General features: G+C 49.9%; 1 protein-coding gene across 12 annotated transcripts; it reads left to right on the forward strand.

Moving 5' to 3' along the window:
- The first annotated feature begins 58,343 nt into the window (after nt 1-58,343).
- On the forward strand, nt 58,344-98,749 carry ZBTB40 (zinc finger and BTB domain containing 40). Of its 12 annotated transcripts, XM_049798101.1 has the most exons (21): nt 58,344-58,483; nt 59,947-60,078; nt 63,353-63,421; nt 65,996-66,783; nt 67,412-67,545; nt 74,485-74,665; nt 75,198-75,340; nt 80,674-80,866; nt 83,796-83,932; nt 84,347-84,536; nt 84,747-84,842; nt 85,612-85,745; nt 86,731-86,899; nt 92,410-92,817; nt 93,308-93,514; nt 94,315-94,479; nt 94,938-95,152; nt 95,744-95,906; nt 96,237-96,323; nt 97,317-97,537; nt 98,260-98,749. In XM_049798101.1, the coding sequence occupies exons 4-21, from the start codon at nt 66,057-66,059 to the stop codon at nt 98,449-98,451; spliced, it is 3,762 nt and encodes a 1,253-aa protein (XP_049654058.1). In that variant the 5' UTR covers nt 58,344-58,483; nt 59,947-60,078; nt 63,353-63,421; nt 65,996-66,056; the 3' UTR covers nt 98,452-98,749. The 12 variants fall into 12 exon arrangements, 11 of the variants coding, with proteins under 11 accessions (XP_049654058.1, XP_049654040.1, XP_049654069.1 ...); XM_049798083.1 differs by lacking the exon at nt 63,353-63,421; XM_049798112.1 differs by lacking the exon at nt 63,353-63,421 and having other exon boundaries at nt 85,612-85,736.
- Nucleotides 98,750-142,048: the final 43,299 nt, after the last annotated feature.

The raw sequence follows: 142,048 nt of genomic DNA on the forward strand, positions 1-142,048 counted from the left end.
TTGGAAAGTGTTTAAAAACCATTTTTCATTCTCTTGTGTTCACTCTTCCCTCCTGTTGCATCCTCATTGCACTCACTCATTCAGGAACCTGCACAAGGACCTGAATTTCTAATAGGAACAAAAAAAGCAGAAGGGGAATAAACCCAGTGTTAAAACCCATTCAGAGCTTCTATTATTTGGGACCAAAAGGGGAAGGTCCCTTGCAGGTCACTTTTAAATGTGTCTGTCTAGAGGCAAAGAGATTCAAAATGCATTTATCATCCTTCTTATTCATCCTCTCTGTTGTCCACAGCAACCCAGGGATTTTTTCCTGCTTCGTGATGCAGGGATTGCTATAAAGCCAGCTGGGCTCAGCCACCATGTGAGGAAGCAGGGCTCTCTTCTGCCTCACACATCATCAACACAGCTGTGAGCTGCACACTGCTGTTGCAGTGTTGGTGGTGACACGCAAGGTGGAAGGGGCCTGGGACGACTTGTCCCAAAACTCAGCTGTGCTGTAGGGCAGCAGTGAGACCAGCCAGCTGGAACCTTTTATGCATTGTAATTCACCAAAAATGGGGTTTCAGCAGGACCAAAAGGAGCTGTAAGTTCAGGTTTCAGCCGTTTGGATGTGTGTGAAAGTGTCAGCATAGTCCTGCTAGATGTTTCCAAGGCAAAATGTCTCATTTCAGAAGTGCCGGAGTATTTCATTAGACAACCTTGAAACAAAAATCTTTTCCTATTTTCATAGGCATTTTTATTTAAAGGTTGACCCAAACCAGGAGAATATAAGGCTAAGCAAAAACACTGGGTATCCCAAAGGAAAGGGTTCCTTTTGGGTCCAGGGGACAAACAACTCCAGAGAAACCTCTTGTGGTGGTTCTGATCCCTGGGCTTGGTCCCTGACCAAGATATAGACTGAACATGGGGAGAAACAACTGGTGCAGCAGATCAGCAGAGTCATGGCAAACTTTAGGACTGGCGGGATGGTGAGTAATAGCAAAGAGGGAACCATGGGAAATGGCATGGATAGGGGAGAGGAAAAGGTAAGGGCAGCACGTGGGTGATAGCAAAGGAGGAGAAGTGGGAGAGGCAGATCTGCTTAGCTTTCAGTGGTGCAAAGGAGAACATGGTGGGAGAGAAAGAGGCAAAGCCCAGAGTAAAGCAGACTGAGGCATGGGTTAGAAGAAGGGTTGGAAGCATTGGGGTTTCTCCCATCTTACCCTGGGGGGTTTTGCTGGGAAAAGGACTCCATGGTCCATCCAGGGGTGAGGTCCATGAGGCTGGTTGAGCTTCACTGAGGTTCAGGAGAGGAGTTCAGTGTTGGGCAGGCTGTGGAGGGAGCAGGGCAGCCAGGCTGTATGACCCAGAGCCTGGGGAGCGCAGTGGCCATGTCGCTGGTGGGTTGTTGAGACAGGTGGGACCCACATGTGCCAGTGGGACACAGAAGGAGTCATGGGGTGGTCTCTTCCTATGGCTCAACATCTCCAAGTACTCCAAGACGCTGATGTGAGAGGGGGTTTTTCTCCTCTTCGGCACATCTGGCCAGTGGTTGCTTGGCCATCTTTCCTTTTGCCCCACTAGGAACAGTCTGGCTTCATGTCTTACCCTCATGTCATCCCTTTGCAGCCTTGTGTCCCTTCACATACTGTGCGGGGCTGCTCTTCTCGCCAAGGCCAACTTTGTCATCTGTCAGTCAACACGGTGTTACCTCAGCTCTGGATCCAGCCTGGCACCTTTTAGGTCCCTCCACCTCTTTCCAAACAGATGGCTATGAATTAATGAGGTCTAAGGATAGTTAGAGAGTTATAAATATCTTCTGAGATGATGAATTTTAATCAGGAGCCTCTAACAAGCACAAGATGAAATCAGGAATGAGAATGATGGTCCCCCAATGGATCTTCATTAACAATTTAAATGACTGAGGTCTTAATTAAAGGGCTCAGGACTTAGCTGAGGGATTACAGATTGCCCAGGGGGAGAAATCAAAGACTTCAAAACCCCCTTTTTACAGAAGGTAACGAGCTTTTAAATTAGATTTAAAAAAAAATAAAATAATAATGAACAAGGCCTTGCTGTTTTATCTGGCTTCTTCACTCGCTTAAACACTGTTCAGATCTTGAAATGCGCAACCTTGGCCTGACAGCCCCCTGTCACGTGCAAGTCCCCACACTGGTCCTGTCACTGCCTCCCCTCCACATCCCACGAAACACTGACTCTTGGGCATGGACAGCATGAGGGTATCCATGTTCCCCTTAGGGAATCCCCCAGGGATTCCTGATCTCAGGGAAGATGTCTGCAGGGTGACATTGAGATGGGCCCAATCTCCCATCAGCTTTATGACTCTCCCTCCTTGCTTAGTTGCTCTGAAATATTTTTCCTAGAGAAAAATACTGCATATGTTCAGCTTGTGTTTGTGAAGAGTTTCAGGATATACAAACCCAGTTTTTTTTGACAATTGTATCATTTGTTCATGCTCAACCCCAGGCACATATACCTCCAGACAGCAGTCTTCCTCCCTAGGCAAGCATTGATCTTTTCTGTAACACCTAACCCAGAAATTGTCCTCCTTCCTGGGATGGGGGGACCCTCTTGTCTCTATTTCTACCTGTCACCAACACAACTCCAACTCTACCAGGCAGCCCGTTGTCCTGAGGCTGAATTACCTTGGGTGTTAGGGTGAGTCCTGAAAGCTGGTGATGGTAATCCACCACAGTGATCTCTGTTAATGCCAGGGTCTGCCTGTGCCTGTTGTCCCTCTGTCACGTCTAGTGGACACAAGGAAGGAGGGGCTGCTCAGAGGTGGTTGCATGAGAGAACTCCGGGGCAGAGAAGAAGTTTCAGCCCATGGGGCAAAGATGAGTGCTCAGACTTCCTGATCTAGTGCTTTTTTCCAAGAAGGAGAGGGACAGACAGAGGTGGAGCCAGACAGGGGGATGCTGCAGAGGGATAGATGGAAAGAGATGCCCAGAGTGAATAGCTGAGGTGGAACCAGCTCCAAAACCTGTGGCTGGGGCTGACTCCTGGTTCCAATGAGGCCAGGAGCAGGTCTCACACAGAGGGAAGGATACTTCTGTGCCATGCTTCACAAGCATCTCCATTCCTGGCAGCTCCTGAATCTCTGCTGCTCCTGCAACACGAAGCTCAAGGAGGGCTGTCTGTGGGGCTAGTTTGAGGAACCTGAGTGAAGAACAAGCCATTTAGGAAGAGCAGAAACACTGGAGCTGGATTTCCCAGCTATCTGTGCCTGGAGGAACAGACCCCATGGGGATCCTTTGCTGGCAAATAAGGTCTGAACTTCTGCATGCAGCCTACAGTCATCTGTGAAGTCTTAGGTCTTCCACCCTCCTCCCAAAAATCTCCCAGGAACATCATATCGCTGAGAACTGGACTAGATGTTTGGACATGAAGCTGGGCAAGCTTTCAGAGGGCTGAAAGAGATACACAGAGTGCTATCCCATGACCTCTGTTTCATTAGGAAACTTGGCTAAAATGGACGGATGCACTTGGAAACTGAAGCGGGAGCCCTTTCCAAAGGGGCTGGCCTGGCTGAGCGCAGTCTGCTTCGGAGCTAAGATAAAGGGCACTATAAAACCTGCAAAAGCCCCTGAACTGGCGTGCTGAGTCTTGCTCTGGGCTCCAGGTCGGAGGGTTGCTGTGGCTCCAGCAGGGAGATGAAACTGGGGCTGGGCCAGCTTGGGAGCCCAGCATGCCTCCATGGATATGGTGACTCCAGGCTTAGCCGTCTCTGCATGGCTCTCGCAGAACCCAGGGGTGATGCCAGCGGAACACCAGTCCTGCACAGCTCCAGGTATGAGGGAGGAGGGATGGGATGCAGTAGGACTGAGGACTGGCTCTGGCAGGGTCCTGCATGGGAGTGGGGCTGGGTACCACCCTGGGGCATTACACAGGGAATTTGGCCCTATGTGAGAGGCATGGGTATGCAGAAAAACTGCTGTACATTCCTCCCTCTTCTTCATGCTCTCATAACAGAGCACAGCATGTGAGGCACAGTTCCATATGCTTCTGCCCTTGCTCTCTACCCCAAAGGTACCATAGCCCCAGCATCTTGGCTTGCCTAGCTTCAGGGATGCTAGAGGGAGATGCTGGCTCCTCTGCACAGCTAAAGGACCATGAGTCACCCCCAAATTGTGTCCTTTGGGAGGGAGAATCGGGCCATGGGAAGAACAAGCAAAAACCTGGTATTCTGAGATGATGAGCAAGAGAAAGTGAGTCCTTCCATGGCACAGCAACACTGAGCAAAGGGGCTGCTTCACCTCCGGTGCCTGATCCCTCTTCTGCATCCATGCCGCAGGACTGTGCTGCCCAGGGTGCCAGGACATGGGGCTGGCTTCTCCCCATTGAGAACTCCCCATCATCAATCCCATGCTGGCTGACCCATGCCACCCTCCCTCCTGCCTCAGCCCCTCTCCCAGTGAGCCCTGCTGCAACAGGCAACTGCCCTGGGCTCCACAACCAGCTGATAAATCATCCCCATGGCAGGCACAGGGGTGGCTGATTTATTCTCTCCTTGCTTTGTGTGCTGAGGACTCCTTGCCACCAAGCCGTGTCTCCGGACAGGTTCTTGGGTTTCTGTGGGGATGGGGGAGGCAGCTGGACCATTATCTGTCTCAGACAGTGAAGATCTGGCAGGAGGGTCCTTGCTCATCCCCTCATTGGAGACTGCTGAGGATCTGGGGGATTTTGGACACCTCCTCTGCAGCATAATGGGTGGGAAGGGTGCACAGCAGTTTTGGGTCTGTGCAAGGGTTGTCTCCCTTCCATCGTTTCCCAGTCAGATGCTGGGACAGAGGCATTATCTTAAGATCAGGGCTGGTTTTGTTGTGCAAAAAGCCCTGGAGATGGGGGGGGGGGGGGGGGGGGAGTTTCTCTGGGGATGCAGGGATGTGGAGATGTGGCGGGAAGGGCATGAATGGGGCTGGTGAAAGGATGGATGGGAAGTCGTGGCCCCTCCCAGCCACAGAAAGTTGATGTTTTTATCACTCTCAGTGTGGCTTTCTAAACTCAAGGTGACTGGCCTTGTCCCAAAGAGCCTGCAGTCTGCAGATAAGGACAAGCAGGATGGTGAGGGCTGAGACCTGGCACTAGGCAACATTAATGGAGATGTTAACAACTTTAAAGGGAATCTTCCCTGGTTTTTTTTCTCCTCTTGCTCATCTGTTCAAGGCTTGGTGACCATATGCCATCGTGAGCTCTTTGGAAGGGGCAGTAATCTCCTGCCTGAAAGGGCAAGCTGTGGGGTTCAGCGAGATGGTCCTTGTGGGCACCCTTGATCGGCAATAGGAAATGGTTGCAAACAGGGAATGGCCCCTGAAGAACCCTGCCAGACAGGGTGGCCCAGACGGGAACCATACGGGATACTGGGGTCAACATAGGCCCATCTACCCCTTTTTCTGTAAATGAGCCCCATGCTCCTCACAGCTGAGGTCGTGCATCCTCTGAAAAATGCCCCATCCATTCAGTTGTGCCTCCAGGTGCTGGGGTACCTTGCACACCCCCAGCTGCTGCCCATGCTTGTCCTGTTGCAGAAACCCAGGCGGAGCGGTGCCTGTGGTGCACTCACCACCTCCTGTGCTGACCCCATCACCATCCCCGCAACCCAAGGTGCGAAGGTGACTTCACTGGCTGCCCGGGGCTGGCTCAGGAGGGGCAGCAGCTGCAGCTCTGGCAGGGACTTACACCTATCACTCTGTAACTTCTGACGGAGGCTGGATTTGCTGAAATGTTCACTGGATTTTTTCCAGCCTGCTGGGGCCCATAAATCTGGCTGTGCAGAGGCCGCTCCTGCTCCTTCCCCTCGGTGAGCGGGGCTGGTATTTTTCTTGGAGGGTGAGACTGGTTGCAACCTTCCTTCCAGCACCTGCTGCTCCACCTCAAGCCACATTCCTGAGCGGTGGCGGAGAACAGGTCTGTCTCCGCCAACTGGGGATGCTGTGGCGTCTGAGCCGGCCCCGCTTCCCCCAGCTCCTCTGCAGCGAGGCAGTGAGGAGGTGTTGGTTTTCTCCCTGCTCCCACAGAAGCCCCTTTTCTCCAGCCATCAACTTGCTTCAGAACCAGAGAGCCTGAGTGCATGTTAAGGGCAGGACTCTGAAGACCATCCATGATGGTTTCTTGGACAGATGGACCAGAAACAACCTGAGGATGCTGTGTTAATGTCCTGTTCAGCACTGATTCCATGGGGGACTGCGCCGGCTCAGCTGGGGATTTGCTGTGGAGCATGGCGCCAGGGCATTTTGTGGGACAATCCTCCCTTTTTTGGCATGGGTCTCTCCGTACCCTTCATCTGGAGCTCAGGAGATCTTGTTGCTGGCACGGGGAGCAACCAGATCCCAAGAAACAATCCAGGATCCCCAACATGGAGGATCTCTCCCCCCTGCATGGGCCGTCTTGATCTCCAGGTGGGTAGAGCACTAGCTGCAGCCAAGGGCTCAGCAGAGCTGGCTGGGAGTTGCTGCAGGCGAGGAGGAGGGAGGTGGCTGGGCTGGGACAGCCTGGCTGTGGCAGGTCTGGATGCCCATCATTTGTGGGCATGCCCATCATTTAACATTTGTCTCACAGACCGGGATCTGCACCAACCCAGCTGCTTTTCATCATTGATCCTTTACCAGTTCCTCACGCCCCGGTCCAGAGATCGCCTTTGAGTGAGGAGCTCTGCTTTGGCCCTTGTTGTGATGCACCAGAGAAGACTGTGGTGCCACTGAGAGATGCTTCAATACTGAGTGAGTGTCCAAGGAGCTCTTTCTTGCTCAGCTCCCACCACAGTCCTCCTGCCCCCATCACCTGGACAGTTTTCCCTGTCTGTTGTCAGCAATTTCCAGATCTTCTGTGGTCTCACTGTCAAGTATATGTGCGTCCCAAATGATGTGGGATGCAGTACAGTTGGCTGAGAGATGCTGGGTGAGCCTCATGGCTCTTTGTGCTGAAAGCTGCCTGGGATGTGCATGTAAAACCGGGCACTGAGATGCACTCCTGGGCAGTGCGTGGAAAGCTAACACTGGAGAGCACTTCCATACGCCGGAATCGTGTTACATGCCTCGCTGTAATTAGCCTCTGGCTTTCCTTGCAGAATGAGCAATCGTTTCAGTAATCTGCCAGAGCAGAGTTATGGGCATGTCAGGCTGGCACAGGGGGGCTGTAAAACCAGACCTGCCTGACCCACAGCCATCATTTGTCAAAAGGAAACCACCTGGCCAGAGCAAAAGGGATTTATTTGCTTCTTCCTTCATCCCATTCTTGCAGGCAGAATGTTGGCTCCTTGGGGAGTCCCCGGCCCCACTGTTGCAAAAAGCAGCCATTTGTGCCTTTTTCGGCTCTATTCCCTGATGCTTCTAATGCAGCATCGTGCTCCACACATGAATCCTAAAAACCTGCACTTTCTGCTCCCAGAAACATCCTGCACTTGTCTCCAGCAGCACAGGGACAAGTTAGGAGAGTTTTACACTGGCTTCAAATGGCTCTGTTCTCCAGGCCTGCTCTGCATGGAGCTGGGGTGCTTCTGCAGTGATTTGCCCAGTTAAACAGCCCATGCTTCCCCCAAATCTTTTTTGTTCTGTTTGTTTCCAGGAATGTTACATAGGAGGTGCCTGACATCCAGCTGCAGCCAAGGATCATCTCCAGCAGCTTGGCTTTTCTGCTGACCATCACCCGCTGAAGATCATGCACCAGGGAAAGGTCATATAATGGCTCCACAAGAAAATACATCGTTCTCCAACCCCCTCCTGTAAGTTGTCAGGTATCTTTACAAGCAGATCAAGGACATGGGATGCAACTTCATTCAAATTTAAAAGCGTATTCCCTTGAGCTGCCGAATTTAGTCTGAAAGATGCAGCTGAATTCCTAGTCCTCCTGGTGCACTGCGGAGACCTCCTAAGACCTCCCAGATCCCACCACTTTCTGCCCACATCTGTTCCCCCTGTATCTGACCCTATCAAGGCCAGCAGCACTGGGCCACCTTTGCTGTGCCAGTTTGGATGCTCAGCACATGACAGCATTCTGTCTCAGGGTAGATGACTCATTTGGGACCTGCCCCAAGTCCCACCCTGAGATTTCCACTGCAGCCACATTATTAGCTCCCAGACTTGATGGACGGGCTCGTTAGCCTTAGGTTACTCATGAAGCATCTTTCTTCTGTAGTTTCTGATTAAAAACATCTTTCTGCTTCATCTTTCTGGGAAGTACAGCACTTATTGCTGGGCTGCAGCTTCATTTAACCTCTTTGGCCTAAGTTAGCCAAAAATAACTAAACGCAGGAGGTTTTCAGAAATATAACTACTTCCCAACTGTCTCTTCTGGATGTGGAGTGACACTGCTCAAGTGTTGGTTGTTTGCCCTCTGAGAGACCCCACTTGTCTGGGCACTGCCAGCACACTGGGGTGCTCTTTGCCTCTGGGAACCTTTTGTGGTCTGGTGGTCATGAAGTTAGACTCAACAAAAGGCTGGGGAGGTTGATGTGTGTTTGGGGTGTCCCCATCTGCTCTGTTTGGGTACCTGGCACCTCAACATCTGCAGTTGACTGTGTCTCACCTGAGGTCAGCTTGGCCAAACAGAAACTCTGTCTTACCCTGTCGTTGAGTGGTGGTGACACTGCTCAGTTTCTGCATGAGAGTCTACTGGTTAGAGCACTTGGCTTGTAACCAGAAGACTGCTTTTGTAGGCTGCTGGCACCAGAGGAAAGTCTTAGGAAGGGCCTCATGTACAGCTTACACTGATCCCTGAGGAGCTTCCTTGTTGGAGAGAAGCAAAACTGAGGATGTCAGACCCTTGCCTATGGAGGTCAAGCAACTCCCTGACCCCTAAGTGAGAACCTATGTGCTGGAGGGGTCCTCCAAAGAAATGCACCCCTTCCTGATCAAAAGAGAAAGCATTGGTCCCTGGGCCAAGTACAGAAGGCTGTCTCCAACTCTGGTCAACCTCCTCACAGTTTGGCAGACAGTGCTGAGACCAGACGACAGACAGCACCAGCATTGTCCTGCCTCTGGTGTTTCCTACTGTGTCCTATCATAGCATGCTGTCCAACCTCAGCCGAGTCCTGTGTTTCATGCACAGGACATGCAAGTGCCTGAATCTGCTTCTAGAGCTGAGACCTCCCATTGGGTTTTGCCTGGTGGATCAGTGCAAGCTGTAAAGTCTGCAGGAGAACAGCTTCATCCCATGTTCAGCTCCAGCTGGATGACTATCAGGCCAAGGCAGGGGAGCTGTAGGTAAGTGTGTGTGTGCAAGATACTGAGGCTGGAAGAGCAATGGTTTGAGGGGGCTGGATTATAGTGTGCACCCAGACTGGTGTTTCAGAGTGGTTGGAAGTGCTCCCTGGTGTTTGCTTCCTTTCTTTCATCACTTTCAGATCCAAAGAAACAGCCCAAACCTCTGAAAACAGTGAACTTAGAAGGAAAAAAACCCCAACCCCCAAACTAAAAAGATCAAGGGAGCTTTGAGGGCTTTATCTTCCAAGAATCTGGCATTATTTTGGGGAAGGCAAGTGAGGCAGAGCAGCAAAAGACTTCAGATGATAGCCCCTGCCTCTGATCCCATCGGGCTGTGGGTGCTGTAAGGCCAGCCCATCTCTTGGATCCAGTTGGGCAGATCCCAGGCTGTGGAGAGCCAAGACTCAGATTTATTTCTGCAGTTTCCCATTATCTGAATGTCCTGTTGGAACAGCACCAAAACGCAGTGCTGGGAGTTTTGTAACGCTATTTTCCACTGCAGTGCATGGAGCTTGCACATCCCATACCCAGCCTGGGCTTCCCGGTGCAGTCAAGGGGTCAGATGAGGCCAAAGGGATATTGCCCCTCCTGCAGCACCCCAGATATTCAGATCCAAGAAAAACAGAAGCTCCCCCATGATGTGACTGAGAGGTGAGAGAAAAGATGATACAGTGGGATGCTGGCCCTGGAGGAGGGGACATGCCCCAGCTTCATTGCTTTTTCCTAGGGTGTATGCTCAGATCATGCAGGGTGATCTGTACCTCTGCCCTGACCCTGCCTGCAACTTTGCCCTTCAGCTCTGAAAGTTCTTCCTTCCCCCTCTAGAATTATTTCTTCAACAGGGAGCCAGGATCTAGCCACAAACTATGAAATAAGGCAAATTGCCACGCATCATGCCCACAGTTTAAAGATGCTGCAGTGAGAGATACTAGAAACATTACACTTTGGGGCACATCAAGTCACAGGGGCCAGCAAAGGATTAGCTCCCACCAGCATGGGAGCTAAAGGCAGAGATGTGATCTGTTCCCCTAATGCTGTTGGTTTTCCTGTAATACTACAGCATCACTTAGTGCGGGAACCCCTTTCTGCTGGGTGCACACACAGCTACTCTACAAAGCACTGCTAGCCTGGCTGGGCAGGTGGAAAAAAACCCCACCTTGCTGGCCAGGAAAAGCCCACATATGTTTTCCTGCAACCTTTGCAGGTAGAAGAGCTGGGTAACAGCTGCTCTCCAAGGAGATTTTTGCACATCTGCAAAACAATGCGCTCTGCAGTCAAGGTTTTTTTCTGTAAAGGGTTTCTGAAGTGGCAAAAAGTAGCCACTGTGGGTTTATGCATGTAGCACCTTACTCTTTAAGAACATGACACTGATTTAGAGAAATAACTGGTTAAAAGCTATTACCCTGCTCACTCTGAACTCTAAAGCACTTCAGCAAAGCATCCATATCAGGTGAAGGCATCCCGAGTTTAGCTGGTCCAAGCAAGGTGGGTGATTCACCCTTGCCCAGAAGGAGCATGTGGTCTGCTCCCCTTGCTGGAAGGCTGCTCCAACTCCAGACAGATGCCGTCTTGTACACAGGTTGCACAATCCTGCTCAGCAGCTCAGGCTGTGGAGTTGCAAAACACGAAGCTGTCTGTGGCACTCACACTGTGGCGACTCATCCGAGAGCAAGCTGTTGAGCTCATCTGTCAGGGGTGCCAGGCTTTCCAAAAGCACAGACAAAGATGCTGATAAGCAGGGTTTTAACAAGCAGTAAATTGGGAAAGTCCATATTTCCTACTGAAACTGGGCAAGAAAAGCAGCTACTGCAATGCCTCAGTATTGTAAATGTCACAGCGTGTGCAAGGTGCTGGCTGATGGCAGGGAGAGGGAGGGATGGGGAGGGAGGAGGGATCATTTTTCATTTTCCAATACATTTTTCATTAATAAAGCACCTGCGTGGGTGCACATCAGGCCTCCTCTGTGGTAGAGAGTGGGGCCAGCACCACCCTGGGTGGTTGTGCCGGCCCCTATCACCAGGCAGGGCTGTCCTGATCTAATGTGGTCAGAAGTAATCCCATACAATTATTATGAACAAGTGCTGTTTTCCTTGGAAATAAAGAGCTTTCTTTCAAAATATCCCATTTTTATGAAATATCGTTTTTCTGCTGCCAAGTTTGATTGGGATTTTTTCCAAAACTTATGATTTTTAAAATTCTCTTTTTTTTAAAATCTGAAACTCTCCCAAAAAACTCCATCAGAGAGAATGGAAAAAGCGTGGAGGGAATGTGTTTTCTGTTGGCTCAACACTGCACCCAGACTCAGTGTGATGAGTAACCTTGGCTAATTAACAAACAAAGATACTGTGCCGCCCCAGAGCAATGCACTTGCTATTACTGTGCACCGATAGCTTGCTGCAGACTGTGACTGTAAACCTGATGCAAGCTGAAAAACCAAGACACCTGAGCCTGAAATTGTTCAAACCTCTTCTGATTACCCTTAAAAAGCTAAGTAGCTTGCCCTGAGAAATTATGTGAAAGTGCAACATTTAAGCTATGTGTGGTGGGTCAGGGAGATTGACAGCCTGTACACAACACTCCCTCTGCCTGCTGGGCTGGCAGACCCAGTTTGCTCATGTGCACTGATTTCTGCAATGTCCCTGAGGTCCCCAGGAAACATTTCTCTTTCCTTCATCTCTGAGGACTGGCTGCATATCTGCTCCCTCTCTTCCCAGAAGTTCTTTCCCCAGCTTTTCCCAGATCACAGCCCCAGTTGCAGGTTTCTCCTGCCTGCATCCACCCCTGCCATGCAACCATCTCCCTCTCCTTAGGGCAGTGCCAGGGAGATGCAATTTTGCCTGTGCCCCAGAGCAGTTTTCCTTGCTAGAAAGATCTGAAGAACAGGTTGCAAAGAAGCAACTCGCAACCATGCAGACATGGGACAGGAGAAGGGCATGTGCCTGTGCGCATTGTCACATTGCCCACTAAAACCAAACTAGGACAGTCCTGCTAATAAATAGCACAAACTGAAAAGGAGGAAACCACAAAGTGCTGGTACAGAGGAGATCGAATGCTGAGGAGATGAAGGGTCCCTCCTATGGTATTTCCTCACTGCAGGGAGATGGTGGAAGAGGAGAAACTTCTCATGTAGCTCCAGCTCACGGTAAGAGTAGAGTGTGCAGCTTTGTGCTCAAGCATGCGATACATAGCCAGTAATGCTGCAATAGAGTGGCAGAAAAACATATGGGAAATGCAAAATCCAGCAGAATCAAATTATCAGCACCCACCATAGCATGTTCAGCACTCTTGTCTACAGAAACTGTATTAGGAATATCTCCCAGCAAAGGAAAGTAAGAAAACCTCTTTCTCCTGGGCTAGCTTCTCCCACACGGGGCGGGGGTGGGTGGGATTGTTAAGCTGGTGTAGGATAGCTTTTCCAACCACAAGCCAATGGCCAGGGTCTCTGTCATCAAAATTGCCAGCCTATGCTTTAAGTGGCATAGTTTGCAGGCTGAACTATAAGGGTCCTTGACTGGTCACTGCAAGGTTTCCTAGAAAATTCTAGCATGTGAGCTTGTCGTTGGCATGTAACACTGATAAACAATCCTCAGCGCTGGTGCTTTCCATCCCCAACACTGCAGTGAGAACATCAGAGGTTTCTCTTTCCTGTGAAAAGCCCATAAGCCAGCCAGGTAATTAATTTTCAGCTTTTGAGGAGAGCTTAGTCTGGCAAGGAGTTCAAGGCAGGAGCATTAGCAGAGCTCAGCTCCTGCTGAACCCCAGGAGAGATGGATGTACATTCTCTTAGGGGCCCGCTCAGCTGGGACACAGCTAGTGAAAGCAAAATAGGCTTCTTAACAGGAATCACATCCTGAGTCATTATTTTCAGATACTTGAACATCAGCCAAGGACATACAGTGAGTATGTCCCAGCGTGAGCCCTGTTGATTTTATTGTCCTGTTATTTCACCATGCACGAGGTCGCTGCCTATCCTGGGCTTTGTGTGGTTGACCCAGCTCTGCCTGACTTCTCACCAGACCTCAGTGCCATCCAGCAACAAGCAGGACCCAGTGCATGCCTCAGAAAACCAACATAATGAGGAGGTGTTATTGCAACCCAGGGTACCACTATTACATCTTTTCCCCATCCAGCATGCGATGTGTTGGGGTTTCACCATGAGCTGTGGCGTTTCCATGTGGGACATTCTCCAGTCAGGGGCAACTCTGGTTACTCAGGGACCTGGAGGCTTTTCTGAGTGCTCTTACAAACCAGATGGGTTATTGCACAAATTGCAGCAGACGTTTCCACCTTCTCCTCTCCATGGCTGCTTCAGGAGGTGCAGAAGGGAGGCTGGGGTGCTGTTTCTGCCCCCTCTCATTGTTGCAGTAGTTGTCCTAAGGGAGCAGGGTAACAGCTTTCTCCATGTGCTGGGATCAGTGACCTGCAGGTCCCTGTGAGGTGATTTGATGAAAGAAAAACCACACATTTTGCCAAGTTTTTTTGCGCCACTTGCTCTTCATTGACAACTACCGACTGTGCCCCAACCAACTCCCTCATGCAGGTGGGTTGGCTGGTGGCAGCAGGTCACTGTGGAGGTGCTCCTGCATGCTGAGAGCAAGAGCTCCGAGTTTACGGACAGCTGGTGGTGGCCTCTGTGCAAATCCAGATATTGCTCCCAGGTCAGCTGGGGCTAAAATGGCCAGTTGGTTCAACAGGCCCTGCTCAGCACACCGTTCCTTTCATGTCCCCAGTCTCAGGGCCATGCCAGCTCTTGTCCCTGAGAGGTATGATCATCAGCCACCCTGCAGACCTCACATCCTGGGTTGGGTGCCTCGTGCTTGATCCAGGATGGGTCCCTCATTCAGGCTCAGCCTTATGATGCTGCTGCTCAAGTGGGAGTACACATCAGGGGTTTGTTACGGTCGAATGCAACAACATGGCACATCACCCTGGGGACAAATGCCCATCTCCAAAGGGTGAAACATCTTCCCTCCATGCTGTTGCTTCTCCTCTCTGTCCCCTCCTTTGCCCCATCGTGCTGAGCCCAAAGAGCAGAAAATGACTCCACAGCAGCTTCCTGCCTTTTTGCAGGGGCTGGGGGATCCCCTCCCCCCTGCGGCCGCTGCTGTGTGTAAGTGTTTTATTGTTTGCCTGTTGAGGTGTGAATGAAGTAATGGGCTTTCTCCGTCACTTCATCCGTCTCTGGCTGACAGCTTTGCTTAGACACATTGTGCTGTTCTGTATAAACCCTGTCACCTTGCCATCTCCAAACAGACAGCTTCCTCTGGGAAACTGTAATCAAGCCCTCCTGAGCACTCAGCTAGCACTGTCCGCGGCTCGTAAATCATGGCGGCTTTCCTGGAAAGTCGCGAGAGGAGACAGACGGACTGACACGCATGCACCCAGCCGTGGGGTCCCATGGCTCCTGGGCAGGCGGGCGGGCAGGCGCCGCGGGGCTGGCCACGGGCAGCAAGACTTTCCGGGAAGGAGGGAAACTTTGGCTGCCGATGCGAGTGCGCCTGGCTGGGGTGCGAGGACCTCAGTGAGGTGAGGAAATGTTTCTGCCGACCTCAGTGCTGCACCAGCCCGTGCATTGCCTGGCACTGCCATGGCATCTCCGGAGTGCCTGAGGTTGGAGGCGCCTGTTTTGGGAGCCAGGGCTGACCCACTGGCAGTGGGGATGCTCACTGAGGGTGGTTCACGGTCTCCGTGCCCAGGCATTAGATGGGCAACACTTTTCCCTTGGTGGTGCTGAAGTCTCTTCTGATATCAAGTCATCGTCTCACATTGTCAGAGAGGGATCATGAACCTGACTGAGCTGCTGCTCCTGAGTGCTCAGTCATCTCAGGGTGGTGCTGGGAACCCCTCAACCTCCCATGCTGGGATGAGCATCTCCTGTGAAGTGCAATGGCAGATAGCATCCAGCCTGCAAGGATCAGCTGCCCTGAGGTTATGACTCCACTCCTCCATGCTGTACTCACTGCTCATCAAGTCCCAGCTTCCAACTGCTCAGCTTGTGCATTGCCCTGGCCCCCCTGGCAAGCTGCCTCTGCCCAGGACCTGTCAGTCCTCCTGGGAGCCCAGCCGTCAGTGCGTCAGCAGCAGAGCTGCCCCATAAACCTCTCAGCACCAGGACAACAATGCATGGGGCTTTTCTCCATCCACCTGGGTTTAAACACTGTGTCAGGAAGCAAGACAGCTGCTCCCGTTAGCAACCTGTGCCTCTCGGTTATTTTGGAGACAATGCTCAGCCAGCTTCAGCCAACAGCTGGCGGGAGGCAACCTGGCCACTGCCATGAGCTGCCACCACCATCCTTGGAGCTGCGTGGGCAGCAGTGTGCACCTGGGCAAAGTACCTACCCGTGCACGCCATGGGACCAGCATGCCCTGATCAACTGGGGCTGGGGAGAGGTGGCTGAGGGTTTTGCTCTCCCAAGCACTCACTTCTCCAGGGACCCTTCAGCTGGAAAAAAGTCGTGTGCTATTTTTTTGCTGGTTTTATCTACTGGCTTGGGAATTTCATGCAGGTGGGAGGAGAAGCAGGGTGGGAATGACCTGTTCAGCACTGGCTGGAGAAGGTCTGTCCTCCTTCTGAAGGGACCAGACTCCCTACTCCCTGACAGACTTCTGTTGCCATCAGAAATATCAATTTTGGAGGATGACAAGGCTTTATGGGCTAAAGTCCTCATTTCACCCCCCCATTTCCCTGGAGTCCATCACCAGGCTATCAAGCCTCTCCTTGCCTGAGCCCAAACCTGTGGCAGAGATGCTGGGCTCCAGAAAAGAGGCTGGGAGCTACCTGTTTTGTGGCTCTGATTGCAAAGGAGATGAAGACGAGTCACTGGTCCAGCACAGTTGGCGGGGAGGCATATATCTGGCCTGTGATGATGGAGTGTTAAATACCAGTGAAGCAGGAGAGGAGACAGGGGCCAAGCCAGAGCCGGGGCTCTCTGTGAAATACAAGAGGACTTTATGTCTCTTTCAGGAGCCTGCAGCAACAGGCTGATGTTGAGCTGGAGCACGGTGCATTAACCTGGGATTACGAGAAGACTAACGATCGCCCATCCGGTGCTGTCATCCCTCAGCATGACGGATGCTTAAAGACTTTGCTGGCACGGTCCTGGAGGATGGGCCAGTGCAGCCGGTGTGTGTGAGGAGAAGCTGCCGGTGAGGAGAGGCAGTGAGCCTGGGCCCCGAATCCCCAGCCCAATTCAGGAAACCATCAGCATGATGTGCAGCCCTAATTAGGGGAATAAACTTAGCAAAGAATTCAAACATAAATTTGCGCTTGCTGATTTCAGACTTCACACACATTCACTAAGCGGACGGGTTCCCCTAGGATCCTGTACTAAGCTCTGCACTGTCTCTGATTTATAAGGTCCTCTTGGACATGCTAAATATAGTATTAAGTGTAATAAATGTAGATCACTTTCCTAAATATTCTGTGATTTATGCCCAGGCTCCTTCCCCTGAGAGCCGGGCTCATAAATCCTCTGTGCAGAGCTGTCACAGGGGGCACATTTCCTCGGGCGGGTTGGAGAGTTAATAAGCAGGAAGGGAGCACCAAGCGTGAAAGGGAGCAGGGGAAAAAAGCCAGTATCAGGAGGGTCGGAGAGAAAGTGGAGGGAGCTGTGAGGAAGGAGGGAAGGTTCATATCGACCTTTTTTTGGTGCATGTGGCACCCTCTTGTTGGGCAGTGGGATGCTGTGATACTCCTGCTGGGAACGGGGCTGTGGATATCTCCTCCATGCCAGGCAATAAGGCCCTAAAGGAGCCTGCAGGAAGGGTCCTGAAGCTCTGGGCACTGCTCTGTGGGTAGGAAGCCGCTGCTGTGGTTTCCAGGTTTGCTTGGCTGACCATCCTCCTGTGCTGGCTGAAAACTGGTTGCATCCTACCGGCATGGGCTGCTCTTTGCTTCCCTTCTCTGCGTAACATCCACCATGAAGATTAAACAGGGAAAATGCTGACACGAAGGGTGGAGGATGTATTGGGAAACCCCAGAGCCCAGCTGGAGGTCTGGGGTTTTACCTACATCCAGCAGAGCACAGCCTGGGGAATGGATGTCCCTTGGGATGCCCAGGGCAGCTCGCTACCCCTCCTTGGGGGACCATGTCAAGACCTGCACACCATGATGCCCTCTGCCAGATGGGGCAGCTCTGAGAGCCTTGTGGCAGTGTTAACCCTACCACAGCTTGGAGACAAGGACTGTTGTGGAGAAGGGCTGAGGGGTGTGAAACAACAGGGGAAGATGCTTTGCAAATTTCCCTGCAGGGCTGTGGCAGGGGCTTTCCTCAGCTGAGCTGCCGCCTTCTTCAAACTTCCCTTGATACTTGTGTCTGCTGATGCAGTCCTTCCTCCCTGCACCCCCTCCCCTTTCCACCCCTGGACACCTCTTTTTCCTCATCTCAGGTGTGATTCCCTCCTTTTTGTTCCTCCATCCTCCTCTGGCAAGGTCCAGACTCCTGCCCACCAGCCCATCTTTCAGCCAAGGCCTCACAGACCTTCACTCTCTGCCCTGCTGACCATCTCTTCCCACCACTTTCTCCAGTGCCCATTCTCCAACCCCATTGTGGAGCACACCAGCTCATCACCCTGCCCTCTCCTTCCCACGGGACCATCCTCTTGGAAGCTGTTGCTGCAGTTCAAGCACTGTCTGGGCAGTGGAGGGATCAGCAGCTAAAATTGTGTCTCCCCTGAAGAAGCCAGGCCACCCTTGCAGCAATTTCCTACTCCACCCCATGAGAAAGCAGCCTAGGATGAGGTGTGCTAATCGAAGGGAAAACAACGGTGCAGGCTGGGAAGGGTTGCAAGTTCAAAGGAGGAACCTCTGGGCCAAATGGGAAGGGGACCTGTTTGAAAAGAGCCTCCCAAAGGGAGGAAAAAGGGGGAAAAAATGGGAGAAGTGAAAAAAAAAAGCTGCAGATTGACATCAGTGTGCCCTGTGGAGAAAGGCTCGTTTGTGATCCCAGACCATGCTTCCCGAGGAGGACAAGAGGGTGATTTATCTGCAGGAACAAGAGATGGGTCAGGCAGGGAGAGATGTGAAATGCGGATTTGGTCGGAGAAAACAGTCCTGCCAGCCCTCAACACAACAAGGGAGGTTGTTGTGGGAGAGAGGATTCAGCAGTCCCTTTTTTTGGAGATGATCGCACCAGTTGCCTTCTTGGTACACGCAAGGGTAATCTCAGTGTGCAGCTTCATTGCTACTCGACCACAGCCAAAGCAGGAGGGCTAAAACGGGGCACGAGGCCAGCTCTTTAATGACTGTACTCTGCATTACGGATTTCCAGTAAAAATCCATCATGATTAACGCGTTGAATTTGTCACAGCCTAGACTTTCATGACAAAAAACATGACTTTTTGGGTTTTCTCACAACAAGTCATGTTCTTTGTAATCTAATAAGTGCTGCTCCCCCACAGTCCTTTACAAACTCAGCTCTGTTTGGTTCCCGGGTCGTCACAGATGGGAAAATGACCAGAGCTGTGAAACACTTTCATGCCATTTGTCAAGTTTTATTAAATGGCTTGGAATATTTTTATTACCAAACAAGGGTTTCTCAGTGGGGCTGGGGACCCCGGCGTGGGCCCTCCTCCATCTTCAGGGCTTTCCTGTGTTTTGTGTAACTCTTTTCCCCCATTTTGCTCCTACAAACAGGCAGCCTTAATGAGAATCTGAGATTTGTCAGCAGCCTTGCATCAAGCAGGGGAAACCTAGAGCAGCATTTGTGTTTAGTTGCTTGAGATATTTCAGTGCAAAAATATGGACTGAAAATGACATCAAAGAGGCAGTGAGGTACAAACCCCCATTAAACCATTTTTTCCCCCATTGGGGAGGACAGAAAAATTTTCCATGCAGATTTGTTCCTGTTGGTATCAGCTGGGCTGTAAGAAGCTCCCACAGATGAGGATGGGACATGCAGGTCACATCATTAGCATGACATCTGCCCTCCATCCCCAGCTGTCTCTTCCCTGTGCCGTGCCATTTCATGCCATGCCATACCATCTTGCCTTATCTTATCTCATCCCATCTCGCGCTTCTCAGTGCCGGCCTCCTCGTTCCCTGCTTGCAATTAGTTTGTAAGGTCAGCACAAGGACTCTTGCATGGACAATGCATCCTGTCCAGTCAAAAAGTCTCTTGGTCTAAATTGTTGCAATGAAAATTGAGGAAGAACCTGAAATCCTGGCGGCTGATATAAAGTAACATGCTGGTCTCACAGCACAATATATATGCTACCAGAGGGTATTTGTGATCCACACCACAGAAAGATGGTATACAGTTTAGCAATTTATTGCAGAAATTGCAGGGACTTGGCAAAGAATAAGAAGGATGCGGGCTTGGAAAGCCCTTCTGGCCACAGGGCTTTGCAATGAGAGGTGGGAAGTCTGCACTATAGGAAGCCATCGTGGTCACCGAGGAGGGTTTGTCTGGGAGACAAGAATATCTTGATTGCTTTGGCCAGACTTTAATTATCAGCCAGGAGGATGGGTCTTAACCTGGGGCAGACTGTCTGCTCCTGTCAGGTCAGGCAAGGCACAGCCAAGGCCCCAGATGACCTGGATGTCCAGGGGGACTGTGCAGCACCTCTGTGTTTCTGTGTCCTGGGCAGTGATGAGCTGGGCAGAATTTAATGCTAAAAGTTCATTTTTCTGTCTCTGGGGAATTTTCTTCCTGAGATGACAGCAGGGCTGACGTCTCTGCCTGGACTGGTACCAGTCTAGGGGGATGAAGGTGAAACCCAAGCACACTGGAGTGCAGATGAGAGACCCATCAGAGGTGCTGAGGGTGTTTCCCAGCCAGAAAGGAGCAGTAGGACAGTCCTGAAGAGATGTCCGTGCACATGTGGTATCAAATACAGACCACTGCTCAGTGCCTATGCCTTAGGGCAGCGAATGGTACTGATTTGCCCCATGTATTTTGGCATGGTAAGTTCTGCAGTACCTTGAAGGCTCTGAAATCAATAACCAGTAACCCTAGTCCAGTAAAGCAGAGTCTGTAATGTAATGTCTCCTAAGTCTCAAGGGCCAGGAGTGTGATTTGGATAAAATAATGTTATGCACAGCGCCATTGGAAATGAGCAGGCTGCTGGGGAGTCTGTTCATCAGGTGCTGCTTCATGTGCTGTGTAGCTACGTGATGGGATTATTTATCCAGAAACAACATTTTCCTCTTTGTGAGCCTCAAAACAATCATCACTATGTAGTGTGCATTCCCCTGCTCAGCAAAGAGCAATGCACCCTCCAGCCTAACCTGTGAATATGGAAGAAATATTTGAATTTTATGAAAGTCTCTGTAGGTTGGAAGACAGTTTATGGGACCAGATCCAGTATATAATTATGTGGTCTGCAGACTAGCTTGGTCAAGAGGAGAAACCAGTAAGGACAGTCAGGCTCATGTCTTTGTGCAATGTATTTTTTCATATTACAGGTGTCAGTCTCCCATCACAGGTATATAAAGAGGATCTAGGCAAACCCAGGGAATGGTCTTCTTCCAGAAATGGTTGCAGGTAGATGGATGGGGAAAGAAAGGACCAAGTCCTTTGTTAGAGTTTTTGTCCAGAGCCTTTTGTTGTTTCCCGGGTTGAGGCTGATGCTGGGAACATGGCCCAGCTGTGGAGTTCAGAGTCACAGACCTAGGACACCAAATACCCCAAAGCCATGTCCACTCTCCCTTCCTGTCGCCTGCAGTAGTGATGGATCTCCGAGAGGTCAGTGAATTGTACTGCATCCAAGGACCTTCTATTTACTCTTCTGCCTTAGACACTGTGTTTTCCCTGAGCTGCAGATTACCTGGCTCTGCCCCTAACAAATTTGCTTGTATTTCCTTAGAGGTTTGCTGTGTGTTTCCATTTTGCAAATTAATATTATTTCTTTCTGTCCTTAGTCCTAAGCACACTCATCTCTTTGCAACTTTCCCTATCCTGTTCAGCGTTGGCAGTGTGTCAGGTTCTCTCCACTTTATCTTACTAAGATAGCAACTTCTGTCTCCAGATATGAATGTGTCCAACTTGCCTGTTTCCCTTCTCACCGATTTAATTTGCCTCTAATCTTGCAGGTAGTTTCAGGGCTGTTGCTCAAACTACTTGGGTCCTTGTGTTGTCTTTTATGGTAAGATAGAGTGATACACACTCAGGCTTCCTTACAGCCTGGGGATATTTAACCTGCTTCATTACCAGCATCTGCTAATTTGATGGCACAAGCAGAAGAGCGAGCCAAGCTAGCAAACGTGGTTGTTACAGATCTGTATCGATCATTTCTTTCCCTTTGCCATTTTGCAAGCACCACTTCTATGATCTGCCGCATTGTTCACCTTTGCTTGGAAGGTGATCCTGAGATGTACAATTACACAGAATGGTTTCTTGCCTCATTCAATGCAGCTCCTGACAGCCATTTATTTTCTCATGAGTTTGACACTGGTTTGGTGCATCATGCATCATTTCTCCCCTGCAGCCACAGGACATGCTGTAGCATACCCTGCTGCCATGTAAGGTTTTGGGTTTTTAACTTTTATCTTTTTTTTTAAACTCCTGTTTCATAGTCAGTAGTAGCTCCGGAAAACACAGTCATTTCTGAAGTATGTGAACTCTTCCATCTGGTTTGGGAAGGCAGGAGTATTTTCTTGGAAAGGATGCATCTGAAAGCTGTCTGAAGGGGCTAAGTGCAAGAGAAAGCAGAAATGTCCTGGACTGGAACAACGATATCTGGGAGAAATGTGCTGGTGGAAACACAGGATCCCAGCAGGCCTGATGGAAGGGGGCTCGGGGTTCTCCAGACCAGCCTCCCACCAGCAGCAGGACTATCTTCAATACTCGGTTGGTGTGGCCATGGCTTTGTCTAGCTGAGTCCTGGAAAACCCCAACCTGCACCTCTCTGGGGTCCTGTCCCAGGGCATGGGGAAGAAGAGTTTCTCAGTGTCCTGCCTAGACCTACCAAGCCCCAGTATGCAGCCATTGCCCCTGGTACCATCAGTTTGGCTCTGTGCTCTTTGTAACTGCCCTCCAAGTAGCTGCTGCTGCATTTCATCACAGGGCAAGGTGGCTCTGTCAGGACTGCCATACAGTGCCTGGGCTTGGTCAGAGCTCAGAGAAGACCCTGGAATCAAGACACCCGGGCACCAGCCCTCGTATATTCACATGGCAGGCTCCCAGGGACCCCACAGCTGCCACTTATGTGAGCAGAGGTGATTTATGCTGACTTTTCATTTTGTTGTTTAGTAAATCAGGAACTTGGAAATCGGCATGGTTTCTTGTGCGAGCCTCACTAACGGCCGAGGTTATCACAACAGCTATAAATCCCCCACGATTCTGGATGGGAAATCTCATTATTTCTCCTCTTTCCTCCCCTCCCTGGGCCATGAGACCTGGCAGAGCCACGGGAGAGAGGAGTTGATTCAATCCAGCTCTGGCTAAAGTGATCAACCATGAATCATCATCTCCTGGAGACCCTCTCCTTTGCTGAGCCTTGACTCCCAAGGAAGCTGTGCTGGCTGGTCCGTGAGCAGGCACTGCCTCCAAGGCTGAAGCAGAGAGTGAGGTAGGACATCTCCTGCCCTTGACAAGGCAGATTGCCATGCAAGAGAGGTGGAAACCATGCTGCTCTCCTTTTTTTTGTCCAGTCCTGAACTCTCTGTGGGGACACAAAATGGCCAAGAGAGAAGGTGGATAATGATGGTGGATAACCACCATGAGCAGGTCTTCTAGGACTGGTTAAGACTGTAAAAGATCTTCAGCTGGCTAGGACATGAGGAAAAACACTCATGAATAAAGACAGACCCAAAGGGAATTCCTCTCCTCTCTCCCTCTGCCCGCCAGGAGGTGAATGTTTCTGCACCACCCTCCCCCATGGGTCCCACTCTCCTGCCACCTGCATCCCTCCTCCTGCATCTCCTGGCCCTTGGTGCTGTCTTAAACAGATGCTAGAGAGCCTTGCAGCTGGCATGTAGGAAGGACATCTTCCTCCTTGCCAGTAGCCTAAGACAGTCGGATGGTTTATGACCTTCCCTTGCACTTGGCAACCCTCTGGAGAAGCTGTGGGTGTCCATGTAAGTCCTTCTTAGCTGGTACATCTTGTACAAACTGGTGCTAAAATAAGGACTGCTGCACCACAGAGCATCAGTGAGTCCCACAGCAAGATGTTTCCTTTTCATCTGCTGTGATTCACTCCCTGCCACCCCATTTTTGGATTACAGAAGAGGGTGAGATGGAGGATACCAAATCATGTGGGTATCCCCATCCCAACACCTCCTCCTCACCTACTCGTCCCATCAAACCATCCTCCTTCCTGGCCTCCCTGGTGGATGCCACTGCTGTTCCCCCCAGCCTTTCTGCCCCTCTGCTTCCCCATATTCCAACGGGCATGACACAACTGCAGGGGAGGGCACTGCTCCAGAGGAGGGTACCCCGCTGGCTCATGTGATGGCTTTATAATATATTCCAGATTCCCCTCCATTCCCATCCCTGCTGTGTCCTATCATTTCCCTGGGTTTGTTTTTGATTGCTGCTGGGCATGGATCTTTGTGTGCATATTTTTGTTAGTAGCTCAGTCATTTCATTCTTATGTTCCTACACAAGTCTTGAATGCATCATCAGGGCTCAGTGACTTATTGCTCTTCAGTGTGTCAGTTTATTCCACTGTCTTCTTCTGATACCACCATTGCTCATTTTATAACCTGAAATGAGCAGATCCAGGGTAGCTTTCTCCCCAGCACCCTCTGTGGTCATGAATGATCTGAAGAAACCATTCAGCTTCTCATTGCTACTTTTTGCCATCATCCTCTGTTTCTCTCCCAGGCTTCCAGCTACTTGTAAACATCAGATTTTATGTCTTTTTATTGCTTATTTTTATACCTTTTTCATTTTATAACTTTTTTTGCCATTTGCTCTGATGAAATCCCATCCTAATTCCCTCGTTAGGTAATCCCTGGCATGCTTTACACTTGCTGCTATTGCCTGCGCTAAGGCTGGATTTCCTTTTTCTGAAGTACCCCCGTTCAGCGAGAATACATGATGAAACCCTGTCATTTCAGCAAATGCTGTTGATTTTCTTTCCCACATGGGCCCTTCTGCTTTTCCTCTTAGGATATGCAACCTTCAAAGCCTCATTGATGCACACATACAAGGCTTCCATATCAAAGCTATGGCCTTAAATGAATTTGCCTTTAGGGCCCTTTAAATGAACTCTCCTCATTTATTTATTTTGAAGTAAGTTCCCACTTTCTAACATTGAGCAGCCTCCAGCAGTTTTGGAGACAGCGCTTCCCCCAGTGACTCTGGCTAATTGCGTTGTGATCACTGGAAGTTAATAGCTCACCACTGGCAGCTTCTTGAAGTAAAACCTCCATGCGACTTTGGAGTGAGGGCAGAAATGGCAAGATATCTGTTAAAAAAAACCCAAATAAACAACCCAGGCAGTAGTCGTAACTCTCTGTGTTCCTGTCTGGCTCAGATCAGTCACCCCTGCCTGAACTGGAACCCAAATCATTCATACTGTGGTTGCAGATATTTGTGGGAGAAATATCGATTTTGATAATAGTTTTGGCGGACACAAAAGCTTAATTACGAATTTGAAGCACTTTTGTCAGATGGCTTCCGGATTCCTTGATTCCAAACTAAACACATGAAAATGAGGCTCGAAGCAGCAGATAGTCCCCCAAATACTGCAGATTCCCAAGCTTTTCAAATCAGAGCAATATTTCAAGCACAATTATATGCATGCCTGGGCTGAAATGTGTGTCTTAAAAGCCTCCCTTGCAAAAATATCCCATGTGTGCCATGATGAGAAACTATTCCTCTAAAGCACGCCTTGCTGGGCCATCCCCTCGTGCTGCCCAGACGCTCCAGGTCTTGTGCTGAGGGCTTGCAGGCATGTTGCATCTCTGATGCATCTCTGATGCATCCCCAGCTCCTGCGTAGCGTGGAGGTCTGAGTGCAGCATCCTGCCCAAGATGCCCTGATCAGGACGTGCCTCCCAAAACAGCAAAGCAACTTCTCCCCCTTGAGGGCTGTCTGCACACCCGCTTATTTTATAAATAGCAACTTCATCCCCGTGTCCCCGCAGAGGGGACACCACTTCTGCTGCCCTTAGCCCCCAAATAGCTCCTGGACGAGGAGGGCGGGCTGCGGGCTTTATCGTGGGACCGCCGAGCCTGGTGCAGGCAGCTCCCTGCCAGCTCCAGCCGGGAGCCAGCATTCCTCAACCGGCAAGCCTCTCGACCGATGAAAAGCCCCAATTCAGCTGCCTGCACGCCGGGTACCTGACACCTTCCCCAGCACAAAGAGGGCTTTCTGCCTTCCGAACCCGGCTGCTGCCGGGGAAACGGTGGGCACAGAGAGCTGCCTCTCGCTGAGAGGGGTCACTGAGCCACATCCTGCACACACCCTGAACAAAAATCGCTTGTCTTGGGGGGGACGGCAGAGAACGTAGCTTGGGGCAGGTGGCTGCCAGCCGGGATTTTGGCTCCAGGTTTGCCAAACTTCTGGATGGGATGGCTATCCCGGCTCTCCAAGCCTTGCTCGGGTCAATGGGATGACAAGGCTGGAACTGCAAAGTTTTTAGGACCAGCCCTATGGCTGGGCTCCTGTCTCCGAGCTGCTGACCTGGCCAGGCACGCTGGGGTGACTGGTGCTCCCGTGTCCCTGTGCTCCTCCGCAGAAAGCCCTGAGCTGGGATGGCGTGGGTGGTCACGCCGAGACCACCACACTGCTGGGTCGGGAGGGACGTGATGATACACAGGCTCGGCTGGGAGGTGCGGGGTAATCCCAGCTCTGAAACAGGGTTTGTGATGGATGGAGGGTAACTCATTAAGGGAGGCATCCACTGGGGAAGCACTGGTGAGGCTGTTAGTCCTCATATTATCTTCTTTGCTCTTCCTGTTCCCCAGGAGACCCAAAGTTGGAAGTGGTCCACAAAAGCTCCCTCACCCGCCAGTGCCTAAATGCAGACCATAGTGTGTGACACAGACCCCGCAGGATGTAAATTACTCAGCTCAGAGACCCTACATCATTTCTGCTTTTCATCCATGGACTGTCAAATGCGATGTACATAAATCATCTAGGAGGAAAGGACCAGATCTCAGGGTTCCCATGCTGCAGCCGAGAGCCAAAGCCTCTCCACTGCAGCCAGGGCCTCCCGTGCCTGCTCTGCCTGTGCCTCAGACCCATTCCCTTGCTCACCAATGGCCTCCTGGTCCAATGCTCCCAATGCTTTGGGAAGCTGCCTGGGCCCCCTCTCCAGCTTCTCTGTCCATCGCAGATGGAATCCAGCCTTGCAAATCCATGTCTTGATCCGGACACATAAAACTCAGGCTGTGCAGTGCAGAGCATTGCAGCAAACCCCCTTCTTGGATGTGGTCCTGTGAAACTTAGGGTGCATGTTGACTTCAGCCAGCTTTGGTTCAGGCCCTGCGGTCATCCTGCTGCAGAAGTGCAAGGGCAAGTCATCCTCCCCAGGTCTGGTGTCCCACAAGTCCCAGGCACTGCCCAAATTGGCTCAGCCCATTACGAGAGACCAGGGAGATGCTGGATACATTTGCATTCCTTCTGAATGCAAGTCAGATGTGACGTGAAACATCAGAGTTCAGGCAGATTGGCCAAAAAAACAAAATCAAGATTGCTCTCAGCAAGATGTGCAAGCCCTTTCCTGTCTCCCCTAATCATCATCCTGCCTTTTACTGCTCTCACAAATTCTCTTGCAGAAAGCACACATGGCTTAAAAAAACCCCAGATCCATTCTAGGTTATTGCCCACATTTCCAAAGCAACAACTGAGCACTTTGGAGGGGAAGCAAGAAATAACCTTGAGGGTCTAATGAAGGGATGAAAGGCTGAAGTCCCCAGTAAGTGTCATGGGATACCTTTCCCAGATGTGTGCAAATTTCGCACAGGTGTGTCTAAGCAGGTACCCTGCCACAGCTCACACATCTCATGGCTATGTCTATCTCTGACAGCAACACTGCCTGCAGACTGCTGGATGGGTGCAGACCTTTCAGAAAGAAATGGAAAAGCCTTGCTCCACCTGTACCTAACAGCTGGGAAGAGCAAAATAAATCAGGCTCTGAAGCCTTCCCTGCTTGTCTGCTTAATGCACTGGAGGCCCTGGCTCCAAGCTCTCAAGCAGGAGTTGCATCAGTGGCTTTGTGGAGGCTGCAGGAGTTTCTGATGCCCAGAGAAAGCTAGTGAATAGTGCAGCAATGGCTTTGTGAATGGAAAGCATTGCAGCGCTCACAGCATAGGGCAGGTCCGTACTGCAGGTTCAGGTCCCACGAACGCAGCAGCCCCTGACAACAGCCCAGTTGCTCTGGAGGTTGTAAGGCCTGATCCAGGCATTCCCATGCAATCAGCAGGCACTTCTACTGGGAAGAGGATGCTGTCGGGACCATTGGGGGAGATACTTAGCTATGCTGCTGTTGCTCTCAGTGGGATGTGCTTGGAGGTGGCAGCAGACATCTCTCCACCTCGTTCCTTTCCTTCCACATCTCAGCATCTCTCCCTCAACCACTTTTCTTTCTCTTCTGCTTGGAGCTCCCCCATGCAGGCAACCAGGGCAGAGATGCTATAAACAGGATATGGGCTCTCTGGAAATCTGCAAGCAGGAGTGGCTGAAGGTATTTAATAGTATCCCTGCAGTAAACAGGGATAAAGGGGGATCAGCTGTATGGAGCAGGCAGTAAGTATCAGATGGAGTTGCTCTGCCATGCTGACTGTTTACTGAAACAGGAAACAAATATTTTTTTGGCTTTTGCCAAAGAAAGATTTCTTTAAAAAATGTGTTAATATTAGAACTAAAAATGTAGATTTTAGACATGTTAAGTGGCCACATTCACTGGAGTTTTATTTACTATATAAAGGTTAACATTGGTCTGTTTATCCTATGGACGAGATTTCCAGCAAATTACAAGAAGGGTCATGTAACAGTCAGCTCCTGCTTGCCTGAGCTTATTTGCCAGAGCCAAATCCCTGGAGCCTGCAGAGCTAGAGCAGAGAGAAGGGATATTCAAAAGGACTCTGAGAACGGGAGAAAAGAAATAACAGAGCTTTAAGTTGCTTTGAGTTCACTCACTGGGATGGTGGAGGCTGGGCTCATCTAGGTGCTGGGGTGGGGTCCTGAGAAGCAGAGATGCTGCATTGGACTCCCCAGAGCCGTCTGCAAGAGCGGCCAGCTGGAGGAAGGCTAAAGAAAACCATCACCAGCACAAGCAAGCTGCTTTCCTGCTAACCCCAAAGAGCCAGTTTAAAGCCTGTATCAGGAGATTTTATCCCTTGGCCAACACTTCTTACGTAGTTTTACTATGATTACTCTGCTAGAGATACGGTGTTGCTCCAGAGAAACATGCAGGAAGGACATCCTGGGACTTGTGCTGAGGGAACAAGATCATTTAAATTTCTCTCGCTGACATGTTGTCCCTTTCCTGAGGGGTCAGACTGCCTTGCACGTCACCCTGTCCCCCACAATCTGGCAGTCCCCTGCCTTGGATGGGCTTGATGTGGTCATCCTATCTCCTCCTGCCAGTTTTGGGACTTGCTTCTCCTTGCAGCTTCCCACACTGCCCCTAGAGAAACTGATTCTCAAAACAGTTGTGAAAGTCTTGGAAAATTATTCTATGTTGAAAAAAATACATCAGAAAATGGGTACATTATTAATGGCCCTGCTGTCAGCACCATAAAATCCTGACTGAACAGCGAGGCAAGATTTTTCTTTAATGAAGCAGTGCTGGTGCAATCAAGTAACATTGCTATCTGAAAGAGATGCTTTAGCCAAATTATTAGCCCTAATATAGAAAAATCAAAGTAAATATCAAAGGCTTGAGATACCTAGGAGGTTGAATTCAGTAATTTTCTACTTTTCTCATGATTTGCATAGCCTTATTATCTGGAATCAACATGACCTTACAATGGTCCTGGCAGAGGACAGGCAGAGAGCAGGCAGGGGAGAGAGGTCTTGGCTCTCAGCTGCGGGATGGGAGCCCTGAGATCTGGTCCTGGTAAATGGCTGTTTAACACCTGGGGACACCTTGGCCACTGGTTTGCATGGCCATCCCCCAAAGTGGTTGGTACCAAAAGGCACGATGTGACCTGCTGCTCGTTCATGGTGTGAAGAGGCACACTGGCCCCGACTCGCTGGGTCCTGGCAGCACTTCCACTCCACAGGTGTAAAACCTGGCATTGCCATGGAGGGTGGGGGATGGGTGTCTGGAGGGAAAGGATGGCCAAAGCAAGCTAACACCAACCTGTGCAAGTCCAGGAAAGGGCCAGGCTTTGCACCTGCCACCACATGTGGTCCCGTCTGGCTTCAGGAGCTTGGGAACAAGCTTGCCCGGTCACAATGGGTTTTCATGGAGGGGGGCAGTTCATTTCTCCCTGCCATGTTTCACTATCTACCCACACTGGTGAGGTGTAGGAGCTGATAGAAAATAAAATATCACAAATATCACTTCAGCTCCAAAATTGAAGGCTGGAGTCAGCCAAGAGCCACTCTGCAAAGGTGCATAATGGAAAGTCTCAGCAGTGTTAGCCATAGCTGCTGCTATATGCATTGGCTATCGCAAGAGGGAAAATCTGAATCAGAAATAATGAACCAAGTGGAGAGACCTGCAGATGGTAAGGGTGGAGACAACTGTTCCCTGAACACTAGGAGCATCCCAGCATCAGCCTGAAAGGGATTGTCCCTCCCGGGTGAACCTTTCCAGGACCAGTCCTCCTCAGGGGTCCAATTTCTTGCCTTCATTGCCTGGTGAATAATGAGAGACCTCCCAAGGCCCTAATTTTGCCAGAGAGGTACGAACAGCTTTCCATGACCTTCATGGATCTGTGTTTCCCGTGCTCGACAAGCACAAGCAAGAAAGCTGAGCTCTGTCCTGCCCCAGGGAGTCATTGTAAATGGAGAGGCCCTGAAGGAAATCTCCAGCATGCCAAATTTCCTTTCCACCTCCTAATGGAGGGGCAGCCTGCACTGTAAAGGATGGGGAGAAGAGCATCTATGCAGTTACATCCCAAAACATCAGGTTAACTGGGGGTTGCACCTTCTCTGAAGGATCAGCCCGATATGCCATGAAAAAGGATGGCTTTCTGCTGACTTTTTGGAATGGGAAGCTGGGACTTTTGCACTATATGCAAATGTTTCCCCAGATTTCCCCATGTATTTCCCCACATTCCCATATACTTCCCCATACCTGTGAGAGAGGGTTTGGGAGGAAAAGGTGACTTTATTTCAAGCAAAACTCCTTTCATGCAGTCAGTGTCTCACACCCGCATACTCACAGCACCAGGACAGGTGTCCAGCATTCAGGCACTGAGACATATCTCTAGGTGGTCTGTCCAGAGCTCCTTGCAATAACACAGAGGAGAAGGGATGCCAGCTAGTGAGTCCTCACATCTCCTGGGTTCTCATGCTGTTGACCATGCATTGGCTTTGATATACCTTTTTGTACTATTTAGGAGTTGATCGTTCTTTACATGCTGGTCCACCGCTGTGAGTCAATGGGCAACACTGCTGATTTACACACTTTCAACTCTTTTTTTTTTTTTTTTTTTTAAAGACTCCTTTAGACTCCTTTTTTGGGCATAGTCTGGTCTTAATTTTATGCTGTTCTTTGTTTTGGGCTGCCTTTTGTTTCCCAGTTGGTCTGTCTTGAAAAGCTACTCACAGATGTGCTGTAATCTGAATTACCTTGGTGCCATCAATGCCTGATATTCTTTTATCCCTTTTTGACATTTATTCCTGAGCTTTGAGCCCTATACATCCTCACTCAGATTTTATGTTTCTCCTACACATCTTCATAGATGCTCACAGACAGGTCTTTCAAAGGAAGCCCAGTCTACTCCTGTTGTCTGCTCTGATCAGGGAAGATTGTGTCAATAAGGCATGACTTTTGAGAGCTTTTCGCCTTTTCCTACACCCTTCCACTGAGCAGTCTTGTGAGGATTGTGGCTGGTGCATGCTTAGCCAAGGGGGACACAAAAACTTTTGCATGCTGTTCAGTCTGGTGTTTGCTGGTGGTGATAGGCAATTCTGGCATTACTTCTCCTTTCCAAACAATCTCCTCACAGTCTGAGACAAGACAAAAAGCACGAAGTTGTGGGTACCAGAATGGTTTCAGTAATTTTATTCTGCATGTGTAAAGCTGGTGTGGCCGTCAGTAAGAGCCTTTGTCTTCCCAGGAACAGCCAGCACAGTCTTTTCTTTCTTCTCCCCCAGGGAAGACTTGCATCCTTATTTCTTTGACTGCTGGCAAGGTGATGTGGCCATGGTAAAGAGAGGAGTAATTTGGCTTCCAACCGCTTGCCCTTCTCCTCTCCAGCTGGTACAACTCTAATGGAATGTCCCCTCTTGCTGGCCATCGCCATCTTCACACCATTTCTGGAAATGGAGGATTAATAAACTGCAGCTCAAAAAATGTTGATGAACGTGTGGGTTGGCTGTGTTGGACAGAAGATAATTTGTGGTGAAATCCACAAAACGTCTGGGATTTGTAAATGTTTTCATGATGACTTGGCTCTTCTCCAAACACTCCCATCTACTGACAAACACGAGCCATGAATCACCGTGCACAGGAAAATCTTCCAAGCTCTTGACTTACTCCTCACCCAGCTCTGCTAGACTGCCAGCTCTGATAGCACTCGCTGCCCAGTGGGGAACAAGGGCTTCAGGGTCAAGGTGAAGAAGCTGCTTGGCAGCCCCACAGAGGCTCTGTGTAGGTCCCTGGGCAAGGGAGGTGGAGAGACAGCACTCTGACTTTTCTGGATAGCAGCCCACAGGACAGAGCAGTGGTGGGACTGTCCTAGCTGATGTCAAGGCTAGGCTCATTGACATAGCCCAGAGATTGCTTCCTTTCGCAGAGAGGGGATTTGCTTTCCACTACGGAAGGTGGGCCCCAGGCAGTTTTCTGCCTGATATCAGCTGGAGTTCGTGATGCCTTTCTGCAGAATGGGCTGTTTGGGGTCTTGCACTGTTGATTCATAAACACAGTGGCTGGCAGCAGTGGGTTGACTACCAGGGCTCAGCCCGTGTGCCAGGGACAGACTCACAAAAATAGCTGATGATTGGGGGCAGGGTGCCATGTCCCTCTGTCTATGAGCCCATGTGTTCCTGTTCCTGCCTCCATCCCCTAGCTAGGCCAGGAGAAGAGTGAAGTGATTTCCAAGCAGCTTCTGGTCTCCACTGTCTCCTGGTCTCCCCAAGTGGAAAGCATTAAAGTGAGTCCCTCATTGTCAGAGCTTCTCCTGTGGGTTGTTACAGCAGCCACACTTTCCAACCCTGGAGCCCTGCATCCCCTGTACCCTGAAAAGAAGCATGTCCCTGTAGAATGGACATCCTATGGGGTGTCTTGGTGGCTCTGCGGTGTGCCATGCAGAGTCACTCAGGCAGGACCACAGACAACAGCATGTGTGCAATACTGTTCCTGCAATTGCAAAGTCACAGGTAAGGGCATGTCCTCCTGCAGGAAGGAATTAGAACGGGGGGGGTCCTCTCCTCTCCCTCTTCTGCTCCAATGAGCTTGAGGGCCATGATCTTCTATGAAGATACAACAAGGTTCTGCCAAGGAGGGCCTCCTCTGGCTTGGGGATTGTAGGTATTTATGCCAATATAGCCTCTAGCTACGGCATGGAGCCCTACAGCTCTTCTTCAGATGCATGTGGTATGTGATATGTACCCTATCTGTAAACGTGGTGGAGCCCAGGGATCTGAGTCCATGGCAATTCCTGGAAAGACACTTTGTGTTTCCTCCTAAGCCACCTTCACTTGCAACATCAAACACAGGGAAATGTCAGGTTTCCCCATGGGTATACTATGTTCTGCTTTGGTGAAGCCCCTTGAATCCTTGGACTGGTTTGAAGACTCGGCCAGAGGCCAGTCTGCTGTTCCTGTCTGATCCAAGCAATTACCTCAACAAGGACAAAACACGTGTCACTATTTTGTTGCCTGGGATCACCAGAGACTTGACTCCATTCTTCCTATCTGCAGAATTTGTCCTGTGCATTTCCAGCACCTCTTTCCCTTGGCTTACATCAATTTTTTTTTCTCTCTCACATTTCCACCTCACTTTTCTTGTGATGTGTCCCCCAAAATGGATCAATGAGCACAAGGTGATAGTTGTGATAGTTGGACCAATGAGCACAAGGTGACAGTTGAACTAGAAGCAGCATTTCCAAGAACATTGACCACCTAGCTGTCGTCCCTGGTGTCTCCTCAGAAGCAGGAGCTGCTGTGCCATCTTCTGGATGAGCTAAGATGATGTGGAGCAGAAGGAAAGGAAACTTCTTCCAAAATGAACTATAGACAAACCATCCTCTCTGTTTGCCCTTGCAACCCTCAGGTCTAGATTTGCAGAGGCAGCTTGGCCTCTCTGACAACTTTGTATAGATGGTGTAGAGATGGACTGGGCACCTTTGAATGGCAAGCAGAGGACAGAAACATCTCTCCCAGCTCAAGAAGAACATTCCAAGGTTGGGATTAGAAAAGAATATGCCACAATTTCTATTAAAAAACATTGCCACTCGTGGGAAAGACTTGGAAATTTTGTTTTGCTGCTTCCCCCCTCTTTGTTAGTGATGGGATGTTAGGCTACACCTGCCTTCCTCTCCCGTAGGAGACATGCCAAGAAGGGAAAAAGAGAACAGAGCAATATTTTGGTGTCAGACATGTGGCCCCAAAGCTTTGCCAACTTCTCAGCACTGACAGTACTTAGCCATCACATGGCAGAAGTGCTCTCACTGGAAAGTTTGAGATCTTAGGAAAATGCCTTATTCTGAGTTGGACTGACACACAACATTCATGAAATCCTTTGCAGAAGGAAAGCTACTGAGATGTTTTGTTTTGGAAACACCTGCAGTCCAAACAGTTTGCTATTTCTGAAACCAAACTATTCACAACTTCCTGCAAACCTGGAAGCCACTGCTTCCTGCCAGCTGCTCTGGAAGTGGCTGAGGAACACAGGAGGTCTGGGGCTTGTGGTTGCCTCAGAGCTGGGTGGGCAGATGAGCCAGCAGGGAAGTGGGTAGAGCTCAGAGATACAAGCTTGCAGTCAGTCAAAATCTGCATGTCGGATGTTCAAAGATGCTCTGCTCTGCCAAAAAGCATCTGCCAGTGAGCTCCGAGTCTGTCCCAGTCCCACTTCCCAAGGAGATACATATCATTTAGCACACTGCAGCAGAGAGGAATAACAGCCAGAATGGGTAAGCAACAGGCAGTTATGTGTGAAGGCTCAGCATGTAGATTCCATGCCATAGGACCAGGAATGCTCTTCTTCCCATGTAAACCTTGAATTCATGCTTTTAGGGCAAAGTCACACAACCTCAACAGTGGTACCTTTATATGGGAAGGTGAAGGTGTCTGTGATGGGATGGTTAGACTAGACAGTCGGTGGTACGGGCCAGTTCTTTTGCCACAAGGACGTCTTCCACTGACTGGTAGATGTGCCCCTTCTGACTATAAATATCATGACATTTCCAGTGGTCTCACACCTTCCTCTGCACACGTTTTCCCCCAAGGCATGCCCTTGAAGAAGGCCAGGACAAGGACAGGGTTGGAGAACCAACAAGCTAAGAAGAATGAAATATTTCAAGCTCAGAGGCATAGAAAATGTGTCCTGATAGTGACTTTCTGTCAAATGCCTCTTGGGTGAGTGTCATCCTTTGCTGGTAGATGCTTTTCTTTATCAGCAGATTTCCTTCTTGGGACTTTTGTGTTTGGTGAATGACTCGTACCCCCAGGACATGATCACTGATGTGGCAAAGGGAAAGGTCCTTGCTTCTGTCAGAATTGCGGGGACTCAAACCACAGGTCATATCTGTCCATATGCTTGTGTTTCAGACAGAGTTCTGTTAAACCAACAAGGGACAGCATAACAGCAATACTCTTGGTCTGCTGGTAGCAAGTGATGTGCAGTCACTTCCAAAAAACCTCCCTGATCATACTGCTCATGGCCACAGCATCTTTGCAGGTCTTCCCAAGAGATTGCCCCTCTCCATGCACAAGTGTGGGTTTGAGATCAGATTTTACCAACGGCACTAGGCTTCTAGAGAGGTCATGCTGCTTTACAGCAGCCAATTGGTAATTTGGAGAAGTCTCATGTTAACAATACTTACCCCTTAATGGAGAAGAAGGTGCTTGTGTAGAGTTTCCAACCAGAAGGAGGTAACTAGAAGAGATGGTTTGGGAAACCCAATAGGGAGTTTGTGGTGTGTGGAGAGGAAGTCTCCCTCAAACATGTACGGTGTAGTCTATGGGGAAGGAGTCTATTTTCTGGGCATTTGCAATGAAGTTTTAATTCAGCATTGGAATTAAAATTAATTTTATTATGGGACCTTTAAATATTTCCAGAGCCTGACCTTTTCTGGAGGCTGTTGACTAATTAATGTCTGGTCTGGTATTCTTCAAACTTTCCACGTAGTTCAACTTGTTGCCAGCTGCTTTCAAACACATTTTTCAAGAAATTAGGTTGTAATTAAGTACAGTTATTAATGACTGTTTTTCCTGCCGTTCCCATTGGGTTTGCAACTTACTTTGCTCCATGTGGCAAAAAAGATGGCCAATATTTCATGGGGTGAGTGAAGGAATGTCTAATATGATCTTTGACATGTTGATTTGACTCAGCTCCAACTCTGCAATGTGTAGTGATGACCACCAAACTGCGCAGGAGAAACCTGGGTAGAAAAGTACAGAGTCAGGGTCAAGTCCCTGTCGACAAGCTGACAGATGGGGCAGGGAGATCCTTCACCCTTGGAGAGCCAGTGCATGGGGTGAGCAGTTCATGTGGATTGGACAATGCATTGGTTGCTCTTTGCCCTGCTCCCCAAAGGATGGAGAGAAGCAGCAGACTCACTGGAGTAAGGGGAATCACTGGTGCTTAAAATTCAGGGCATGCTGATCTGGGAGCTCTGCAAATAACGTCAAGCCCATTTGTATGAACACTTCTCTCCTGCCTGGTCCTCCCTCCACCCAAGAGGGACTAACAGGGAGATCCGTGTGTGGAGAGAGCAGATGGAGCCGAAAGCAGCCAAGAAGGAAAGCGGCACTCCTACGCAGAGCCCAGGAAGGTTTTACACGCTCTCTGCTCTCCGGTGTCGCTGAGGTCACTCCTCTTTGTCAGGCACATGGCAGCAAATCCCACTCTAAGCCCCAGATCTCGGAGGCATTATAATAATAAAAGCCTGGACTGAAGCGTCTGAGCAAACATATCGGCTGAGCAAGTGTTTTTCCCCAGCCCCAGGACCAGGTTATTCTGGGAACTGGCAGTGCCGAAACATCAAGGCGGCAACATCATCTGGCGAAATCTGCTGCTAGGGGGTGAGGGGGGTGATGGGCAGGTGAGGGAGCCCACCCACGAGGGGGGGACAAGGGGGGTGCATAGCACCTATTTCATTTCCTGACTGGCCTTCGACTGAATCCTGGCAGCTCCTGGCAGCCAAAGCAGCACGGGTGGAGGCAGATAGATGCTGACAAGTAACGCGCACGTGCACGGACATGGGGGGGAAGACGTGAACAGCCCCTTGCCAGAGGGCTGGGATTTCTCCAGGCATTTTACATCCCCTTTTCTTCCAGGGTCTTGTCCTTTTCCTTTTGCTTTCTCCCAGTGGTCAAGATGCCATGCATTCCCAGTAGGGCAGAAGAGCCCTGCAGACTGACACCACCTTGGCCATGGAGATAAGCATGAATGCAAGCACACACAGGCTCACACACACGCACACCTCTTCTGGCACATGTGTCCACATGTTGTGCATGGCAGGCCTGCAGGCACAGCGTGTCCCACAGCCAGGTGCACCATCGCATGCACTGGGTGATGGGCCAACATGGAGACTGATGCTAGAGGCATCCCAATGGTACAGAAGTCCACCTGTGCTCTGCTCCCAACCACAAAAGCCACACTCCAGAGCGAGCGATGAAAACAAGCCCAGCAGTCACCTGCCTGGAGAGGTGCTGAAGGGCAGGTCAGCCCATAAAGCATCCTTTCTCCCCATGCAGCTTCAGCCACAGCCAGAGCCTGTCCTTCCTTGTGTTTTATCAGCAGATGTCCATACATCTCAGTCAGGCTGCATTGCGGTTTATCAGCATCTACCGCCTGCCCTTCAGCAGCTGGGACCTGGTTTTGGCTGATCTTTATGGGCTCGGTACTTGATGCCAACCCTGGAAGCAGTTGGAAGAAGGAGCCAAGAGGGAGGTGGTGAGAGAGATGGGGAGATGAGCCACTGATGGAAGTGAACCAAGAAAGGTGGGACTTGGCCTTGATCAGGACCCAGGGCAGCCTGTGGCCATTCCCAGAATCAGAGCAAGGCTGCCTTCTCCGAAAGGATGAACAACAGGCCTGCTTCATCAGCTCAGCCACTAGGAAGGACGGAGCAGAGCCAAAAATCCAGGAGAAAAATGTTATGCAGAATTGTTCATCTGTTACTGATTGGGAGTCTGAGAGCTCAATTCAAACCACCCAATAAAACCGGCTTGGAAGAGAATTTCCTGAATCCCAGATTAAGTGAATAAAGATGTTTCAGGAGTTCAGGGCCACAGTTGGGTGGTTTGCACACAATTTGCTGTTGGTTTCACCCTTTGTTGCTTAATGAAGAACAGAAGGAGGATCTCCCATCTCATTTGACCAAGGGAAAAAATTATTTCTTCTAAATTTAAATTAATTTCCTGTTGCAGGCACGGCTCTGTTTATCTGACCTACACAGGGGCTCCATCTTGGATTGTAGCTCATTCTGCTCCGTGCAAGACATTCTTCCCCTCGGGGACTGCAGCGTCCACAGGCTGGTGGCATTGAGTCAGCGTGGCAGGGTTTTTGCAAGCGGAGCTCAGAGGCTGAAAAGCTAATGGTAAGAAGTGCTTTGAAAGCCAGGTCTCAGTTCTGAGGAAAAACCTGCAATTTTTCACACCCCGTGTCCCCCCCGACTCATTCAGGGAGCAGGTCCTTCCTCTTTATACACCTCACTGCCACCAATGTGGTCCCCAGTTGTGCCCTTGGAGGAAGCCCCAAGGAGCAGTGGGTGCTTGGCTTGACTGTAAGGGCTGAACAACAGCCAGATTCAGTGAGGACCTCATCTCACACCATGCTCACTGGGGACAGAGGCAACTCCCCGCCCTTGCAGCATCTGATGTTGGAGAGCTGTTCTACCAGGGGGCTTGCACAACCCTGAAAATCACTTATTTTAATAAGCCTCTTATTCACGGTGAGGGAAAGGAGCCAGGCCATATGTACCAAAGTCTTTAGAAAGTTTCCAAGTCATGGCTACATCTCTTGCTCCTAAAGGCATCAATCTATATATCTACCTATCTCCCTTTCTCTCTGTCATTTAACTTGCTAGTAAATGCTAAAGTCTCTTTACAAACTGCAAACCTTTAAGTCACCTGGTACCTGAATCATTCCTCTAAGTGGCATCATGTATCTTGCTGGGACTTCAAGCTCTAATTAAGTGTGGAAAAGGGATGGAGATCCTTGGAGAAATCAGAGATCAAATTTTAAAGAAGGAAAACTAGATCAGAACAAAAGATAAAGAATCATCATGAGAAACTTCAGAAATATGGAAACAAGTTCTTCACTCAAGGGCCTCATGCTTGATTTTGCACAAAAACCTCTCCAGAATATTTCCCTTTGCAGAATTTCTGGGGAATCCAACTTCTTAGGAGGAGTCCAAAGGCTCCAAGGATGAAGCAAGCTATCTGCAGCCTTGTTTCTGGAGTCATTACCACCATCCTGTAAAATGTGGCTTGCCTAGATGGCAACCCAGGGAAAATGTGACAATAACTGTCAGCAGCAATGTGATGGGTATGAACACCAAGGAGAGACATGCTTTCAGAGAGCCCCATGAGAGGATCAGCAGGAGTAATGGGATGTATGTGAGCAACAGCATATTTAGGCAGAATATCAGGAAACGTTTCCATCTCAGCTATTAGTTTTATTAGGAAAAGTCTCCCGTGGGAAACTGGAAGCTGCATCACTTGACTCACTCCAAGCTAAGCACTAGATAACATGAAGCAGAGAACAGGCGTGTATTGGTGGGGGCAGATGGCCCAGATGACCTAATGGTCTTTCCATCACTCTGATTACAATCTAGCCTGGGTAGAGGCTCTTCGCTTGTCTCCATCTGACTCAGGGTAATGACAGGCTGGAGAATAACATGTGAGTTTGTTCCAGTGTTATTTTCCAGTTTCTTCATTTGAGGTCTCTGGGTAAAAGATGGGCTGCAGAGTGACCTCAGCTGAAGTGACAATATTTCTCAGTCCTCTTGCCAGGTTCTCCTTCTCACAGGGCTTGTGTTTGTTGACGTGGGGGCTGCAGGATGGCATGGGCCCTGAAGACCAGGTTCTTGTTCAGAAATTGGTGCTTAGCAAAGGAGTGGAGGAAATACAGATACAAAGGCCATCCAGAAAAGCTAGAAGTCCCTCCCACCAGCTTTTGCTATCTGAGATGTGGCTGCTTCAAAGTTGGTTATTACCTTTTCTTGGCGGTTGCTGGTTTTCCCACAGAGGGACAGTGGGAGCAGCGGGTGATGCAGGATGTTTTGGTGCAGCCGAACAAAGAGAAGGGACTGAGTGCATCCTCCCGGTGCTTGAGGAAAGTGCAGCTCTGCTGAGATGGGGATGGGAAAGATCCAGGGATTCATCTTGTCCCCAGAAGGAACCCTCTGGGGAAGGCTGTTCCTCCACAGACTGCCCTATGTTGTTCAAACTGAGACGAAGCAAGCTGACGATCTACAAAATGGTTTGCGCAGCCTCAGCCCAGCCCTCTCCCAGTCACGTACAGAGGCAAAGGGGACATGCAGGTAGACAGTGAATGGCTCTGGGCTCACACAGGTGGTTCCAGCTCCTCTGTTAAAACCTCCCAGGTTGCCTCTGGCTTCACAGGGCTTGGGTTTGACACCAGCCCTTCAGCGATATAGCTCAAACAGGTACGATCAAGCTGACTTTTCTATGCCCCTCCCATTGCAAAGTACTTAACTGCAGTTCATCTCTTAATGTTAAAGATATTTCTAAGTGCTTTATTATGGGGCACCTTAACCTCTTAAATAGTTTTTAAAATAAGAGCCTTGACAGCTAGATGGAAGTATCCCCTTGAGATGTGCAGCGAGTGCATCCAGAGGAGAGCTTGAGAACCCAACATCTGCTGTGGGGAAAGAAGGGCAGTGCTCACCAGAGCTGTGCTTGTGGTGCTAAGTGTGGGGTGCACGGAGATGCTGCTGCCCCAGCTCCAACCCGTCCTGGGGGTGGGTGAGGATCCTGAGCTCTGCTAAGAGGCACATGCATGAATGCTGGAGCAAGAATTTTGGGGCATTTGGATGCTGCATTTCATTGACTTGTTGGCTATTTGAAAGATAGGACTTTAAATCTCATTGTCATTTGGCTTCGCCTCACTTTGCTGTCTAGTCCAGGAGCTGTCTGGGATTCTCTGCAGCTGGAGGAGAAAGGTGGATCCCTCCAAATGGCATTTCCTTTTAGTATTTCAGATGCCTTTTCAGAGTGGGATGCACTGTCTCTGTCAACCCCATGACACCCTTCCCAGAATGCAAACTTGGGACTGCCTGTGATGCTTCCCCAAAAGTTCTCATTTTAGAAATACCTGACTTAATGCTATAGAAATGAACTGGAATGGTCTATATTGTGCAAAGTGATGGCAAAGATTTTCTTTCCCCGTTGGAAGCAACTGGTATGCTGCAAGCACAAGAACTTCATGGGAAAAGCTTGTTTATGGGATTAATGAGAAAACAGAGTGGTTGCCTGGGGTGGGATAAAATCTTATCTAAAGAAAAACACAGATGGATACTTGGTGGCACAGGAAGAAATCAAGCTGGAGGAATGAGGGCTTCATAGGCACAGGAATACAGAAAAACAGGGACATTTCAGTCAACATTTAATGATTGCTTGATATCAGATGTGCAGGCCACTTCTGCGATGATAGACCAGGGAAAGCAGGGACTCTGGAGAGGGTTTGGGCTTCAGCTGAAACCCAGAGAACAGAAACTCCCACTGCTGCTGCAGGGCTGAATATGATCTTGATATGCACAAGCAGGGAATATCACAGAGGTGGCATTACTCCTGCATGTGATTTTAGTGACATCATCACCAAAATGGCACACTCAGGTCTAGTGCTTATGTTTGAGAGTGACACTGAAAACTTGGAAAGGACTCAGGAAAGAACTAGAAAATTATCCCAGGGCTAGAAATCATTCTCAATGAGAGACTAATGGAACATGATCTGTTTAGTTTATCTAGTTTTTAAAGAGGTGATTTAATCATCGTCTGTGAGAACGATGTGGGGGGAAACTTTGAGTGCAAAGGGCTCTTTAAGAGGGCAGAAAAAGACAGAAAAAGATCCAGGGACTGGAAGGCAAAGCTGGTGGTTGTTGGGCTTGAGATAAAGTAACTGTTTTTAACAGTGGAAATAACTGACCATTGGAACAAGGAGCCCAGAGACATGGTAAACTCTCCATCCCATGCAGCCTTGATAAGTAGACTGCCCACTTTTCTGTGAATATGTGAACCGAAACACAAGCTGCTGGTCTTGGTGAAGTTAGAAATGTGAATTTTCAGCTAAGAAAACCTGAAATGATCCATGGTGGCAAGAGAGATATACTCCATCTTCATCCCATGCTGACATGGTGGTAGGGCCAAGCTTAGCTCCTACTGACATTTGCAAAGACAGACAAGCACAAAGCTGTGCTTGCCCTTTGTAAAGTCCTATCCGAGACTGCAAAACTTCTGCTGTTTGAACCTCCCTTTTCTGGTACATTCATCCATGTTGATCCTTTCTTCTTTTGTGCCAATGCAATGTTCCTGGGAGCTCGTTCTTTATCTGGCAAATGTGAAAGAATACCTTTCTGCATCTGACTGGTATTTTAAAAATATTTTTTGAAAATGTATTTTCATGAGGAAAAAGCTCCTGAGAGGTTACCTACAGCAAAACTTCCTGAAACAAGAATATCGTGGCTGGGTCTTGTGGCAGTTAAGTTGCTCCTTCTCACATTCAACACTGCTTACAACTTCTCTGTCAAGAATTGGCTGTAGCATTTCTCAGCTCAGCCTGACAAGGACAATATCATGAAGGTATCAGGGGCAGGATTTAATGAATGTGCAGATTGTCACTTTTGCTGAAGATCCTGCCTGGTGACCCTTGGAGAGGGGGTCTCCCCCTTTTCCTCAGCATGCAATAAAATTCATTTTCCCCAGGCATTGCTGGGAGGCAGTCCCCAGGTCTCATTACTCCCAAACTCATGGTTGCCACATTTGGAAATTTCTGTAATTCCCCTATAAGGCAGATCCAGAAAAGAGCAGAAACAAATTTTATTCTAGAAAAGCAAAAGGTTACGTTTTTCAGGACAAAACTAAAAATAAACTTGCTCAGTGAAAACATGAAATGAGGAAAACCCATGCCTGAACTTCTCTTGACAACGTCTGCTCAGAGGTCAGCAGAGGTCAGCAGTTGGGTCCTGTAGATGCAGGTGCCAATGGGGCAGCTCATGTCTGCCTCCCCCACCCCAAACACACTTTGCTTAGGAACTCCCTCTTCCCAGTTACACTGGAGGGTTAGCAGATATGCTCAGACTCATTTTGGGAGTTTGCCCTGCTGCCTTTAGGAAGGATCAGTATCATATCTTTCATGGCTGCAGTGATGAAAACTATGCTGGACTGCAGCTGGAGCAGCAGCAGAGTCTTTTATGGGCTGCTTTCTCCCAGGAGGAGTTAGTGAACTCACCACTTCTCCAGGCACCTTCTGTGCCATCACAACTGGGAGACTGTGACTCCTGGGACATGCTTCAGGGGGTCCCAGGGCATTGCTGGATTATATTACAACAATTACAGCATACAAATAACCTCGCTTTGCTCGGGGTATGAGGCCCTCCTCCATCTCTCATGAGTCTAAGAAGGTCACAGCACTGCCAGGGTAAAATGTCTTCTGGTCAGTCAGATGAAGCTGTGTGTAGGTAGGTCTTTGCACCTCAAACGCCCTTTCTCTGATGTAAAAAGGCTCAGACAAGCATCGTGGCAGGAAGGTTGGATTTGACGTTGACGTGTCTTAAACCGCAGGCTCCCCACACGGCAGCCAAGCTGGCCACCTCTCTGGTTGACTGCCCAGCAGGAAGGCTGATGCAAATAGCAACTGTGGATGCTGGCACTCGCTGGAGGAGAGCACAAACACGCATCTGTGCCATTTGCCGGTTGCTATTCAGCACCCATCTTCCTTCTGTTTGTAAAGCTTCAGGTCCACCCAATCCTTGAGCAGAAGCCACCGCATGTGGCCAAGCAGCCCAGTTAGGCATCGTGGCGAATGAACAACAAATAAGCAAAAAATACTCTGAAAATAGTTTGAGGCTAGATATTGTTTGTCCAAGTTACTTGACTGAGACTCCTGAATGAGGAAGTCACTGGCAGGAACAGAGATTACCCTGGGAAGAATTCGGAAGACAGTGAAATACATCAGCTCCTTTGCCTCGCTGGACAATCACAGCTTTCATCCTTGACCAGTTGCATTTTGAAATGCGTTTCATGCTTGAAGCCAGAGTGGATGCTTTGGTCAAACTATTCAGCATACTGAAATCCTGGGCTTAAACTGTACTGCTCAGTTCATTGCTGCACACGAGGTTTATCCAAGCATGTTACCAAGGCTGTGAGGAGTCCTGGATCCTGATACAGATGTGAAGAAACACAGCTGCATCCTTACGCACCAGTTTCTGGGCCCTGGGAAGGACTAAGGTCTTCTAAATTACTTTCCTGTGAAACTCAGAATATGTTGGGAACTGAAAGATGGAGATGGAGCCTTCTTCCTAACCCAGTCCATCCCATTTTACCCATCCCTAGTTGCTTCCTACATATCTTTAATGAACACTTTCTTGTAATGGGGCAACTGCAGTAAGCTCCGTTTAGCTGGCTGGGAAGATGGTTCATTATTATGATGTTCTAGGTCTGCCTGAACCTCACATCATGCCTCCTATTCAGGTGGGATTCATTTGTGAAGGAGTCTCAATAATTTAGGGGAAATATGCTGGGAAAAGCAGATGGGTTATTTGCCTCTGCAAAGACCCTGAGGAGAAAGAACTAAAACTGAATGGCCTGCATGGGTGTCTGTATGGTATGTGGTACAATATGTCTGCTGGTGGGTGTACAGGATTTGTTCGTCCCTGGCAAGTCCCCGTGGGACCCATGCTGGCAAAGGACATGTCTTCTTGATCCTGGACCAGGACAGCTCTATCCATTGCCTGCATTTTCCTTTTCAAGATGTCCTTGGAGCTGTGGCCTACCCCTGGGCTGCATGTCCAGCACAGAGAGGCACAGCAAGAGTGCTGGCTCCAGCATGAGCCACAGGCAATTCAGGGCTGTGCAGGCAAGGATCGAGCTGCCAAGGGTGTTATATGTTTGTAGCTGAATGTGGATGGTCTCAATGCCTGGACGTGGACACAGCACACACTTCTTTGTGTGTTTTCTCCCTATCAATAAGAGCTTGCCCTCCCCATGGTGAGAGTGGAAGTTATCCTCATGGGCATTTCCCTCAGTCCCATTGCTGAGATGCCCCATTAGCTTTTTTCTCCATAACGGATGGAAAAATCTTGCAGGAGAAAATTGGAACAGAAGAGGGAATAGGAATATGAGACACCTTGTTGAGTCAGTGCTACAGCCTGTCTAGCCTGCATCTAGCAGGTGCAACAGGAGATGCTGTCTTGGATGAGCCTTCTGCAGCCTAAGCACCTTGTACTTTACCATCCACAGTCACTGGGCTTGGGACAGTAGAAGGCATGTACCTGCCTGTTCCCTCTGATATTCCCTCATGGACCTGCTGTCCATTAGCTGGTCTAAACCCTTTCTGACCATGCTGACAGCATCTCCCTCCACCGCCTCTTGTGGCAGTAAATTCCTGAGGTTTTACTCACTGCATGAAGAAATCTTTCCTTTTCTTTGTTTCAGAGTGATATCCTACCAGTCCCACTGACTGCCCCTAGTTCTTGTCCTTGGGATTTGATTTCATGTGCACCTGATTCATCACCTAGGGGATTTTGTAAACTTCAGTCACATCCTTCCCAGCTTTCTCCTCTCCAAAATGATGAATCCCAACCTTTTCAGTGCCTTTTCACAAGACAATTGCTCCAGCCCCTTTCTCATTTTAATTTTTAATTAAATTGCCCTTCCTATATGAAAGTTAAAGCCTCCAGGTTTGTTTCTAGTCTCTCTGTAGTTCTGAAGAAGATCTGGCAGATCTTCTCTAGGGGCTGTAATTGTGGTGAGTGAACACTCAGCTGTTTGGAAATATATCCCAAAAATATCAAATGCCTTGTTTGCGATGTTGGCTATAGTCCTGGATTTATAGTTTCTTTATAGAGTATTCCTCTTGCTCCAGCAACCTGTACTGGTAGTTGAAGACAGAAGTGACCTACAGCTAAAGAAAATCCCAGGATTTTCTGCTCTGCAAAAAGAAAAGGGCGTTGTGGTTTAACCTCAGGATGAGAAACAGCAAAATTGTGATGAAAACCTCAGATTGAGGTAAAAAAATCTCACAGGCCAAAGTCCCTGGTGGCTTACCATAAACATGCATTTATTTAACACTGGGCTGTATGTGGTCCTGGACCATTTGCAGGAAGATGGTTGATGTGTCTCACCCTACTTCCAGAGCTGTCTGGAGATCCCAAGTCTTTGCTCTGCAGAAGCACAGCTGTGCTTAAGAGTGTCTTCTCAAGGCTCACTGCAAAGGTTATGCTGTGTCAAAGGAAGTTGTTTTTCCAGAGTCAGGGTTGACGGACAGCACATGCAGTTTGTGGGGTTGTGACAGTCCATCAGGCCATCACAAGGGCTTTGGGACAGAGAAGATGGACATTTATTTGTAAATTTTCTGGTCTCCTGAAATGCTCACCGGTGAGTGAATGAATAAAAACCAACTCTCTGCCATGTTTTATCTGCTTCACCTTCTGCAAAAGCATACACCTCATGCACAACTGAATGGGTAAGTTCCTCTTGAGCACAGCATCAAGCTAAGCATCTCCCCAGCTTTATGTTCATCCCACATCTCCTGCTCCTTCCTGGCCCCACGCTTGTATGTCCTCACCCTCAGAAAGGCCAGGTAGAGCTTGCACTTGGCTCTTGACCCTGATGCCCACAGTAGCAGCTCTCCAGTGAGGATCCTTGTGGCAGGACACAGCCGGCCATCAGGCTCTTGTCCATTGCAATTAACACAGTGTGTGCAGGAAACCATGGGGCAAGATGGGAAAGCATCAGCATTCAGGTGCCTGCTCTCTGCAGAAAAACCAGGTGTGCAAGCAGCAAAGAGGAATCACTCCAGAGTGCAGGGACCATGGCACAGGGACTGCAGTAAAGGGACTCACCCGACCAGGTGCTGCTCTCTCCTGCATGCTGAATCATGGCAGGCAAGCGTGGACCTGGGGGCTCTCTCCTCCCAGGGAAGGAGGTGTACTGCTGACCAGGTTAATGACTCATGCAGAGTGCTTTTGCCATGGCCACAGATCCCAGGGAGCAGAGCATGATGGGTGAGGAGATACCCATCTGCCCTGCTCCTCTGCTCTGAGACCTCTGCATCCCATGTGGGTAGATGCAGGCCTGCCCTCAGCTGTCCCCACGCAGATTCTGCACAGCACAAGCAGGACGCTGACCTCTCCCTGCACAAGGCTGGATGCTGCAGTCTGTGCTTTGGGACCCACTGACTCGTGTCTGACTCTCTCTAAGGCTGAATTTCCATTGCCCCAAGTTACTCGGTTTTGCTAACCCATAAGTCCTCCCTACCCATGGGGATCCTCTCCGTGTGGCAGGGAGGCTCTCAGCCCTGCTGCAGAAGAGCAGCAGCTTTACTAAGAGTCAGCAAAGTGCCTGAGAAATGACAAATGGGTTCATGGTTTGGCTGCAGCATGTGCAGAACAGAGCCCTTGCACATAGCTATTGCCTGTACTTGCTACCTGCTCACTGGGGCAACGGAGCCCAGGAGGCCAATTTCAGCCTCCAGTGTTAGCCTCCAGAAGGAGGTTGCCTGGGAGAAGAGCTGTCTGGCTGTACTCATCTGCAGTTGCATGGCCTCAGCCCAGGGCTCCAGCCCTAGAGCCACCTAAGGACCTGCCTGATGTGTGCACTGCTCCTAGCTAGCCACGTGCATCACCAGTGGACCACCTGGCTAGTGCTGGCTGGTGCTGCAGACCGGCCTTTCTGCTTTCACCTCCAGAATGGGGCACGTGGGGACACATGGAGCAATTTGCTTCCCTCCTCGGGAAGGGATGCAGAACCTTGCCCAGGTGGTAAAAGGGGCTGTGAGATGCAGAGCTCAGGAGGAAAGGAGAGACCAGGATGAGTGTGTGCCAGCTCAGAGCTTGCTCTGGCTGGTAGAGTGGCTCCTCTTGCCTTATGATTTCCAGTCCACTCTGTGCTTCAAAGCCCATCTCACCAGAGATCTCCCAACCCCACAGAGATTCACAACCCTCTAGGAAGGTGTCCCTCTGTCAGGTCCCTGTGCTGGCTGTGAGGTGCGTGAATCAGCTCTTCCCTTTGGGTGCAAGAAGAGGATACACCCCAGGTTGGGGAGAGCAGGACTGGCCCTTCATTTGTCCCTATTGGTCACGGGAATGGGGTGTCTTCAGTCCAGCTTTGCTCCCAGCCCATGCCACGGCACTGCTGGAGCAGCAAACCCACTGTGTTGGGAAGGGTAGGCTGGCTCATACTTAGCTGGTTTGAGTTAAGTGGTGGGGATCTCTGGGACGCTTGTTGTCTTCAGAGCCTCCTGTGCCTGTTCTGGCACTTGCCTGCCCATGCTTCCTTGCAGTTTATTGGTCAAAATCCACCCCAGATCCCACTAAGATGGAGAAGCTCTGTGCTGTCCATGGGGGCTGGCCAGGCTGGGGGCTCTCCTGGGAGGATGACCAAATGGTTACCATCCATCTGGTCCGTTGTCCCCATGCCTGCCCTCCCCTGTAGGATGTCAGTCTCAGGAAGAAATGTCCACAGCTGCCAGGTCAGGACAAACAGCAAAAGATCCCTGAACTTCTATAGAGCGGAAGACTCCTGGTTCACAGCTCCCTCCCCAAGAGATTGACAAGCATGAGTTTCGGTTGCTTCTGCTAACCCACTATGGTTACCTCTATCTTATCTGTACTATGTCCCAGCCAGGGCAGTCTTATCCACACAAACATTTAAGAAATTGTTGCTACAGAGATGTCCAGCACTGCCTCCTGAGGGATTACATGGCCCTTAAGGTACAGCACCCTGGCAGGACCATGGTAGGCTATGCCTCTAGCTTCAAATGAGAGCCCTCATCTTCAGGGATGGGGAGTTTGGATGGTGTCATTGATTTTGAAACAACTTATCATGATTGAACCACTTTTTTTTTTCTAGAGGTTCCCCATCCCAGGAGATCAGGTTAGATCAAGGTCTCTGGTTTCCACCCAGATGTATCCACCCAGTGACCCTCCACATACAAGAGCCGTGTCCCAGCCCACCAGAACATGTGCCATTCTTCATCCTTTGCAGCTGGTGTAAAATACCTCCCAAGGTCGATTCACAGACTTGATTAGAAATGTTATCTCAGTCACACAACCTGCCAACAAACTTTCTGGAGCTTTGCAAGGCCCTGGAAACCTTTTGCCACCCTATTTCTGAGTCTCCCCTTCATTTTCCAGATGGTGCAGATGCCTGGGAGGCACAGACGAGGTGCCGGTGGTGTTTTTCCTGGAGGGTGACTGTTGCTGGGTACCACGCATTAGAGCAGAGCATACCGTACAGCCAGCACACTGCTGCCCTGAGCCAGCTCTGGAGGAGTGGGTGGGTGACCATGCACAACCTGTTCCTAGTGTGTAGGGAGAGGGCTAAAACAGTCAAAGGGCTAAGACACATCCCTTGCAAAGAGCTCTGTGACAGACAGACCTTTTTCCAGGTCTGCCCTGGCCAGAGAGACCCTAAAATAAATCTCCCCAAGGCACCAAGCCCCAGGGGAGAGAGGAGCAGGAGCAGGGAGTGGGACCAGGCTGGTGCACTCAGCCCCGTGCACAGGTCAACCACACAGATTCATGCTGTTGACAGAGCCAAAAATAACTCCAGCATCTCTATTTAATGCTATTTAGAAAAACCTCCCTCTCTGAAATGGTGAGCTTCCCCAAAGACAGGATCAATATTTATAAATGCCATGACTTCCGTGACCCAGTGATTTATACAGGAACCGGGTCGGGCAGGGTTGCTGCCGCCCCAGCTGGTTCTGCCTGCATTAATAGTCAGTCATTTTTGCTGTTCCCCAGGGGAGCAGGATGGGCTGGGGCAGCCGGAGGAGGAGGTCAGGGCGGTGCAGGGAGGCTGCTGGGTAGGGGAAGCTCACATGGAAGCTGAATTTTCCTCCCACATGAAAACATAATGAATTTTTGAGGAAGTTTGGTGCCAGAGCTGACCCAGTTGGGTTGAAGTTGCCCAGTAATGTTGGCTGGTGGTAAGCTGCTTTTCCACATCAGAAAGGGTCTCCTCTGTGATAGCAGAGGGAGTGGCGGGCATGCCCTGGACACAGAGGACTGTCTCCATCCTCCCATACCCAGGATTCGGATAAGCTTTCCTCTTCCCAGGAGCCTGTCCTGCCCACATGGAGAAGAGTCTGGAGGTCAGTGCCTCAACTTTCATGGACATGACCAAAGTTTGAGCCAATAAAGAAAACTGCAAAGAAATAACCATTTTGTTTCAATGTGAAATGTGTTTTCTGGATTGCAATTTTCCAGGCCACAAATCAGCTAGCAAACACTGTACTTGCCCAGCGCTGATCAGGACGGCTGTCCTTTCCTACCAGACTGGCTGGCAGTCCCTGTGCCCCCTCTCACCACAGCTGTGGTAATACAGCATGTTTTCTTGGGTGACAAAGATGATTTTAATAATTTCTCTCCTTCCTCTCACGCCTTGCTATCCCCTCCACTGTTCCTATCCAGCTGACTGTGGACTGCTGTAGAAAGCAGATGGGGGTTATATTTAAGCCCCAAGTCATCTCCACAGCTTGATCTTTAGCACAAATAAATGTCAGCAGATGGCAGGGACAACAAGGTGTGGCATGAGGATGGAGAGATGATTACCAGCAACTTCATAAACTGACTTTTCCTGATAAAGAAGCCTCCTCTGCCAACACTGCTTCCCAAAATGTCCTGCCTGGCATTTGGACTGGGATATCTGAGGGATAGCATATGCGCTGCAGGTTGCTCTGCCTGCATCAGCTAGGGATAGGTCCCACCTTGCCAGAAGCCAGCCATCAGGACTTCTTCTACCTGGCCTTGATCCCACCACAGGATAGGTCCCAGTCGATAAGAAAGGACCCTTTTGAAGTTTTTAGGGCACTGCTCCTCTGTGATGGAGGCCTGGAAGCAGGATCCTTCCCAGGCAGGTGCACAGGGCACAGATCTACCTGCGTGGCCGAGTGGTGGAGAACATTGAGCCCTTCTTTGTTCTGCAGCTTTGTTCTGCTGCCTGGAAAGGAGCTCATGATCCAAACCATGGCACTGCCTTGGCACCATCAGGGGACTGCAGGAGTCTCCAACCCCTGCTCCTCCAGCAGAACAAGCAAAGCATGGTGGGGGGAAGGCCAAGTATGCTTTCTGCTCCTAGCCAGCAGCAGGCACTGGCTTGCATCTGCCTGCGTGCACTGAGGGCCAAAAAGGGGACTGGCAGGAGTCTCTGCCCCAGCAGGAACATGGTCCATGCAGCAACTGGGTTGGGACGTGCAGAGGGACATGTGCCACAGGGGGCAGTTTGGAGGGAGAGCAGCTAAATCAGCAGGCGAGTGCATGGCTGGAGCCCCGCCAGCACCTGCCACCTCTGGAAATAGCTCTTACAGAGAACCAGGTTACAGGCATGGAGTCCCCTTCCCTTGTGTTATTACGCAGCACATGATACATGAAACATGTTGGCAGCAGTCTAGGGAGAGTTGCAGCAAGGGAGGGAGTGAGATTAATAGGAAAACAAATCAGCACCTAGAAATGAAGCAAATGGACAACATGGAGGGACCCAGACCACCGGGGATGCTGGATCGCAGACAGACCCATGCACATGTATGGAAGCAAAAACAGGCTGTGAGCAGAGCTGGCCACCAGGAGTAAAGACAGAAAGATGAAAGGAAACCCCTTTATTATCTAAATGGGGATATGATTTCTGGAAGAACAGACTCTTCAGCCTAGGAGTGGTGTTTGAAGCACTAGAACAGCTGAGAGAGGTGTTGATGGTGCTGTCACCAGAAAAAATGATAGTATGGAGATACTTTTTTTTACCTAAGGCCAAGACATAGGAGAAGAAATAGATACTTGATTCTGGAGCAGGGTACTGTGCATCAGCATGGGCCTGCAGAGGTAGTAAACTGGAACATCTAGGGGAGATGCTAAAAGAAGCAGATCTAACACAGAAGAAATGTCACAAGACTAACAGTTATGAGAAACAATTGATAATGAGTGATAGCTGCTAGCATTGAGACACACTGAGAGTGATGTACAGTGGACACAAGGGAATAGAGTGGACAGAAAATTGTGTGGCTCTGGGCAGCAGTGGAAGAATCTCTGTGCTTAGTGCTGTCTGCAGCATTCAGATCTAGGAGCAGGGATCCTGCCAAGCCAGAAGCTTGCTGCTTTGCTAAGAGAGCATCTATGGACAGGAAGGAGATTGCAGGCAGAAAAGGAGCTGCTGACTGCATCCTCTGGAAGGGGATGAACCCTCTAGCTCACTGCAGTGCATACACTGAGTGATCCCTGGTCACCATGAAGAAGCCCCTACTGAAGAGATTTGGAGATCAGCTCTGAGAAAAAAGAGTTCAAGTAAGTTGAACTGCAGATCCATCTGCAGATGTGAGATGGACAGTGCAGTGCAAGGTGAGCAGATGCATCTGCAGATCCATCTGCAGATGTGAGATGGACAGTGCAGTGCAAGGTGAGCAGATCCATCTGCAGATCCATCTGCAGATGTGAGATGGACAGTGCAGTGCAAGGTGAGCAGATGCATCTGCAGATCCATCTGCAGATGTGAGATGCACAGTGCAGTGCAAGGTGAGCAGATCCATCTGCAGATCCATCTGCAGATGTGAGATGGACAGTGCAGTGCAAGGTGAGCAGTGCAGTGCAAGGTGCGCAGGGCTTACCTTGCACTGCACATGCAGATGGATCTGCAGTCTTTTAGCTTGTTGCAGCACTGGCATGGCTGGAAGGAAAAGCTCAAGGGATGTTACAAAGATCGCTACAGAAGCGGGTACTGAGACCGGACAATTATTTGTACAGCAAGGTTAGTGAGATCACAGAAAATCAATGTGACAGAGACCAGCAGCTCCTGCCAGCAGGTGAGAGGTGAATTCTGGGCCACATTTAGGGTGGGATTTTGCTTAGAAGAGGCCAGGCACTAATACCAGGGGACTGAAGAGCTGACATCATAGACAGATGCCTAGGCATGCTGAGTTGAGGATGAAGGCATGCCTGGAGTGGTGCCAGGACTGGATATTGATGCTCAGATGAAGACAAGTGTTGTGCGCCATTCTGAAAGGAATCTCTGCAGCCTCCTGAAACTCCAACCTGTCTGTGAAAGGACTGGAAGAAACCTGATCACATTTAGTAATGGATCACAGATATGCAATTGCTGCAATAGCAACCACAGAGCCCAGGAACTGGACTTTCTAGAGGCCATTGAAGTCAGTATCTGATGGAGAAGGTGAAGATGCACTGAATATGCACTTCGGAAAGCCTGACGTTCTCAACACGTTCTGCTCAGACACTGGCCCACCACACTGAGCAACAGAGTGGACGCAGTCTGGCACCCTGTGGGAACCTGGGCACAAAATATCTTTCCCCACATACCACACAGAAGGGAGCAGGAATGGCAAATGCCAAGGAGACGGTCCCCCTTGTGAATCATTGCAATAAAAAGCAATAAAGCCAAAAGCCAAGGAAGCTGGTGAACCAGAAACTACAAGAGGGCATTTGGAAGTCAGTCTGGGTGCCAGCAGTCCACGTCTTAAGTGAAAATTCAGTGCGGCTGGAGAAACACAGCAGTGAAATACTCCAAACCCATTTACAGTCTCTGCTTCTTAATGTGAATGTCCCCTTCCCCAAAAGACCTCATCAGACTCAGTTTTGAGGGCAATTTAGCTGGAACAACAGGGCAACTTACAGTCTCTGAGTACAACCCTGGAATGTGCTGGCACAGGCAAGAGGATTGGGCAAAAGTGGGGACAGAGACTCCTCTGCCATGAAACAGCTGCTCCCCTGGGAGGAGGGCGAAGGACTGGGGTGGGAGAAAATCTGGACTTTAGTACATGGAGAGTGCACTTTGCATGGTAACTCCCAGTGTCTCCTCTGGGACAGCTTGGAGGGGTTGTGCATGGTGTTCCGCTCCATTAGTAATTACTTTATGCCAGCACATGTAAATAATTATTCTGGCACAGCTTCTCAGCAGAGTGCTGTGTGCAGTCCTTCTAAGCCATTGTAGCATTGACCCCGGAGCACAGCCTGCTCTGCTGGCTCCCTTGGAGGCCAATACCAGGATCGAAGAGATCTGTGTTTGCACATGGACAGGCTGCAAGTCCTTGCATCAACAGCACTTTGGAAACTTGAAGTATCTGTGCAGGTGAAGTGTATTTCCATGTGATCAAACTCACTGCTTCCCCTCAAGAACTGACCATGCATCCCACCCCTTCCCTGAAATCAGACCCTGAAGAGAGAAGCTTTGGGATTAAAAAATGGGAGAAATGCTTTCAGAAAAAGGAAGATAAAAGAAGTCTCCTTCACTTGATATTTTCTGCGAAAGGTTTTGCCTAAGACAGGGCGTTCCTGCCAAAGTTATAAACCCCTGTGAACAGCTAGGTTTCCAGTGGAAGCCAGAGTCCGTGCAAACTGATGTGCCTCTGCATGGTATGACACCAAACAACTCTTTCACCGCAGAAATCTCCCTCTTTCCAAACTCCAACAGTGCCCTCAAGTGCTCAAAGGAGAAGCCGCAAGCCAGGGATGGAGCTTGCTACCACCCAGGCTGCAGTGCAGAGGACAGACTATGAACTAGGAGGGGAAAGATGTGGTTGCACGGCCTTGAGCTTGGCTCACTGCTGTCCCTGCCCGTGCTAAGCCGAAACGGCTGCATCCCCCTGTCTTACTTCTTTTCCCCTGCGTGGGCAGATCTGCGCCATGTGAAAGCCCAGCTGTCACCAAGAGATGCTCCAAGAGCATCCAAAGCAGATCTGTGGTCTGTGTTGCCTGGAAAGGATGTCAACAGCTTGTGAAAACAGTGTGGTTTGGATATGACCACTGGAGTGATCCCACCCAGCCAGACCTCTTGGACCCATCCCTCCAGAAGATATGACCTCCTCTGGAGAGGACTAAGTATCAGTGTCCCCACTTCAAAGGGGAGGTTGTGTTTCACCCCATCTGACTCCCTGCCAGGAGCTTTCCAAGCTGTGTGGAGACAGTTTTGGCACAGCAAGGCGGGGCAGTCCTCGCTCCTTCAGTGGGCTGCGTCTCAGCAAGAGGGGTTCTTTCAGGGAACAAGAGATAAGGCCTGTTTGGATCTGTGGGACCTCTGCCTGCTCCCAGTGAGACAGCAGGAGCTGGAGACACTGCACATGCTCATCTGGGCACCTTTGTGTGACACAAGTGATCCCTAGCAGGATGGTGGACTCAAAAATGGCTCACCTTGCTCAAGGTCTTCCCCTGTGGGTTCCCTGGAGGGTCACCTGGTGGAGCTTTATCCTACAGTCCTATACTTTAGGGAAACACTCAGATGGTACACCTCCACGCTGTACTTGCTGTATGAGAATTAAGATGTTTCCAAGGGACAACAAGGTGTTACTGTGATGGGAATTGACAAAGGTATATTGGGACACTGTTCTTGTCCCATTTCCTCACCTGTTTCCTTATTTGGGGAGGCTACTCTTAGCCTGGATCATGGCACTGGTTTGATTTACACTGTGTGGCCTCAAACCCTGTTGAGTTAAGCAGCAGAGGGGACAGAAACAGGCAGATGGGGAAGGGAACTTCTGAATCTGTTTTTCTCCCTGTAGCCAGAGTATCATGGGACTCTCCTCTCTGACTACCTTACTTTCAGCCTTTGGAGGAAAGCTGCCTGGCTTCTCTGAAGGCATGTTTGTTGTTTTTTTCCATCACTTCTCATCATGCTACTGTCCTGTCATCTCCATACACCACTGTGCATCACCTCCAAGGCAGGAGGCTGTAGCTGCTCTCTCAGCAGGCTGCTATTATCCTGTCAGTCCACCCTGAATCACAGACACCACCAAGCAAACAGCAATTTCATCTTGAGCTGCTTTCAGCAAAAAGCCACCCCTTTTACACCTTTTGCTGCACTGCCTTGATCTGGGCAGTGATGGGCATTCAGCTTTTTCCTCTCTAATTTGGAAGAAAAGCTGTATCACAGGTGCCTGCTCCAGGTGTTTGCTGAAAGTACCACAACACAAAGCCAAAGCAGACACCATACAGGCAGGTTCACAAACACAGAGCCAGAACCTCATGCCCCACTAGACCCCTTTCAGTGCTGGAGCAGCAAGTTTCTTCCCCAGGGACCAATTCTCAAGGTACCAGAGATATTTAGGGCTCTTCTTTGCCATCCTAGACTTTGCAGGAAAGGTTTTGCTGCTCCAGAGAAGGCACCTACTGCAACACACAGCTCCTACTCTGCTGTGGTTCATCACTGCCTCGGACAGCGTGAGATGACCCTGCCAGCAAGTGCAGATCTGACAGGGATGAGGATGGTCTTTCTAGTGTAGCGGGCAGCGCTCGCTGTCGTTTGTCTCACCGATGCAAGTGCCAGCCTCTCCCCCCTGGCAGATGGGGTGCAGGTTTTTAATCTGATACAGCCTGGTCATCATCTTCAGGTCAGCTGCTGTCAGCAGCTACAGAACAACAGACACTAGTGAGTTCTCAGGGCTTCAGCATCAACTTGCTTTGATTGTCACCAGCCTGGGGATAAAAATATTCAGATCTGGGTTCAGCACCGTTTCACAGGGAACTCTTCAGCACATAAATAGGAGCACTTACGAGAAAACTGGTGGAGCGGGAGTTGACAGCTGTAACAGAGACAACTAGTTGCAGGAGAGTGGCAAAGGACCATAGTCTGAGCAGGTTCCCCAGCAACCTCTCTCCACACCTCCACAAGAAAATGGCCTGTCCTGCTTTTCTTGCATTCACCAAAAGTGACCTTGAAACCTGCTGCTGCGATGCCATTTCTATTCTAAGGGCCAGAATAGCTGGCTGTGCCATTCACGGCTGAGGATCCCAGCCAAAAGGCATTTCCCTGGCAGAGCACAGAAGCCCCAGAGCAAAGCAGGTCTCACCATGACGTTGTGGGTTTCTAATTAATACCCATTTGTTTGCAAGCTGATCTGCCTGACCACATGCCAGCCACAGAATTTCATGTGCATCCCTGTGGAGAGGGGCTTGACAGTCACCAGGACCCATAATCCCAGGGCCCTGCCTGCCTGCTGCTCTCTGCCAGGTCACACACAGCCTGGTCTCAAAGCTACATAGCCGAGGATATTACTCTCCCCACCTCCATGCACTTGTCCCGAAATTAGCACTTGTTTATGCAAATGTGTCGGCTTATTAGGTCTCCCCCTCCATTCATCAATAGATGGCAGCAAATAGCCCCCTTCCAGAGCTGGGAATACAAATCGCAATGCCTGAACCTGCTACTCTCTACAGCGTCTGGTGATTATTATTTTTTTTTAATTTTTCATGCAAAATACGGCCCCAATCTTTCTGCTTCCACAAGGACACGAGTCAGACAAAACTTCCCCAGAGCACTGTCAGAGCTGTGCGCAGAGGGACCAGCAGCTTTCAGGTGTGCATGTTGGCACTGTGCAACCTTACAGAAAGCAGAAAACGCCCACTCCACATTAACACACAGGAGAGGGCTCACATCTTTGCCGGCCAGGGCATGATCCGTGCACAGCTGTGATTTAGCAAGGCCTGCAGGGATACTCGGTGGCCTCTGACTGTTCCCTGCACTGGCTGTTTGATGGCAGGGGGCAGTCCCACTTACTGGGGCCATCTGGAAGCTCTCAAAGCCTGCTGAAACGAAATGCACCCAGAGGCCCTCTCTGAGCTACAGGCTGGGTCAGATTACTGACAGAGAGACAGGGAACATAAACACACCAAGATCTTGGGGGGAGAACAAAGAGCACCCCTGCTATGCCAGCATGTGTCTGTACAGAAATACAAATTGGGGTCTCGTCACCTCTGTCTGGAGAGCAGGTTGCTTATGCACGGGCTCAGTGAGGACAACCTGTTCCCACCCCGCATCCTGCTGTACGCAGCCTAATGCGTAACATACGTACAGAGGACCTTGAAAAGCACAGTGGCCTTCAGCACCTAGTAGCTCCTTTGCCCCCTGCATTTCCTGGGGCCAGCCATATACCCTGGGGGTCCCTGCTGGGATTGCCCGCAACCCCCCCACCCCGATTCACTTTCTAGGCCTGGTGACCCAAGTGGTCATGAGCTGGTCTGCAGGCTAGCTGGTGAGGCTACCCTCAGGGTGGCTAGGGAAGGTGTAGGGGACCACTACAACATTGAGATGGCTGCCAGGAGGGTGCGGGCAGTTGTGCCAGCAGTGTGCTGTGAAGCCAAGGGCTAGCAACTGGGCAAGCTGCTGATGGAGCAGAAGGAAGATTGGGAGCCTCTTCCAGGACTGTGCCCCTCTGCCCCACTCCCCTCCTGCGGCCAGTGCCCATAAGTATGCCCATAACCTCGGCTCTGAAAGGCCCAGCACAGCCCAAGTCTTCCTTTCCCCTCGCCCAGCCCAAGGGCGGGTGATCCACAAGCATTCTGCGCTCCTGCCCGGGGACGCCCTGCCTCAGCCCGGCAGGCCCCTCGCAGCCAGCCGCCCACCACCACCACCACCAGGCTGCTCACACACGGCCCGTGCCCTGCCACCACCACCGCCGCCGCCCTCCTCAGGAAACGGGCCCCGGCTCTACCCCGGGAGGATGGTGTTTCCACTAGCCGAGGGGCGTTCCGAGGGCGCCTGAGGCAACCGGCCGCGGGGGAGGCCCGGCGGCAGGAGCCAGCCCGGCGCCCATCGGCGCTCGCCCCCTCAGAGCGGCCCGGCAGGGGAGGGGGTGTGGGGGGTGTGTGTGTGAAGTAGCCGCGCGCGCGAGCAGAGCGCGCGAGAGAACTGCGCATGCCCAGCTGCCGGCGGCGGCTCGCACGCTCTCTCTCTTCCCCCTCCCCCCCCGTGCCCCTCCGTCACGTGCCGCGGGAGACAGCCCTTTGCCGCTTCAAGATGGCGGCGCGCGGGCCAGCGCCGCTGAGGGGGGCGGGGGGAGGGGCGGCTGTTGTTGAAGCTTTATTGTTCCCGCGGCGGCGGCCGTCGCCGCCGCGAGCCGTGTCCGCCGCGCCGCTCCCAATAAAGGTAACCATGGCGACGGTGGCGTCGGCCGGGTTGGGGGCTGCGCCGCGCTGCGGGGGCGGCCGGGCCCGGCCCGGCTCGGCTCGGCCCGGCCCACCTCACCTCGCTTGGCCCCTCCTCTGCGGGCTGCCCCTGTGGGTGTCCCGGAGGGGCTCGGCGGGCAGTTTCTTCTCCCCCGCTGGGCTGTCCCCCATCTCTGGCCTCCCCCGCCAGGACCAGGCCTCGCCTCCCCACCTCGGTACCAGACCCGCTCGGGTAGGGGGGGAAGGGAGGGCAGCTGGGCCCGGGCTCTGCCGCGCCGGGGATGGGGCGGTTTGCCTCGTCCCGGGGGGCAGGGGGACGGGAGAGTTTGTCCTCACCCGCAGGGAGGGACCGGATCCTGGGAAGCCTTCGCAGGCAGCCCAAGGAGGCTGAAGGGAGCCTGGGGGCTGCCCTTGCCTGCAGCCTGGCCGGGAGGTGGATCCCCCACGGGAGTGCTGCGTTAAATCAAGGTGTGCTTGATAGGTGCTCCACGGATGGCCAAAGAATTGAAGGACTGTAGTCCCTCGTATTTAAAACACTACCCGTGGCCCTTCTGCCGAATTGAGCTGGTTGATTGTGTCACTGCCATGGAAAATATGGCCTGAGTCTTTCCTTTTGTAAACTACGCTTACAAGCAAAGATTCTTCCACTAGAATTGCAGCTCTATCTGTGGGCCAGAGCCTGTCAGCTGGATACTACTGACCCCCCTAAGATGGTTCTCATTAGATGTGCTTTAGGGGCTCTTTGAGCTGTGTCTCCTGCTTGGGCAGAAGCTGTGAACCTCCAAGAAAGTATTTTAAAGGTACGCAGGGAAAGGCATTACCTTGCTCTTCCATGCCTTTTGCTACAGATTCTTCTCCTTTGCTTTGGATGGCTAGTCTTGCCTGTTCATTGAGATGATGGGTTAGAAGTCTGACCCACCAAGAGATTAATAAATAGGTTTTTTGCACTGAGCCAAGAAATCAGCGGTCTGATCCAGTTTTCTTGTGTGGTCACCAGCTCAAGAGAGCTGCTGCAGAGGAGCACGGAGAAGGGAGGAGCAGGGCTGCTCCTTTCTGTAGCAGCCTGTCCCCAGGTTAGGTTAGATGTCTTATGGAAATGCACTGTGGTGGGTCCTGGTCAACAAAATCCATCTCCTTCCCAGAGAGAGACAGGGTTGTAGGTGACTCTCAGGGGTAATTTCTTCTGTGGTGGAAAGGAAAGCTGGCACATCTGATTTATGGGCCCAGATATGACATAAGGCAGCCTGATTCTGCAGGGTTTTGGTTAAGAGATACCAAGTGTCTTGTGTTTGAGGAGGAATTTGGGTTTCAAACCCTGGTGCAAGGACAGGGTGATGCAGGAATAGCCTGTTATAGTACAGACCAGAAGGCAGGTCTTCTCCCAGCTGACCACCCCAGCCTCCATACCCTGCTCATTTGCCCTTGTTTCATCTCTCTTTCCAGTATATTTTGAGTTAATGGCCTCAACATACTGCTTAAAGAAGGTGCTGAAGATGCGCCTGTTGTCTCCCAGACCGCAGCTCAGCAGTTACAGAAGTCTTCCAGGAGACGGAATAAGTGAGTTGGCTTACTGAGGTAAATGCTGTTAGGCTTTTACATTGCTGCATCCTCCTCTGTTTTAAAGCAGCTGCACTCAACGTTTGAAGAGTTGTTGTAGGTCCTTTTGCTTTAATGGAGTTTCAGGTTTGTGGAGGTGCCCCTCTGATGGCCTAAAGCAGGAGGTGACAGTGGTGGAAGTCCAGGTGCTTCCTGGCTTGCTGTCTTGATAGATTCAGCTCAAAGTAATTCTGTGTACTTTACTAACAAGTCTGAGGGAATTGCTCCCATTTTGGGCTGACCATGCTTGAGAAGTGTCATTTTAAAGCTTTTTTTCCCTGTGTGCTTGAAGAGACCTTTGGATCAAGACACCATACGGGTACATTGTACCATGTCTGCTCTTGGGTGTAGGAAAAAATGTCTTCTGCACTTCTGCTGACAGCAAAATGGATCACAAAAACTGGTCAAAATAGTGTTTTGTTTTGTGTTTTGTTTTTTTTAAAAAACCACTAATAAATTACAACATGCAATCTTCTCTGGTATAAAGCTACCTGACAAACAGGAGTTCAGATGTCCAACTTTTGGTTTTTGAGGGAATGTTATGGGAACCTGCAAAATACAATTAGCACTTTTAGTATTCTTGGGCACAGTGAGACATGGCTGAGCAGTGACTGGAGCAAACTTTAGCTCTTGCTTTGTGTTTGTGCTGGTTTTCCACTGCATGATTTCATTCTCTTGTTGGGGCAACCCTATTCCAGGAGGGATAGGCATGAGCCCTCGCTTTGAAGAGTAATGGAAGACTTGCTGTTAAGAGCTGAAGCATACCTATTCTTTTTTTAATCTATTATATTTCCATTCAGAGCATCAGCGCAGACAGATAGCCAAAGTGTTGCATGTTTTTTGAGCGGTATATTCTGCTGCCTTTAGAGACTGTGGAGCGCTGAATTTAGTCAAAGTGTTGCTTATTTTCCTCTGTTATCTGTCTGCACTGATGCTCTGAACTGAAATAAAATAGATTGAAAAACAAATTGGTGTGCCCTGGCTCCTCGTACTGGATTTTACATTATCCTCTGGGAGAGCTGCTTGCTCTGGCCCTTTGGAGCACCCCGGAGAAAGGTAATGACCCCTTAGCCTCTTTCAACACTTGAAAGACTGAATTACTTTTGGTGGGAGAGGTAAGAAAATTGAATTGCAGTACATGATTTTCTGGCTTTCCAATAACCCTCTTTGTAAGGTCATCATCTTAGTAACAAGAAAACAGGAAACTGGTAAACACACACAAAAAGCATTCAGATTCTGATTTAAGGCTGTCACTGTCCTTAACTCCTCTGAGCTAAAAACAGAAAGTTGCCCATTGCCTGGAGGCTGCTGTTGTACCCAAGGGACTGCAGGGCCAGGTAACACAAGGGAATGAATCTCAGCTTTCCATCCTGCTGCATTTACTGATTTACATGAGTCTTTTGAAACGAGCCTTTGAGTAAGTGCAAAATGGGTAGTGATGGAGTGAGCTCCTCTCACAGGGGCAGGAAGCCTTCCTGGGCTGGGACCTGCACTTACTTCAATGACCACTTTGGATTTTAGCTCCCTTGAGCAGAAAGCTAAGAGTGCAGGAACAGGAGGGTTATTGGGCTGCTCCTGTGAGACCCTCTAATCAGCTTTAACAGAAGTGGCATTTACTTAAGAGAGAGAAGTTGGATTCTTCCATTTTGCTTCTTTCTGTCCACTTTTATTTTTTTCTACACACTTTGTTTTAGCTTTTTAGAGTTTGCATAGGATTTGCTTTCTTCTACTTTTGCACGGGGTGTGCGGATTGGTTTTAGTAAGCTTTGTCATCCGTCTGTGCATTGCATTGCACTGCGCTGTCAGAAGAGGGAGCGCAAGGCTGGGGGTTTGTGCCTTTAAAAAGCAGTGTTATGGTATTGCTTAATTCCTTGGCAGTGCAGCAATAGTTTGTTGGGGTTTTTTAAAAAATTTTTTTTTGAAAGCTAAAAAAAGCCTGCTCCATGTGCATCCCAAGGAATAATTTCAGGCATGGAATGCATCTTCAGGCTGGCTACTGAGATGCTACTAATCAACGCAGGAAGTAGCTTTTGGCATTATTTTATTAATATCATCAGGTGTGTTGACTAGCACCTTGTAAAAGCCCTTAACTATGGCAGTGAGAAGTATACATTTTACTAAGGCCGTGGTAGCATTAAAATTATTTCTGTGCCTTGTGATGGACTTTCTGACAATGTGTGGTACTGTGGCAGCCTCATAACTGCAAGGGAGGGATGGTCTCATCTGTGCATCTTTGGAGCACCTGTCTCTGTAGCATGTAATTGCTAAAGTGCTCAGTCCTAAATTTCAATTATCTTTTGATAAGCCTAGTGATGAGGATGGCTTTTGAATCTGGATTGAAGTAATTATATGAATGATGAAGAGAAGTAGTTTAATTTGGAAACTCCTTTTTGGTTATGTAGACAGAATTGGGTGTTCTGTTTCTTCCTCCTCTGTGAAGAAGTGTTGTTGCTATTAACATATCCTTCTGCTGTTCTGATGTAGCTTAAAGAAAAAGACATGATCTCCTCAAACCGTGGAGGTGTATGAGGACAGAAATACCTGGGAAGAGGGTGAAAGAGATGGAACTGGATGGTGGAGTATAAAGTTTGGGGCAGACTCGTTGTGGACTTCCTGTACTTGGGAGGTTCAGAAGAAGGGGCTTCTTTGCTGAAGTGGGTGTCCTGAGAGCAGTCCCAGATGATAACTGCTGCTTAAGGATGAACAGGAGGTCATTTATCAACATGTGGTTGAGTAGAGGATTAGGAATATTGGGCACTTTTGAAAATGTGACTCAAATTGATTGACTTTGCAGTCTCACTGGAAGTCAGTGGAACTGTCTCCTGAGCCACCTTGGTGTTCTCCCTGGAAACCTGTCAGGACAAGGCTTAAGATGTCCCTTGATGTTCCTCAAAAGATTCATTGTTCTTTTGCAAAGCCCATCTGGAGGGCAGCTAAGATGAGCAAATACCTCTGTCTCCTCTGTCCCCTCTTCTGACTCAAGTGAGCTGGTATTTTGGAATAAGGCAGTGCTCTGGTGGCTCAGGTGTCAGAGACCCCAGAAGCAGCCCACTGATCTTAAGTTTGAAATTCATAAAAAAACTCTAGTGAGCCTGGGTCCAAAGAGGATGCAGGGAAGCAGCTTTAAGCTGAAAAAATAACAAATGGCTTTTTCTTACCAGTGGTGCGGGCAGAGGTAGATGGCTCATGCTCTGTAAGCAGTCATTGCTGCTGAGGTATTAGTTACCTGCTCTCAGAGAGATTCCTATTTCAGCCCAGTCCCAGACAAATCTCCCAAAAGCTGTCTAGAAGATGCCTGGGAAATGAAGCTGGACAAACTCAGGTAAGAAATGAGGCATGTAATCTAACAGTTAGAAGAACTATGGCAGTGGAGGGTCCTCCCCCTAAAAATCAGGTCTTATCATGACTGGACACCTTTCTGGAAGAGAAACTTTAGCCAAACCCAAGTTACTGAGTCCAGAAATCTAGGAGGCAGTGACGGATGAAAAATGATGCTGGTGGTGGTCCCTTCTGGCTGTAAGCTTTGAATAAAAGCCTGAAGTGTGTTCTAAGTAGGGGGTAATTGCCTTGAGGGTGGTCTTGGCCATCACCCCTTGTTAAAAAATATCTGTTCTCTTTGGCAGTACTGGATCTTTGGGTCCCTGTAATTAAAGAAATAAAATGTATTTAAACAAAGATGTCTGATCTAATTGCTCAGGACACATTTTCCAGTGCTCTGGGTTGCTGTAATAAAGAAGGGGAGGTGCTGCTAGGCTGCTTAGAGCTTTACTGTTTTGAGCTGTCATGGGCAAATATGTCTTCTATATTCTTGCCAGGAATAGAGGGAGCAGACGGTGCTGCTGCTTCTTCCAGCTTGCCACAGTGGAAATGATAGGTTTTATGCAGAAGGCTGTTCATGGCAAAGTGAACAGACACCTCTTCCAGGACATCAATGTTTCCTCCTTGTCCTTTTGTAGGAAGAGCCACAGCTATTATTAATTAACCAGCAGACCCAATTTCATCTCGGATACGGAAGTCCTTCAGCTCCAGGGAAGGAGTGGGTGGACTAAAACTGCTATTACATTGAGCGTGGCAAAAGAAATGGGTCTCCTTCTCCCACGACCAGCAGCAACTCTGCTCATGGTAGCTTGGTTACTCTGATCTACAACAGTGTGGGAGGATAGCAGAGCCCACATATTTAATAGGCTAGAAGTGCAGGTGGCCAGCCCTGTGCACGGGTGAGGGGGTGGATCTGGTACTTGCGAAGTAGCAGAGATGAGCTGCAGATCAGACAGCCGTTCGCAGTGATGTGCCTGGAGAAGCTCTGGCTCCTGGGAAGCAGGAGGGTAGGGTAGCTACTTAGGTTTCCCTGCCTTCCAGAAAAGGACCCACCTACCCTGTGCTCTTCAAAGGTATTCAGATGGAGAGCATGACATCTCTGTTTTGAGGTGATGTCAAAACCATCTGTGATCTTATCCTGATGATTGAAAAGCAAGTTACATAGTACATGCTCTTTAAAGCACAGGGGAGCTCTTGGCTGAGCAGGAGAGCTCTCTTGCATGGGTGGTATCTACCAACCAGTTGCTTGGCCGTCTGTAGCTGTAGTATGAAGTGATGTCTCTTGGCTCCTCCTGTCTTCCCACAATTACCACAGGCAGTGCCATGCAGAAGGACAGCTGGAGACCTGCCTGCCTGTGGGGTCCTGCTTCCCACAGAGTCTGAGCTCCAGAGGGGTTGGCGCCTTGTGGGAGCGAGATGCCAGCTCAACCTGCGCCCAACGTCTGCTTCCAACTTGCAATTTGGTGCAAGTTGGAAGTTGCTCCGAGCCTGCTTTTGTGCAAGACAGCACTTCAAGGTGGTGTGTGAGCATTGGCTCATTAAAGCTTGTGCCCTGATGATAGGCAATATTACTTCTATTCTTTACAAGACAGTGGGAAGCTGAGTGCAAAGATGTTAAGCAGTTGAAGGTCATGTAAATCGTGTCTATCCAGGTGCTCTTCCTCTAGTGCTCATGCTGTTTTGTTTCAGCATCATTGCCAGGACCAGTGTTAGGCATCCTAGTGTGTAGACAAGGCAGTAACATCTTTATCTTGTCTAGCTTAGATAAAAACACCAGATAGCCCGCTGATAAAAACTCCATTGGCAGATGTCCTATGTGTTCTCCCTCCTGTAACAGGGGCAGGGGTGAAGAAGTAAAAGTGAGGCTCTGGTGTATGGGATTAGGGCTGTGGACTTCTGCAAGAAATTATGGGTTGGGGGAAAAGACTTGTAAATTGATGAGTTACAACTGTGGTGTGCTGAGAAAGGAGGTGCTGAAGGCCCTGGGCTGCAAGCAGACCTTTATCTCTAACGCTTGCATGTCCCTGCTGATCTTAGTAGTGACATGGAGAGATTAACTGGTCCCAAACCACCTAGTGCTTTGCATGTCAAAACCAGCACCTCAGATTCTCTTCTGTGTTTGGTAGATAGTCTGAACAGATCTTCCTGCCCTTTCAGAAACCAGCTGTTGAATTTGGCATCAGCTCCAGCTTCTGGATGCAGGCAAAGCCTGGCACTGCAGTGCCTGATCTGAAGAGCATTCACACCTCAAGTTGTATGGTAGGAGGCACATCAGGGAGTTTCTTCTCCCTTTTTTATAGCTCCTGGGACTCAGTACTCATTTCCAAGCTCTTTCTGATGTATTTATATTTGAACAGTATCTAGACTCTTCAGCTCTAGTAGGGTAAGTTGATGAATTTAGGGAGTGTGAGTTCAGAATGGGGCCTCTTGCTGGAACCACTGAACTGCAGCATAGTAGACTACTAGGAGGTATAAACTGAGAAGTAATTTTTGCTTACTCTTTCTTTCTGTCTGGCTAGTATCTGAGCAAAGTACTAACAGGATTTTTTTTTATTTTTTTTTTTTAAAAAAAAACTAGCTGGGCTTTGTGAAAGCAGTGTGACGTCCACAGTGAGAGGAGGCCAGTAGACCCTGGTGCCATGGAGCTTCCCAGTTACAGCAAGCAGCTGCTGCAGCAGCTGTACGCTCTCTGCAAAGAGCAGCAGTTCTGTGATTGTACCATCTTCGTTGGGAATGTTCATTTTGGAGCACACAAGGTGGTTTTGGCTGCTGCCAGCCTGCTTTTTAAATCCTTGTTGGACAGCACGGACACCATCTCCATCGATGCTTCTGTGATGACTCCTGAGGAGTTTGCACTCCTGCTGGAGATGATGTACAGTGGCAAACTCCCCCTGGGGAAGCACAATTTCACCAAACTTATCTCTGTGGCAGATAGTCTGCAGATGTTTGATGTGGCTGTTAGTTGCAAAAACCTCCTCAGGGACCTCATCAGCTGTTCTACTCAGGACCAGGTAGTGAGAGAAGTCTCCAGCCAGGCAGCAGACTCATCTGGAAACCATGCTGAAGCTAATAACCTGCCCCAGTCTGAAAAACCTGATGAAGGAAAAACAGATATCCTCCTTCCTCAGAGAGTTTCCCCTTTTCCTGGCCCTCTAGAAGCAGAAATGGAAGCAGATGTTTCTCCTGGCCAGACACTTGCCGTGAATCACACCTGGGTTCAGCAGAACATGATGTTGAGTGACTCCAGATCCTTCCAGGAGGATTCAGGCTCTTGTCCTGATCAGCCTGCCTGTGTCAGGCAGGGTGGCTGTGTGGAAGAGGAGCTTGCTGAGCCTCCAGATGAGAAAGGAGGAGCGAGGGATTTAGGTGAGACTTTACAGGTCTGGCCTCAGTATTGCCTCTTATTTGCAACTGCATTGACTCATGTTTTTCTTTTACAGGGCATCTTTTCCTCTCTGTTTGTTCTTCTTAGTTTGCCCTGGGTTAGGAGCAGCACCAACATATACCCCTTTTCTGCAGGGACTTTCTTCCTTTAGCACTGTGCAATACTCTCCTTTGGCCTTTGCAGTTGCTTCTCGCTCACCACTTTGACAGAGCTGTAGTGAGCAAAACTTTTCTTACTCATGCATGTGATTGCATCTGACGTACAGTGGGATCTGCGTTAGTGCAGGACATGAGGTTGATAAGACAATCTGTATAACAGTAAGTGAACAGAGTTGCCTGCTAATGCTACCTTATCCTTTAAACTCCTGTTCAGCATGGGAGGAAAACAGAGACTGTACTGGGTTTAAAATAAATGTTCCATTTATAACTGGTGTTAAATAAACTGTTGGTTTTCCCTCCAGGCAGCGTGATATCTTTGGAAGGGATTTGTGAGTCACAGTTTCCCTATTATAGTCAATGTGCTGGTTACAAACTGATGCCTTTCAATCACATCATACTTTCTGTGAATCCCTTCAATTAGCAAATAACTTGTCTTGTTTCTCTCACACAGCATCAGAGAGCAAAAGCTGTAAACTGGATTTCTTTCTTCAGTATGAAAGTGTTTTCTCAGAGGCCCTTTCTGATAACCAAGCTGTGCTGAAAAGACTAGAAGAGTGCAGAGAAATTGATGCCTCTCAAAAGGAGGTAGGTGTGTCTACTTGGGTAAATGCTACAAGTGGTTTTTTTTATCCTGCTGAGGGCTAGAATAGTTTGTGCCCTGTTTAGGAAATTGTTTCATGGGCAACTGGGGCTCTGGTGCCTGGTTATTTGAAGGACAACACATGCTCACCTGAATAATGCCCTGGAGAGAAGCATCTGTTAAGAGCAAGCTGCTCATGCACATAGGTGAGGAAGTATATGTCCTGCCCTGAAGATATCTTCGTTGTGTTGTAGAAGAGCTCCAGCACTGATTTCTGTCCTCCTGTTTATGGCATTTGCTTTGGGAACTGTATTGACTTGTAAACGACTGACATGAGATCCCAAAATAGACTTCCCGAGCCCTCAGTGAGGGCTTGCTGCGGAGCATCTGCTCCACTCTGCGTATGGCAGGCTGCTTGTGGGGAGTGTTGGGGGGGGGAGGGGCTATGGGTGCCACCCCGCTGAGCTTCTCCTGGCGATGTGCCGATTTAAAAGCAGTCGTTGCTGATGAATGATGCTCGAGTTACTGTTGGAGGGGATATTTGAGTCTGGTGCTTGGTTAATCCTGAAGGATACTGATACTCTGGGCTGTGAACAATGGTAAACAGATACCAGCTGTCGTACCAGCTCCAAGCCACTGCAGAAACAGCAGGTTACATCCGTATTGGTATAGCAGTGGTGCAGGACACAGAGCTTGGAAATGATTGTGTCAGGAGGGCACTCATGCTGGCTGCACGCTCCTGCATGATTGCAGGGTCTACAAAAAAAGCTGTGGCCACTATGGAGTGAGGATGGGATTGTACTTGCTCTCCTCACCCGGGCTGTTTTGGGTAGAATGTTTCTCATACCAGGCTGCATGAACTGCCCTGCGTACCTTTTCTGTATGTGGAAAAACGAGAGTGTGACTGTTTTATTGCCAGCTCTTCAGTGGCTTCGTGGTTAGCTGACCTTTTGAAGCCAAGAAATGCTATTCCTTCGGTTGGGGGGCTGCAGTGCTATTTAGGTTTCCATGCACTTGCTGGCCAGGAAGCTGTCTGGATTCAAGTCACTCGGTCCCCAGTATGACTATGGGACATGGGACATTTTGGCCGTGGTGGTGTTCTGCTTTTAAAAACCCAAGGCAACGTGCTTATTAGAAAAAAAACTGTATGACAGCAGGGAGGAGAATTCCCTTGAGTCAGGGAGTGCAGGTTTCTTCTCTGATGAGCCTTTAAATGTTCACGGAGGGAAGCCTGTGTTCCCTTAGCTGCTGACCTTCCTAATGGTGTTGAACTTAACATCTCTGGGGCTTTAGGAGGGAAATGTGGGTCCTAATTAGTGTTTTTAGCAGCAAGCCCAAGCCTGACTGGGCTGACAAGCACCTGTGAGTGCATTGCTGTCAGCATGCCTGTGCACCTTGAGAAAGATTAGGTTTTTGTACATTTGTTCATCACCCTGATCAGAAAAACATGTCAGTTTTAAGGTTTTACCTATTCTGCACCTTGGCAATTGGAGCATAGCTGGGGAGGGTGCTGTATGATGTGGATGGGTGCTGCCAGAAGGGATTTGGCAGCTCCATGCACCCATGACAGCAGGCATCACCTGTACTGGCATGCCTTCCCTTGCCCATTTGTGCTGCCTCCACGGTCACAGGGCAGAACCACACCAGCAGAATGCCCAGGCAGGCATGCTGACTTGCTTTTGCTCTGCATAACAGCCCCATTTTCTATTGCTTTGCAGTAACTGTTGTTTTGTGTTTCTTCAGCACCTCCAAGACCCAGCAGGTGAGGTTTGCAGACCTGTGCGTGGCCCTTTATGCTCCCAAATGAATTGTTGCAGCAGGAGCCAAGCGAGAGGTTGTGGAGCTCGGAGACAGTTTGGGTGTCTGACCACAAAACGGCAGCTGGACAACTTCTCTGCAGCTATAAATAAATGCTGAATAAATAAGAAATGGATTTTCTCTAAGCCTTCCTGAAAAACCACTTCTCAGCTGTGACAAACATGAAAAGTGTCAGGCCCAGGGAAGTGGGGGGCACAGACTGCAGCCTGTTGTAAGCGAGGGCTCAGCCAGATCTGTCCCTCTCTGAGCTCCCATCTGGGACAAGCAGGACCTGTGGGCACCGGCACTGAGCCTGGGCTCTGTTTCCAGCAGGCAGAGTAGCTTTTTCCCGCAAGGGCCCAGTATTTTCTTCGGGGGAAACACAGCAGTGTGTTTTTAAAGTCATGCTTAAAGTGCAAGTTCAGCTCCGAAGAGCCCAGCTTGGGATGCGTAATTAAGGCTGAGATTGTGCCAGTGGTAGGCGTCAATGGATTATTTTTTTTTCTCTCTCCTTCTCCCCCTCCCCACCCTTCTTTCTTTTTTTTTTTTATTATTTTGCCAGTCATTTGCTTGAAGTCTTTTAGGTGCCTCAGAGCAGGTAAAAGTCGGTCTGGCAGCTGGTGAGATGCTGTTTCTTTGTTACTAGGCAGTCTTGCTGGGCGTGCTTGCCCTGCTGCAAGGGAGATCTCCCATCCCTCCTGCACGTCCTTTTGCTCAGAAGCCTTTTGTGGGTGGCTTATCTCTATAGGCAAGCAGCGATGTGTTTTGGACAGCAAAGCCTGGGCAGTGTGGGGGCTTGCGGGTGTTCATGGGGGTTTTGCAAGCCTGCCTGTTGACACTGAGGCCGTCCCGGTGTTCAGGCTCCTTTGGTTTCTGTGGGATTTTGCCTTGGATGTAGCCTCTGTATTTCTATTCCTTTGCTTGTGAGCTTGTCCCTGCATGGGTGCCTCGTTCCCCACAGTGCTTCTGTCTGCTCCCCTCTGGTGTTGCTGCCTTATTTCTTGCTACCTCCAGCAGAGGTTTGTTAGGTCGTGAGGTTTTTCCCTAAGGAGTTTTGTGGTGCAGCGCTTGCTTTTGTGAGAATTGTTGCTTCTCTCCAAGTTTGATGTTACGTTCTGCTCCCTGGGCTGAAAAATGCAGATTAGTTGCTTTTCTATTTAGGGAGGTATGATTTTTGAGGTTGTTTTTGTTTTAGAGTGTCTCTGTGTATCTCACATAAACTATTCCTATTTAATTTGGTTCTGGCCTGGATGAAACCTGCTTGGAAATGAGAACAGGACTGAAATTGCAGTAATTTGGGTAAGCGTAGAAGAGCTTTGCTGGTGTCAAGTCTTATCTTCCTGTGCTCTCTTAGAGAAACTCAATTCAAATTATTGCACAGCTCATTTGTTCCCTCTACTACTGGGTTCAGATGAAGTGGGGGAGCGTTGATTCTCCTGCGTAGAATAAATGTCACTGTGCTTGTGGATCATTTCCATTGCCTATGGGCCTGTCCAATTATTGTCGTCCTTCATTTGCAGCTGCAGGGATTTCTGGATGTGGCAGAAGAAAGAAGTTTCCTGTTATCTTCTGCATCCTGATTAGGAGTGATAGGTTGAGGGTTTTATTTTGTAGTGGCAGAGCTGGAGAACTTTTTTTTTCCCCCTGTTCTGGTGTACTTGTGTGGAAGTTTGGGCTGAGCTTTTGTCCCTGTTGCACGAAGCAAGCAAGGGTCAGCATTCTCCATGGAGTGTTGCTGGTACGGGGGTGTCCCTTGTCAGTGACGTACAAATGCAGGCTTGAAAAAAAAGCACTTCAGATTTCTGAACTAGAAATGGGAACGTAGTTTTTCTCTGATTATTGTACGCACAGTGATAATTGATTGACTTCATGGTGCAGTCATAGCCTAGGAGTTTCTCTCTGGTCCATATGTATAGAGCCCCTCCTGGTGCTGTCCATGCCATTGATGCTGCAGGCAGCAGCTTTGTCCGTGCGGATTTCCAGTGGCTTTTTTATATTTGCTTCACCTTATGCACATGGAAAATTAACCAGTAAAAAAATCCAAAGCAGCTTGTGTTCATAGAGGACTGATGATTTTATCTCTGGAAGTTTCCCCACGGTGCCCAGCCTCCTGCTGTCAGGGACTTTGCAGCTTGCTAAGTGGCCAGTGCAGCTCTCCTCAGGGAATGGAGGTGGCATTGAGGTACTGGCACAGGATTTACCACATTCAGGGGGGAGTCTTGTAACTGAATGTGCCTCAGCTTGTGAGGGAGGGGTCTGAAGGGAGCTAGCTTCTTCTGTCACCCTAAACCCCATGGTTTTCCAGTCTGTCTCTTGCAGATCCTTCCCCACCACACTTTGAGTGCTTGCATTTGCCCTAAAGGTGATGCTTGAGAGAGATCACTCAGTAATAGTCAGTGAAGTGGCTTTTTGCTGAGATGTGCTCTCATGGTGAGCGCAGGAGCATGGATAAGGCATGAAAAGCCATATCCCTGCTCACCCACCTGCAGAGAAGAGGCTAGTGGCCAGCTGGGCTAGTGGCTGCACTGAACAGCCCTCCTTCTCTTCCCACATGCCTCTTTAGTCTCAGTTATGGGCCATCACACTCTCGGGTGGGATGTGCATTACTTGCCCATCTGGTTGAGGTCCTCTCTGGGTCCCAGGACACCCCTCAGGTTGGTACACCAACTGAATTCAGCCCGGCTCAGGGTCGCTCCCTAAAGGGCCAGACACCAGCTGGTCTTTGAGCATCCCTGTCCCCACCCAAAAAAACTTAATCTCACGATCATGTTGGAGCGGGAGGTGGAGGTCTTGGAGGCACTGGTTTACTAGGAGTGTTGTAGATTGGTGTGAGGAGGGAAATGAGTGGCTGGGAGGACACAGTGCTAACTCAGCTCTTGCACATTTCAAAAGCAGGTTGTAGCTCTGCACGAGCAGCCTTGTGCATCTTCCTACCCAAAGCAGCAGGGTACGTTGGAAAGAGCAAGAAATAATAAGGAGCAATGGGGCAGAGCAGGAGATCCTGTGATGGGGCAAAGGGACATGGCAGTGTAGGAATTGATTGTATTAGGAAAGAAATCTGGAAAAACGTGGAAGATGTGCAGATGATATGGAGATAGGTGTTACCTGCAGAGATTCCTGTTCAGAGCTTGCCTTGGGGCTGCTGTGGAAATGGGGAGGTTTGAGATGAACTGGGAGGACTGTTTCATGGTGTGTGACCATTGTGGTACTGAGTTAGGAGTGTTGTGGCCACCAGAACTGACATTCTCAACTGGGACCAAACTTCTTGGTGGACGTTGAACCTATTTGGTGGCACAGCTCAAGCTTAATATAGGTCTCGGTGACTTGGTTTCCCTGCTCAAAGAGATGGTCTTTTGCTCCAGTCTGGAAGCTGGATATCTGCCAATTTGTGCCAGTTTGGCCATGAAGGGTTTTGCAAGTGTCCCAGGCAGTGAAAGCCTAATGGATCAGGCTGTAATGTGTGGGCACATTATGACTAAGTGGAAACTGGGATTCCCGCTAATACCAGTATTTCTCCGTTTTTTTCCAGGATCTCTGGGAATTGTTAGTGCTTCGAAGTAAGTCTAAAATGTACTGTGTGCTCTTTCAAAACAATGCTAAAAGGCTGTTGTTCCCACTGAGCAATGTGTCCGAGGAGAGGTCTTCCAGAAAGAGACTATAAATAGCAGAGCCCTTCAGTTTCTGAAAACTCATTTCCATTAACCAGATCTATGCACTGAGGAAGAGATGTTATCTGGAGCTCTGGGTAGCAATGCTGTGCTGATTTTAATTAAAAAAAAAATATTCAAAAGAAAAAAAACAGTGCGACAATGCAAGTTACTTTTCATCTATATTAGTAAAACCATGTATTTGGCAGGGTGCTGAGCACCTTTAGGATGGTGAGAATCAAGATTTTTTGTGTTTTACAGGATCATTGTGATCTGGAAGGGGGCCATGCATGCAAACCTTGACAACAAACATGATCTGGTTATCAAGTCTCATTACAAATTAATGTTTGCATTAAAAAAATACCTTTAAGCTTGTTCTTCAGCACGTCTGTGGCATCTCCTTTCTTCCTTTATAACAGAGCCCTTCATGTCCATGTCTCTCTGTTCAGCAGGAAAAATGCCGTTAGCGGGTAAGAGCTGGGACCCCTGCAGCTTTCCCTCTGTGGATACTCTTTGCAATAGGTCATTGCACTGTCACGCTGCCCTAATATATGAGCATTTACACCTGCTAGGAAAAGCAAGTCCACCATCCCCCTGGTGAGGCCCCAAGCAGTTGCATTCAGTCTTTTTATCGTAGAAATAAAAATGACAATGACAGCAGAAAATGGCCGCTCTCTCTGGAGCTGGGCTAAGCTCTCCACTTCAAAGGTACTTTTATAGCATCCCTGGAGTCTCTAATAAAGGATGCCTGCTCTGAAAGGCTGGCATCTCTCCTGGAGAGCTGGGGAGCGTGTGTCTTTAGGGGCAATATTTACAGCGTTAAAGGACTCCGGGGAAATGGGAGCAAGAGTTACAGCTTATTTCTTTTCCTTTTATTTCCATAACTGTGCAGGCATATTTGCTTCTGGTTGCTGTTTTGGGTCACTGGAGTTGATTTTGGAGCTCTGGGCATGATTGCCAGGCGTGCTGAGAGCCCATGACACTCAGAGTTTGCGTGCCTCCTCTCCAAAGCTTTCTCTAGGAGATACAACTCCATTGTGACTTGAGGATGGAGATTCCTGAAAGTCCCACTTAAAATGCTTTCTGCTTTCTGTGCAAGTGATCATCTCTATTTGTTCTGCAGTGAAATCTAGTATCCCTTGCCCTAGCCTTGGGCTTCCAAAGTAACAGTGTTTAAACCATGTTTTATTAGGTCTCAGACTTACTGGCATTTGGCTGTTAGGGGGAGAAATGAAGAGATGTCTGGTACTGGAACCAGCTCCAGTTTGTGGGACTTGCTGTAAAGATAAGGGTTGGCAGGCAGGGCTTGCTGTCCTCCTTCCCGGGGCTGGTGGCCGCAGATGAGCTTGAGTGTGTGTCTGTGTGGTTATTTTTTTGTTTTGTTTATTTTTTTGTCCCAAGCAAAAAAAAAACCCCAGGATTCTGCTTTTTTTGTCAGTTTGTATAGGGCAGTTGAGTCTGTTATTAAAACCTTCCCTGCATTTGCCTGTTCCATTGTAGGCTCTGGTTGCCTGTCTGACAGAGGCAGGGGAACAGTTGGTGTTCAAGAAGCTGCTGAGCAAAGTGAAGGATGCTCAGACCCTTGTATCTTTACTGAAGCTGTTTCAAGATGCAAATCCCAACCTCAGAGCAGCTTTGCTGGAGAGGGAACAGGGCAGCGGAGAAGACGTGCAGCAGACAGGTAGAGAATTGGGTGCAGCCTCTGGCAAAGTGAACGGGCAACCTTACAGGCAAAGCAGGTCTCCAGAAACCCTGTATCCTTACTCGGATGCAGGAGGCTTATCCCGTGCTGGCCTACATCCTGGAGTGTTTCCGTCCCACAGCAGTGGGGTGTAGGCAGCGTAGGGCTCTTCCCATCGCTGCCTGGAGGGCTGGATCGATGGCTGCGCAGCCAGCATGGGTCAGAGCACAGCTGAGCCTCAGGATTGAAAGCTCCTTTCTTACTTGAGTCTGACACAAAGCAGTGGCCTTGCAAACCTGGTGTTAACCTCCAGCTTGCTTTATGGCTTTGTGCTCTGTTAGATAAATGAGACGTTTTCCTTTCATAGAGTTTAAAGAGAATAGTAAAGTGGTTTTCCTCTGCTGCTTGTGCTTGGGATGAGCTTTGCTATTCACTTAGATCTTTCACAGCGTCTCACTCTCTTCAGGAGCCTGTCAGTTCCTTCAGACTGACTTGTTTCTTCTCTTGTGTTTCTGAATCCTTTTCCCCCTAGAGACCACAGATGAGGCAGAGACACTGACCGCTCGCTTGCTGGGACACAGGGAGGAGCTGATCCAGAGCGTGACACAGCTGAGCCCCATTGTAGAGTTCTTGGAGGCAGCAGAAGAGGGATTCCTGACCGCCTCGGAGAAGCGGGTAAAAGAATCTGAAATAAGGAAAACTCTGTGAGGGTGTGTGTGGGGGTGTGTGTGTCTGCAAGGCAACATCTTATCGCATGGTTTGCCAAGTGATGCGCTAGCCTCACCTGGCAATTTCACCTCCCTTTTGCACAGCATGGACTGCACATGTGTTGTCTCAGGTCCTTCTGTGCTGAACTGTGGGAATAGTGAAAGCTGAGCTGTGAAGGCCACCCCAAGACCAGGATGAACACTGCCTGGTACAGTGTCAGACTGCCCCTGCAAGCAGAGCCTGGGGCAGAGGAGGTGCCTGGTACTCCTCGTAGGCCCTGAAAATGCCTTTTGTAAGCCTGGAGAAGGGTCTGTAGTGGAGTTTGGTTTCAGCAGAACCACTGATACCTCTGTGCTGCCTGCTTGCTAGTTAACATCCTTCTGTGCATGGTCATCAGCTTACCTTTCAGCTGACTCCCCCAGCTTTTATCACACAGTTGCTGCAAGAGTAGCACATCCACTGACTGATTTTTTTTTTTTTTTTTTCTTGTTTAATGTGTTGAATGCAGCAGTTGGTGGGGAAGACTGTTGCTTTCCTGTAAGCAATTGCATTATGTATGCTGATTTGCAGACACCATAAAGGACAAAATATTGTGTATAACCTGCTTTCCTTTGTGTTTTGGGTGTATCTAGCTATACCCTGCCTGTGCAGCTGAAACTTGCAGGGTGCCCTAGCATGCTGCGTTCAGTACACAGCTTGCACACCTCCTGTCCTAGTTTGTCACATCAGTTAGTTCCCCTGAGGCAGGATTATAGCAAGTGGAAAGCACTGTTGTGCTCAGTGGCATGAATGATGTCTGCTTTCTGTCTGAGTGAGCCTGACCAGAGCCACGACAGGTGGGCTGAGAACCTCTGCCTGTCTCTTAAGTCCCTCAATTATTGTCTTGCTCACTTGTATGCAATCCCTGACCAAGCATCCAGCCTGGAGCATCCCTGAGTATGGGTGCAGCTCGGTGCAAGGAGGGCCAAAGAAGGTGCTGCCAACAGAGGCATCTGCCTTGTCCTCATGGGCTAGGGTGTGACTGGTGGCTGATGAATTTTCCCCTCTGAAAGCAGCATGGCTGAGCCTGGAATGGGGATGTGAGAGGAGAGAGCAAGGCATGAATGCAGCAAAGGACTTGGCATCTGCTGGGGATATTTTGGCTGTCAGCAGACACCTGCATGGGGGTGCCTGGAACGCCTAGCTGTGGAAGCTGCATCAGCAGTGGGGAGATTAGGATTTTTCATATATGCCTGTTCATGTTGCAGTGTGGTCTTTCTTTTAAAGGCTGCACCTTTTCCCTGCACTCTTCTTTTTGTCTTAACGAAATTAGGTAGTTAAAATGCAGCCATTTTTTATCTTCCTTCCCATTGAAAAAAAAAACCCCAACAAAAAACCACTCAACAATAAACCAAAACCATTCTGCCATCATAATTCTGTTCCTTGGGCACAGGATACAGCCTTTAATTGCATCATCATATACTAGGGTACTCCTGCCTCGTTTGGTGAAGGGGTAGTGTTATTCAGTATTTCTCTTTGTCCTCTTCAGTCACTCTATGCTCTGTTTGCTGCAGAGCCTCCAAACCCTGCTGTGAATACAAAATCCTTCTTCTCTCTATGGGATCCCTTCATGTTCTTGTTTTAGCCCACAGGTTCCCAGCAAATAACAAATGTATTTGGGGAGCACTCCAGTGAGGCTGGGTGCATAGCTTTTTCCCTGCTGTGGCACAGGAAAATAAGGCAGAAATTGCCAAGTGTAGACTGACCTTTGGGGGTTCCCTTTTTTTCAGGCTTGTTTTATTTGTTTATTTCCCTGCTCCCCTCAGACAAGTGGAAAAGTGCTTAATTATTTCAAAAGTTAAATTAAAATGGTGGGCCTGTGGCATATGTGCAGTTGAGATCTCTGGTGTGTCATGTGCAGTACTGGGAAAACGAACGTGGAATTAGGAGCCACCTCTGAAGGTTTCGTCTTACCTGATTCATCCAGCACTGCACTAGAGCTCTGGGCTGGCAGAGTTAGGATCTAGTTCTCCAAGGGTTCATAAAGACAAGGCTTTCCTTTTTCTTCTCACAATCACTGCCTCATTAGCTACACATTTATTCAGCAAGACAAGTGTGAGTTTTATGTGTAACAGCCTTTTTTTCTAGGCAGCTGAGTTCTTTCTGTGCCTGGTCCAAGCTGTGCATGGAGCAAGTCTGATTTTCTTTGCTGGAAAACCAGTACATGATGTGTTGTGAAGCCTCTCTGTAAATCCCTGGTTTTCTGGGGAACTTTTTACCTAGCATTACTATTTTTTGAGTGCTTAACTTTGTGGCTTTATTAGTGTTTCTGTAATGTGGAGAGGTAGGGTGGAGGATTTGAGGGATGTCTTGGATGCAGATTATCACTTAAAAGAAATAAACTTGGATACAAAGGAAGAGCATGTGCATGGTGTCCCATGGCTTAGGTTGTTGCAGAGTTCAGAGTTCAGTCCACAGTGCAGCCCTGAACCTGGAGCATCAGAGTAGCTGGTAAAAACACCCGTCCTTTCCTTCTGTCTGGGCTCTCTTCTAAAGGGGATTTGGGTATTTTGAGCTATGTGCTTTCCCTCCCCTTTGGCTCCAGTGCCTACATAGCTTGATGCTCAAACCAAACTGCTTCAGAGCTAGGACAAGTACCAATGACAACACAAGCAAGGTTACTGGCCGTTGCAGGAGCGATCTTAACTGGACACGCTGGGGGATGGAAAAGTCCTGCTGCAAGCAGAATGGGGAGATGTTTTCTGACCATCTCACCTGGTGTTGTCAAAATGAGTCTCAAAATGTCAGCACTGCATCTGCCACTGCCAGGGACATCACTTCTGTGCCTGTTGACACTTGTCTGGGAGCAGTGGTAGGATACAGCGTGAACTCCCCAAAAGGATGCTGCTCTTGTACCCCTTTTTGTGTTTTCTTAAAAGAGAAAGTCTGAGAGATCCAGAGTCAGCTCAGTGTGAATTAGATGGGAGGATATGTCAACAGGTTCACTAACAGAGTTTTGGCTATAAAAGGACAGATCTTCAGAAATGAGAGAAACTAATTAATGAGATCAGCTGCTCGTAAGAGCACAGGAGGAGCTGTTGGATTAGTTTCTTTTATGTTAAAGATAGGAGAATTGTCTGAAGTTTGCATCCTGAACAAGAGAGGAGAATTTGTATGAGAGGTTACAGACCTGAGTGAATGAATAACTTGAGGGAGAGTATTAGGACCTGCAAGGAATGTCTGAAATGTCCGACAGGCAAAGAAGTGTACTTTAGAGGTATGGAGAGAGGCCTGTGGCACGTCAGGCTGCTGGGCATCGTGGCACATACCGTGACAAGCAACAAACATTTGTCTGACCAAGTAAAGGAAAAGAATAATGAGAGGAGATGACCTGCAAACTCACGGCTGAGCCTAGGGACAAATCCAGGAGAAACACAGAAACAGAGATTTCCTGCAGCTGAAGTGAAATCACAACTCAAAGGGCATCCCCCAACAGTGGAGAAGCTAACACATGTGGCTATGAGAGCGACAGCAAGGTTTATTACTGTATTTTCCAAGTTGAGAGTGGTCCCTACAATTGATGACCAGGACAGATGTGTGGGAGAGGGAAGCACTGGTCTAGGCAGTCAGCTCTGTGGGTGCACAGGAATATGTGTTGGGACAGGCTGGAGGGCATAGGTAGCTGAAGCACTGCATGTAAGCAAAAAACAATGGGATAAAATGCAGTAGAAGGTGTTCAAGTAAATTGTTTCTGCCTGACCTGGAATCTTTATTTGATGAGATAAAAATGTTTTTTTCTGCCTCAATCTAGACTTGAGCAAAGCATTTGAATTTCATGTGAGGAAATTGTTAAACTAGAGGAAGTGGTGATATTAAAAAAAGGATGTGTCTTATTGGGAGATAACTACAGATTGTGCCGAAGGCAGGACTGACAGGTTGGAGCAAGGTTACCAGTGGGATTCTTGGCACTTACTTAATATTCACACTAATGTTATTGACACAAAAATATCAAAGCATGCTTAGCAAAACTTGCTGATGAGCAAAACTGGGATCTTTTGTCCACACAGAGAACGATCTGCAAGAGGGAGAAGAATTACATGGCTGCAGGACTAAGTAGTGAGAACTGAATGACGTGGTAGTGTTAAGTGAAGGGCGTGCATTTAGATGCAATAACAAGAACTAAGAATTAAGACCTCATCTGACATTTCTGTGTGCAGTTCCAGTCTTATTCAAAAAAGATGAATTTGTATTGAAGCAGTGACAGGTCTGCAGTTGTAAGATCAGGGGAGTGGAGAAGCTGTTTTAGGAGAGGAGCTGCTTTATTTAGACAAGTGAAATGATGACTGAGAGAGAATATGATCGTGCTCTTATAAAGAGATTGGAGAGGAAGGGTAGGGTAAACACCTCAGAGAGTTTAGAAGGCTTTTTAAGCTAAAAGATGATGTTGGCACATGAACAAATGGGTATACACTGGCCATGAATAAATTTAAGCTGAAAATTAGAAGAATCAACAGGGGAATGAGACTCTGGAAGAGGTTTCCAACCAGGGGAAAGGGAGCAAAAATGTAACTAGTTTAAGGACAGATCTTAATAATTTTATTAATGGGACTGTGTAGTCTAGTGCTTATGACAGCAGGGAACTGGGCTGGTGACCTACAGAGTTTCTGCCAGTCCTACATTTCAAATGCTTAGGAACACAGCATTTGTAGAGAGGAGGTCAACCTGTATTTATCAACTGGCTTTCCCTTGTAGGACCCTTGTAGGTATTCTACTGGCATACTAGATCTTTTCCAAGTGATTGCATCTCACATAAGAGATGTCTCATGTGGCCTGGTCATAGAAATAATCATTCAATTAATAGGATGCTTGCTAAATAATGAGAGTCTTTTTTTCTGTCCATGTCTGTCTTTTGATGACAAGCAGAAAAATTGGGGAGACAAGGGAAAAGAGACTGCCAATTTAAAAAGTATTTACTAAAATTATTAGATTAAATACTGTTTTGAACCCTATCATTAGGTCCATTTTTGTTTCCTTTGAAAAAATGTTTTTTTGCTTGTCCGCCACTTCCAAGAGCTAGACTTGGTGGAAGAACCCACCAGGGTAGTTTTCAAGGTGACACGTGTCAGATTAGCTGGGACATGTTAAGTTGTTCCTGTAACTAGCACTCCATAACACCTCCTAGTTAATCAAATGGGTGAAAGCAGTGGATATGGATTTATTGCAGTACTGTGATACTGTTCCTGGTTCTCTGATCTCTGTTCAGATCCAGGAATTTATAGGAAGCTCTCACAAACAGGTTCTTGGCTGTTTCTTTGTCACAGGTAGTTTTGGATTGCTGTGAAGGCAGCTCTCAGAGGGAAGCCATGGACAATCTGCTCAGGAAGGTAAATGAAGAGAAAACCCTGAAAGCGGAAAGTTTGGTCAAACTTCTGGGGGCCGTGAAAGCATCATTCCCTGGTCTCCACCTTCTGCTAGACAACTTGGTGGCAACAGCAAATGTCTCTGATGGCAAAGGTATGGGTATACTAAACTTCAGAGCCCGGGGGCTCGCTTCAGGGAATTCCCAGGGAGTTTGGATGCTTGTCTGGACTTCAGCATGCTCTTATAATCTTACTTTCATGTAGGACAATGGGATGGCCATTTTATTCAAACAAAAATAGTCTGGGAGCACTGGGGTAGGAGGGCTATGCCAGCAAGAAGGCCCCTGCTTTGCAATGAAATGAGCAGTGTTGGGCAGAAGCCTGTTGGGCTCCTTCCTTGAGTTTCACACTGATAGGGTAGAAGCTAGGATGTCATCTCTGGAAAAGAGGAGAACTGTTCCCTCCAGTGTCAAATTACTTTTTGATTTTGAGTCACTTAAAAACAGCAGCAGCATGTGTCTCCATAATAAATAGAACAATTTTCACATAATAAATGCTTCATAGGTGAAGGCATCTTTACCAAACTCTGGTTCATTGGTGACTTTAACATATGGTACTTGCTGGCTTTGAAAGCAAATACCTGAAACTTCCCAAAAGTCATAGATGTTTTGATATTAAATACAGGCAATGTCTTACCTGGCTTCTGTCTTTGTGAATTCCTTGTGATTGAGGGAGATTGTGGGGAAAATTTAGTTGGGCTGTGCGCCTGTCCTCAATCCAGGTAGCATTTCTGCATATCGTGGTCACTGACTCGTGGTCTCCTGTGCGGAGCAGAGTGTGCTGATGGGAGTCCCACACTTAGCGTCTCTATTAGACATCATGACCTTGGATAGCTAGTCCCCTCCTTTTTGTTTTGGTGGGGTTTTATTGTTTGGTGCCTGCCTATGGTGATTCAGGGACTCATGAGTCCTCATCTTTTGACTGGTGGGACAGCCTTCCAGGTTTGGGTGGGTTTAGGCACACACCTGAGCAATTCAGTTGGAGAGGCAAATTTCACCAGCTCTGAAGTCACATAAAAGTTAAAAACTAAATTAACATGCAGTGAAATGTAAATGAGTGTTTAATAGAAGGCAAAACTGTGCTCATAATGCTGATAATTTCCTCTGTAGCAAACATTCCCGACAGGCAGTTTGCTTTGTCATTTGTTAAGCACGATTGCTTTCTTGAAACACCAGACTCCCAACATGGTTAATTATCTAGTGGTAATACCTATTCCAAGGAGGAGCATTCCTTAATTACATAGAGTTGAATCTCCTCAAATTGCAGCTTGAACAAACAGAAGCACAAATATTCCTTATTGTGGAAATAAAGAAGGAGGGAATGATTTGAGCCACTGATGGCAGCCTTTGATGTCCTGTGCTGTCTTGCTAACAGAAAGGAGGATGTCTTGTACACTGGCATAGGGCATGCAGGTTATGGAGCTCACGTTGGTACTGCAGCTGAGCTGAGAGCGCATTCATAACAGCTCAAATTTGTGTAATAAAACCAGAAACATTCCGATGGGAGAAGGGGGAAAATATTTTTATTTGTAAACCATCCCCTGATCCATGTGGGGCACATCCAAGTCATACCTAAACACTATGGAGCTCAAGCACTTAATGAGGTTGGTACTCCCACTTTGCCAGGGAGTAGACTCATGTCTCCAAGAAGTCTTTGTCCAGGGAGTTTTTCATATTAGCTCAAAATCTTCTGTTGATTATTCCCACAGCCTGCCATTGCCTCCTTCACCATCCTGGAGAGCTTTCTCTTCTTACCTGGCACTGTAGGTTTTCTGGGTCCCAGAGACTGTATTTATTTATTTTTTTTTCACCAAGCTGTGTGTATTTAGCTGCCTTTCTTCCAAGTAGTGCTGTGTGAATAATAGATTGTTCTGTTTGGTACTGAACCAAAATGATTAAAAGACCTGAGCACATAAACAAAAAACATGCACAGATGTCTTGGATGAACTGCAGTTTTTTGTTTTGATTTCTCCTACAAAAGTATAACTATGCATCTTCTCCAATTTAGTAACTCCAAAAGTGAAAAAAATCCTTTTCAGATTCATCTATTTGGCAATTTCCAGTTGTATTTATCAGCTAATCTAGCAATAAGTACAATTGTATATTATTTTTGGTACACAGTAAGTTTTGCCCAAGTCTCTTCATTATCCTGAATAAACACTGTTGTTCTTTCTTGAATTAGTCTGTTGTGTCCTGATACCGGAGTGTCTTTAAAGGGTTGTGGTGTTACTCTAGAGTTGTTTCTCAGATTCATCGGGGCAAACCTCAGCAGACCCAGCTTGGAATTAGATATGGGAGAGGGAAGGAATGAGGTTGAAGTTGCATTTCTTTGGTGTAAGGGAGAGAAGAGGGTATTACTGCTGCTTTGCAATCACAAGTCTGGTTTGTGTTCCCTTAACATTTTCAGCAAGGACAACTCAGCCCACTAAGTTCTTGATTACCTTGGACCATCTGGGTGTTCGTAAAATGTTAGCATGTTTCATAGTCATACACCGCTGAGATGGAGCATGCTGCAGAGCTCCTTCTCGGTGGCACAGCTCAAAGACTCTCACTTACAGACATCTTTCAATGTAAATACAATTAAGAGTCAGTAATGGGATCTCCTTGATTCCAGGCCATCAGAAGAGGCTGATGAGCATCTTGAGGTGTTATCTTCACAGACAAGGCCACATGTTTACCTGCTGAACATGGCTGAAAACTGAGACTTTCTTCTTCTGGGCTCAGACCAGGACTGAGACTTGGAAGGGATTTGGGTGCCAGAGATCTATTTTTGTAGGGGCACAGGGGCAGAGGATATTCTGTGTTGTCTTTGATCTGGAGCAGTTTTGATTTGCCATGTGTTTTGATTTGTCATGTTCATCCTCTGCTTGAAGGTGAATCCAGGTGTCCTAAGTGTAAGGCCCTGAGCATTAGTGACCCAGGGACAACTGGTTGCTTTGGCTTTTTTGTTATCCCCTAGCTCTGAAGCCCTTTGGGAAGGTGCTGCAAGCTGAGCTGTTCTTATTTTCATTCACTTGCATTCAGCCAAATGGACCCCAGAGGATTATGGAGCCAAACTGTTAAGACAATACCGACAAAACTTGGTGGAGCTCCTCACAGACACCCAGACACTGTTGCAGGGTATCTCTGCTGCACAGAGCCTGGCTCCTACTGAGAGAGAGGTAAGCAGTCTCCTGCATGTGTGCGAGCAGATACTGAGATTTAATCCCCATCTGGGATCCCTATCAAGTCCTGAGGACTTGATTTACTACTTCTCATGGCTTGGTTTGGGGCAGTCCTCAAGCAGGACTCGGTTTAATGATTTCTCAGTATCCTATTGTGGAAGTGAAGCAGGTAACATATATGAAGCTGAAGGCTGGCAAGTAAGGGTGTCTGATATGGGTACTGAGGAGAGATGCTCAGCTTTGGAGAGACTTGAGGAAATAGCTGATGTGTTTGTGTGAAGAGCTGGGCTTCCAAGTGGTCACCACTTGAGTTGCAGTGTGAGCCAGGTTTTCAGCAGGGTGGGAGCAAGGGAAGGCTGGGTCTGGAGTGAGCTGCAGTCTTGTTAGTGCCTCGCTGTGGGTCTTTTCAAGGCGATGGAGCAGGTTGTGAAGTGTGAGGCTGGTGGTTTCGCCTCCCTCGTGTCAGCAGCGCTGGAGGAGCGGTCTTTGTCAGTCTCTGCCATTTGGCAGCTGCTTCTAGCTGTGCGGGAACCTGCACCACTGAACCTGCTCATGGATGAGATTCGGAAACAACCTGGCGCAGAGTTTTTCTTCCAAGCAGGTAATGGCCTTGGTGTCGCCCCCTGCTCTCCCTGAGCTTCTCCTGCTGCTGGCAGGAGCTGCTTTCTAACTCTTCACTCTCTCCCTGGCTGGGAACCTCTCTTCTTCCAGTGGGCCTCAACACCTGTGTCCTTGGTGAAACAATAGACTGTTTGGAAAAGCACTTTGGTCTGCAAACACAGGTGCTTTGCTTGTGGCTCTGTGCTTTCAGGTTTTGTAACGAGGAAACCTTTTGAGAGCTGGCCACCATCCTGCAATAATAACCAGCTGGAGGCCCATCAGACTGAAAGCATGGGTTTCATTGGAGGTCTGTGTGCAGCCACCACCCTGTCCTCCCCAGTGTCTCAGCCTCTGGCTTTGAGTTTTCCTACTTTAAAACCTAAACTGTGCTTTTCCCCCAATATCATTGTCAAAATCTCATGCAAGTCTGAGGAGCATTGAGGTTGGTGGTCTTGTGGGGCAGGAGAGGGAGGCTGTGCAGAGCCCAGCTTTGTGTGCTGGCCCTGTGGGCCCAAAGCTGTGGTTCACCTGCCTGCAGTCAGATGCCTGTGGTGTAGCTGCCTCCATCTGAACTCCTCTTCTCCATCACCTCTGTGCTCAGCCTGGAGAAACCAGCACTTCTGGTGTGTGGTGCATCTGGCCACTTTTTACATGGCTGTCCTTGGATGAGGCAAATTGTGCCTAGATAGGCCTGTTTCTCTGCAAAGTCAGAATGAGTTGTCTATAATTGGGGGAGAGAAGAAATCTGGAGTCTTAGGAGAACCATGCCTGCCTTTTGAGTTTGTCACTGTCTCTTTCAGCAACATGCTTTGGAAGACCTGATCTTCTCACCCAAAGTTGGACAAGCAGTGAGAAATGAGGTCTGCTAGGGTGTTATGCTAGATGTCAGTGCTGCAATTAGTATAACCAAAGCTTGCCTGTAGTTGTTTGCTGTTTCCTATGCCCTAAAGAAGTCACTCCTGTTAACGGCTCAGTTTCAGGAGCGGACTGGATGAAGCTAAGTGAAGCTAAGGCCTTCAGGTTCTCCTTGGGTTTTGTGTTTTTTAAATACCTTTACTTTTTATTTTCATCTTTAGTGGCCACCAGCGAGAGCACAGCCATTGAGATCATCCTGCGGCACAGCAAGCTGATCTCGGAGGCCATCCATCAGAGAGTGGACCTGGACGGCTTGGCTCCAGGGGAGGCACAACTCACAGAAGCGGTAAAAGAGGTGCAAGGGGATGCTCTTGGAGCTGGCATGGTTTGGGGCTCAAAGGGTGGGCAGGCCATAGCATGCACTGAAATCAAGGGACATGACTTAGGTTGGGGAAGCCATCCAAAGTTGGAGGTGACCCTCTGCTGAAGTAAGAGTGTGTTGGGTGTTTTGTATTAAATTCTGCAGGAGTTTTTAGGTAAAAGAAATTGCCAGCAAGATTCTCAGCTGGTGAAAATATGGGTATTCAAACACAGCAAAACTGTTCCAGCTCTGCAAGGGTGCTGAAGTCCTGGAGAAAGCAGAGCTGCCAGGGAGTGGGTTTCCATTTGAGTTGGTTGTTCCAGGACATATGAGAATGAAATGTTCCTAGAAAATGCACTGAGGATGCCATGATTGTGTAGCATTCCAGAGTGCCTTGCCTTTTTTTCCTCTTTGACAAAGAAAATGGGTTGTGTTAGTTAGTAACAAGCTGGCCTTTTCCACCAAGCAGTCTATGGTTGCTCATTCTTGCTCTGGTTAGGTGCTGTTGGAGATCTGGAAGGGTGAGGTACGTATGGGCATGCACAGACTCTCACCTTGGTTCTCCTTGAAGTGGCTGTCTGAAGCAGGTTTGGATTTGGAAGGGAGATAAAAGCCCAGAGAGAGTTGTATATGAAAGACAGGTTTATGAGTTATGTAAGCTTGTAATGGTGTAAGGCATTGAGGAACTGCTCTTTCTATGGAAAGGTGGTTTTAAGTGAGCTAATACCAAAACAGAAAGTCTGAGAATTTAATTTGTTGTAACTTTTTTTAAGCCTGAAATTCTCTCAGTTCATGCACATCCATCAGTGGAGGGACAAAGACCTATTTGGAAAGGGATTTCTTTTCTGGTTTCTCAAAGCAGGTTCCCAGCAGTAGAGATGAAATAAGGCGGATGTGCCCTCACTCCCAGACCATCCCGACCTTTCACAGCCCAAAATCTCTATCATGTGATGTTTTCTTCTTCTTCTTACTTCTGCAGCTACTGAGTATTTCTGCTCAGAAGGAAAGTTCAGAGGCCTCCTTGAAAGCAGCTCTAAGCACAGCCCAGGAGAGGTCTGTCCTGGCCATCAAGATCTGTCAGCTGCTGTGCAATGTCCATGAGTCCTTCCCGGACCTGCAGCCAGTGATGCAGGAGCTGGGGCATGTGGGTAAGAAAAACACAGGCTTTCATCCCTCTGTGATCTTTTACACATAGTTATGGGAGTCCTGGGCAGTTTGGTAGTGGATCTCAGTGTCCTGGTGGCCTGAGGTCATTTTGCAGAACTACCCCTGGCCAGGTATCGGGGTTGTACTTGCAGGAGGATTCACAGGGATGACCTCTGGATCCAAGCCCTGGAGCATGCATTTTCTCTTGCTGGTAAAATGCACCATATTAAAGTTTTGTACATCATGAGGATTGTGGAGACCATAACTTAGCCCATACTGGTGTTCCTTAACTGCATTTGCACTTTTCCACCCCAGTCCTTGCTCTGGAGGTGTTTAAGCAACTTAGTTATGTAAGTTGTATCTATATTGGCTTGTTTTTCAGAATTACTATCCTCAAGCTGTGGGGTTCCTTTGGCTCCTCCTGTATTGTTGGATCTGTATGAATTTGGACTTGTATTGCAGTCCCTTGACTTTATATGCGTATGTGTGGATACTTCACAGGCTGACTGTGGAAGGGTCACATCAGAGTGCACTTGTCTTGTGCAAAGATGACCGTGATGGTGCAGTTTGTAGTCCCAGACTGTTTTCTGAGTTAATTTTCTTAGAGTGCCTTAATTTGGTCTTGCTGTGTATAAACTTTATAGAGCAAATGATCCCCTGGGAGGGTCCCACAGCAGTAGGGGAATGTTACATACTGTACTAGTTTGGCAAAGGTATGAACAAAACATATGCGGATAGCAATTTGGTGAACTCCAGAAACAAATGCATAGCAATAACCATGTGTGAGACCCTGCCCTGAGCTGTGGGATGCTTTCCAGCTGAGCTGAATTGTATCTCTGCATCCGTCATTTGAAAGAACAATGCTTAACAGAATTTGGTGCTTTAATGAAAAAGATAGCAGAGGGCCAGGAAGCTAACTGCAGGTTTGCATTCTCTTGAAAAGGATGCAAATGTGACTTGCTTATTCTGTTTGTTCACATACATTTTTACGGCGTTGTGTTTCCCAGTGCATCCAGATTCTTTGGGCTGCAGAATCCACTGGGGTGTACACAGTGTGATTTTTTTTTTAAAAGTTTTTTTTAAAATTTATTTTTTTTTAATCCAAGCACAAGCACTGGTTCAGCTCAATCCATCCCTATTTATTCGTGATGCCAGAGCTGCTTAGCTTACGGCACAGTGTGGAAATACTAGCAGATTGTTAGGTAGTTAGGATAAGCAGCTTGTTATTAATGTCTTGTCTTTTTTTAGGAGTATGTTTAATTGCTTTGTCTGAAAATTTCGTTCAGGGCCATGATCAGTCTTTATGAATGAACACGAGCCTCCTGGCTTTGAGACTCACCATTGTTTTGTGTTTGACAGTGACAGGCAAAGACAATGTTCCCCATGTGCTTGGAAGGGACAGAGAGTGACCTGCCCCTAGGTCACTCTCTGCACCCTAGGTTAGTTAGCTTGCCTGTGTTCTTGAGCAATGAGACAATGTTGGGGCGGTAAAAGGGACTGGGTGACGGGAAGCGAGGCATGTGTAGAAAAAACTGAGGATCTGGATTACTGCTCTAACCGTAGGGCTTGGAGGGTGATAGCACATGCTCTGCTCTGCTTTCTTGACTCAGTGGCCTTAGTGGTCTCCCTGAGAGATGTCCTACACTGTAGATCCAGTATTCATGCCCAGTTCATATCTAGGTCCTCTCTTGTAACTCCACCAAGAGCTGCCACCAATCCAGTTGGCTTTTTAACCATCCAGTTGGCTTTTTAACCTGGTAATGGCTCTGATGAGGATTTCCAGAGAAAGGCAATTCCTTCTTATCTGCCATTCCTTCTCTGTCTCCTTCAGAAGCTGCAGGCACTTGTCCCACTCCCCTTGACCCTGTCTGACCTTGCGATGTGCCAGGGCTGATGCCCTGGTGACTCTAGAGAAGGTAAGCCAACAGCAATTGCACGTGCCTGTGAATGTGCAGCCCACCTAAGCTCTTGAACACCTTGCAGTGAGGGACCTGGGGAGTCAGCTAGATTGCTCTGGCAGATGCCTGCTTCTCTGGCAGCAATATCAAAGAGAGCAGACTGCTGTTACTAAGTGCCTTTGCAGGGCTTCAAGCCAAGGTTGAGACAAATGTTCTTCAAGCAAGAAGCAACATCAAAAACAAGAGCCCTGGAAAAATGGTATTTACTTGGCAAAAGTGTATATTCTGTATGAAGTGTTCAGAGGAGGATTGCCAGTTACCAGCCCCCTTTTGGCATCCTACAGATCTTTACACTGAACTTCCATATCTTAATTTCTAGGCCAGTCTCCTCAGCTCTGATATCACTGCTTACCAGCCCTAGATGTTGCAGGTGGCTTTATGGATCAATAGCCACGTGGGTCTTGGCATGAGATATGAGTGATAACTGCAGGGCTCATGTTTGAGGGATGTGAGCTTCCACTTGAAGCAGAGGTGATCTTACATGTCTGAAGAACATATGTGCTGTGTGGAGATGCGTACAATTTGTGTTTCCATTTGAAAGCAACGGGTTTTACATCTCTACTGAATAAAAAATAATTCTGGTACTTAATTTAGGTGAGCTGAAGCAGTTGGAAAGCACTAGGCATCCCTGTGGAGGAAATTGTCTGTGTCCATCCCCAACCACATTCAGCATCACCAAAGTAATGGGTTGGTTTCTTTGTGGAGGTACAATATGAAATCTGCTGGTTTCTCCTTGGGTGCCTTCTGTAGTCAGAGCACTTTCCCTGTTGGCAGCTGGTTGCATGCAAGGATGAGGTTTGGCTCTTCCAGCCAACTCCACAACCTTCTCCTTAGCCAGCTGCTTTCCAGGTCTCCATGCAATCACTTCTTGGGAGATCATGTTTGTCAAAATATGTCTCGCTTTCACATCTCAGAAATGCATCAAGAACTCCAGCAAAAAGGCTTTTCCTCTGCATTGTCTTGTGTTTAAAAATGACAGTTAGCATCTAACTTAGGCCATCTAACTTAGGCCTGGGTCAGCCCCTGGAATTGTGAAATTGGAGGGTCTGCAAGCAAATGCCATTCTCCCCTGTAGAAGTTCTGCATTAGAAGCCACTATGCATGTTAGCAAACATTGGAATGACCTTCAAGATGCAAAGGGGTAGGTGGAATTGTCTTCCAGCTTAAGCTGAAGAAGTGAGAGATGGGATGGTCACACCCTAAGAGATCTTCTGCTTCTGGAGTTCTGCAGGGAGGGTAGAGCAGCCACCAGGATTATAGACTCAGCAGACCACTTAAAAAAGAGAAAGAGAAGTTGGTGTGAAATACACCGTAATTAATAGCAGGGTTTTTCTTCCAGTGCTGAATGTCTTTGCCACCAGAGAATGGAAAGTGCTGCGGAGTCCAGAGTTGCAGACGACCCCATAGTTGGGAATTCCTGTCTGGGACCTTTTCTGGTGTATGTTTACCCTGGGCTCTGTCTGTTCCCAGGAGGCTCAGCCAGGGGCATGGCCAAGGCATGCTAAGTTACTGCCCCTCAAACTTGATGTGCAATCACTTCTTCATTCTGGTCTTGTTTCTCACGAGGGCACTCAAGCTCACCTCTAAGCTTCCTACATCTCCAAGGACAGAAGTTGGCTGGGTAATGTCTGTTGCTCAGTGCTGCTCTCATGAGGTATGAAATGTTGTCTTCACCCATAGGAGGGGTTCTGGGAGACAACCTGGCTGCCAAGTGGAAAGGAATTGCTGCCCTGATGTAGCAGTGCGATGTGTCCTCTCTTCTGTTCAGGCAGCAGCCAGCCTGTGGTACTTGATGCTGTTAAAGAAACCTGCAAGCTCAGCAACCTGACGCCTGACCTTACTGCCACATCAGCTTTGCGTCGTGCAGTTTAGCACGTCTCCCATTCTCCTGTCTCATGGTAGCCAGATGTTGAAAGGCTTTTGAGGATGTGTTCCATCATGGCAAGGTTCCTCCTGCCATCCAGGATGTATATCTTACACTGGCATGGGACTACAGGGTGCAGGTACCTAGCCATCAATTTCATGTGATCTGCTTCACCTTTGTTTCAAAACTGTTCTCTGGGAGTAGTAGCATCCCCCTGAAGATGGAGAGCTGTTCCTGGAGCCCCTTTATATATTTCCCCATGAAGGTGGACTTAAGTTGAGAGCTCCCGCTGCCTTTGTACCATTACAGTCTTGTGCTGTTGGCTAGGCTAAAGGTTTGTAATCCTGAACACCATTTTCACAGGCATAAGAGCAGGAGGACCATGAGCCAGCTTTTGGCCCACTAGGGTCTGTGGCAAAACTCCACTTCATTTGACTCAGGTTACACCCCTGCTGCCATGGTGGTACTTCTAGATGTTTCCAGTCCTGGTGTCCTTAATGCTCACATCTTCCTCCACGTTCATCCTCATCCACATTCATCATCATCATCATCAGGTTTAAAGATTCTTCTTCACTTGGGTCAGAAAAACTGACAGTGTTGGTTGTAGGGATGTGGGAAGAGACCTTAGAGGTGAAAGGTGCGTATTGCTATCTTTATAGAGCAGGTCAAACTGGAAACCAGTCTTCCAGTCTTTTTCTCCCTTGATGTGTTCACTGGTTGGTGGGTCACCACTTGACATCTTAAGATTTCCAAGTGTGTTGGAATATCATCTGGTTTCTAGTTGGGTTGGAAATCCAGGACAGTTAGCGCTGTGCGAGGAGGACACTTTGCTGAGCTCTTCCCATAGTGAGGAAGGTAGAAATGAAGTTTTGCAAGCACAGGGTGAATTTCCTGTGCATTGGCAAAAGGAGAAGTCTGCACTGGTTTCCATGGCCACACAGTTGCATGGTTCTCATTAAAGCAAAGAAGCCAAATATATGTTTGTATTTTGATTTCTTCCATATATGCATTCCCTGTGGGTCTTTTATGTAGATTGAGATCCTAGGTGAATTTTCCAGCTTGTGCTTTTTGAGATGATGGTGTTACAGGAACTCAGAAAAGCATTATACTTTGTAAGAAGTGAATGTAATGAGCGATTTATAATACCTCAGGGCCCTAACCAAAAAATTCAAAAGGGTCGTAGCAAGATTATCTGTTCCCTTTCAAAGAGTTTGTGTTTGGGAAGTGTTCCTGAGATTTCTTGTAATTAATGGCTGGATATCCACTCTCAATGGCAGACTTAGACAGTATCATACCTGAGGCTCAGATCTTCAAACATTTTAGCACAGCTGTAACTTCACGTGTCTGAGCAATAGGCAGATGCTTGGAAGCAAAAGTTGTTCCTGTTTGAGGAGCAAGCTCTTTAGAAAATCTGGCCCTGGCTCTTGCCATCTCATCCAACCCCTGTTATTCGTGGGTGGAGAAATTCAAGGTCTGCTCTTTCATGCATCGTACCATGCATGGCCACAGCCACTTTTGGGCAGAGCCATGTGCCACCATGTCCCACTGATGGGACAGCATGTCTAATATGTGTCTGTTATTGCTGTCCAGGGACAACTGTCTGTGTAGGAGCATTCAGGAGATGGGAGACTGAGGGGCTGGTGCCTAGTCCTAGTGGTCACCACTGAAACAGGAATTGCTTTTTCTGTAGGTCTCTTGACTGAGGGAAGTGGGGAGAAACCTGGGATCAGGAAGTGGAAGGTGAACAGTGAATCCCAAGTTGAAGCTCTGGACAAAGATGAGGACAAGGTGGGAGATGCCACTGCCAAGGAACTGAGGGAACACCAAGAAAAAGCTTCTTCCAAGAAGACTTTTGTCTGCAAAGCCTGCGATAAGACCTTCCATTTCTACTGCCGCCTGAAGGTGCACATGAAACGTTGTCGGGTGGCCAGAGGAAAGCAGATCCAGTGTAAGGAGTGCAGCGAGGTCAAATCGACGAAGAAGGAGCTGGAGAAGCATCAGCTGGAGGTCCACGGGGTGGTGGGGATGGCCAAGAAGAAGAAAAAGCGTCTCCCTGTGGCGTGTGACATCTGTGGCCGAGAGTTTGCTCATGCCTCAGGTACAGTTGGTGGGAGCAGGGGTGTTTGGAAAGTCTGGACAATATAATAAAGTGACAGTCTGAAATCTCCTCCTCCTCCCTGCAGCTCTGTGAGCACTGTGTGTGAGAAACACAGCTCAGCTCATTTCTCCTGCCCCACTGAGCACAACCACTTTCTGATTAGTTCTTCCCTAATTGGTTTTCCACATGGCTCATCAAAGAAAAGTGGGGCTACTGGCAAATTTAAAAGCCTCCAAAAATAATCAAGCTGTTCCAGTTCTGTGGCTGGTTTAGCAGGACGAGTAAGAGGACTCGAGTCTCTTTGCTCTCCCTGTGGCAGCTCATGATATCATGGTGGACCTCCGGGCCAGAGGACACTGGTCGACCCCCGGTGTCATGGGTGGGCTGGTGGACCTCCAGGCTGGGTGGACTGGTGTGTCTGCAGCAGGGTCAGACAGGGCTGGCAGTGAGTCCCACCAGTGCCACCTGGGTGTCTTGGCTGCTTCCCCAGGGATGCAGTACCACAAGCTGACGGAGCACTTTGATGAGAAGCCCTTCTCCTGCAAGGAGTGTGGGGCCAAGTTTGCGGCCAACTCCACGCTGAAGAACCACCTGCGGCTGCACACAGGGGACCGTCCCTTCATGTGCAAGCACTGCCTGATGACATTCATGCAGGCCTCAGCCCTTGCGTACCACACCAAGAAGAAGCACGCTGAAGGTGAGCCTTCCCTGTGGAAGCCTGGCTATGGGCTTCGCTCGCTCCATCCACTACTTCATGCCCTGTTCCTCCATCTGCCTCCTGGCTGCTTCCCCATCCTTTGGGGGAGTCCTGGGCAGGACTTTTCTCCCATGCCCTTACTCCTACAAGACTCCACTCCTACAAGGACTCCATCGTCCTCTGATTAGCCACCCAGTTAGCAATTTGCTCTCCATTAAGGGGGTCTTCCTCTGCCTTCCTTTTTTTTCTCCTGAGTAGCTCCTCTCAGTCCCCTCACATCTAGACTCCAGCGATGCATCCTTCTCCCTCTGGTTAACCAGCTTTCTCCCATCCCTCCCTCTAGCTGAATTTCACATATTTTTTCAGGCCAGTGCTTCTTCTGCCCCTGCACTCAGCCCCGTGTGCTACTGGGGTTTAAGTATGCCTCTTCCAGCTGATCAGCACAGAGGATGCATCGCTGTGTTTGTACGAAATACGCTTGGGTGTATTTCCCACTGTTGCACTAGTGTGATGCAGTTGGGCATGTTAATTTTGAACATGAGGCACACCAGTGTGTAGCACCTCTAGAAGTGTGTAGTACCTCCGGATACTTGAGGTCTGTAGTAATTTAGTATTTCCTGTGCAGTTGTGGTTTTCTCCAGCACCTCTAGGACTTTTTGATCCTGCGATGTTATGCTTTGGCTACCACAGGAAAGCCTGTCCACTTTACAATCTCTTCCCCCTCCGTTTGAAATTAGGCATAGTCCAGACAGAGCTACTGTCCTGCTAGGTGCAGGCTCTCACCCTGGGTGTCGCTGCAGGGAAGATGTACGGCTGCCAGTACTGCGATGCTGTGTTCGCCCAGTCCATCGAGCTGTCACGCCACGTCCGGACTCACACAGGGGACAAACCGTACGTCTGCCGGGAGTGTGGGAAAGGCTTTCGCCAGGCCAATGGGCTCTCCATCCACCTCCGGACCTTCCACAGTGAGTGTGGCCAGCTGCCTCCCTGGCTTGGGCAGTCCAGCCTGCGAGGCACTGCTTCTGTGGGGTCATGGCAGACCCATCTGTGCTAGGGGAGGCTTGTGTGGGTGTTACTGGTGCCTGGAGGCTGTCAGGGAGTCTTGTGGTGGGATTTTCCCTCTCAAGAAAAGCAAGATTCTTTAGTGGTTTGATGCTATGAGTAGGGTTATCCCAAAGAAAATGGTAGGGGTGACTTCCAGCAAATCACAAGCTGCTGGGAACCCACCATGGGAAGCTGTAGGTGAGCAGGAGCAGCAACATCTCTATGCAAAGCCAAAACTCCAGTGCTAGTTTTTGTCTGGGAAGTAACAAGTTTTTTTTTCCTTTTCTTTCCTCCCCCTGTGAATTCCCCTCTTAATTAATTAATTTTTTTTCTTGATTTCTTTGTCCCCTGTGGTTTTTGTTGCATTTCTGGGCGGCAGACATTGAAGATCCCTATGACTGCAAGAAGTGCCGGATGAGCTTTGCCACCCTGCAGGAGCACCGCAAGCATGTCCATGAGGCCCACTCTCGGGAGTACCACCCCTGCCCCACCTGCACTAAAGTCTTCAGTGCCCCGTCCCTCCTGGAGCGCCACATGGTGACTCATGTCGGAGGAAAGCCCTTTAGCTGTGAGATCTGTGACAAAGCTTACCAGGTGAGCTGGTGCAGCAAGGATTTGGTCTGTGTGCTGGAGGTTACCATTGCCCGCTCCTGTACCGAGACGTCTCTCCTGGCCATGGGCACTGAGTGGAGCAGTTTGTGGTCAGCAGAAGGAAAAATTGCACAGAGGAGGCAGAGTTTGTAGGAAAAAGGCAAGTCCATGGCGAGAGATGGGCCGTGACTGCAAAGGGCTACATACCTGCCCATCTAGACCCTCACGAATTCCTTTCGCCTAAGTTTCTCGCTGCCAAGAATTGTAGCAATAAAAATACTTGTGTTGCAAATGGCATACCTCAGTGGGAGTGTGTGTGGGAGCGCATTCCTACAAGGGAGCAGAAATTCAGTGCCAGAAAGGGACTGCAGTGAGTGAGATGAGGATGAGGGAGTCAACAAGTGTTCAGCTTTTCGGGGGCAATGGAGAAACAGAAGTGAGGTGTTAGCTCTTGTCCTGTGGGAGGATGAGCAGGTCTTGTATCTGCTGAGCACAACCCCACTGTTCCTGTTGCTTTCCATACAGTTTCTTGCTGTCATGATGCCCCTGGAAAGGCTTTGAATTGTAACCATGATTTGATCCTTATCATTGCAGCAGTTGTCAGGGTTATGGTATCACAACCGGACCCACCACCCTGATGTCTTTGCAGCTCAGAATCACCGCTCCTCCAAGTTCTCCTCCCTGCAGTGCAGCTCCTGTGACAAAACCTTCTCCAGCACTGCTGCTCACCAAAAGCATGTCAAGACAGAGCACACAGGTAATGGCCCATTCTTTAGCAAACAAAACCATGTGGTGACTGCTGGGAGAGATGTAGTAATAACTGATAGAACAAGGCTGCACATCCTGTTTACCTGCAAATCACAGTAGATTCTTTGTATCCTGTAGCAATCTATTCTGGCAAGCCTCATCTCAGTGTCTTGCAGCTCACTTGCTCTTGGCCTCTCCTTTTCCTGCCTTATATTCAAAGATGCTCCTCATGTCTGTATGCATGTGTGGTGTTGCTGAAGTATTAACAGAGCTCTGGTCTGGAAGGTCTCTTGTAGAAGACCTTGGGTGCATGCTTTTCTGTTCTTGCCCTTGTTTGCAGATGTGAAGTTCCACGAGTGTGAGACGTGCAAGGAGCTCTTCCCCACGCTGGCCCTCCTGCAGGTCCATGTGAAGTGCAGGCACTCAGGTCTGTTACATTTGCTGTTGTTTATGTTACCTTGTGAGCAATGACTGCTCCTGTCAGTGAGTGACATCTAAGCTGTAAGCGGGAGAGTGAAGATGGACATGGTGAGGAAGCAGAGTGTAAGGAAACAAAATATGGATGAAGTGGAAGAGCACTGGTTTTGGTGAGGCTGGGACATGTTTGTTAAGCTTCTGGAGCCACTGGAGTCCAGGAGGGATTTGGACTTGCTTGTTACAGCAGAGAAGAGAGCTAAGTGCAGGTGAGGAGACATCAGCATAGAGAAATGAGGAACTGAACCCCGAGCATTGGGGTTTGTGGAGGGTAGAGCTAGTGGGAGACTGGAGAGAAAAAAAGGAGTTTAGCACCAGAAAGATTAGAGAGGGACTTGGGCTTTGGGAGACCACATCAAGGGCCCTTTGGCAAGCGGGCAAGCTGAAGCAATGTTGTGAGGACAGAGTGCACTGACAGACCAGACTACTACAAAAGGTGGGTCCCCAGGGCTGTGCACAGGATAGCAGGAGAGGAGGTGGATCAGGAGACATTGGAAGGGGCAGCCAACCACAGCCTGGAGAGTGAGGAAGGAGAAGACCTAGACATAGCTCTCTCTGAGATGAGAGAGCCTCTGGGGTGGATAATGGGTTTGCAGTAGCTGAATCGGGAAGTGCAAGCCAGGCCAACAAGGAGCAGTGCTGGATGGTGCGAGGGAACAGGGAGAAAAGATGTCTGCAAGAAGGGACAGCTGTGGCTACAATCAGATATACCAGCCTGGTTTCAGAATGCCAGTGCTGCAGGGAGCTAGAGCTGAATCAGATATGAACGGCCACAAACTGTTTGACAGACAGTGGTGTAGCCAAGAGAAGGGACACTGGCACATGCTGTGCCTTGAGTCCCTGGTGGGTTTCAGCGCTGTGTGTCCTGGGTGTTTGCAGCTCCCTGTGCCCTTGGGCTAACCCTGGCCATTGCAGCCCAGGCTCAGGGCAGTGCTTCTCCCTGCAGGCTCCCAGCTGTTTTGCTGCTTGTACTGCTCAGCGTCCTTCCGCTTCCCAGGGGCCCTGCAGAACCACGTCACCAGCGAGCACTTCAAGCAGACGGAGAGCACCTTTACCTGTAAGCTCTGTGGGGAGCTCTTCCCCTCCCAGGGCGAGCTGGAGGGGCACTACAGTGCTGAGCATCCCAAGGTGGTCTTCTCCCAAGCCACCACAGCCCAAATTGTGCAGGTACAGACTGCTCTGTGCTGCAGCCCTCGCGGTTGTTCACCCAACCTCCCCTTCCAACCCTCTTATTCTTCCCAAATCCTGTGGCTCCTGTCACCCCTTCTGCTCCCCAATTCCCCCTTCTTAGAGGGCTCCAGGATGCAAGCCCTTCAGCCCATGGTGCTTTAGGATTTCTGTGCTAGTGTGAGGCAGGCTTGCTGGAGGGGAAGCAGCTCAGTCCTGGTTTTCAGGAGCCGAGGAGGAGGGACTGACAGTGTGTGCAGAGGTGCCTGGTTACTCAGAGGCTATTAGAACCTAGATGACATACCCTGTGACATTATAGCTGGTTTGTTGGACAAATGCTAGGCTTGAACCCAGACCAATACCTCAGCCATCAGTGGAGAACAGCTCCTCAGATGAGGGAGCCCAGTGTACAAGATTCCCTGGGCTGGCATTCCTCCAGTGGATAATCACAGAGTGTTTATTGTCTACAACTGCTTGTGGAGCTAAATTATAGCAATTTTGTGGAGAGAAATATTTAAATTACTCTCCGTTCTTCTCTTTTGCATCATTGGTGTGTGTGGTTTGGTGTTTCCCATTAGTCTCACGCCTATTGTAATTGCAGACCTCTGGTGTGAAGCTAAATGTTATTACTAGAGCTGGGGCTGGGAAAGACGTGGGTAGCAAAGTGATTGTGGGGAAAGTGGTGCTGTAAGTGTCTGACTCTCAGGTCATCTTCCATGCAGGTGATTCAGACATCAGAGCAAGAAGCAACAGAGCACATCATCTCTTTCGACAGCGCCCAACTTGCTGGCTCCCAAGTCTTTGTGACGTTGCCCGAATCCCAAGCGAGCCAAACTGGCTCCGAGCTGGTGGCAGTGACTATGGAGGACTTGTTTGATGACAAAGTCACTCTGATTTGTGAAGAAGCCAAGTGAGAGTGTGCAGCAGGTGCCCGTGCGTGGCGCCTGGTATCCACTAGACTCGTTCAGGAGCTGTACCTCAATGTGCTCCTCCAGCAGGGAGATTCAGGGTTCCTTTGGGAAAGCAACCCTGGCTATGCATCACTGCGAAAGAAATGGCATGCAGCAAGCACAGCATGGCCATGGACAGGAGAGATTTGTAGACATTCACAAGGGCCTGGGAAGTCTCCCTGCAGTCAGCAGCTGCCAGCTCAGGTGAGCTGGACCACCCATCTCTTCCGGCTCAAGAGAAATAAAGAAGCAGAGGAAAAGATGGGAATATGGTGTGTTCATGTGTGTTCCTCCACTGCTGTGAACAGAGTGGAGGAGAGGAGACTAGTGCAGGACAAAGTTGGGGTGGTATGGGTATGTGAAACCAAAGAAAAAGCTGTCCTGAGAATTCAAGGTGGAGATTTTTATGGCTGAATCAGTGATGTGCTCACAGGTATCTACTGCTTTGCAGGGTGAGTAAGGGCTGCTTTGTTTGTTGTGCTGCCTGTTGTGCCAGCTAGAAAACTCCTCCAGCGCAGAGCTGACATTTGGGCCTCTCTGCTCAAGCAGAGACTTCTTGGGAGTTGTGCTAAATGGCTTTGGAGCTGTTTAGGTAATATCTTGTGTAGCACAGGTCTGATCCCATCCATGTTTTTGCTGCAACTGTCCATTACAAAGAGGGGTCACAGGCAGGTCTGGGCATCCACATCCTCTTTGCAAGCAAACAGCCCTGAGATCTCCCACCCCTCCTCTAATTCACTGAGCACGTGCTGAAGCTGCCACATCTGAGAAAGGAGAAGGAGCTGTGCCTTCATGCCAGGGGCCCTCGTTACTGGTATCAGTGGATTGGAACTAATGAAGGCATTTCTGTCTGAGTGTGCAATAGCTGCTGTGACTGCACATAGATGTTCCCCATGGCACACAGGGCATTGCTTTGTAAAATGCATTCAGATGCCTACTGTAAAGTTTGCTCCTCTGGTGCCAGCATGATGCAACAGCTTCATTGCAGCATACTGGCCCCTTTAAGGCTAAATTTCATAAAGCTTTTTTATCTGCAGTTTCCTAAAATATAATCTGATAATTAATGGTTTGCTGAATCCATTATGAAGTGCAATTAGATAGATGCAGGGTTCCTGTGGCTCTGAGGGGACTGGTAGCATTTATCTTCCTTTCCCTTATGCCAACGGGTTGAACTCTGCCACTGCAATATTTACATACTGAGCGATGATCCCTGCCGCATCTTGCAGCCTGAGACCCTGCAGTGAGCAGCACCCGTTTTATCACACTGCCCAGAGCCGCGAGAGCACAAGAGATGAACAGATTGGAGTTTTCCAGCAGCATCTTGTGCTGGCTGCTCACAGCCACCAGTCAGAGATGGTCACACAGGAGCATGCCAAGGTGGTTGTGCCAGTGAGATAGTTTGTTGTTCCTATTACAACTCGGAGAGAAGTGAACAGCAAGGGGTGCTCCCAGGAGTGGGGCTTGGTGGAGTTAATGTTCTGCATGGCGTTTTTTGTGTGCGTGTGGCAGCAAGCATATGACCCTGTTGAAGTGTTGCACATGTCTTGAAGGGCTCCCAACTTCCTCTTCCTTGGTTCCATGCACAGGCTTTGAGGTGATGGTGAAGTGGGGGATGCGTGAGGTTAAGTTGCCACTGAGTCCAGGAATGACCAGGAGATGGTGCTCAAGGTCTTGAGGATTAGTGCTAATGGCCAGGTGCCTCTGCACCTTTGCTGAAGCTCCTCTTAGCCTTCCCAGGCCTTCCTCAGCTCCTGGGCTGGCAGGTGTGGAGAGCCCTTGAGCCACTGCAAAGCTGAAGGACAACTCGAAGCCCTGGACAGGACACCTCAAAACCCTGGATATCATTGCTTAAAAAGAAGAACCTGAAACTGGGCTGTGGCCACGTGTGGAGAGGGTAAAATACATCTGTTACTGAGGTGAAGCAGTGAAAAAGCCTGAGATCCCACTTGGCCAGGAGAAGAGCAGAGAGGGAACTGCTGGAGACCATCTCATGCCTGCCTGGACACAGAAGGGCTGTGTGTGGTGCTTAGGATGAGCATGGGGATAATGACAGAACAAGCAAGTATGTCTTGATGGTCTCAGAGCAGATATGTTGGGAGGTAAGTGGTGGATTTCGTCCTGCAGGCTGGTGGAGATGGAAGCTGTTCACTCTTTCCTGGCTCTGTGAGGGCTGGGAGCTGTGGAAATCCTGCACAGACTCCATGAGTGCTCTGGAGCAGGGGTTGTATTGTCCAGGTGATGCTTTGCAGATGTCCTAGCCTTCATTTGGGAGTCACTGTCTGCAGGGAGCACTAGGTGAAGCTGATCTCCCTTTGTTCCTGAAAAACTCTGGAGGAATAGTAAAGATTTAGCAGAGTTTGGGGAGAAGTTGCCTTACTTTATAGCCCTCTCATAAGGCAGAGGGAGCTTAGCTAGGGAAGAGCATGCGAGTGATGCATTTTGGTTTCAATCCATTTGATCCTCGTCTGCTGACCGAGTGTTGTCGCAGTTGAAGGAGGACAGTGTAGATCACACATCAGGCACAGTTCAGGCTCACCTCTCCTGTTTAGGGCCATCTCTCCTGCCTTTGTGCCCTGCAAAAGCCTGTGTGGATGTATCCTCGGCAGTCCTGCCAGCAGTATACACCCAGTGAGAGCTCTGCAGCTGTACAGAGACCATCAAGCGTCTCCTGTATCATTATGAGGAGATAATAACTCAGATCCCCAGGTTCCAGTTCCTTCTTGATGGATGAAATATGCACGTCAGAGCAAATTGCAGTGTTAGCAACACCTATGTACTACCCAGAAGGAAGATGCGTTTCCCAGGGCACATCCTGGTCTGGTGCACAACACTGAAGATGCTGATCACTAGCGATTTCTTGTTATGCTGCATATTGTTTTTTCCTCTGCAAAAATAAAACATGGAGAATGAAAGATGTAGATACAGAGTGTCATGTGAAGCAATTTATTGGAAGGAAAATGTGATTTTTGCAGGTCTTATCCCAGGTGCTGGGTGACCCATTGGGTTTTATGGTGGGGTCCTGTGCCCCTCTTGACCTTGGTGCCATCCTCTGTAAGGAAGTGGAGAAGCTGTTGTTGGGTCAGGCTGGAGCACAGGACCATTCTGCCCTTCGCTGTGTCCTCCTGTTGCAGGTGTCAGATGCTTTTGGCAAAAGGGCAGAGTGCCTATAACAGAAGCCTTGGGGAGTAACATCCCATGGAGGATGTTAGATCAGTTAATGGTTTCTATGTCTCCATGCATTAATTGGTGCCATTTAGGGTGCAGGATTAAGCTTATGACTGTTAGGAAATGTCTGTTTTCTGCACAACTTTCATTCTGACCTGGTGTCTGTCCTGTTCACTGAAGGATCCTTTGGAAAAAGGCAGGGGGCCGCTGGGTGTGGCAACAGCCATGAGCAGCCCTTACTTGGCATTTCCCAATGCATAGTGTAATTTTGCAGCTCCAAGGTGTTATTTTAACACAGTATATGTAAATTCTGTGCTCTGGGCTTTTTTTTTTTTTTTTTAAATCCAGCCCATCTGTGATTAGGTGCAAAGATAATGCTGCCTTGCCCAGGAGTGAGGAATGGAGGTGGTGGGAGCATGGGGGAGTTGGACATTGCTTGAAGCCTCTCCTGAGGGAAAGGAAGAGAAGAGCAGGTACCAGCACTCTAAAACCCTCTGTGTGAGTTGGGCAAGCCCTGGCAGCCCCTGCGCCCTGGCTAATGCTGATGTCTTGGTAGATTTCATTATTGGTCTGGCAGGCTGCCAGCATGTCCCCAGCAAATTCAAGCACTGGAAAAGGGAAGCGATGTTTTCAAACGGCCTCCAGCTCAGCAAACACTGAGCAGAGTTTCATAGGGCAGAGATGAGATGCTTCAGCAGCCAGAGGGAATTCCCTCTCCCGAATATCGGTGGTTTGCTGCAGACAGTGAGAGCTGAGGTGCTTCCCTGGGAGATGGGCTTGGTAACCTTTTGTAATGGGGAAGAGCAGGCTGGCTAATGGAGGGGGCTCGGCTGCCTCTTCAGCATTGGTTAATATGTCTAATCCCCCAGCACAGTCAGCTGTATGGTGCCTCCTTGCAGTAAGTTGCCACAATTCCTAATTTCCTGAGTTAAAACAGTAATTCCTTTTATTGGGTCTCCAGCCAGCCTTTTGCACATGATGAAAGCACAAGCAGAAGTTCTCACTTTGCCTTCCCTGCACCATTTATGATTGCTCAAAGCAGGAAATCTGCCCAGGTTTCTAATCATATTTAAGCAAACCTGATAAAGTGTAGCTCTTAGTCCATTTAATATGACACACATGGATGCTGCATAGCACCTGCTGTTAAGTTGCTACATATAGCTCTCATCTACAAACAGGAGTAGGGCTTGGAAGCACCCATGGGTTGGACCATGGCACCTGTTTCTGTGACTTGCAAGGAAACAAAGTCCTTGCCGGCAAAGTGTGCGGGCAAGACAGAGGCTGGAGGAGCAATAAGGAGCAGTGGGGATCCAAATTGCCTGGCACGTGGGCGCAGTCAAGCTGTGTGCATCTTAGCATTGCTAAATGTCAGGCTGCATATCTGGGAAGAGGTGATGCTGGCCGTGCGGAGAAAGGGGGGGGGGAACGACTGTGGTCAGGATGTCTGAAAGCATCCTGAGGTCTGCTGGTCATAACTGGAGGCGTGTGGAGCTGTGAGCGATGTTTGGGGGCTTTTGTGGCTGCTTTTGGCAGAAGTTGGGAGGTGTTTACTGCCGCCCCCTGCTCTGAGCATTGCTGCAACTAGATGTCATTCCCATACAGCTGCTCACCCACAGCAGTGTATGACAACTAAATGACAAATTGAAGGCTCTGCAGGAAACAACTATCAGTACAAGTCAAGAGCTGGAAAATCTGCCTTATTGCCCGAGAACGAAGAAGCTCTAATTGCTCGGTGTGGCTAAGGGGTGACCTGGTGGCAGCCTTTACCCCACTATGCTGGGGGACTGTGTTCGCTCCTGTGTCTGTACTCTAGCAAAGGCAAAGTGCTGAAGGGCATCAACACTAGTAAGGGTCTATGTGTACAGAGCACAAATGCTTAGATTTGCCTTATTTCCCTTCCCTGCTTGGACACCCTTGAGATGCCTGGCATTAAGGGCAGTCCAGACAGCGACCTTTTCACTTCTAACAGGAGCAGTCAGTCCCTGTCTTATTCCCGGGGAGCTCAGGGTCAAGTTTGTTGGCCAATATTTCCTTCATCCCTTGGATCAGGGATACTTACAGCCCTGCAGCATATGGGAAGCCTGGTCTGGGCAGGCTGTCTGCTTGTGTTCTTCTCTGTACTTCCCAGACCTTCTCCCACTGGCCCTGAAGCCTCTTGCAGATGGGGAGGGCTGGCCAGGATGGGTCTGCTGTACACATCCTTGCTTGGGGCACAAAGTAGCTGCCGACAAATGGGTCTGTCCAGATAGATTAGATTTAGCTTGGTGCTGTGCAAAATTGTCTCAGTCCCTAGGTCTTCCAGCCACTGGAGGCTTCCTGCTGGAGATGGAGTTTGCTCTCCTCCTCTTGGCTGTAATAAGGTGAGCAGAGCCCTGCCTCGGGTTTCAAACTGCCTGTGGAGATAATCTGTGCCCTGCCAGCTGTGCTGAACCTGCTATAACAGGCATGATGATGGCTTTCCCTGACACGTGAATCTGGCTTTCTCTGCCCATGGAGGCCAAGGCCATATGCCACCTACTCCATGGTGTTGGCCTTCTTGGCCAGCACTTTGGTAGGGAAGAGCTGAGCTCCAGTCCTTGCCAGACACCCTCATCTCTCCACTCTGCTGTGCTTCACCTGGACAAGGTCTCCCTGCAGGTTCACCCCAGCCTTCCACTCACCTTCACCCAGTCTGTCATCACCCAGAGCATCTCCCCCAAAGCTCACCCATGGAGACGGTACATCTCGATATATGCTTGCCATGAGCTGAGCCCCATGCAGGGCTTTGCTGTCTGTAGCGACTACATGTGGTGGCACATCTGGAAAGTCTCTAGCTGCTAGTAAATAACTCCCATTCTGGCCTTCTGCAGGAGTTGAAAGGAGGGCTCTGTGCTGGGTGGAAGGTGGGAGGAAGGCTGGAAAGACCCCTTGGCAGTTACAAACGTGTGGGTCATCTAACTTTATCCAGCTTGTGTTGTTTTCATTTCTTCCAGCTCGGAGGCTACAGTAGCAACAGTATTTAGAGCAGGGCTGCCCTGTCAGTTGATACTTAATGCCATAATAATATTACATTTGTTTAGCCCATTGCACTTCAAACCTTTAGTTGTTTCTTTTGTCTCTGAGCATTTAATAGCTGTTATTGAGCTGTCCAGTGACACACAGGGCTTTTTCCAGCATGGTTATAGATGATAGTGAATTTGGCGATACGCAGGAGTAGGTCAGATGATCCCTATGGCATGCATGAACTTCCATTTATCAACACTACGTTTCCCTTGCAGCGAAACTGGTCTCTGTTAGCAGTGAATTCCCTCTGCAGCTTCTTACAGCCTCTCTCATCAACTAACCCAGATAATCCTCTGCTATCTGCCACATCTCTGTAGATCTATTAAACACACAAAAGTTCTGGTGTCCTTGTGCGTAACCAGGGTAGGTTGTGAGATTTTAAATCCCCCAGTGCAGGATACTGTCAAAGTTTTATTGAAAGTCTAAATAAATAAACCACTTTTACTTATCCATTTCTCAGTGGTTCAAGAGGGCTTTTCCTTTTTAGAGGTGAGGCATTGCTGTTTGCTTGATGGACTAGTTCAGATTATTGGTGATGCAGCTGATGGGACCCTGTGGTAGGTGATTGGATGTGGGATCCCAAAAGCTTTGCACAGTTGGGGTTGGGTCTGCCTGCAGCTCTAGTGGAGGATGAGGACAGGTAGGACTTGCTTTGGGGGTTCACAGTGACTTAACTTTCATGCTGAAGAAACCAAACCATCAGCCCTGCTGTGTGTCCAAACTCTGCCTGTGTCCCTCTGGGATACACACAGGTGACTGTCAAGCTTTGGCAGGTTCTATCCCCTCCTCCACTTAGTCTTAGGAGGGTCAGCAGAGCAGGTAGCACAGAGAGAGTGTTACTGCTGATACTTCTCAGTGCTTGTGTGTCAGTACCTGTTCCCCGCTTCCCCTTTCTCACTGCTAAAGTCTCTACCGCTCCTGCATGCCTAATGCAAACATTGCAGAAGGATGATTCAGCACTTAGTAGAGAATTGCAAATGCCTGAGAGATTATTTTGAGCATCTTGGAGCAGCCCTGGGAAGCAACGGGGTGAGCAGGGTCCCTGTGCTCCTCCATGTGTCAGCCATGTCCCCACACGGCCGTGTGCCCGAGCAGACATGGGATGCAGCCCCGGGACAGCCTGGCATGCTGCCGACTGCTGTGTTCCTGCCTCTGCAGCCTGCCCGGTTGCTTTCCCCCTGCCAAAGCTCTGCAGCCCCGGCAGGGACCATGAGCTCCCCTTTTCCTTCCAGGGAGCAGGCGGCTCACCTTGCAAAAGCGATCGAACACAATTTCCTTTTTCCGTGTCACAAGCCCATTCCTGGGGTTGTGCTCATGCCAGGTGCTTGCAGAGAGAGGTCTCCTGTTGGGAACAATTCCTTCCCCTGGGCTGGCGGGGGGGGAAGATTACTAAGAACTGTAATTCGAGGGGGGACTAATTGGTGTTGGTTTCAATGTGAAAGCAGCCGGGCTGTCGCCCATGATAGGAAGCAGAAAGAATCTGAAAGCAGCTGGGATCAATGGCTGCAGGTCAGGGGCATGAATGCAGCCCCTAGCTGGTGATGGGCTTCAGCAGCGGCTGTAGGAGCTGCCTGATCCTTGGGGATGCTGGCTGGGCCCTTAGGGCTCTGACATTGGCATCTCCAGCACTCCCTGATCCCCCAGAGCACCTCTGCTGGCTTGGCCCTTTGCCCTCCCTGAGCCTACTGCACCGTGCTGCAGGGCTGACAGGTAGTGTCTTGGGGGGGAAAAACATGCTGCTGGAGCTCTGGAGGCCCCAAACAAGCCTTTGGGGGCTGGAGACTGGCAGTTTAACCTGCAGAAGCTGTTTGGCTTGGGGTCCCTGTGATGAGGGCTGGGGGAGGTCTCCCTCCCTGTGCTGCAGGGAGCCATCCCTATCCTCTGGTGTCATTTGTTTGGGGCAAGTCTCTGCTCATCAGTGGGTTGCTCCATTTTCTTCTGGCTCTGCCCGCCGTGCCGTGTCCCTCTTTGCCTTCAGTGAGCTCTCTTTGCAGGTCTTCCTCCATGCTCTCTGCATGGGGCTGCATGGGTTGGCCAGACCTGGACGAGGTTTCCCCTCCCAACCCTGTGCAAGTGTGGCCAGAATTATTGTCTGCTGAGACCGAGTGCCTCCTGCCTTGTCCTGGCATCTCCAGCTGGCCCCATTGGTGCTGAGCATAGGGGTACCAGCCTGGAAACTCTCCCCTGGAGTCAATGGGGGGGGGGGGGGGTAGGATCTTCCATCTGCCTGCCCAAGGGATGGTCTTGAAGGGCATCTCACGGGCATGCGTGGATGCCCTCATCCACCCACCTGCTCTGCTCTTGGGGGCTCCAGCAGAAGAGGGGGAGTGCAAGGGGGGTGCTCACATGAGGCTGCATCGGTGCCTGGTCTTGTAGGAGGAGCAGTGGCAGAGCAGAGTGGCTGTTGCTGGGCAGGATGATGGAAGAAGAGGATTATGACAAACGGTATTACCAGGGAGTGCTTTCCCCCCTGCTTTTTTTTTTTTTTTTCCCCAAGCTCCAATAATGCAGAACACATCCACGGAGATTTCCTCTCAGTTTTCCCCCCAAACTCCTTTCGTCTGTGATGAAGCCTGAGACATCTCCACCACAAAGAATTCTTTTTTTTTTTTTTTAAGTTGTTAACGTCTGAAAAGAGGGGTTTAGGAGAGAACGACCTTCAGTATTGGTTATAATCTCACTGCACGAGTCTCTAATATCCCTTGCTCACACGAATACATTCACCCAGCTTCCTCCACAGCATCCTTCAAGAAAATCGATGAGGAAATGGGATTTGCCATGCTGGTCCAGCTCACTCAGGGTCCTCTTCAGAAGCCACCAGTCTCATGCTCCAAAGGCCACTCACACAAACACATCTGCAGCAGCCTGATGGGGAAAGAAATCCCTTTGGAGGACTGCAGCCCCCTCAGCTTTTAAGTAAATGTTTTGATTATCCCTGTTGGAGTGCCAAACACTGTTCCACTCTTGCAAAGCCTATGAGTGTTGTCCAGGTTGAAATTAATTTAGGGGTCAGTTGGCAGGACTTGCTCCAGGCCCCTTGTGTCCAGGGGACCAGCACTGGACATATATTCTCCAGGATGCTCCACCCATGAAGTCATTGCCTCAAACATGGTAAAGCAGAAGTCTCATCTGCTGGACGTTGTTGATGGTCACCCATAGAACGATGATGTCTGAATGTCCTGCTGTGCCTCTGTGTGCTGTTAAACCCTGCAGTGTGAACCATCTACACCAGTGTGGCATCTCCAAGTGCTTTGTGATGTTGGGAGGAAAAAGGTACAGTAAGGATTTTAGCAGGAGGGCTGAACTAGGTGATCTCCAGAGGTCCTGTCCAACCTCAACTACTCTGCAGTTCTGTGATGGCAATTTTTTTGCAGATCTCTGATTTTTCTCTTGAGGATTAAGTCCATAGCTTTGGCTGAGCTTCCCTACTGCAGCACAGAGCAGTATCAAGCAAACCCTAAACTCAAGAGGGCTGCATCCATTTTTCTGCAGAGAAAAAATGGACCAAACCCAAGACACCTTTGGTGTCGGCTTCAGTGCAAACCTACTGCCAAGATGGGATGGAGCAGGGCAACTCAGGGTGGAAAATTTGTCTCACCTGGCTCCTGGGGGAAGAATATCTGACTCCCAGTTATGCCATGGACCCAGAAATACTGGGGCATGGCACTTTGACCTGCTCTTTCCAGAACCAGGGAGGTTTCCTGTGGTTCAGATGGCTGTCTGGCAGCTCTGTGCCCACTGCAATAGCCCCATGGCAGCACTGTTACAACTGCTCCTACCTTTGTGAAGAAATGAAGGGGCAATTTCTGACCTCTTCCACTTCCTACAGGTCTTATCAGCTGTATCTTACTGTGAATGTGATTTTGATCCAGCTCTGGAGGTACCAAAATGATGGGTCCCTCCATCCTGGACCATACTGCTCTCTTGTCCTTGTGATGTTAATCTGACCTTGCAGTTTCCACGAGTACCCAGACATCTGGCAGACATCTGGCTGGATGGCAGCCCCATCCTGCCAGTGTTGCAGTTTTGGAGCCTTAGGCTTGTTGTCACAGTGCAAGACACCACAAGGTAGGTCCTATAAACAGTGGGACTATACACCTGAGTAGTGCATCACAGTGAACATCCTAAATGGGGGCAGGCAGAAGTATCAGCACCTCTCTCTTTGTGTCCGGCCTCTGTGCTGGCTTGTGGCTGTTTGCCAGCCTGATGCTGTCCTTCCAGGCATTTCCTTTTTTTGAGGAAGCTGGTCTTACTCGGTAATGCTTGACGCCTGTCTCCCTTTCCCCTGGCAGGGCCAACCATCCTCCCCGCCTGGTGCTGTCGCTGCAGCTCCAAGCCACATGCTCCATCTGTGCCAGGGACACGGCATCTCTTGCTGCCTGCGGGCATGTCCCAGCATTTGCAGAGTTGTTTTAACTTTGCCCTTCTGCCTTCTGTTCACCATCTCCTAGATCTGCCCTTTCTGATTTTCTCCACGCTGCTGTCTCCAGGGCCTCTGCAGCTCCAGGATAGTATCTGACCTAATAGACAGGACATTCCCGTGCTGGGCTAGCTCCAGTCTGTCCTCAGTGGGGCTGGAGAAAACTCTCGTGGTACCAAGGCAAGCAGCCTGGTAGCGTTCACTTTGAAAACCCCTCGCTCGTCTAAGCTGTAATGTGTTCAGTTCGCCGTTATTCCTACCAAGGAACCATACAGTGGGTTAGCTTGACTTTATTTCTTTTAGCAATCATACAGCTTAAAGAGCAGGTACCATAGAGAACGCTGACTCACTGTCCATTGCAAAACAGGGCTGCAAAAACCAGCCCCTCGTGTCCCACCGCCACTGTGGTACTCCTGGCTGTACCTCTAGCAGGCAAATCCAGTCCACTTGCAAGATTTCCTCTCCTGCTGAGCACACAGAGGCATGCAGATCTTTTAATGACAGCTGAGATTTGTGAGTATTGACTTCATTATTCAGTGATTAAAATATTCCAGCTTCATTGCGACACAGGGGTGCATTAATGATTTATGGTATTGCATTTTGATTCGACACCTTAGCAAACTTTAAAAGCAGCTCGTGCCATGGATTCTGCTGAAATCTGGAAATTAAATCTGAAGATTTAGTAGTTCCTTGGCTTGAAAGATAGGAAAATGGGCTAGATGCGCCATGGAGAAAAAAATCTTAAAGAGTCTTTGAAAAGTGACCGTAACCCAGACTGGCACATGGATGCACCCGCTGCCCAAGGAGGCGGTGCTGGCCCTGGGGGGGACGGCATCCATCTCTACACATGACAGGAGGCTGGCACGTGGCTTGGCTGCTCTGACCCTCTGTCATTCTTCTCGAGGCAGCTTTTGCAGAGTTTTAAGTCTCTTACAATGTAATAGGTCCTGGGAGAAGGGGGGCTTCCAGGAGCGTTTCTGGGCCATGGGGGCTCCTAGCCCAGCACCCCTCTCCACGCCACCATCCCACCTCGCCATGGGACACTGCCCTGTGACCATCTGTCCCAGCAAACCATCCCAACCCTTTCTCTTGCTCCTCTGGTGTAGGAGGCTGGGAGCAAGACACAGTCATGTCTTTGCTGTCCCTGCAGGGAATCCAGCATCACTTGAGTGTTCGTCTCCATCCTCTGCCTCACCTGCTATTATCAGCAAACGCTTTGAGACCTGTGTGTCTGAATCTCTTGTACACAGTGGGGTTCCCCATTGATCACTTTATTTCTTACCTCTGCTCATAGGAGACCCCTGGGGTCTTTTCCTCTTGCCTGTGTCCTGAGAGAAGCAGAAGGGACAGCAAGGGGGGGAGTGTGACCTGTTCTGGATGCAGCGTGTTTCAGAGGTACAAAGGAGAGGAAAGATGTTTCACTCCAGACATTCCCATTGTAGGATCTGCCCCTTGAACTGATGGCTGTGTCAGCCTCAGCCCCTGGGGACCCCCAGGTCCCCTTTGGGTGTGTTGCCCCCATCCCCTTTTGTCCCCACTCCCTTCACAGCCCAATTAGCTGTTTGCTTAAGGTACTGCAAACCTCACTTGATAAGTTTACCTAATTGCTTCACTTAAGTTAATTACTTCTTGGCTGAACAAGAAAGCAACATAATTGATGTCAAGGCGTATTTGTCACTTCGATTAATGTCCCGGGAGCGGGGAACTTGGCACTCCCCCCCTCCTCACACCCTTCCTTCCCAGCTGCAGCCATGGAGGCAGCCGGCAGTGCTCTGCTCCCTGTGGCTCCCGACTCTTGCCGGAGAGCGGAGGTGGGTGCTGCGCCTCAGGCAGCCCTGCCATGCACGTCTGCCCTCCCGGAGCAGGCTACAGAATACTGGTGATTCTGCCTCCTGCCCCCACTTCTTTGCCAGACCCTGGGAGCAGGCAGCAACTTCCAGGCACTGGTGATAAATCCTGTTATACGGCAGTGCCTGCCTGATGCACGGACAGGGGAGGTGAAGGCAGGAAGGCTGCCCAGTGCGTCAATAATGAGAACAATTACCTGTGGTGTGGGCAGCAAGCACCTTTTGCGTGAACCTATCGATGGGGAAAAAGATGACCCTCATGGCTCCAGCCTGCCCTGCGTGGGGAACAGCTTTATATGCACAGCCAGCAGCCAGACCCAGACCATACCCCATGCAACACTAAATTCAGCCCGTGCTCTGGCTGCATGCAGGCTGGGGTTTGGGTCAGGACACAGCCTCAAGTGACTTCTTTGAGTCCTGGCTGTTTGCTGGAATTTAGGATAGCCAGCAGGATGCCGGGCTGAGGTCTCTCCTGCTAAATGAGGCCGGCAGTGATTGTCAGGGAGTTTGCACCCGCTTCCTTCTTTTGGAGGTGGTTTTTTTTTTCTCTTTCCTTTGCATCTGAAAGGATTTCAGGCAGTAGGTTAGCTCATAAAAAGCTTTCCCTAGGAGCGGCTGCCTGCCGGACTTGGGGTGAATGCCCTGGAGAAAACGCCTCCCACTCCAGTGAAATCTTCCTCCCGTGACCTGCACCAGGAGGTGAACTTTTGTGCTAGAGAAAGATAATCCCCTTTGCTCACCGGGACTGAAGGCTCTGTGATAAAAGCTTTATTCAAGATCAAAGACATATGCTGCTTTCTTTTTTTTTTTTTTAACTACTACCTTAAACAAAAAGTTTGGTTTATGCCAGATTGAAGCTCCAAGTGGTGACAGCTCCAGAGCTCATCTTCCCGGCCAGTGCTGGTGGGAAGCGGGACAGCACAGAGGTGTAAGGCACTGTGACCATTATCCCAGCACAAAGAGGGTTTGGGGGCTCAGCTCCGTTTCCCGTTGCACTAAACCACTCAGGGTTCAGGTTCTCTTTCAGTCTGGGGGATTAGCCAGGCAGCTGGAGGAGGCGGGGGGGGGGGGGGGGGGGGGGCTGGGGAATGGTTTGCGTTTGATCTTGCTCAGCAGTTTCATCTGCCCGAGTGTCTGTCTGGGGCTTTGCTCAGGGGTCCGGGAAACCTCCTGCGATGGAGGTGACACAAAAGGCTGTGGGTTTTTCTCGGCAGTGAGCTGGTCAATGGGGGGGTGTTGTGCCAGTTTGCACTTCAAAAGCCACGAGATGGGCTTCCAAAACTGTGAGCTCAGCTACAAATTGCAGGGTTGTTTATTCATTATCTGAGCCCCAGCGCTGGGACCCTTTTTGCTGCTTTCTTCCCAGCTGCAGACTTTTCCCTGCAGCCAGCCAGGCTGTTACCTAGTAAAAATTAAGCCAAAGTGCCTCTTTTCACGGTGCTGGGTGTCCCCTATCAACACCCACATCCTCAGGACATCCCATACTGTGGGGTACCCTGTACCTTGTGTTGTTGGGGGTATCACAGGGCACCCAACTGCAGGACTCCCCACATCATGGGACACTCCCAACACACCTACCTTGTGTCTCCAGACAGCCTTTAGCATAAGACACCCAATATCCCATCCTGCGGTATAGAAGGGCAGCTGTAATGTGAGAAGCTCAGTTGCCAGGACCACGCATTTCAGACAGTGAAACAAGTCCCACGTAACCCTGCTTTCACCCCCAGTACTGATTTTCATATCACAGCCAAGTCCTCCCGTGTGTAAAATGGCAGAGGGTCTCTCACTTACTTCCACTGCTACATCCTCTCCGTGTTTAGCCCTTTGTAAAATGAGGGATCACAGGTCGAACTGTGTGCTCAGGATAACTCCTCTGAAGCTAATGGACTTATTATGGTCTCTCATTTCAGAGCTAAGCTCAGCAAACCTCTCAGTGGGGGGAAAAAAAAAATAAATCTCTCCAGGAATGAAATTCACTCTGTCGAGTGCAACACATCTTGCACCGAGATAAACTTCACTCCTCTGTGTGGCTTCTGCATGGACCAGTCCCTCAGCTGTCCTCCCCGGCTCTCCAGGCACTGCTGGGCAGGCAGCCCACAAACCCGATCCCAGCTCTGCTGCACCCAGACCTGGAACAAAGTGGTGGGTCCTACTTGTGCTGAGTGAGGGATGTCAGATGATGTTTGCCAGCTTGTTTTAGTGAAAATCTGTTGGTCCACAGGCCAGGGCGTTGGGAAAGACCAGCTTCCCTTATGCTGTTAGAGAAATAAAACCATTTAGAGAATCAGGGTTAACCCTGATGTATCTGCTCTCTAGCATCCCTCCAGCTGGCTCAGGTGCAGCTGTCTCACCAGATCAGCATTAGGTTGGGAGAAGATCATCCCCGCCAGGACCAAGGAGCCAGGAAGGGTGGACAAGCAGCTGTATGGCTGATAGGATGTCACTGCAGTCTGAAGCCTCCTTTACCTTCTGCTCCTGCTACACAACCTTCCCCTGCACCCACAAGCAGATGCCAACTTGGATGTGTCACTAAGGTGGCTACTGAGGTTGAAATGAGGGAACAGGAGACTGGATGAGTCTGGGATCTCATGGTCCAAGCAGAGAGAAGGGGTTAGCCCACACAGATTTAGGAAAGGGGGACAACTTTCCCTGTGCAGCCCATGGCCGTGTCATAGGCTGCTACCAACAAATGGGTTCAGAGAGGCTGAGGTAGGGATTGCTCCTGATCCTTCGTGGGCACAGGCCAGCAAACTCTTCACTGATACTACAGAGTGGAGTGGAAAATCAGCACAATGTCCTTATACATCTCTCCAGAGCTGGCGTGATATGGACGCTTGGTCCCACTGAAGTGTTGCAGGGCTCTACCTTGCAGCTTGAGGTCTGTCTGTAATTTAAGGAGGGCAACTGAGGTTGGATAGTTCCCAGAGCTTGGGGAGGGTTTTCCTTCCCTGGAAAGATGATGCAGGAGGTTTGTAATGTGGGGAAGAACTTCCCCTGAGGGCTGGGCCAATACCGACCTCTTCTGCTCTGTCTTCTGTGGTGGAGCAATGTCCCCCTCTATGCTGTGCAGCAGCTTGTACCAACGTGGCTGCCAAGGATGTGGCCACGAGCTGTGCAGAACTGTCTGAGAGCGGTCAGGGAAGAGGTGGGCAGAGGAGAGGGGCACAGCCCAGATGTCTTCCAAGGGAAATAGTCCTTTTCTTTTAGAGTCAAAGCTCCACCATCGAAGGGGTTGTTCTGGACACAGGGGAACCAGCAGCACAGCAGCTGATGGAAGTGCACTCTCACTGGGTAATCCAAGAGCTCTAATGATCTGCCTTTGATCTCCTATTCAATGGGGAGATTTATTACAGCTTTCATTTCAAGTCAGAACTGATGAATTTCAGTGGACCTGTCGAGTGGCTACAATCTGGAGACATTTATCTTTCAGGAGGAAGAGACAGTCTCCTCTCTTTGTCTCTTTGAAATGATGAGGGGAGACATGGTACCCGGCGAGTGAGGGTCAGATGATAACTGCTGCATGGCAGCAAGGTCCACCTTGCTCAGGGCAGGCTCTCTGCTCCAGCTGTGGCACAGCAGCTGCTTCAATGGCCTTTCTACTCTGGCACAAAGTTAATCTGCTTAATACATGTTGCTCTCCCTCTTCCCTGCTTTCGCAGACAGCCCAGAGGGGCTGAGATCCAGCATCATGGGACGGGGCTCCCAGGGCTCTTTCCCTGGAGTCAAGTGCTGCTCTGGATCTGGAAGATGCCTATTCTTCTCCAGCAGAAGGTGGTCTGGAAACCTTGTGTCCAAAACCATCTCTTCTGGCTTGGGTTGTGCAAGGGACCTCTGTTGCATTTAAACTATTTTCTGCAATTTCACCAGAATCAACGCATTTTGCTTCTGACTGCTCAAGGATGCTGAGGGGAGCCTGTTTCAGACCTTCCCATGTAGGTGCAGTTTAGCTGTCCCATCTAACAGTATTTTCACTTGATACCTCTCCACTGAAGCAGATCCCTTATACAAACACCAGGATGGCCTGTGCCGTCCTGTGGCACGTGGAAAAGCTGGGGATCTTCGCTAAATAATAACAATTTTATGATTGCTAAGAGCCACAGAAGAGCTCTTGGGCATTATTTGCAGCTCTTATCAGTGAGAAGGCTGCTCCTTGGCAGGGCCTGCTCTGAGCACCTCTTTGTGCTGTCGCTGCTGCTGCTCCCTGCCTGCACCCAGCCACAGCAATGGCAGGAGTGTAATTTCTGTTACATATTGGCACTGGTTTGGGGTTTGGCTTGGACTGAGAGATGTTTTCTAACATTTAGCATATGCAGCTATTTGTCCCAGTCTCCAGAGCTGGTCCCATTGATTTGGTTCACCCTCTACCCCATCTCGTCCCCATCTGCCCCACTGAGGAAGAGGCTTTCACTTGGTCAGAGACTGCACCTTCCGAATGCTCTGTCTCAGTGCTGCAACGTTTGTCCTGGGAGCCCGGCACATGTGAAAACAGCATCCTCGCAAGCTCCCCCCGCTGTCCTGACTATACCAGTCATCTTGGCCCTGCACCACTGTGTCAATGTGGTCCCACTGTACAGCTCTGCATTGTGTCCCGGCAAGCTCTGCACTGGCAGTGGCACCTCCATGGGGCCGTCATGCTCCCTCCCATCAGCAGAAAACAAAGAGGCTCCGACGTGCTTCTGCTCTTGAGCAGGGCTGGGCTCTCCTGGGACAGGCTTGGCTGCCTTCCCTGGCTCATCTCTGCTTCACAAGCGGTTGTCTGAGTATGCTGCCAGCCCTGCAGACTCTATGTCAAGCCCCTGGTCCTTTGCTCCAGCGGGACCTGTGGTGGCAGCAGGAGATCTTTCCTCTCCCTTCTTCCCTGGTCCCTCTGAGGATCTTGCCCGCGGAAGCCCCAGGGGCAGGGGAGCAGCAGGATTGCTGGGCTGCTTGGGCTCCCCCTTGGCCATGCGTGATTCCTCAGGACCCTGTTGCTGGCCCCAGTCACACGCCCCGGGTGAGCCAATGTCCCTGGACCAGCACAGCTCAGTGGCATGCAGGGGTTTTGGGTGGAGAAGAGCTGGGTACCAAGCACTGGTGCAGCCAGGGGCAGGAGAGATGTATGTGGTCCATGCAGACAAAAAGCAAGTCCTGTGGAGTGGTGGCACCATCGTACAGGGCCTTTTGAGGCATGAGGGTGCAGCCAGAGTGCTGGAGCTACCTGGATCCACTGAGCAATGGGATGGACATGGGACCTTCGGGGAGCAGTGCCTGGCCCAGCCGGCTGCATCTCTGTAGCTTTGGTTTGTTATAAGGGGTTTGTTGGTTTGGGCTCTGCAGCAAGACAGGTTAAGCCAGTTTAAACCCAGGGTACTGAGCTAAAACCTTTTCTTGCTCCTGACAAAGATGCCTGCTTCGTGGTGTTCATCTGCCTCCTGCTGACAGTGGGATTGCACACAACTTGCATGGATGGATGCTGGTGGCATCATGCCGTGAGCCCTCTGCCGTGTGCTCAGGGCTGCTCTGCTGGCCCAGCACAGCTGCAGCTGTGGGTTGTCCCACTGTGCTGTGGGTTGTCCCACTGTGCCATGCAGTGTCCAGGGAGCATGTGGGGCCCCATGGGGCCTCAGGATCAGGGGGGCCCTGTGAAAGCCAACAGTGTCCTCCAGCATATCCCCGAGCCACACATATGTGGGTGTAAAGCTGCATGCATGGGATGTGTGACCTGGTCCCTGTGCCTCATCACCATCTATTTCCAGGCTGCCCTGCTGCAGCTGTGCAGCACAGCTGCAATCTGTATATGTGGGTGGCAGTGGTGGGGGAAGAGCCACCCGTTATCAAGCTGTCCCCTAATCCATCCTGCAGATGAGTGCCTGCCTGCCTGCCTGGCAGATAGCGCTGGGAGGGCTGTTGCTCCCTGCCAGGGACTGCTAAAGAGCAGCCACCATATTGATTGGCCCTGTCACCACTTGAGGGATGTATTCTTGTGAACAGCCTCTGGCATTAGCAGTCTGCTCGCATGTCGGCTGCATCAAGGGCCACCAAGGTCTCCATCCCCAGCAGGTGCAGCAGGGACAGGGCTGGGGCTCGTGGCTGCACTTGGCAACTCCTGCCCCAGAGAGCCAGACCACGAGGATGGCTGAGGTGACCCTCAGCAGTGCAGGAGGGGGAAGGAGAAGACCAAGACGGTGGTGTGTCCCAGGATTCAGGACATGCGGTGATGCTTGGTGAGCATGTCTGGTGAGCTCACTGTGGGCACACGGTAGAGGTGCGGATCCTTCCAGCTCGTGCTTTCTGTCTGGTGGATTTGGTAGGCTTCAGTGGGATCAAGGATGCAGGAGGATGACTGGGACCAGACAGTGATTTTTTTTTTTTTTATTTTTTCCACAGAAAATGCTGATTTGTTTATCTCAAAGCCATAAGTATGAAATGTCTGGCTTAAGCAAAAATACCTCTTTGGAAAAAATAGGATTCAGGAGTCTCCAAATTTCTGAAGTGACCCCTTTGGATGCCATCAGATTGGAGAAGCTCGGGATCTCTTCGTTCAGAGCTGGTCTGTGCTTTGACAGGTAAATGGTGATTCCTCTTCTCCTGGTTGTAGATGCAAAACTCATTCACAGTCTTTTATGTGCTTGTGGGGACTGGGTCATGTTTGCTGGGCCTGTGCTGTTTGCAGATATTATTTCTGCTTCTGGAAGGAAAACAGTGACCCAGTACATGCGAGAAGAGTTGTGATGTGCTGCACCAGCTTATCTATATGACATCAGGTTCTGCACCAGCCTTTCCAAACTGCTTGCTTGTGTTAGTAGCTTGTTTATTTATCTCCTGAATGGGCAAATAAGATATATGTAGTTTTCTTTTTCATCTGCCCCCTCATTAACATAATGCTGAGCAGGAGAGCAGATCTGAGTGGTGCTGTCAGACTTCATTACAGGGATCCAGCCCAAAGAGACACGTAGCCCTGGGAGCTCGCTGCAAGGCCATCCGTCAAGCCAGAACCAACTGTCCCTATGCAGACAAAATGTCAGACCCCCAGCAGACAGAGGTGAGCACGTGATTCCCTCTGCCCAGCACAGGCTGAGCTACTCTTGCCATTAATCCTTCCAGAGAATGTGGCTCATTTCTTGGGTAGCATTAAAGAGAGCTTTGTTTTCTACATATCTGCATTCATGGTGCAGTCACCCAATTTCTGCCTCTCAAGCTGCCCCAGTGGTCCCTGAGTTATTCACCACCAGACACTAAGGCTGATGCTAAACCCAAATAGATGATAAAGCTTTTCGTGAACACTATGAAACTATGTTTGCTTCTCTGATAAATCCTTTATTTGAGCAAGATGTTGAAGGGATGCTCTCTACAGGTTGTGGTTTGAAGGTCCCCTTGGAGCAGCAGATGGTAAATCCTCACCAGCCTGTAGAAATTTGGACTAGTTCTTCCTTCCCTGCAGGGCACAGACCAGACACCCCCTGAAAACAGCTTATGACCTGGACTTCTCCCTCCATACCCGTCCTGCAAAACCAGCCTTTCTGCCCTGCCCTGGGGAACAGCCCACAGCAGAGGACATCAGTTGAGCTAGTTCTGGGAAAGACCTCCAGAAGGAAGGCTGTAACTGTCAACATGCCAAACGAGAACACAAATAAGAAGTGGGCAGCAACCTGGCCCATGATCTGCAAGGGATGAATTAAGCAAGAACCTGAGGGGAGACATCACCCTGTAATCACCGCTGCCTCCCAAAGGGTGTTAATGCCCGTTTGTTATCACTAGTGCTGGAGATAGGATCATTGGCTGATGTCCCGTGTCCCCTCTGTTATGAACAAGTGATCCTGGCCAGCCCACTTGGACACTCATGTGGGTGCTGGCGGTGAGTGCACGAGGTCATCTTGGAAATGGCATTAAGTAAAACCCCTTTCCCACTCATGCAGTCTCCCACTGAGGTTTTTACATCAATTTCCTGCATTTTGAGCTTATCAACAGGATCTTTTCTGGTAAAAAACAAGCATGTTTAAATGAAGAAGTCTCAAGTTCTCTACCTGATGGGTGGGATGTTGTGGCCATTGCACTGGTCCCTGGAGTGACACCGTGTCCGTGCCTGGTACGCGGAGTCCCTGCTCCCTCCTCCAGCCCACTTCCTGACCCTGTGTGATCCTACAGGGAAATGATCCCATCTTTCTCATCAGCTTGCCAAATCACTGAGGAAATGTCTTGAAAAGGGACTCCCATGACACACGAGGCTCTCTAGGCTAAGTGAAAGGGGATATTTGGGGAGCTGACACCCCAGCTGGTGGGACCTTGTCCATTCTTGCAATCCCCATGTGCAAGGGCTGAGCTGGAAACCTCCGCAGCCTTGGGCTTGCAATCCTTAGATTGACTGCTCGGCATGTGTCTGCTTCTTAGGTCATTAAAGCAGAAAATGGTGACGTTTAAAGCCTTTCTCCCTAAGAGGAAGTGGCAGACGCAGTGAAAAGTTAATGACGGTGGCTGTGCCTTGCCGAGTCCGGGTTCTCCCCTTCCCTGCCATCCTCTTCACTCTCCAATTAAAGCCCTGGCTGGATGGCTGGGCCAGGGCACGTTTGCCAAGACAGGAGGCGGTGGGGCAGGGATGGATTGGGAGAGGCACCAGCTGCTCCTCTCATCGCACAGAGCAGATGAAAGGAGAAATCCTCCGTGTCTTTGATACAGGAACAGAGGCCCCTACACTGCCTCCTCCTCTCCTGTTGCAGCTGGTGTCTCAGGAGCCATTACATTACAATGGCAGTAATAAGGAGCACAGCAGCTATTGTTATTGATGCCTGGTGGGTTTTGGTGCTTGGGGTGAGTGATGGAGATGCCTGTCCCAGTTGGGGCAGGATGCTCCTGCCCTTGCCCCAGGCGCACACTTGCTGGGACTGCTGGTGCCTGTGGAGGGACGGTGAGCTGCCATGGGAAAAGCAAAGCAATGGGAGCCTGCAGCATCCCAGCCTTTGGCATCATCTTAGAAAAAGGGTGATCGACACCCCAGAGCTGCAAGAAATTTGTTTCTGGCATGGCTTTCTGGCCATCCTACTGCCTTCCCATCCAGGCTGCTGGCAGCCAAAGCGACAGGGTTTCTGGGGGGATGCAAAGGGATAGGTGAGACACTGAAAACCACCATAGGAGATTTGAACCTCCAGATCAGGCAGCACCTTGGCCAAGGTGACCAGGATGTGATACCACCAGTTGCAGACCAGCTGGCCACCTGCTTGCCAAAAGCAACAGTGGTGGACATGCCCAGTGATCCCTGGGCACTGCTTCCTCTTCCAAGTCAGAGGCTGATAACCCTCGGCAAACTGCAGTTGCTGCTTCAAGCCCTCCTGCTCAGTGGATTTTGAGTTGCATGGCAGAAACACATGCTCATAACCCTGGCACTGGTGTCCCTGCTTGCTGCTTTTGCCTGGGAAATTGGGGTGGTGGGCTATACATAGCACAGTCTGCACAACCCCCAGACAGTCCCCATGCCATCCAGATACTGTGGTGTTGGACCAGACCAAGGCTGAGAAATGCAGCTAAATGCCACGAACTAACCAAGATGGTTGAGAAAAAAACTTCTCACTGTGTACTCTGATGGTGTATTTGTTAGATTGGATCCATGCCTCTTTGTGCCCCTTTGTCAGAAATCCAGGGCAAATCCGCAGTAAGCAGCTATCAATTTGGAAGAGACATTCAGCCCTGGACTGTAGCGACCTTTCTAACAAAACCTGCAGCAAAAGCCTCTGCTCAGCAAGTGCCATGTGCGCTCATCATGGCGGGAGCTCATCTCTCCGTCTGTGTTGGTGCAATTTGCATTAGCCCAGGAAAATGTCACAGGTTACATGCTCTGGGGCAAGTTCTGCTCTGTCTTCTTCTGCAGTTCAGGGGGGAATTGGCCACACTTCCCATCTCTGACCCACTCCCAACCTCTCTCAGAGCCATGTGAAATCTGCAGACGATAACTCTTGGCTTGAAGACATTATGTGTAAAGATGCGGGAGTGTAACTAGTGCCACTCAAAATCCCATCACATCAGCTTGGTAATGAAAGAAACAACTCTATCCAAAAGCAGCTGACATCTCAAGGTTTCAGGCTGACAGGGAAACCTCTGCTCAGAAATTCAGGGCAGGCAGAGGAAACTGGATGCCCTGGGCCAGCAGGGCTGGGGAAAGAGCCAACAGTGGCTGTCTGCATCCTGGGTAGACAGCAATGCTGTACTCAGCCCCTCAGGAGAGGGGACGATGGTGTAGTGCAAAGCCTGGGAGAACAGAAGAGGGTTGGTACTCATCCTACGGGCCATTATTTCTGGGCAAATGCCTGGGTTGGACTGAACTGGAGCCGGATGTCAACCCAATTGTGTCCGAGTTAGAAATATTCACTGATGGGAGATGCTACAGCTGTTCTTGGGGCCACTGGCCACCATCCCACTGTGGCCAGCTGCTGGTTTCCAGTGTCTTGGTGTGATTCCCTTAGTCCCACCATGCTCTTTGGCTCATGAGGACCTTGGAGGCTGTGAATGCCTGCACTCATCTCCAACAAGCACCTTTGAGATGCAAGGCACGTGTGGTTCAGGTTAGGAGGAGCCACTACCAGAACTGACCCTCTTTTTCAGACCAGTGCCAAATGATCAGAGGTGGTCTGTCCTGGGCTCCCACTGGCTCTGCTGCAGCTTCCCAGGGATGGTCTGGGCATCTCCATGACCCTTCCTTGGGGCTCAGCTACCTCTGGGGCAGCAGGATGCTGACTCCAGTCTATCTGGAAGGTGCTGAAAGAAAGCACAGTGGAGAAAAAGGGCAGGGGACAGGACCTGCTTTCATGGGACTGATCCTGGCTCTGTATCCCCCCCAGAGGGCTGTGATGATCCGCATGTCCTGCACATCACATCAACTCTGGGAAGCACCGGTCCCTGGATTGGGACTGGAGATGGCCCCTCTCCCCTCGTCAACAAGCTGGCTCTGCTAACGAGGCAGCTCCTCATTTGCATGGGCTTGCGATGCTGCGGCCAGGAGTTTGGCTCCGAGGGCATGAACGCGGGGACAGCACTGACCTGTCTTTGCCGTCTTCTCTCCAAGTGCCAGCCCGTCCCCCTTAATAGGGAGCTTTGAAAGGACTTGTTCATTTATCCTAATGCAATAAGAGCCTGGTTTGAGTGCGGTCTTTGTGCAGGAGCAAACTGTCTCTGCTCCCTGGAAAGGCAGTATTATGCTGTCTCTCGCACTCCAATATGCTAATACACCAACTCCCTGCAATTTCATTTTCAACAGGGACTAATTTAAAAGAAATGACCAGCCTGCCAGTGGACTTCAAAGATATCTTTTGATGAGTTTTAGCAGCTTCAGCAAAACTCTAATTTGAATTTCAGTGGCTGCCGTGTGATTTTCTCGGTGACAGTTAAGAGAGATGATAGCGCCAGCTCCATCTGTCATTGGAGCCTCTTCTCTTCCCTCTTTTCACTGATTTGTTACAGAGGGGGGGAAAGGAGAGAGGAGAAAAGTTGAAAGAGAGGGTGGCTAAATTCTGGCGCCCTTGTGCAGAGGCACACAAAGGGGAAATGTGGAGCTGGGAGGTGGGAGGAGGCGATGGGGGACGGCCGGGCAGCATCCCTGCCAGCACAGGCGGTGTGCTCGGCAGCTCTGGGAGTTTTGACAAAACGGTGTAATGGCTCAGGCAATCCGGGTTAAACTGATAACGACACAGAAAATGCTTTCACGGGGAAATTAGCAAGCATTTTCTGTCCGAGTTGGCTGCCCAGGCCAGCAGCCCAGGGAAGATGAGCTCTTGCAGCAGGGGAAAATGGCAGGCAGGTTTTGGGCTCATCTGTCAACAACTGTCCCCCCCCCCCCACACACACACAATCCTGCACCCTGGGTGCTGTGATCCCCTTCATGGTTCAGTGCATTTCAGTCGAGGTCACAGCAATAGATGGCAAGCTCCAGTGGCTGGAGTCTGCAAGTTGCAGCATGGCCAGAATTGGGCCAACATGTCACCCAGTCCCGGTATTGGTGAAAGACAGGGGACAGAGCACCAGCAGGCAGCAGGGCCAATGCAGGGACTGTCTCCATCTCATACCTTGGTCCTCCACCCCTCCACCGCGTGCACTGCTCTCTACAAAGGGGGCCGAGCCTCCTGGGTGGATGCAGCACAGCTCCTGCTCCCCCTCTCATGTCTGGAGCTGCCCCTGTTATGGTTGTCACCCGTGATTTCATGCTCCCTCTTACATCTTTAGTTTCCTTTGTCAGAGACAGCTTCATCGCGGGCTCCCCTGCGCCTTGGGGAGTCCTCTCTTGCTGAGCTGGCAGCTTTGGGGGCAGAGGCACCGCAGCCTTTTGTTCCCAGAGACCCAGATTTACATCTTCCATCTGATGCCCGTGGACAGAGCCATGGCCGGGCTCGTTTAAGCGCCAGTCCCAGCATCCGAGCTTGCCCTCCTCTCACAGGGAAGCCCTGGCCCGGATGGTGGGAGCCACTCGGGGTTGCTCTGGCTGGCCGGGGCATCCAGGCAGCGTGGGAGCGGCTGTCAATCCCACTGTAAGCCCCAGGCAAGCTGATCAGGACCTGTTCAGCTCATGTAAAATCTGGGATTAGAGACTGGTTCGAGTGCCCCCTGTTCCTGATTACAACTGCTCCCAGAGACCTAGGCCAGGAGTCATGCTGGCAAAGCCTTGTTTCATGCATGCTCTCTGGTACCCTCCATTACTACTTTATCCTGGGGAATGGGATGATCCCGAGTCAGGTTTCTCAGTGGTGAGCATCCCACTAGTGCTCCACCCCACACTGATGCCAGACTGGGCCCCTGCCCTGGCAGAAGAGCCCAGAGGAGGAAAGTACGTGCCCCATGTGCACACACGCATCCCAGTAAAGTACTGCCCATACACCTTGGAGCTATGCACTCCCAAATCTTTGGGAGCCCAGCACCGCAGGGCTCAGTGCCAGGAGGTGCTTGTGTGGGTCATGCCGTGCTGCCAGAGTGGGCAGCAGGACCCTGAGAGCTGGAGGTGGGATCTCTCTGCAGGACCTGGATGCAGAACATCCTGGGGACCATCCTTGCCTGGAGTGGGCTGCACGGATTCCCTGCCAGCTTTGCAGGAGCCTGCGTACCATAGGAGAATATGACATGGCAAGGAATTAGACAGGAGCAGTGAGAAAACCCTGAAAAAAAGACAAGGAGAGTAGGCAGGTGAGAGCATCCTGGAAGGCAGCTGTAAGGCAAAGGAAGGGTTGTACCCTGTGCCTGCTGAGCCCAGGAGCTATAGAGGCCAAGGCTGCCAGTACTGATGGTAAAGGCAATGGCACTGGCCCATGTTTCCAAGCATGCTCCTTTTTTCAGGTTAGCAAAGCTGATCCTACTACTACGAATGGCTAATGAATACAGCGCTCACCCATCCCACCCCTCAGGTGATACCCCAGGAGTATGCATGGACTGGTAACCCACCTGCAAAGCATCCCTGCTGCTGCCATTGTCTCCTGCAGCAAAAAAACAGGGTCAGTTGCCATCTAAGCCCGTTTGACAGTGCTGCTGAAGCTCCGCGGCGGAGACCTCAGCTCCCGGAGTCAGGCTGCTGCTCTGAGATCTGCCGTGAAATCGCTGCGACATTAGGCACTTCCTAATAAAGCTGTCACAGACACCCCCATTATCTCTCAGCTCAGCCCCCTGCCCTCTGTTTAACCAGATAATCTGCTTTTTAAAAATACATTTTCCTCTGGCTCAGTGGAAGCTCAGGTCTGTCCCAGTTCCTTGTCACCGAGGCGCGCTGAGGAATTATCAGCACGCAGGCCTTTTTTATTTTTCTTTGTCATTGTGTGATACTGAAAAGTCTATTTTGTGGCTAATTATGCTGGCATCTGCGTGCCTCCCTCGGAGTGCATTTGAGTTTGTCCCTACTGTAGTGGAACAGCCTGTGCGGGGAGGCATCACTTTCCATTAGACATGCAGAGATCAGACCTGAAATTTGCCCCAGCCCTATGCACAATGCTGGTGTTCGGGGTCCTCATCCATCCTTTTGTCCTCAACCCATGGAAATTCCCATTTCTCTACCACAGCCTGGGGGATGAGTGGGTTTGCTCTCTAGCAGCAAGGTCTGCCACCAGACGGTGGCTATGGGATGTGTCAGGATTTGCAAAAGTTCCTGGGATCAGTCTGCAAATGTTGAACATGGGACCGTGGTCATCCTTTCCTTTCCTCCAGCCTAGGCATGTCCAGCTCTGCCCCTGCCAGGAGCCAGTGTCTGTGGGTCTGTGGGTAGAGCCAGCATGGCCCCATGCTGCTCCCTTGTCCATAGCCCTGAGCAGAGTGGCCAAGTGGGGCAACGCTACTGCAGATGTCACTGCCCCTTACGGTCACCCAAGGACCATGGTGTGAATCTGTTCACCTTCTCCATGGTGCCCAGCCCAGGTACTTGCCCATGAAGCTTGTAGGCTTAGGTCTGGTGGACATAAACAGCACAGCCATCATCTCGGTTGTTTCCGCCATTAGGCTCATGAACCACCTGTGAAGTGCCATAACAGTGCCTACTGTAAGGTCTGCCCTTCAGAAAGGCTCCCCAAGCCCAGCAAGCATTTGGGCAGAGCAGCACCTCTGGCACTTTCTCTCTGCTTTGATCAGCTTGCCGTGGCCCTTTCGATACCTGACTTGGCTCTACAGGAAAGGGACAGGGTGGAAAGGGTTAATCCTGTGCTTTCATTCTTCAGTTTTGCTGAGAAGAAGGGAAGTGGCAGGGGGAGCCCACCTGAGCCCAACCATTTCCAGGCTCTGCTGGTGGTGCTGGTCAGGCTTGGTGTGCCACGTGGTCATAATCTGGAGACTACACTCAGTAATGATTTGGCTACGAACCAGAGGACGCCAAAGACCAGCTGCAATTGCTAATTCTTTGGTTAGTCACAGGGGAAATGGGGTGTAAAGCATTGCATCATGCTCTGGGGGTCATGTGAAAAAGGTGCCATAGCAGCCTAGAGAAGAGGCTGATTTATTTTTCAGGACTGAGCTACCATCTCACGGGAGGGTGATGTATCTAATCCCACTAACGTTGCTGAGACAGAGCACCTGTAACACCTACAGACCTCGCAGAGCTGGAGGCAGGTCTGGATATAATTACCCAAGTTCACACTAACGTGTCCATGGTTAAATTACTGCTTTGGAGAACTACTGGAGCAACACTGTGGATTTGTGTCAGATAAGAAGTGTGACATTGTTTTGCAGAATAAAAAAGAGCCTTATCAGGAATGTGCTAGCCCGAGTGTTTGTTCAGCTCTGCAAGCAGTTGACTCTGCAAGTGGTCAGGTTGGCTGTGGCTGGGGAAGGCTGCCTGCTGTATCACAGATGGGAGAGATGCTGCCTTACAGTGAATACGAATCCCAACACTGCTCCGTTGAGTGTAACGGAGAGGCTGATCCAGGCAGCATAAGCCTGGCCTGAAGAAAGTGCTATTAGCATGATGCTGGCAGTTCTCTGAGACGGGACCACACCATGCACAATCCACAGGTGGAAATACCTCTGAGCTGCTGCACTGAGCCTTGATATCCAGGAGCATATTGGTGGGGAACCATGGAGAGACACATGGTGCATCTTCTTATACTGGCATGAGAGGATGGAAAGAAGGAAATTAAAGAGGGCAATGCAACAGCTAAGAAGAGGATCATCTGAAGCTGGGAACAAGACCTTCACAATGTGTTTCCAATTCCTCTGCATCAACACAGGGCCTGGTAACTGCAGCAATGAGCTCTCACCAGGGGATGGTATCACCACTAAGAGGGAAGAAATGAGTTTTTCCACATGCATTAAGACAAGACACGCCAGCATGAAGTAAGATGATCCACGTGCCCAGAAATGCACGGAGAACTGCTGTGTCCTGGTGTCTCTTCACAGAGGATACAGCAGAAAGTGAAATCATGAAAATGATAATGGGTGGAGAACGATTTCCACATGAGAAGAGAGAAGAAAGGAGCTATTTAGTTTGAGAGGGGATGAGTGAGAGAGAACACGGTGAGATGGAGATAATAATGAATGGGACAGGGAAGATGTATCCACCAGTCACCCTCGACAAAGCAAGAAGCACCTGGGGAACTGAAAGGGTCCTTCTTGCAAATGCATGCAAGAAAGTGCTTTCTGGCAGAGTTCAAGTGATCTGTCCATGGGATTGAGGGCAGCAGGAAGCAGAGGGCAAAATACCAGCTCATTTCTGCTTAAGCTGCCTGCATCTGCCTATGTCTCCCTCCACCTTCTGCCAGCATCAAGCAAGGCAGTATCTCTGATCTGCTCTGTTCCCCAAAATGGCAGTGATCCCCAGCAGCTTGCTAGTGTGGTGTTTCCCTCTAGTGTCGCACCAAGCAGGCTGCTGCTGTGGCTGCTCGTGGGCACAAAGGCCACGGTGATGGCCACAGGGCTCTGACCCATTGCAGATGAATTTGCGAGGTATGAAATGCCTGGATTCCCTCTGGCAACAGCTGTGGGGCATCAAATGTGGCAAATGTGGCGACAGTGTGAGGCATCAAATGCCTTTCAAAATGACTGCGTGCCCAAGACATGGTGGACACAGCCATGAGGACTGGAGGATCCCTGTAGGATTTAGGAGTCGTCAGAAGGGAGTTAGCCACCCAGAGGAAATGGGGAAGGAAAGAAGTGTTAATACCATCTTTTTTTGCATGTCCCTTCTGTCACCTTTCCACAGCGTCAGAAAGCAATGTGGCTTCTGGGGCTTTCACAGTGGGATGAGGGAGTCGTTCTGTCCTGTCCCTGCGGAGAAGGGAACCACCAGGTGTCTGCACCCTCTCCCTGGGGCAGAATGCTGGGAATGTACCCATACTAGAATACAGAATATACCCATACTAGGGCATACTAGAAGCCAGTATCAGGCTGCTGGAGGATCCAGTCTACAGCCCTGTACCCCTGAACCCGCATGGTGACAGTGACAGCAGCAGCGAATGGTAATGCTATGGACAGTGCCGTGGTACATGTGTGATGTGCACTGCTCCCACAGAGCTTCATTAGGATAATTTTGCGTTTTTTTGTTGTTGTTTTTTTTTTTTTTTCCTGGGGCTGCTGGCGTGACACTCCAAAAGTCTCTGCTGCCACGGGGAGGTGCTTTGCACAGCATTTCCATCCCAATTGGTGTCCCCTGCTGGGGACCGCCTGTGTCCCAGCCTCGCTGTCCCCATTTGGGCCAGATGGAGCAGGTGGGAACAGAAAAGACCTGAGGGCTGCTCCTCCTTGCTGCATTCCCCATGACATCCCCTAAGGTTTTCCTAGCCATGCTCTGCTAAACAGCACTGCCTTGTTGTCTCACCTTGCCGCAAAGGGTGGGGTGCAGGCAGCAGGGCTGGGTGGCTGCAGACAGTTGCAGGGACAAGTCCCTGCCAGCAGCCCATCAGCACCGAGGAGCAATGCTCACAGAGAGCTTGGGGCAAGCTGTGGGGAGGCCTCACTGGCTGTTGCCTTCAAAGCTGTGTCTCCCCAGGACGAGGCAGGTGGATCAGAGTTCAGCTTTTCTGCCAGGTCTGAAAACAGTGCTTTTAAATCATCACCTGGGACCAATCCAGAATAATACTGGCTTTTTTTTTTTTTCTTTTTTTTTTTTTTCTTTCTCCCCCCCCAGCATTTCCCACAAATCACAAAGTCAGAAAGAAGTTGGTTTTGGGGTGAAGTGAGTGATTTTTGGTCTTCAGCATCATTTAAGGCTCAGTGGCCACAGGGAAAAGAATACACAAGCAGGGAGCTGGGGTTGTGTTTTTAAAGGCTATGGACTTTGCAGATGCCTTGCCAGGGGGAAGGAGAGCACACACCCAGACAGTTTCATGCAGCGAGCAATGCAAGGGGATGCATTTCATTTGCTTGCCAGCCACAGCCTGCTGCATGTCTTCTCTTTAACCAAGGAGATCTGCACTGGCGCTCCTCTCTGGTGACTCCCAAGTGCTCTTCCAGATCCTCCACTACACTGGGGCTTGGCCAGCCCACGGCTACGAGGACTCTTGCCAGCCCTTCATATGTATCAATCAGGAGGGCAGGACTCTGCAGTCCAGTGCATCTCTGTGCTTTCCAGCCGGGAGCACCTCCACGTCCCGACACTGACGGGGTAATTGCAATATTGTCATGACATGTAGAAGATCAAAGGCTGGGTGCAGAGGAGGTGGCAGTGGTGGTAAGAATGACATGCAGTTTGCATTTAGAAAGCACTTAAGAAGCAATTATCAAGTGCTGGGAGCCCTGGCCAGAGAGTGTGGCTCATGTATTTTAATGCATATTTCAAAGAGATGAAGATTGGTGCCCAGCGGGAGGCCCAGCAGTCGTGGAGCAGCTGTGTGCAGCTTGCTCTGGGCCAGGCTGCACTGCAGTGGCCTCACGCAAAGCTGTGGGCTGCCTGCACATGGGCAGCTTGCCCTCATACCCTGCCCCTTGCCGCTCCGCTGCATCAAGCCGTCTCTCCCTGCAGTGCTGGCCTATGGGCGGGAGGACAAGGGGTGAGGAGGAGAAGGGAGTCTTGGCATTGCCCCTGGGCAACACCGCTCCCGGGTGGCTCCTTGTTCCTGGAGAGGAAGGGAGGTGCTGTTTTGGACGGGATGTGGGGCTCTGCTCCGATGGCAGCAGCCAGATGCAGCAATGCCAGCAATGCTCTGACACGGAGCCTCAGGACCCAACTCGCATGCTTGCGCCAGCTGCCAACCATGTCGGTGACGGGATGGGCCTGTCTCAGCCTCTCCCATTTGCAAATCCCAAAGCAGATGCACATCCCTCTGCAGTGAAATGCGGTACCTCCCGTGCACCCCTCCGATGCAGTGCTCAGTCCTGCTGATGGCTTCCCTCAAGCAGCCCGACTCAGCTCGGGAGGGCAGTGGTCCTGCCGGCTCCCTTTCTGCTTAGCAGTGGGCATCGCTAATGGAAAAGCCTCTTTAGGGAAAGAGACCACCTAGGAGAGGCGGCCTGTTCCTTGTTTTCTAATTAGAAGCAGGCTTAGACAGACTAAACGGGTTAACCAGTAATGAATAAATTATCGCTTGTAATTATCTTCTTCATTGCTGGTTGGAGCAGCGAAGACCACAAGGGATAACCTCCTAACTTGAGCTGGAGCCATGTCATCTTCGAGGGAGCATCCCGCGAAGACCTCCCAGCTCCTGGGCTGCCCCAGGGTGGGCAGCCAGCAGCACCCCGGGGCAAACCCATCAGTGGGTTGATGCTTAGCTGGACCTTCAGCATCTGCGTGTGAGGAGGTGAAGGACAGCATGTGGGCAAGCAGGTGGAGGTGGCATCACACCATGGGTGGGGTTGGGAGCAACCCTGGGGCCCAGGCACCCCATCCCCTCTGTGGGACCAGATGGAGCTTGTCTTTCAGTAAGTGCAGGTATGTCCGGACAGGGCTGCCAGCATCACCCCCAACCTTGCTATGTCTTGATGGGCTACTGACAGCCCTGGGCAGGCATTCCCAAGCCATGGGCCCGGCAAGGGCAGTTTTGCAACCCTGGCACGACACTGGCACACACCCCAGGAGGTCTGTCCCCCACATCCACACCAACGTCTGTCCATCAGGCTATCCCCGGGGGGAGCCTTTGCTGCCCCGACCTGCTGCCAGAGCCCGCTGCCTTTGACAAGTCTCTCCAGTGGAGGTCTGACAGCTCATTTCAGGGGAAGGGGGTGCAGAGGAGCCACAACATCTCACTGCGGTGCTTGAAACACTTGTCCACATCCCACTTCGGTGCCCACCCCCCACCTTGCGGAGTCCGTGGGGTTACTGTGAGCTGAGCTCAGCACCCGTGGCACGACTTGGCAGACTCCAAGTAAACCCTCAGTGAGGCCAGCCTGCCTGGTGTGCTGCTTTCTTATCCCAACATCACATCCTCCGGTCACCAGGGACCTTGGGTTTCTGGAAACATGTTGCTCTGAGCTGTGGGGGTGCTGCTCTGCTTTCCCCAGGGGCTCAGAAATGCTGGGAGAGGGGGTGTCTCCAAAGAGCCCCAGCAGCCCCTGTCCTTGCTCCCCTCCGCCTGTTGGAGCAGGGAATGCCTTTGTGGGAAGGTCAATGGATTTGTGCCAAAGTGGGACAGGCTGAAGATAATCTCAGAGCTACAGGGATATTCATACCAATTTCCAAATCAGAATTCTGACTTCAGTCTAAAGCTGTTTGCTTTGTGTTGGTGTTCCCACACACAGTAACACCCACTGCAGTGCCTTCATGCTGCCCCAGGATGATAACGGTGGGGTGCTGGCATCAGCTCAGCTGGAGGAAAGGAGATGTGATCAGTGGATCCCTCAGGCCCATGCAGATTGTTCCTGGCCCAGTCCTTGACTTTACCCATTGATTTCTGAGCCTTTTCCTTGATGATGTGTACATCTTTTCCACATTCACTACATTATTTAGATAGGGGAAGTGTTCCTGCTTAGGTTTAGGACCTATCTCCTCAAGCATGGTAGTCCCCTGTGTGGGAGACCCTGGTGCAATTCCCCTTTGCCAGGCTGTACATCTGCCACCCCTGGACGTGGGTTATCCTCAGCTCGTGTCTTCTCCTGCATGTAAAGTACTTGCAAAGTCTTTGGGAACATATAAGATGATTTTCCAGCCCCCCAAAGGGCAGCAGAAGGGCATTTCATTTAATAAGCATGTGGAAGAATTGAACAGGACCCAGGACTTGATCTGCTGTGCAAAGGCAGTCCTGCCCTCTCTGTCCTGTTCCTTCCTCTTCGGTGCACTTAGATCTTCAGTTGCTTTCTTTAATAGCTTCTGGAGCAGTAGCATTTTCTTCTGGATAGAAGAGAAAAATGGTCTGGAAATCCTCAGCCTTGGTCATGTTATGGATGCTCTGCTGTGAAATATTGAGCTTCCCAAATAAGCAGGGAGATATAATTTTTACTTGGCTCATTAGAGCCTATTACACTTCAATTGGAAGCTGTCTTTAGTGGGATTTTGGTACCACAAAAGCAGCCTAGTTCATGCAATTCACGTTCCCAGTCCAAGGCACCTGATACAATGCTGAGACAGAATGGAGTCTTCTGGAGCTTGGGAAAAGCTGAGGAGCCAAATTTCCACTCTTTCTAAGGTTGGGGCGCATCTCTCAGGTATGGTCCTAACTCCAGAGCCATCTTCTGAGTTTGATCTCCATGCCTGACCTCTCAGGGACCTCACTGGGACAAAATCTATCTCTCCAAGCCCTGCAGAAGGCTGATCTGCTGCAAGAGGCTCTATATTCAGGGCCCACATCTGTACATGCAAGCACCGACCAAGGGGTGCCCAGCGACACGCCATGGGAGAAGCATCTCCTGCCAAAGGTTGGGACATGATCTGGAAAGGTAAAAGGTGGGGTTTTAATCCTCCTGGGAAGAGGGAGTTGTGGTGCTTCTGTCCCATACCACAGGTGAGTTTGCTGGTTGCTTGTGCTGCTATATACCTGGAGTGTTTCTCCTCTTGCCCTGCCTGTCCAGCTGCTTGGGTGCAGACTAGTCCATGGGAGGATGCTAGAGCTCCTCTGGAGCTGGACTTCTCCAACATGGTCGAAGAGCTTCAAGCAGCTTTTCTCACAGCCACTGTAAGCAATAGGTTGCAGTAAAAAGGAAGGTGTCAAGGCAGTAGCCTTATTTTTGACACTGGCTGGTTTTGAAGCATTTGATTTCTCTGGTAGCTTTCAGTTGACTGAGGCCAAGGAAGCTAATTACAGAAGTGCGGCAGAGAAATCTGAGGCACACGGGAACACCATGGGAAAAAATGGAACATATAAAAGGCATGGCTTAATCAGAGAGGACTGAAAGAAAGAGAAATCTCAGAAGAGCTAGTGACTGATCTGTGGCTGGAGAACAGGCAACTGAGAGAGAGAGACAGAGGCAGCGAGAGGTCTGGTTGCAGAGCTAACTCCAGGCATTGCAATTAGAATTTGCCAGGCAGCAGAAGTCACCCTGTCCAGAGTGACAACTTTGAAGGGTGAGTAGCGCATAGCCTTCATAGACACGGTTGAAAACACTTGACACCACTAGAGTGACCCGTGGCAGAGATGAGAGCAGATCTGAAAGAAGGAATGAAGCCAGCACAGCACCTGGATGCTGCATGTACTGTGATAAGCAGTGAAAGTAAAGCACCCTGCATACTGGGGAGAGGCAGCAAATGCAGGAGTCTGCAAGCACCAGCAGATGCACGGGAAGGATAAAGAAGAAGGTGACCATGTTATTAGCTCAGATGATTTTTTCAAAGGAGTGAAGGACAGTGCTGCAGCAGAAGGCAAATGGACTCTAAATCTTCAGGCCAAGGCAACTTGCTTTACTTTGAATACATGTATTTGAGATCAAGCCAGAAAGTATCTCTACAAAAGAAGTTTCCTCTGACAGTGGTGAAGGGACTTCTCTCTGCTACATGTGGACATCACCTGAGTGTACTACTGATCAGATAAGAACCTATTTCTGCTAACATCATCACCCAGTCAAGTGTCCCAAGACCCGAGTGCTGTAACCAGAGGACCAAAGTAGTAGAGAATGTTAGGGGATGTCCTCCTGCATGGCTAGATGTGACAAACAAGGGGAATGGAGTCTACCACAAAACGTTCAGTGGCTAGATTGGGATGAGAGACCCTCAGGGCACGGCACAGTCAAGACAAGTTCAACTGGCAGCAGAGCTGCCTTTGAAGGGAGCCTATTGCCTAAATACTCTCTTAGGGAGCTTTGGGACCCCAGCCACACCGTTACAAAGGAGAATGACTAGCTTCTTGAGAAGTCTTTCTAAAGATAGCTTGGAAAGAAGATATGGTCCTAGGGGTGGTGCCTTGGTGGGCTGAGATGCCCAGGCAGGAGACAGTGTCTTGCCTTGCAGACAGACCAAAGCCTTGGATGGTCTCTTGCCAATGCCTGGTGCCCCATGGGACCTCAGACAACACAACAGGGCCCATGCGGGGGCTGCTAGCAATGGGCAAGGAGCTTTGTTGCAGTGTCCTCAGGATGGGGTACTGGAGAGAAGAACAAAGCATGGGGAAGCTGGAGTGATTAAATCAGCTTCGCTTGGTGCTCTTTTTACTTTGCCTTATGGAGAGGCTCTTTCCAAAGACAGAATGGCAAAAACCGTATATATTTAAAAATTAGAGACAGCTTGCTGTCAGTTGGAGCAGGAGGAAGATGACCGTTGCATGGCTGTCCTGCCAATTCCTGGGCACTTGTCTCAGGCCCTGTAATATCTGGAGTTTGATGAAGCTCCCTTCTGAAGCCGCTTGACTTCAATTTAGCCCAAGTTCCCCAAACCAGAGGACAAATAAACTTCACCCATGCTGGGGGCTAGGTAAATCCCATGTTTGAAAACATGGCATGGAGAAAAGTGGTGCCAGAATCTGGCAACGTGACCTCTTGCTCCTGACTCTCCTGCTGATGCCACTGTCTTCAGATGAGCAGGCAGGAGCGTAACACATTTTGAGTAAGCCCTTGAAGACTATCCAGGGGCAAAGCTGAGATCTAAACCTGGAGCTGTGAGATGACACAGCAGCATCGTGACTGGTTTAGTTGTAAAGAGGCTGTGGGTTGGTAGCCAGAGCCACCCAGTGATGCTGTGTGCTGCCAGCCTTGGCTTCTTTAAAGCACAGTGACTGCGTTAAACAGCTCTTTGCTACTCTGTGCAGCTTGGACTTGCTTGCACTGACCTTTGGGAGCAGCAAACAGCCTCCTGCTGACCCTGAGCAAGCGAGGCTCTGGAAGAGAGATGTGCCTTCCCCTCTGCCTCCAGCTGCAGCAACAGCGTGGTCCTGCATGGTCCTTCCTGCAGCAATGCCTCAGCTCCCAGCCAAAGGCTGGGTTTTGTCTACATCTGATTCCCAGATCTGAGTCCTTCTCTCTGTGTGAAATACATAACATGTCCTCCCTGACCCTTTGCCACCTACCCTTGAAACATAGATTATATTCCTGACAATTTCCAAGTGAATCTGTTAATTACTTTCTGAGACAGTATTAATTAAATATACGCTCTTTACAAAATTTTGATTTGTTTGTTCATCTTCTGCTGACCCTTGAACTAATGAAGGGCTTTTCACTGACCCCTCACACCCCATAGGGAGTTAAATCTCAGTGAAATAAGGTGGAGAGTTGGATGTTTGAAGAAATTAGGCTGCAATTCTACAAGGTTACCCAAGGTAACCAAGTTATTTATAACTTGGTGTAATAGCCAGGGCTGGGTGGGTAGCTCCACTTCTTCCTGAATAGTCCTACATCCCACATCCCACACAAAGGAACACAGCTCCTGGGCAGGAGGCAGGCTCCAGACTGCATACACAGAGACCTATGCTGGATACTAAATAGTCCCAGCTGGTGGCATGGTCCCTGATATAGCTGGACTTCATTATCAGAAAAAGCAAATATTAAACCTGAAACTGCAGCTGGGGATCCTGGGATGTGCAACTGAAACTGAAGGAGAAGATCTTGGCTTAGGACCATTCTTTGCCATTGCCAGCCCCACCTTTGCATGGTGGTCCCCTGCTCCCAAATTTCCTGAGGTGATAAATGATAAAGGCAGAGCCCAGCTCTGTGAAAGTACAGCCCAGGCAAATGGGACCCAGGTACCGCTGGCAGGGAGCCAATACGTTCGCAGCTTATGCCTGACCAGTGTCCCTCTCTGCAAAGGGACAATCCTGGCTGAGCTCTGAAGTGGCTGTGGGTGTTCCCATTTACTTCACTATTGTTCCCCAATCACTCACCCCATTTTAAATGGAGCTTTGTTTGGTTATTTTTGCAGTGTCAAAATTAATTTTGGAAAGTGTCTCATTGTAAGCTTTCAAAAGGATTACACCTGTGTCTGCCCAGCTCTATAATTAAGTCTCTTTGAGATTTCCACTGCCAGCAGAAACAATGTGCTTGAAATAAAACCAGAAGTTTAGGCGGCTATTGGTGCATTTTGTTGGCAGCGCAAAGGATGCCTGAGATGGGTCTGAAGGTATTTTCTGCCCATCTTGTGGCTATGCCATCAGCACCAGTGGTTTGGGGCCAAGCAGAAATCTTTTGCTTGGGATGGCAGAGGCTGGGGACACTGGAGGGTGTTTACACTTGCTGTAATGTACTTCCAAGGTAGGCTGCAGGACTCTGGAGATGGCTGGTGTGGGTTGTTCTGCTTTACTTTCCATCTCATTGCCACTGTCCAGAGAAAGGCTTGACTTTTGGTCTGGGAACCCCAAGAAGAAACAACCATGGAAGTGCCCCCTCTGATCTTATGGAGGATTTGTATCCCATAGCACAACTAATGTGGTTTTTGGGTGCCTTGGACAGCACTCAACTCATTGCTACTAGAGAAACCTGATGGTGCAGGCAGGATAAAGATGAAGCTGGTATCAGGGAGAGCAAAGCAGTGACCAGCTGTGCAAACAGAGGAGGCGGTGGGTGGCAGGGGATGTGGACTGAGGTGCCACTGCCATCTGGCAGACACAAAGCAGTTCTGTCCATGCGGGATAAAGCCCTGGAGACAGGAGAGAACAACCCATGCACAAGAAAGGAAAGAGCAAGGACAGAGGGGAGATTAGAAAAAGGTGTGGAATAAACTGGGAGGAAAGAAGCACAAGCTGGATTCAAGAAATGCAAGGGATGCCCCAGAGCAGGATGATGCCAGGGTCCCGGGTGGCGGAGGGGTAGTGAACTGGGTTGCAGGCTCAGCTGCAACCCCTGCAGGGACCCTATGTTTTCCCAAAGTCTAAACATTTCAAACCACCTGCTTAGCCCACAAAGCCATTCCCTTCAGCAATATCAGAGCTGCTGTGCTCTGGAGACTGGGATTAAATACACGAGTGCTGCCTGGGCTAGTGGTGGCCCCTGTTTTATTAGCTCCAGCTAATTTCTGTTTGTTTGTACCAGCCTTTTCCAAGAGAGCACCAGGGCTGTCCCTCTGTCCCTTTCTTTTCCAAATGCATGTACGCTGGATGGGGAGAGGGGACTTCAGCTGGCTGGTCAATTGCCTTCCTCCATTGTTGCTGACTCTCACGATACCATGGGCAGCCTTGTGTTATTTTCAGATGCTTTCAAGCCCCAGCTCCTGGAGGCATATGGTTATAACAGCAAAGCCTTTGGCCTCTGTGACTGTGCAGAATGGAGCCGTGTGCATGCCAAGGTTAGAAACTGGAAGGCAAAGGAGAGATATTAAGATTGGTGAGGTATATTTGTGGCTCTCGTGCCATTTTAGTGCCTGATTCATGCGTTTTGTTTCCTGATGTGTCTTTGAAGTGCTTGGACTTGACTGTGTGTTGCATCTCTGCTTCTTCAGCCAGCAAAGCATCATTGCTTGGGCTGTCTGCAGAGAAATCCAGAGGCTCTCACAGCCTTGTCTGGGTGTCAGGACTGTGAGTGTGGGCTGGAGTTCCTACAAGCATTCAGCTGGCCATGCCAGCACTGCAATCAGGCTTGAGACCCTCTGCAGAGTACCCCAAAGCCTCTGCTGCTCTGCTGTGGGCTCAGCCCTGCTTTTGTGCTCATGCTGAGGCACTACATGCTATGATGTCTTTCCTCCAATGCTCCCCATGGCAATGTCCCCATTTGGGAAGCTGAGGGGTGGTCCCTCAGGTCATTACAGCACTGGATGCAGAGGGGGGCAGAGATGTTGTCCAGTCCTCCCTTCAGACAGGGCACAGAAGCATTTTTCTCCATGCCTGGAGATGCCTGTGGATCACCAGGACTTACTGCCATACCTATTTCAAAGGGGCAGCCCATCCCTCACCATCCCTCACAATAAGGGCTGCGCTATTTCCAGGCTTGCAGGTAATGCTTCCAGCCTGGGCCTGGGGCTATTGTGGTGATTTCACTTGGGCTAAACTTCTTCTGACTCCTCATCCCCTCTTCTTCTCAGGGCCAGACTGCCCCATCAAGGCATGAGCTTCTATGTCCTTTTGGGCAGCATGGACATGGTGGTGCTCGGAGATACTTGTACCAAAAAAATAGTCCCTGGGAGACTCTTGCTTTGTATCTCTATACAACCCTGGTCCCTAACAGCTTCACAGCAACTGTGCGCCCACCTTGGGGAGCAGAGACTTAGTTCCACTTCAGCAAGACAGAAAATAGGCAAGAAGGCAAGCACAGCCCTGGCGCTCTTGGATAAAAGAACATTAATGCCGTTAATATCCAGCAATCAGAATTTCTTAGAGAGAGAACAGTGCTGCATCCCCTTCCCTCCTGCTCATCCCCTGCTTGTTTAATGAAAATCAGAGACAGCCATTAAAGAGCTGCTTAGCATTTCAATACGTTTAATATCCTCACTGATAAGGGAACGATGGATATTACCAAAAGGCCTTTCTTAAACTCTCCCCTTCTGCAGCCACTGCTCCTGGCTTGTGTTAGTCTCAATTCCAATTCCAAACCATCTCCTTCAACGAGGAAAAATTATGATAAGATTTTTTTTTTAATATAAAGGATATTAATACACATCATTTCTGATAATGACAAGGAAGAAAGGCATGCCAGGCCTCCCCAGCCTTGACCTGAATTAATTGGGTGCTGATTGCTCAGCTGGCCAAGGTCCTCCCACAGTTCCACCTTGTCACGACTGATGCCAAGATCTGACCCTCTCCACTGGCATTAATGGAAGAAACCAGGCACTCACCTATGGTAATGAGGAGAGAAGCAGCATCCTCCACCTGGCCACGGTGAAGGTCTAGGCAAGACGTTCGGCCGTGGCATCTCGTGAAGGATGCTGGCTCGAGGGCTGCTCTGCTGGGGAAGAGGCCAGGCGGTGATGGGGATACTGGTGAGTCCCTGGGGCAAACAGGGAAGGCACCACCTGGCCTGCTCCTCAGGGCAGGCACCTTGCTGAAATAGCAGCCTGACACATTAGGAAAACAAAAGCCCTCAGGTCGCTGGAGAGGGAAAAGAGCCCTGTGCCGGCTGCCCAGGAGTCAGGAAGGAGGTGAGACATGGTCCCTGTGATGCCTGACCTTGCTGCCGAGCAATCTCTCCCAGCCCCAATACAGCATGAGGAATTTAGTGATACTGATGTAGCACAGGTATTGCTCCAGATGAATTGTTAGAACGATACAGTTAACTTGTCAGCATGTTTATATATTAGATGCCAGTTTAAAGGGCTGTCCACATGCATCGTTACCTGGGGTACACTGAAGTTCACTGGAAATTACTGCTAACAGCTCAGGCTGGGGCACCAAACGCAAGTTTTTCTGGTGGATGCCATTGCCATGTGAAAGTGCAGAACGCAGGTGTACAACCTGCATGGGTAGAGCATTCCGCTGCTACCCTGCTGCTCCCAGGGTTTTGCTGGAGAGGCCAGGGTAGAGGGCTCAGGACAAGAAGCCTGACTTGTTTAATCCCAGTTTTAAAAGGTCTTTGGATTCAGGGCTGTTGCCTGTGCAAGAGATGGAGGGGGCATTGTGCGTGGCCATTTGTGTGGGGAAAGCCCCCCAGGACTCCTGTCCCCCCACCCTGCAGGGGGGCACGGCTCTGCCAGGAGGATCCTGGACCTCTGTGCGGCATTGCCTGTGCTTGGGGACCCACTCAGCTCATTCTCCTCCTCCTCCCGCAGACACCGTGTGAGTGGGACAGGGATGCACATTGGGCTTGGGAGAGGGCACCTATTCCCCATCATCTCTCAGCGCTCCTCCTCCTGGCAAAGGGATGTACAGCAGGGGACAGACAGATGGACAGGCATCAGGGGGTTACAGAGACCTGCAACATGGCTCTGCCCTGAGTGTTCCCTTCCCTGCGGGGTTGAAGGGGGGACCTGGGTCTGCTGGTGGCCTGACAAGGGGTGACGTGGGTCCTGGAGGTGGTGTCATTCCCTTAATGACTGCCACCCATGCTGCCTGCACCAGCTGTGACCCGGAGGCGCCTGGCCCTGCAAATGCTACAGGAAAGCAGAATTGCCTGGATGTTGCTTTCCTGACCCAGGAGGAGCAGGGGCACTGGATGCAGGCAGGGCTGTCCTCCCTGCTAGCCCAGGCACAGATTTGCTCTGGCAGGCCTGTGATGGGCAATCCTTGGGTGTAAAGCTGGGTGAAAGGGGCAACAGCCACTCAGGTCTGAGCTGCTGAGTTAGCGAGGAGGCTGTGGTCTCCCTGGTAAATGCACAATGACTTGGGTCATGCTAAAAGGGGGTATAGCCAGGCTTGGCTCCCCTCCTTTGCTGATCCTCACTGTCTGAGCTGTGCTTTCCTTTCTCCGCAGCATCTATAAATATCCTACCCATCTCCGTGACAGCCAGGTGCAGGACCACGTCTGAGGGACGTGGTGACGGCAAGAGACTCACCAAGGAGCGGAGGCAGCAGCACGCAGTGAGATAGGGGAGGCAGCTGGCAGGCAGGCATTGTGCCCCAGCCAGCTCAGGCCAGGGAGAAGTGATTGGGAGCCTGGGGAGGGATGCGGATGGGGAGAACGGCCAGGGATCCTGGTGTGATGCCCTCCATGTGTCTGGTTCCTGGGCTGTTTGGGGTTTCTGGGATGCCTTGTGACTGTGTCTGCGGCTGCAGCTGCATGTGGCTCCTGGTAGGGAAAGGGTCCAAATTTCCAGACAGCAGCATCCCAGGTTCTTTCTCAAGTGTTTCCATCCTGTACCAGCTCACACACTCCCGACAGTGCCCAGCCTGCAGGCACATACACTAATTATGCACACGAGGCACATCCTGACCGCAAAACCAAGTGTCCAGTGAAACCAGGATGCCTGCCCCTACTCCCACACCCCTTCAGTGCCCAGCGTGCATGCACTGCATTATGGTATGCCATTCACACTGAGCCAGCACAGTCCTCCACCAAGGCTCAGCACCCTGCTGCACCCACCACTGCATACAGGCACCCCAGTACATGTCAAGCTCTCTCCCTAAAGCTGACAGTGTATCTGAGAGGCCTCCCATTCCCTGGGAGGGATTTGGGGCACACTATTTTGGAGTCACTGTGTCCTGGCTCCTGCAAAGCTGCTTTACATTCTGTAACAGTGCCCAACCACCGCAGCTTTTCTAGGCTCCTGGGTCACAGCAAAGCCAAAAGCTGTGGGGAGGTGCAATATGTGGTAGCCCTGAACGCCCCTGCAAGACCTGGAAGACCCACATTCCTGGGACATGTGGGGCTGGAATGGTACCAGGGGACTGGAGATCCTGTGTGGGTACCTGGGTTCTGTTGGAGGTCTGCGGGGTTAACCCCCTGTGTTAGAGCATCACGCTGGGACCAGAGCAAGGCCAAAGCTGGCTTCTGCTTCCCCAGAGGTTCATTTCCAGAGCTTGGGGCTGAGATGATGGCAGCGTGGATGGTGTCCCTCTGGCATGCCTGACTCTGCTTGGTCACTGCGTGACAAAGAGTTGAGGGATCCAGCACTGAGCTGTGACAAGCCCTTTCAGCGCCAAGAGATTGCTGGGTTGGAGTAGCAATGTGATAGCTGGCGGAAAATCAGCTCTCCCACCACCTGCAGGGGTGCAACCATCCTGGCATCAGCACTGCTCTGGGGCTTCCTGGTGGCTTGGTGCTATTCAGGAAACCACCAGCCCTGATCCCTTTGCTCCAAGGTGCACTGCAAAGACCACTGCTTAGCTGCAACCCCTGCCAGACGGCACCGCTCAGCCTCTGCCAGCTGCCTTGGGAACTGCTGGAGTCCTCCCCAAGCCACGGCTGTGTCCCTGCCGGAGCTGCTCTGCAAATCTATCCTGTTATACCGCTGATGACAGGATCTCTCCAGCACTGTCTCCAGACTGATGGCTTCCCAGGCAGGCAGAGCAAAAAAACCTGGAGGCACCTGACGCCCTGGGCCATTCCCAGAGCCTAATGACGAGTGGTGCAGACATATCCCTGCAGGCACAATCCTCATCCATTCTGAATGGGGAATTATTGCCACCACGTGCTGTGAGATGAGCTGTGAGACGAGCAGGGAGCCCCTCTCACCCCAGCAGGTAGGAAGCTGCTGGCAGCACTGTGGGGTGCCCCAGCATGGGGTCCAGCATCTCCAGGGAACATGCTGGGATCAAGGGTAAGATGGAGGGTGTGCAACACTCCCCCCTGCCCCAAGCCCACTGAGCAAGTTGGGCTGAGCTTTATCCAAGGGATGGCCTGACAGTCAACAGAGGGAGATGCCCATCCTCCCTCATATGCCTTTTCCTGGGGTGAGTTGCTGGGGGTAGGGGAGGGCTGCAATCATACACCAGTTCCCTGGTCATGAGCACATGGAAGAGCAAATAACCCTACCGCACGTGGCATAGGTGGGAGTCAGCATCTGTGGTTACCATGGGCA

Source organism: Accipiter gentilis, chromosome 1 (genome assembly GCF_929443795.1).
Source record: "Accipiter gentilis chromosome 1, bAccGen1.1, whole genome shotgun sequence".
NCBI lineage: Eukaryota > Metazoa > Chordata > Aves > Accipitriformes > Accipitridae > Astur > Astur gentilis.

What these genes read in the sequence shown, in the direction of transcription:
- ZBTB40 (XM_049798101.1), top strand. Translation starts at nt 66,057, where the DNA reads ATGGAGCTTCCCAGTTACAGCAAGCAGCTGCTGCAGCAGCTGTACGCT. An exon ending in TTGATGCCTCTCAAAAGGAG is followed by an intron (nt 67,546 to 74,484) that starts GTAGGTGTGTCT and finishes GTTCCATTGTAG; the next exon opens with GCTCTGGTTGCCTGTCTGAC. An exon ending in AGAAGACGTGCAGCAGACAG is followed by an intron (nt 74,666 to 75,197) that starts GTAGAGAATTGG and finishes TTTTCCCCCTAG; the next exon opens with AGACCACAGATGAGGCAGAG.